The sequence below is a fragment of the Vigna unguiculata genome, chromosome 3 (assembly GCF_004118075.2).
Source record: "Vigna unguiculata cultivar IT97K-499-35 chromosome 3, ASM411807v1, whole genome shotgun sequence".
Classification (NCBI taxonomy): Eukaryota; Viridiplantae; Streptophyta; class Magnoliopsida; order Fabales; family Fabaceae; genus Vigna; species Vigna unguiculata.
In genome coordinates this window covers 44,500,207-44,644,385 of record NC_040281.1, presented here as the reverse complement: position 1 = coordinate 44,644,385, position 144,179 = coordinate 44,500,207, and the positions used below count along the sequence as shown (strand labels likewise).

General features: G+C 32.3%; 4 protein-coding genes and 1 pseudogene across 5 annotated transcripts; 3 read left to right on the top strand and 2 right to left on the bottom strand.

Moving 5' to 3' along the window:
- Window positions 1-2,355: 2,355 nt before the first annotated feature.
- Window positions 2,356-6,421, bottom strand: LOC114179416. Its single transcript, XM_028065755.1, has one exon. The coding sequence runs from the start codon at window positions 5,609-5,611 to the stop codon at window positions 2,810-2,812; it is 2,802 nt and encodes a 933-aa protein (XP_027921556.1). The 5' UTR covers window positions 5,612-6,421; the 3' UTR covers window positions 2,356-2,809.
- A 42,871-nt stretch (window positions 6,422-49,292) lies between these two features.
- Window positions 49,293-117,395, top strand: LOC114179483. The gene is given in 37 exon segments (XM_028065838.1): window positions 49,293-49,766; window positions 49,870-49,966; window positions 52,593-54,793; window positions 56,108-56,222; window positions 62,679-63,545; window positions 63,731-64,004; window positions 64,081-64,517; window positions 64,679-64,805; window positions 64,886-65,010; window positions 80,069-80,724; window positions 80,826-80,943; window positions 81,032-81,160; window positions 81,379-81,470; window positions 85,764-85,915; window positions 86,282-86,337; window positions 88,760-88,973; window positions 93,228-93,644; window positions 93,720-93,997; window positions 94,106-94,191; window positions 94,280-94,366; window positions 94,485-94,746; window positions 94,822-95,229; window positions 95,309-95,405; window positions 99,826-100,145; window positions 100,692-100,808; window positions 100,938-101,105; window positions 101,256-101,378; window positions 101,464-101,553; window positions 101,644-101,750; window positions 101,822-101,970; window positions 108,998-109,080; window positions 109,175-109,270; window positions 109,383-109,505; window positions 115,826-115,909; window positions 116,380-116,523; window positions 116,951-117,149; window positions 117,152-117,395. Coding segments are annotated over 37 exon segments (9,471 nt in total). The 5' UTR covers window positions 49,293-49,485; the 3' UTR covers window positions 117,244-117,395.
- A 2,234-nt stretch (window positions 117,396-119,629) lies between these two features.
- LOC114177423 lies at window positions 119,630-120,260 on the top strand (annotated as a pseudogene).
- Window positions 120,261-133,513: 13,253 nt separating this feature from the next.
- On the top strand, window positions 133,514-137,768 carry LOC114176932 (wall-associated receptor kinase-like 14). 2 transcript variants are annotated; one of them, XM_028062137.1, is made up of 3 exons: window positions 133,514-134,837; window positions 136,093-136,167; window positions 136,268-137,768. In XM_028062137.1, exons 1-3 carry the CDS (start codon window positions 134,099-134,101, stop codon window positions 137,536-137,538), a joined length of 2,085 nt encoding a protein of 694 aa, XP_027917938.1. In that variant the 5' UTR covers window positions 133,514-134,098; the 3' UTR covers window positions 137,539-137,768. The 2 variants fall into 2 exon arrangements, with proteins under 2 accessions (XP_027917938.1, XP_027917937.1); XM_028062136.1 differs by having other exon boundaries at window positions 133,515-134,837; window positions 136,081-136,167.
- Window positions 137,769-138,953: 1,185 nt separating this feature from the next.
- Window positions 138,954-140,297, bottom strand: LOC114176933 (thioredoxin-like protein HCF164, chloroplastic). The gene is made up of 3 exons (XM_028062138.1): window positions 140,001-140,297; window positions 139,581-139,784; window positions 138,954-139,376 (listed from the first exon to the last, which is right to left on the bottom strand). The coding sequence occupies exons 1-3, from the start codon at window positions 140,151-140,153 to the stop codon at window positions 139,329-139,331; spliced, it is 405 nt and encodes a 134-aa protein (XP_027917939.1). The 5' UTR covers window positions 140,154-140,297; the 3' UTR covers window positions 138,954-139,328.
- Between the last annotated feature and the right edge of the window lie 3,882 nt (window positions 140,298-144,179).

Genomic DNA, 144,179 nt, shown 5'->3' with positions numbered 1-144,179 from the left:
CTCAATTACCTCTACTTACACTATCCACATTGACTTTAACCCATCAATGTGTAGGCATCATCCAATTAACCTACTTAATATAAGGAGTTTTCCTTAATCTAGTATATAAAAAAACTTCAAAATAGACAAGTTAGTATTATCAGTATCCATATTCTTATCCAAAGAATTACATGTCTATTGAATATGTCATTTGATCAAGTGTGTAGTACAGTAGAGATGGAAGCAGATGTTTGAATCTCTTCTGATTTATAAATTTACATATGATCCATATAGAGTAAGTAATAATCGTGAACTTAATCTCATGAAGATAATACATCTAAGACCAAAACCTGGAAGTAAGAACACTCAGAATAAATGATGTTCATTACAAAGATTACACATGAAACTAGGGGTGTCAAAACTCCCAGCCACAAACGAACTACCTACTATCAAAGGCTTAGCGGCGCAAGAAACATTGCTATTGAAACAACTCCAAGGAATTGCAAGTAGAAAAAGGCCCCACGGCCGAAACCAAGGAACTTCAAAACTCCACTAAGAAACAAAAAGACAAACACTTCGCAAGCAAGCAAAACAAACCTGAGCGCAGAGAAGAAAACCCCAAGAATATCTTCACATCACTGAAACAAGAAAAGAACCAAGAATGTGCAAACCAAAAGAAAAAACCAGAACAAAGGACACGAAATAGGAGAAAGCAATGCAGACACCCTAATATGCTCTTAGCACAACTCCAACCGTTGAGCTAGAAGAACCAAACCAAACAAAACTAAGTGTATTTACTAAAATGAATTATAGTAACTTGCACTTCATAATTTCTTCAATTTATTACAATAATTGTTCCTTTTAAATGTTGATTAACATCTGTAGTAGAGTTTTATGAAATTTTTTTCTTTAATTCTATTGCTCAATGATAGATAAATCCAAATAAATTTTTATTTAAATGAATGTTTTGTAGAAAATAATTTTGTTACATGTTATTTGAAATTTGCACTCACTTATATATATATATATATATATATATATATATATATATATATATATTTATTGTAAATTTATCTTATATTTAGTTGATGGTGGAATCTCTAATACATATCTCACGACGAAACATATACATCTAGCGTGATATTAAATATTAATAACAGTTTAATAGTGATTACACGAAAAATTCAATAAACAACAAATGTCGATAGGAAAGGTGACTCTAATACCACCTTAAGAAATGAGATTAGATATTAACAGTAGTCTGATAGCGATAACACAATAAGCTCAATAAATAACAAATGTGACTAGGATAGACTTAGATGACTCAAATATACCATCTTAGGAAGTAAACTTTTTTAAGTATAACTTAACCGACAAAACGATCTCTTAAATGAGATTTGTACCAATTTATATATTCTAAATTTATCTTATCTCTAATTAATGAGAAATCTCAACCTCAACGTACAAGAAAGAAGAAGAGAAAAACTTGTGAAGACATTATTTTCTATACTAGATCTTTTATATCGTTAAGTTTATATACTTTTGTATAAATATCATAGTAATTTGTTTGTTTCTTTTCTTCTATAATGAACATTATAAAAGGGATACATTTTAAGATTTTTAGAAGGGAGTTGATGGTTCTATGAAGAGAAATGATGAAAGTTGTAGTTATAATGAAAGCTTATTTCGATGGATTTTTATTTTATTTTCTAGCTGATTTCTCGTACAGGTAACTTTTTTGGCTATGGCCGCTAACCAAATATGCATTTCTTGAGGCTTAGATTTGCCATTGATTTTATTATATTGTGTGGAGTGTGAGTGAAAGGTTATAACTCACAAGTTCAATACATACATTAATTAGGTGGGAAACTACATCATTAAAAGATAAAAATTAATAAGTAGATAAATAACAAATAATGTGATGTTATGGGTAACCTGGTTGTTTATATATAATAGAATTTTCATTGATAATATGCATTTAATACTATATTTAATTTACTATTTTTATTTGTTTCAACATGCATTTAATGTGTCTTAACCATGTCCTAGGCAATGGTTAACAGGACCCAATCTATATATAAAGGTCAAAAACTATTTTGGAAAAGGCAGAGCATATTGTGCACTTTGTCGTTTCTTGTTCTCCCTTTTTTCCTTAAAACTAGGACCAATCGTTATCGACGGTCTTCATCACCAGCTGTCAATTACATGGAAAAAAATATATATCGAAAAGTCCAATGTTTAGGATTGAGGTGTCTGTAAAAATCCTGTGGTAATAAAAACAAGAGGGAAAAAAATAGCCACAGAAAAGCACATTTCGATTCCGTTCTCACCTCAAGTCAAATACTCCAAGTTTCACCAACATTTTGGAAATTGATGTCGACAAAGAAAACACCAATTGGATGGTATGGTAAAGTATATAGCATGAACATGAACACTACATTTTTACAGAAGTTGGAAATCCTTTCGTATGCAACAGAAGCTAAGTATATATCAGTAGAAGTTCTACCCATACAATCTTGCTTCAAAGTACACCATGGCTTTCCCATATGGAACAAATCTCTAAAGCCAACTCTACAAGCAGCTCGACAAACAAAATAGGAAAACTAAAAATGTAAGCAACAAGAAACATGAATTAATAAATCCACCTCGCTTGCCCTATCTTGCTTTGATGCAGAAAATAGATTTGCGTCTATGTAGGATCTTACAAATCATCATCAATCAATCCATTCCTCCCACAGCTTTGCCTGCTGCCCCTTTTGGCAATTTCACACAAATAATCTTTCATGTTCAGTCTCCAAAATTGATTAAAGTTGCGATCAACTTTGCCATCTCATGTCTCAGAACCTTCTTGAACAGTAGGAAGACCGCCTTCTCTGATAAATGTTGGGTTGAGAAACTTAGCCACAAAAGCCCACAACTTATATACATCCTCAAAATTCGTCAGAAAGCCCAGTGAAGCCGTCACAACTTCAAGCCTAACAAAGCTACCTTTTCCATCACGCCGACCATTCTCCATTGGTCTACAAAGAGTTGTGTCTTCTAGATTAGGAGCTCCACGATTATGTCTTGAGCTATCAAGAATCTGTATATGACTCAGAAAACCAAGACCAAGAGAGATTCCTTCTTTTTCAGCAAGCTTTTGAACAATCTCTGGATTGATCAGCCCCCTACTTCTGTCCCTCACATTGAAAGCCACGGCTGCACCTCTTTCATATTTTATTTTCGGACCATATATGTGGACAAGATTTGCTTTTTCACCGCCATCAGAAGCAGGCAACTTCAGTTGCAGTAACGAGGTAACAAGCCAATTTATCAAAAACCGAAGTCTAAGTGTAGTTTTATTGAGACCAAGCATGTTGACGTGGTCAATATGACGACATGCTATCTCTGGTTCCCTCCGGCCCCAGTCTTGTCCATCACCATAGTCTCCATCACTGGTCGCCTCTTCATCATCAAAGCTGGTTGCAGATACGTCTCCCGGTTCTAAGGTCTGGCTAAGGTACTCTTTACGATTATCTTCCATGCTAAATGACACTCTTCTTCCCCTGCTGGTCGCTTCATTCTCTTCCAAACCAAAAAACCTACCACCGCCATAACGATTCCCTTCTCTCCTACCCAACAGTCTGAATTCACCTTCTGTTTCCCTTCTTATGGCACTCTCTTTGACATCAGCACATATTTCAGAGGTAGACCCATTCTCCAAGCTTTGATGCCGAGCAAGAGAAGTTGAATTATTGAGCCAAGATCCATTATTGACCGCTCCACTGGTTCCTGGTTCTTCCAGGATCTCGTCGACATGCAGATGATCAGACCCATTACCATTTCTTGAATAATGATCAACTTCCTCCACCTGCTCTTCTTCAGGCACCTCTTTGACCCGGTCAAGTTCCTGTGACATCAGGACAGCCGCATCAAATGACAGCACACGGTGGTCCTCATGAGCACCTAGGTTTACCTCTCTGTCATCGTACATCGGGCTGCCATACATCCTGGATGTTGGTTTTGGTGAAGGTTGCTTCTGGTTCCTCCTCCCATTGAACCAGAAAGGTGGTAGTGGGGAAGCTATCTTGTGCTTATTCGACTGACCTGCACCATCAGACCCCAATGGACTCTGACCCAAATCAATCCAAAATGAATTGTCCGATGACTCGTCCTCACTGAAAACAGGACTCTTTATCACCTCTCCAACAGATATGCTCTCCGTCTCCTCAAATATGGTGCTGGTTCCATCTCTTTCAGAGCTGTCTTGATCCATTTCAGTCTCGAACACATCTCTGACCTGAGCAGATGTGAATGCACCAGAAAAGGCAGGCAACTGTGTTCCCTGACGAGTTTCAGTAGTCTTCTCCCCCAACCCACTGATTTCATCGTCTTCAATTCCAACAAATTTATCCAAACCATCCACAGAATCACTCAAATACATTGGAAACTCCGGGGTAATCTTCACCATTCCAGACCCAGTACAACCAGACTGATTTTGAAGGCTTTGCATCACCGATTTCTTGATCAGAAGACAGCCAAAGCCTGTGGGATCATATCCAAAAACCCTGTAAAATGAAGTGATTATAAAATCTGGCCGAAAGAGGGACAAGCCAAGCGAATCCATGTCCTTGGGGCCCAATGAACCGGCATCCAGTAAGACATGCCAGTTGTTCTGTTGGGCCAAGGCCATCCACTGGTACGAATACTTAGCCCCCGTCACTCTAGACTGAACTGGGAACACAAAAAGACCAGTAGCCGAATCCTTCTTCCTCTTCTTCTTGTTGGAAATCTGTTTTCTCAAATCAGTAGAACAGAGTTTGAGGGTTGGCCATTTAAACCAAGCACTGTACACTTTAGCACCTTTCTCCCGAGCACTCTGAGCCATCCAAGCAACGGACTGGCTCTCATGGTCGAACATGGTCAACAACTTTTTGTTTGTATGAAAAGGGTATGATTCAGCAAGCAGCTTAAAAGCTGATCCTCTGCTCACAGTAAAAACAAGGCCATACTCATTCTCGGGGATATTCAAATAGTCCATGATCCTAGTCTTTATATCATGCTCAACGGTTCCTCTCTCGGCACCACCATAAAGTGCATGGTTACTCAAATTTGCAGTAATCTCAGACAAGCTAAACGTAGAAGACTCCCAGTAATGAATTGTCTGAACAAAAGAGAAGAGTCCAAAACCACAGTAATCAAGGCATACCTTGGGAGACAAATGTGAGTACTCATCAGACCTCAACTGATCAACCTTCTCGGAGGACTGGTACTTGGGGTACATGGTAAGGAACTTGGAAAATGCTTCTTGTAGGCTCGGAATTTCCTCCTCCGACTCGAAGATGCGCTCCGCCGCAAGTGCGGTGGCTCGAAGGAACTCGCGCTGGGCGTGCAGCCTGGCAAGCGATCGGGATCTCCCAAGGCCATCATCTTGGTTGGCAGCAGAGTCCGGCTGGTCTATGTCTTGAGATTTGGAGAGTGAGCCATCTTCAGAAGCTTCCTCAAGGGCCTCCCTTAGCTTGTTTTCTTGCAGCTTCCGAAGCATTGATGGGTTTCTCTTTATGTCCACATTGGATTCATCTTTCCTCCTGCTCTTCTTGTCCATGATCAGTGCCGCACAGTGAGAAATGGGCTTCCATAGTGACAGATGCATGCTGCCTTTCTCCTCTCCTCACACAAACCAATCTCAGATTCTTTCCCACACTTCAAACACCACACAACAACAGGCTTTACTTTAGCCCATCACATCAATCTACAACAAATTCACCTTCAACATCTTCCCCCAACAAAACATAAGGAATCTGGAATCTTTAAAGACTACACCTCCCCAACAATCTAATCTGTGAAACATGAGATTTTTGTTTGAAAGATAAACAAATAACTCAGCTCACCATTTCACGAGAAAACCGACAATGAAAAAGAAAACTTCTATTTTGTCCACAACCTAGAATAGAATTCAACACCCAGTTTCTCAGAGAAGGAGAGAGAAGGGCAACGAGCGAAAAGAAACCGAAAGAGAGAGAAAGTCAAAAGCTGAAACCCTAGAACCCAGATCCCAAAATTTTCCAAGCAAGTCGCAGCAACAAGAAAATTCAAAACAGAATTTTGGAGTAATAGGTTTCAAGAAGAATCAAACGACAACTAATAGAATCCGTGAAGCTGAATCAGTAGCGAGACACACTCTGCAAAACACCTGAGTTGCCAACAAAGGTGAAGAAAGATCCTCCTCCTCTCTCTATTCAATTCTTGGCAGCATAATTAAAGCACAGCTCCACAGCGAATTCTCTTTTTACTAGGAGAGAAGGATAACCAAAACAAACAAGTTTGGTTAGATATCTGTCATGAACGATTTTCTTCTTAAATTGAAAACCAAAAAAAAATAAAAAAGAAAAGGTAAAGAAAAGAAAAAGAAGGGAAATTTCAATTCAGTGTAACCCCGATGTCCTCTTTCTCTCTCTGACCCAAACACCTCTTTCAACTCTTGGAAAACAACCCTTGCGTAGCATCCACTATAGGTCAAATTATCAGAATTTGCCAATTGGTGGAATTTTGGAGATGCTATTATCTAAGTGTCTTTTGTTTATTAGACAATTGTTTAATTAAAAAACTAAAAAAAATATGCGTAAACAACAAATATAGACGGATTTCTTTTAAGAGAAAATAAAAACTTATAAGTCCTGAATATATATAAATTATAAAACACTTGTTACTATTTTATTTTTCATTTTCGAGATATGATATGACCTATATCAAGCATCCTTCTGACTGTTTTTTTTTTACGATTATTTAATAATTTACTTAAAAAAATTACTATAAATTTTGACTATCATAAAAGAATTAAAAATATCAACTAAGAACTCCGTCACCTGATTTTTGTTGAATTATTAACCATGATGTAATATTAAATAAAATTATGTATTTGATAGTAATGTAATTACTCTATCAAGTTAAAATTCAATATATCTGAATTAATATTAATATATATATATATATATATATATATATATATATATATTAACAACCGACCTATACATAGTATAAAATATTTCAAAATTATTACATAAAAGTACACAAAAATGTATATTTTCAAATATTTATAAAAATGTCAAAAATAAAATCTTCACTGTCTTTCAAATGGTGCTTTTATACCTATCTCTTATACCTATCCTTGTATTTACTCATCTACCTGGGACAATGATAGCAAATCATCATATCGAAAACAAACATAAAGTAAGCTACTAAAAAAAACAATAACATAAGAAAATAATATAAAAGAAATAACCTTACTGAAAATTCATAAATAATCAATTTTTCGATCATACACATCGTACTAAAATTACATAAATCTATATGTTAAAAGATATTCAACAAATAAAATATTAACTTACATCATTCAAAATATCCACATTAAGTATATATAACTACATTTAATTTAATTCAAGACTTAGATGTAGAAGTAAATCCAATAATATATTATTAAGGTAAGTTTATTACAATTCATGTCACATATTTACCATGTTGTGGTGTATAAAAACTCTTCTTTAGCTTTTCATCACCCTATTACAATATAAATGTTAATATTTAATACACAAATTAAACATCAATTCATATATATCACCCTATGTGACAACAAATTCATATAGCTTCAATCAATCACAACAAACATCATGAATCAGTATAATTCATTCAACTAAAATCACCTATCAATCAAATACTTTTTTTTTTTCATTTTGCTTTTATAAAAGCTATAAGTTAAAAAGACCAAAAGAAAAAATAAATTACTTTTCCTTTTAGCTTGAGTGAAAATGTTTTTAGTTAAGCAAAAAATATGCTTGTTTGATTGAAAATTATTGGTTGAGAATAAGGTTATTTTTAGCTCGTTTTTCTTTTGAGCAAAATCTGGACCCAAAAACAAAGTTTGAATCCCTATTTTATTTTTGCTTAAACAAAAATATCATAGAAATCAACCCCACCAATATAATTGATCAAATTCAAAGATATTTTCAAAATTATTTTAAATCATACGTGAACAATTCAACTTAGTAATTTAAATTATAATTTGATCGAAAGTCAATTTTCCTCATTTCAAATCATCCTTGGTCTCTTAACTTAAAGTATACATATTTAACCTCATATCAATTTTATAAATTATATCATAAGAAAATCTTCAAAACTCAATTTGAGGAACTCCATAACTAACTTCCACAAACATTTCAATAGAGTATCCAAATCTTAAAATTGTTAATACAAGCCCATGTTTTAAACTTATTTACTAGACTCATGTTTTAGGCTTATTTACTTGTGTCCTCATAGAATTAGCTCTGTGTGTATATATAACAAATATCTTTTACATTTTATACACACTTAATAATATATAATTCCCTCTTTCATATATTTCTTTGTTTTCTACATGGTATCAAGAGTCTCAAACGATCCATGATTGAGAATAAATTTTTGCAATGATTTTTATTTTCCAAGTCCTAAGCCTATTTCTCAAATCTTGAGGTGTTTCACTAGGTATTTGCAGTCCTCTAATATTGGATTTGTATATTGTTTTGTTTATAACATCCATCGCGTGGTTCACATTTTTGTTTTGTATTCGATTTATTATAGCAACTCGTAAACTCTTTATTTTATTAGTGTGCAATTAGATGGTAAAACAAAACAATAGTGCTATCAACTTTGAAAAAAAAAACTCAAACAGAACAACAATGTTAAAGTATTTTCTATAACCAGAAACCTTCAATTGATTTTTCAAACAGTAAAGAAAATGAAAAACTATGTGTCACAAACCTGTGTCAAAAAAAAATCAATTTCGTCTAACAATAAAAGAAACAAGAGTTGTACTTAGTGAATATGCCTACAAATTTTCTCTCACGTTTTTCTCTTTCAAAGACTGCTAAAATAACACTTTATTGGGTAAAATAATCCTCTTCCACTTAAATCAAGTGAAACAAAATAAACTTTTGGACACATAATTGAAAACTGAATCCAACAAAATTAGTGTAGTAGAATCCATTTCCACATTTATAGTAGCAATATATCTACATTTATAATAGTAACATGTTTTGATAAATTATTTTGATGAGTTAGGGGGGAGGATATGCTAGTTAAGAGAACAAAATAAACAGTTGGTCTTTTTTGTATTATCTTTGTCTTATTGGGACACACTCTCTCTCAGGAAAATATAGGAACTCATCTAAGTCGACCATTAAGACTAATCTCCAACTTTGATATACAAAACTTTACCACTATAAAGGATTGAGACCATTTTTAACACAAAACTTTAAGACACTGGATTTGTGAAATTTCATCCTTATATGGTGCTTAACTTTTTGATTTGTACTCATATCAAACTTTTACTCATATTTAAATTTCTATAAATTTATCATCTCTTTCAATAAATTTATCGTCTCTTTCGTTTGTGATTGACAAGACGAACAACTTTTATAACTCAAAAAGAATGATGAGAAAGTCATTCTATTTTATATATCAAAACACTTCAACAAATTAAGAAGAAAACAAAAAAAATATATCTATATATATATATATATATATATATAAATTATTCCTATAATGTATTTAATAAAAGTTCCTTATAAATTTCTTAAATAGTTTTTATGTTCATCATATCTTTAACAAATATTTTGAGATATCAAAATTTATATAATGATATATAATTTTTAAAAAAATATCAAATATATTAAATATATTAAAATTTAAAGAAAATATTTTAAATTAGACATTAAGTTTTATATTATAAAGAAAAAATTGGTAGGTCAAAATCTCCCTTAACCCAACCAAAGATATGCATATATCCGATTGGTTAGTTGATTCAAGGTTAAATCCCAGATATCCCCAATTTTGTAACAAAATTTCAAATAGGTTCCCTCATCTTTATTTGACTCAATTGGGTTCCTATTTTGGAAAATTCTTTGTAATTAGACAATTTTCGTTAGTAATACTCTAAAGGTGTTAACTATGTGTCACGTGTCAGCACATGTTTTTTTTTAATTTTTAATTTTTTTTAATAATTTAAAAAAAAATTGTCATGTGTCAATTTGACATTGTGTCACGTGGTAGAGACAATGTGATATGGCAATGACAGTGCCACATGTCACTATTGTATGTCAAAAGCCTCAATGTAGTGCTTCTATTTGTTCTTTTGTCTCAATTTGGTTCCAATTTTTTTAAAACTGAATCAATTTCATCCCTATATCAAATTTAATTTTTAAAAAAATTTACAATGGTATTTTTATAATAGTTGATATTTGCAACAAAATTAAGTTTATTTAAATGTATATTTTCCATTGCACTTTATTTAAATATTGTTTCAAATATTTATATATCAATAATTTATAGACAAATGTTATAATTGGTTTAAAAATAACAACTTTATAAATTGAATTGTAAAATTTTAAATAAATTTATTTATTTTAAATTTTTATAAAATTGAATTGTTTTAAAATTTTATATTTGAATTTATAAAGTTTTTATTTTTAAAGCAACTCTAACATTTATATATAAATTATAGATATATAAATATTTAAAACAAAATTTAAATAAATATATTTATTTTAAATTGTTATAAAATTGTTTTAAATTTTATATTTGAATTTATAAAGTTTTTATTTTTAAAGCAACTCTAACATTTATCTACAAAATAATAAATATATAAATATTTAAAACAAAATTTAATGCAAAATATATATTTAAATAAACTTAATTTTGTTAAAAATATCAATTATAATAAAAATATCATTGTAAAATTTATATAAAAATAAAATTTGATATAGGAATAAAATTGATTCAGTTTTAAAAAAATTTGGACCAAACTGAGATAAAATAACAAATAGAGGAACTGAACTTTTCACATCCAATAGTGACACATGACACTGTCCACTGCCACATCACATTGTCTTTGACACTTGACATAATACAATGCCAGATCGATATGTGACATTTTTTTAAATTATTAAAAAAAAATAAAAAAACCACGTGCTCACACGTGGCACATATTTAACATCGTTAGAGTACTACTAAAGGAAATGACCTAGTTACAATGAATTTTCCAAAATAGGGACCCAAATGAATCAAATAAAAATGAAGGGACATATTTGAGATTTCGTTACAAAATGGGGAGCGGTAGAATAATTTAACCTTAATTCAATTACAAGTTTTTTATAGAACTAGCTGAAAATAGAGATGGCAAATAAACCCGTGCCCGTGGGTATCACCCGAACCCGTCCCCGTTTTGACGGGGAATCCCCGCTTTGACTGGGTATGGGTATGGGTATGGGTAATACCCGAAATTTTCAACTGGGATGGGGATGGGGATGGGAATATATATATACCCGCCCAAATACCCGTCCCCGCTTAAATTACTAAACTATTTATAATTTATTAAATAATCTAAAAAATATATATAAATAAATAATATATTTACACATAAAATATAATATAATATAATATAATATAATATAGTATATATACATATAAATAAAATATACTTTTATATATATATATATATATATATATATATATATATATATATTTACACATATACATGTAATATAATATAATATAATATAATATAATATAATATAATATAATATAATATACATATAATATATATACATAATAATATAATATAATATATATAATATATACGTATAAAACAAATTAATCATTTAACTAGTGAGATCTTTTATAAACAAATTTATAACATTACAAATTTATAAAAATTTAAAAGAAATATATATATATATATATATATATATATATATATATATATATATATATAAAAGCATAAAATATCTACGCATATACATATAATATATATACATAATAATATAATATATATTATTATATTTATATTATTATATAATATAATATAATATATACTTAAAATAAATATATATCTATAAAAAAAAAAATATATATATATATATATAAACATAAGATATCCACACATATAATATATATATACATAGTAATAATAATATAATATATAATATAATATAATATATATAAATAATTATATATATATATATATATATATATATATATATATATATAAACATAAGATATCCACACATATAATATATATATACATAGTAATATAATATATAATATATAATATAATATAATATATATATATATATATATATATATATATATATATATATATATATATATATATATATAACATATTTCTCATTCTCTTTGTTTTTTGTTATACACTTTGTTTACTCTCTCAATTATCTGGTTTGTTTTTCAAGATTTAATTTTGAAGGTAATTTTTCTTCTTCTTATTACATAATTTTTACTCTCTGTACATGGTTATGTTCAAATAGGTGTTCCTCAATTTCATTCTATGAAATAATTTTTAGGTTACACATTTGATTATCTTTATTTATTTATTTATTTTCATGAAAATGTTTGACTCTTATTTTGTAGCTCTTCTTTTTGTTACTTTGGTTATACACTTTTTTACTCTCTTTTAATTGTTTGGCTTGTTCTTTAAGGTTTAAGCAGATCTTCAAGGTACTTTTCCTTTTATCATAATCTTAATTATACATTTTTTTTCCGTTATGTTATGTTCAAATGGATATTCTCAAATTTGGGTCACACATTTAATTATCTTTACTCCTTTATGATAATGAATCTGATGAAGAAGGTACATTATATTCTAGTAATTAAAATTTTCAATTTCAATTATTATATCATATCTAATTTTTCATTTTTTTTCTATGTGTAGGTGGATCGAATGCAAATGAAACCACTGATCATTTGTAAAATTAATAAATATTTTGGTTATTATAAAATTTTAGTAATGTGTAATTTTTTAGCTTTTATATAATTATTTGAATTTTATTTAGTTGTTATTTGATACTTTAATTTGAGATTTATACTATTATAATATTTTTCTTAATATTTGACATCATGAAAATCAAAAAGAGTATGTTATTTTAATATTGAATATTTTGATAGTATCATGATTCCGTTGGTGTGATTTTTAAATTTTTTTTATAAAAAATATTTAATTGATATATGGAACAATAAAAAAATGGGTATGGGTATGGGTATAAGAAAATACCCGTTACCCGGTGGGGATGGAGATGAGTCAAAAGTTGTATACCCGTTGGGTTTGGGGATGGGGATGGGGATGAATTTTTATTATGGGGATGGGGATGGGATCATGATACCCGTACCCGCCCCGCCCCGTTGCCATCCCTAGCTGAAAAGTTTAGTTAATAAATGTAGAATATCATAGCAAACTATAATATAAAACTTTGAAATAAAAAATTTAATATATATATATATATATAATATAATGTTGTAAAAACATATTGAACATTAGTCTTAAATAATGATTTGTTCATAGTTTTTGTTTGATTTTTTCAATTTGGTCTTTTTTTTTCAATTTGGTCATAATATTCGTTAATTTTATTCAATTTGGTCATTTTCGCTAACACTGTTAAAATAGTGAACTGATTCTGAACAATAATTGTCACGTGTCATTTTGTGATTTTTTTTTTAAATGTCCACGTGTTAAGCTCGTATCATGTCACGTGTCATGTTGTAATATTTTTTTTTTACTTTTTTTTAAAATTAATTATTTTTTATTTAAAAAAAATTCACGTGTCAAGCCAATATCATACCACGTGTCAGATCAATTTTTTATATTCAATTTGGTCCTAATATTCTTTATTTTTTTTTCAATTTGGTTCTAATCTTTTTTTTTTAATTTAACATTTTTGTTCCTCTCCAAATTGAGACAAAATTTAATTTATATGTAAATGTTATATGGATATTCTTATTAAAATTCATATTTTTATTAAATATTTTTTTAATTTTGAGTTAAAGGTAGTTTAAAATTGTCTCTTACAAATTTAAAAGTAAAGAATAATACTATTAATTCAAGTATTTTTAACCTCTTAAATTTTAAATTAATGGTGTCAGTCCCTATTTTGAAATTTTTCGTTTTAATTTTAAATTAATTCTAACTCTAAATTAAATTAAAAAAAAATTAGGACCAAACTGAAAAAGAAAAATAATGAATATTAGGACCAAATGAAATATAAAAAATTGACTCTGACACGTGACATGATATTAGTTTGAATAGTGGTTTTTTTAAATAAAAAAATTAAATTTTAAAATAAATTAAAAAAAAATCACAAAATGACGCATGGCATGATACGAGTTTGATACGTTGACTTTTTTTAAAATAATTTTTTTAAGTTAAAAAAATCACAAAATGATACGTGATAGTTATTATTCACAGTCCGTTAACTATTTTAACTATGTTAGTGAAAAATACCAAATTGAATAAAATTGATGAATATTATAACTAAGTTGGAAAAAAAAAGAACCAAATTAAAAAAAAAAAGCAAAGGAAAAGTAAGAACAAATTATTATTTAAGTCTTGATAACACGTGAATTAAAAAAAAGTTATGAAGATGAACACGTGCTAAATAACGAAGATGAAAATGTAGAGATTAAAGAGTAAATAAATAGCAATATAAAACAAAAGAAATGACAAAAACGAAATATAAAGACGATAAATCAGCAATAGAATGATATATTCCACAATGATATCTATTCTTTACGGCATAATAGTTAAATAATTGAATTCTTCAATCTTATTCTATTTGTTGTATTCATTCATTTTCTTTTTTAACATGTTATTCCAGTTGTGTTCGTTGTTCGCTTATCTTTAGATGTAAAGATACTAAGTGAATATTCATAATACATAAAAAGAAATTATAAAAAGATGAGCAAAGTATAGAAAGAGAAAAATAATTTATCGTTCTATTCTAGTTAGAAATGAGTATAAACGTATAATTTATCGTATCTAAATAAACTTACGCAGATGTTAAACTATGTACCCACGTATACAAATAATTTATCGTTCTATTCTAGTGAGGTATTTCCAATCATTTAGTAATAACTCTTTCAATGAACTATGCTTTTTTAACTTCTATTTCAATTTTTCTATGGATTTAATGGCGATATTTATATTTTAATTGACATATCTATACTTACTTTTTGTTTATATTTTCTAAATTCCATCTATTCTTTTATTAGAGACCTTTCGGCCATGTCTAAACGATGCCATATTTGGAATTATGTTGGTACTTATTTTTATTTAAAGGTTCAAAGAAATCACCTTTCATAATTTTAAATAAGCTATTTTAGTTTTACAAAAGAAAAATATTATGATTAAAAAGAAAAAAATTAATAAAATAAACAAGTTAACTTTTTGTTAATATAAAAGAAGATGAATACAATCACTTTTAATTGACTTTCAAATCTTTATAATTGTTTTATTTATATTGAGTTTTTATTTAATTTTTTATTTGTTAAGTAATTGAATAATGTGATTGGTATTTAAAACAGTAAAAACTATTTATTGTTTATATTATTTATTTTATTAATTTATGATATTTCATATTTTTTAACATTAAGACAAATAAATAAAATGTCAATTAAAAAATATAAAAATTATCACAAATATATAAATTTACAATACATTCAAAACTTAATTAAATTTATTTATTTTTCAAATTGATATAATTCATTACACACCTTGTGTATTCATACTCGTATGCTAGCCTTGTTATTCTTCTTAATAATAATTTCATACTTTTTTACTAATTCCAATCTACTTTTTGTTACACCTTGAAAATAAAAAATTAAAAAACTAGCTAAATTCTTGAATTGAAGACTTCTTAATTCTAATTTATATGCATGATGTATAATAAATACATTTTTAAATGTAAGTTGTATCAGGTATAAGACTTCTTTGTTTTAAATTCGCAAAATAAACAAATATTTTTTTAATGTGAGACACAATTTTATGACCGCTGGCTATTTCATTAATAATTTCAATGACAAGCACCGATTTAACATTTTAATATAATGTACCCTAATCCTGCACTTTCTAGAGGAAACTACATCTATTACCAGTTTCTGGGAGAAGGGAAGTTGACTATTGCAAAAACCAAATTTGATAGCATATTAAAATAGATATTTGATTTTTTTATTTAAGACATAATGTTTTTTATGGTGTGACTTTGTCTACGTTGGGATTGTGGACCCACACACTGAGCAGTGGCCAAAAGTCAAATAAAATCAGTTCGCTTGTAAAAGTTGTTATCTGTCCAACGGAGCATACCATAAAGTCCACACGAAAACCCCAATCCTTCTTTGCCTTTCATTTTCTAAATCTCAAATCAAATCATACACCAGTCTTTTAATTTTAGAACATGTTTTCACAAAATAAAAATATGCTTTGGTATAATGAAAATTCATACGGTAAATATTTTAATTTATAAATTATATTTTCAACTTGCATATTCTAATCTTATAATACATTCATAATTATTCCCGGTACTCACATACCTCATTTCAATATATTTAAACTATGAATGTCAACAAGATGGATATAATATGAACAATAATTTTTTTTATTCTATCCGTTGAATAAATATTTGTTTCGAATTCGTCTCATACGGGTATATATTATGTGAGTACCCGCATATTCTTTTTAATATCCACGAATATTTATAAAAAAAGAAATTTAATAACATATTTTAATCAAAAATCCAAATAAAATATAATACGTAGATTTCAAACAAAATCCAAATAACTCATTTATATAGAATTGAATGACAGTTTACAAAGGAAGAAATTGAGACTTTTTAAAACCAATTGATAAAAAATAACTGATTCAAAATCTGTGTTAATATTTCAATCATATTTTTTTTAATTTTTTTTAATTTAAATTAGTATAACGGTTACTATGATACTTATATCCGTTCCATTAGCATGCAAGTATAACAAAATATTCGGACCTATCATCCACATAAATCTATATACAATATTCATTTTCTTATCCATTGCAAGTTTTCTTCGCGGATATCTTTAAATATGAATTTTTTTGACATCCCTAATTTAAAACACCATAATTTTAAAAAAAATCAATTATCATTTTAATGTTAGGCTTAAATATACATTTGGTCCCTATTTTTGTTGATTTTATTCAATTTGGTCCCTATTTTCGTTTTATGTTCAATTAGGTCCTCATTTTCGTCAAATTGTGGTCAATTTGGTCCTTTTCACTAACGGTGTTTAAATAGTTAACGTTTTTGAACAGTACATGCCACGTGTCAGCTCCTGGTTTTTTTGATTTTTTTTTAATTTTTTTTTTAATTTTTTTTTAATTTTTTTAATTTTTTTAAAATTTTTTAAATTTTTTTTAAATTTTTTTAAATTTTTTTAATTTCAAAAAAAGTGTCCACGTGTCAAGTCACAATTGTGCCACGTGTCAATGCTAGTGCCACGTGTCAATTTCTGATAGTATTATTTTTTTTGTTCAATTTAGTCCCTATATTTGTTATTTTTGTTCAATTCAGTCCCTATATTCGTTATTTTTGTTTAATTTAGTCCCAAATTTTGTGAAAATAGAACCATTTAATTTTTAAAATTGACATTATTATTACTTATTTTTTAAATTTAATTATAAATTATAATATTTAATTATTAATTGAATATAATTCTTAGATTCAATTGTTAAATAGAATATAATTATTTAAATATTATTAAAATATAATTATTTAAATATTATTACAATATAATTATTAAAATTTTAAAAATATATATTAACATTTGTAAAATTTACATTTAAATTTAAAGTATTTAATATTTTTATTGCATTTTAGATATTAAAATCTAAAATATTTTATATGTAAATGTTAATTTTACAAATATTAGTTTATTTTTCTAAAATATTTTGAATATTTAAAATATTTTTATATATCAATTTTAAAAATATTTTAGAATATAAATATTAGAAAAAAATTAATAATTATATTTTCATAATATTTTAAATAATTATGTTCTATTTAGAAATTAAATATAAGAATTTATTCAATTTATAATTAAATTTAATAATTTATAATTGAATTTAAAAAATAATAAATTTAAAGATCAATTTTAGAAAAGATATTAATATAATTTGTATAAAAGATATTAAATTTAGTGTCAGACTAAATTGAACAAAAATAACGAATATAGGGACTAAATTGAACAAAAATAACGAATATAGGGACTAAATTGAACAAAAAAAATAATACTACCACAAACTGACACGTGGCACAATTATGACTTGACACGTGGACCATTTTTTTGAAATTAAAAAAAATTAAAAAAAAATTAAAAAAAATTTAAAAAAAATTTAAAAAAAATAAAAAAAAAATCAAAAAAACCAGGAGCTGACACGTGGCATGTACTGTTCAAAAACGTTAACTATTTAAACACCGTTAGTGAAAAGGACCAAATTGACCACAATTTGACGAAAATGAGGACCTAATTGAACATAAAACGAAAATAGGGACCAAATTGAATAAAATCAACAAAAATAGGGACCAAATGTATATTTAAGCCTTAATGTTATATGTACACTCAGATAAAAAGATTATAAAAATGATTCTTTGATATCTAATAAAAAAAGCAGTAATGTTTATTTTTTCAGTAAACCCTTCTAATTTGAAAAAGTTTGACAAATGTGAATCATGTTAGGTGAATTTTTCGATGTGGACAAAACTTTCTCACACTGCAATGTATTATTTGATATCAATGGCTTCTCCGATCATTTTTTAAACTTTTTTCCTTTTGGTAAATTACTGCTTTGAAAAATTAAATTAAAGGAGTATGAAGAAAACCCATTTTTGTGTGCGTGGTTTGGCTTTATCAAAGGTGTTGCTTTTAAGTTTTAAATTCAATTTTGTATTGGACTTCGAAAGAATCTATTCCTCCAGCCCCTTAAGTTTAAAAGAGAGAAAAATAAAAAAACGAATCTTTGACACAGGTGGTTAATTAGAAAAATAGACTCCACAATCCTAAAAGTAAATGATATAAAAGTATATAATGAGCTTTTAGATAGAGAACACAATCGAGTAATGAATAGTGACCGATCAATGTAATTCAATAATAATAATAATAATAATAATAATTATTATTATTATTATAAAAACATCCTTCCTCTCTAATATTTTTTAAAAATGATTTGTGTCATTTATTTAAATTATTTTATTCAAAAATATACTTAGAAAAATAATGTTTTTTTATTGTAGAATGTGTTTGGAAGTAGAAAAGGAAAAGAAAAAAAAAGAATGATTTGAATTAAGAAAATAAAAATAGAAAGTAAAAAAAAATGTAAATTTTAAAAGTAATTTGATTGATGCGAAAAATGTACTTATAAAAATATTATATTATTCGCATCTTTGTATAGCTATTAATAATAGTTTAATTAAATCATTAATGTTATTACGAGTCGAATATTTACATTTAAAAGGTTAGTTTTGATACAATCCAAATACTTGTTTTTGAAATAATTATGAATGATATGATATTGTCATGTATATATGTGTGATGTACAAAAAAATATGCTTTTAACACCGGTACAGTAAGGGCTTTTGACCCCGATTGTTTTTGATATTCTGTTCTGGTTCAAGAACCGAGACATATTAGAATGAGGTCAAAGGGGGATGACTTTTGGTCACGGGTGTGAACCGAAGTCATAGAGCTACTCTTCTGCCTCAGTTCTAATGTGAACCGAAGTCATTCAGTACAAAATCTGGAGCTCTTGCAGCAGCGGTGGTCGCCGGGAGACACGATAGTTTTTCATCGCAGTGGCTGGTCAATCGTCGGGAGACACACATATCATCACTATGCACACATGTTGCAACAACCAAAGGTTCCAATGCAGCAATAATCACAACAAAATTCGTCAAATTTGTTGCTACCTCATTCACAACAGTCACAGCCATTTGGTTCAATGGTGGGTTACGATGGTAAAGACACTTCTTCGCTTGCGGTGTCTCTTCATGACAGGGTAATGGTGTGTTTTGAACCCTAAATCTTGAATCCCAAAGCAACACAAACGAATCAAAAACGTAAAAAAAAATGCGAAGGAAAATCCATTTTTCGAACTCACCTTTAGCGAGAGACGACGATTTAATCGACGACAATGGATGGCGTGATGGAGGCAACGACGCGCAACGAACGGCGACTGCAGCTGGTCGGCAACGAAGCTGGACAGTGGTGGTGGCAAAGAGAGCGAAGAGGGGTTTTGTGCGCAAAGAGTTTTGAGAAGATGATGAATAGTGAAAGGATTTCACGATTTAGGAATTTAACAGGATTTATCGCCTTAGTTCAATTAATAACCGAGGCCTAAAGTCCCTTTACTGCTTCGGTCCCTAAACACCCGAGGCCAAAAATATTGATGTTGGTGACAATTTTGAAATTTTGCTTACTGGGCTGCCTTATAGGCTTCGGTTCTTTTGTAACTGAGGCCTAAAGTCTCTTTACTGCACTGGTTTTTAGAGACCCGAGGCAATATAGTTGGACAAAATTGCAAAAATGTCACCGCCTCTTTATAGGCTTCAGTTCCACTATAACCAAGACCTATAAGGTGAAGTGAAATGTCAAATCTACATTAGTGTAATAAATTAAATTCTAAATGAAATAAAATTATAATTGAAAGATATTCTAAAATGTTAATTAATACCAACATTTAAATGAATTAAAACTTAAAATAATTGACTTGTTGGTGTGAGTATCACATTTTAGTATATAATTCCATACAAAACTAAAAGAAGATAGCAAACAAACAAAAGTTAGATTATAATAATTGAAACAAAAAATAAAATAATAGAAATAGGATGTCAACTTATATAGAATAATAATTTAAACTATTGGACCTTTTAATTTTTTTATCTCTAATATATATAACATAAAAAAAATAAACCTTCACATTATATCATGGTAATTGATTACATACAACAACATTAACATTGTATCAACGGATAAGCATTACGTGCTTTTAGCATCCTACAACACATTCATGAACAAAAAACTATTTGTGTTCTTATACATAAAACATCATAATCAATTATTAACATGACTATAATCGACAATTGACTTAAAAAATAGCACATAATCGACTATGACTATGTTATTATGTCTTTTTTAAGCATAATCAGTTATGTTCATCATCATAATCAAGTATGACTTCAATTTAGTTATGAACAAATAACACATTTCTACCATCCACAGAAAAAAAGAACAAAAACTAATACCGCTGTATTGCATTAAACCTTAGGGAAGAAAAATTAAAAAAAGAATAAAAATATAAAACTACATATTCGACTTGACTTTCATCTCATGTTATTTCACATGTGCAGTAGACAAACATGAGCGTTTCTTTACACTCGTACATTATGCTTACATAAAGAAACAAAGGCTTAAGAAAAAAAAATGTATTTATGCACAATAAAAAGGAATAAAAAAAGCTATTTGGTTGAACGTGCCATAGATTTAGTAAAAACAAACCTCATTATATTCTTGTATTTTGTTAACATGTATTTTAGTTCGAGAGGAACAATTTTTTTGACAAGTTTTTTACGATTTAAAAAATGATCAAACTTCCGTGTATCCGCGTTTAGCGCTTGAGGATTTAGTTTATTAGAGCCAAATCAACATCATATATTTCTTTATTAAAGTTTTTTTTTTTTTTTGAGAGAAGAGACAAACGAGAGATCAGAAGCACAATCTAAAAAAAGAATATTATAAAGTTGAGTGAGTATTGCTCTATTTTAATTTCCACAAAACAATTACTCAGAAACAAATTCAGTTTATTGTTTTAATAACTGACATATGGGTCAACCCTTGCATGCGTGTCTGTGCCTAGTTCCTACTTTATAATCAATCCGTGATAAGCCATTGTTTATGACGTTTACGTGATGTTAACTACTTATTATTATAATTACTGCTGCTACATTATTATTACTATTATTAATTGATCAAGGAATAACTTGATTTTTTTTTTCCATCATCCGTGTTTTCGTCATATTCATCGAGCTTCATCAAGGTAGCAAACTTTCCTCGATGCATATTGAATTTTGAACTTTTTAATTACTTTATTGGTTCAATACTTCTTAAAAAAAAACAGATTTTAAGTTTAATTCAATCCTATAAAATCAAAATATAAAATGAGATTTATCACCTACTTAGATATCATGAAATTAATTACCTTATTTGTAATTGACATTAAACTTCCAACAATAATAGTTAAAGTGGAGAAGAATTTTCCTGTATGAATTGATTCTTTAAGTTGCGTTAGTCTAAAATTTGAATTCTCCTATTGAAATATATGAAATAAAACTTACTCTGGATTCATAATGAATCACTGCTATAGTATTCACACGTAAAAATAAAGTTTATAGGGGGGACATTCATTCTATAAACTTGCATATGAAGGAAAATAGCGTGTCTGTCTTCGAGATAAAGAGTTATGTACGTAGTAGTTATGTGTTCGTAATTTAATACTTGGTTTTAAGAGGTGTAGAAAAAGCTTGAGTAGAAAAAAATTATGATTTTACTTTTGGGGACGATGCGTGAAAATTGTCATAATAAATTCATCATGTGGAAAGCTACTAAAGAGAAATGCACATGAAAAATCAATCATACATCATATCTGAATAATGTATTTGCTCCTTAAAATATGCATGGTAACGTGTGGTGCAAGAGTTGTAGTCACGTTAAGGACAAAAAAAAAGATGGTTTATATGGATAGGGTGTTGGAAAAAAATAACTAAAATTAATGAAGAATAAAATTATATATAGAACAGAAACCATTTTGAAGATGTCGAACAACATCACAAGAAGATGAAAGGAGATTTGAATAAATTGGGAAAACATAAGCGAGGGAGGCGCTCTATCAATCACATGAATAATGCAAAATGAAAAATAAACAAATAAATACATGATGGTCCTTATATATGCGTAATGAATTTTTGTGAGGTACTAAAAATAAAACTATATGTGTTGTTTTATTTGCTTTTTCTAAATAGTAAGAATCAATTTTTTAGATTAATTTATTTTATGTTTCATCAAATATTTAATCTTAGGTTTAGGATTTACTTTGATTTCTATATTATTTTTAATTTAATTGGGTCATAATATTTGTTAATATAATCAATTTTGTCCAATTAAATTTGTAACATCCCATTTTAGTAGTATAAAACTAATAAAATAACACATTTCATAATAATATTCAAAGACAGATTAACAGAATAAAAAATATATTAATACAATTTTTCAAGAGTTCAAACTATACATATATATTATTTATACAAAACACCAAACATCAAACCTACAAAAATATCCCTATATCGAACATACTAACCATTCATACATCCGCTGCAATTCAACCACTCTAACTATGGACTTCTCAACCTTCGGAGGTGTCTTTAAACCTGCATCTTCGTGATTATCGCAAAAAAAGAAAACAACACAAGACCACAAAGTACAAATGTAAGCTGGTATAAAAATGAGTTATCATAAGACCTTTAAAACATATCAATTATAAGCCATACATAGACAACTACAATAATTCACATAATTGCACACAGACAATTGACACTAAACTCAAATATTTAGATATATGCATTTAGAATCGAAATTACTGGAGATTTGTAGTTGTGGTGACCTCTATTGTTCTGCAGATCCATTTTAATGGGTTTCATCCTATCACACACAAGTTAATCTATAATCATCTAGGGTCATTATCTTGCCTTAGACTAGGACTTCCTGCTACTCTCACCACATGAACCATTATTATACTCTATTTGAGTGTGAACTATCATTAGAGTTTCAAGATGTCACCTTACTTGAATCCATAGTCCAATACATATATTAACAATAATACCAGTAGCTGAACTTCTACGTGACATAGGGGAGTCATGACTCTCCCAAACTTTTTTCATTTAATTATATATATATATATATATATATATATATATATATATATATATATATATATATATATATTTTGTTTGTTTGTGGCACGGATGACATTCTGTAATTTGTTTTGAATGGTTCTTCACTCTATATTGTGTTTCAGACAAAAAAAAATGATTGATTGTTACAAGTCCAAAGTTGAAGATTTTGTTATTTTTGTTGTTGGCTTTCAATTGTTATTAGCTTGTTGCAGAATAAGTTTTTTTTTTAATGGTAAATAAATACCTAATAATGCAGTGTATATAGTATTATGTTTTTATTTATAGAATAAAGCTCATATTTACTTTACTAACATGCCTTATTAGTTACATGAGAGACTCTAATTGTTTTTTAATATTTATATAAATAAATATATACTTCAAAATGTTTTTAAAAAATGTATTATATTTTATATATTTGATGCTTCTAAAAGTTTTCATACATATATATCATAATATAAAAAGGGAATTCATCTTTTTGTGTATATTTTTTTTAAAAAAATTAATTTTTTAAATATATATTTTTTAAATTAAAACAATTATTTTATTAATTAATATTACCTTCTAAATGGTGATTTATCTATAACTATATATAAAGGGGATTCCCTCTTTTGTGTCCACATTTCATAATTCCAATTTTACCCTTTACAATTTAATTATTTATTAAAATTTTAAAAATTAACGGTTAATTTTACAAGTTTTTATAAAAATATTTATTTATCTCCTTTTTCTTTTTTCTCATACTATTCATCAACAATTATTTTTTCATATTTTTTCCATACATTTCACTTTAATTTTTATAAATATACTTTTATTTTGTTCATTAACTTAATAACATTACAATATCATCAATTATAAATATAATTCGAAAAATGCGTACACGCAGGCGCGATAGCGCCTGTGTTTACACTAGTTTAAGTTTAACCATTTTCTTCAATTTGACAAACTATTTAAACTTTACCACTTTTTAAATTAAAAAAATATCTACGAAATAAATAAAAATTAATTGTAATAAAATTATAAAAGTTATTTATATTTAATTTGATTGTAATAATAATAATAATAATAATAATAATAATATTTCATTAGTAACCAATTTTAGTGATCAAAAATTGTTAGTCACTGTAATGACTAATTTAGATACCAATTTACAAAGTAAAAAATTATTGGTTGCTAAAATAGTTACTAATGTGAATAAAAAAATATAATTGGTAACTAAATTAGTTTTTAAAATTAGTTATCATGATTTTGGCTACCAAAGAAAATTAGTCACTAAAAATTAGCTACATAGGTTTTGGCTACTAAAATGACTTAGTTACTAAATTGACCTCTAATTAATTAATGACCAATTATAATTTTTTATTTATAATAGTGATTATTTTAGTAACCAATAATTTTGGATTTTGTAAATTAATATTTAAATTTGTCACTATAGTAACTAATAACTTTTGGTCACTAAAATGGGTTACTAATGAACCATTTTCTTGATATGGATACAGGTACGGGGCAAATATTTATCCAGCGAGTAGGGTACGGGGGAGCTACTACCCATACCCTACCCGCCCCGTTGACATCCCTAGGTACATACCTAGGGATGGCAAAAATACTCGTGCCCGCAGATATCTACAGATAAAATCTGCGGCGAATAGTTAGTACCCGCAGGTAGCGGGTATTTTAATACCCGCTTATAAACGGGTCGGGTACGGGTATCATACTATCCGTACCCGCGGGTACCTGTTATCCGCAACAAAATAAAAATAAAAATTAATTTATATTTTATTAAGTTAAATTTAATTAAAATTAATATTAACAGTATATTTTATTATGTCAAATTTAATTATAATTATAATTTAATTTAATTTATATTTTATTTTTATAATTTTATATTAAAAAATTTATAAAATATATATTTTTTAAAATATTTGCGGATATCGGGTATCCACGGGTATTTGCGAGTATTTTTTAAATGGATACCCGACATGTAAACGGGCGCGTAGCGGGCAGATTTTTTTTTAGTGGGTCGGGTTGCGGGTAGGCACTATCCATACCCGACCCCTTGCCATCCCTATACATACCCGTTGGATGAATAAAAAAAAGATTGATTAGTAAATTGTAAAAAAATGTACGAAAAGTAATACGCAACTCCAAACTTATTTATTTATTATGCCCCAAATATTTACCTATTTGGTTTGTCTTATTTATTTCTTCAAACCAGTCACCTAGTGCAAGAAATAACGATTGATTTTAGTGAATTGTAATCAAATTTGTGGTACATAAGAAATACATCCCTTTAAAAAGTAACAAGCAGCTTCCACATATTTATTCATTGTGCCCTACTTATTTGCATATCTAGGTTGACCTATATTTGATTACAGGTCACTAAAATCAACCCATAGAGTGCATTATGGAGGTGCCCCACTTATTTTCCTATCTTGTGGTGCCTTTTTTCTTCTTTAAGTCAGTCACCTAGTGCAAGCAATAAGGGTTGATTTTTCTAACTTATAATCAAATTTGTGGTACATAAGAGGTACATACCAGTTGGATGATAAAAAAAATTGATTAGTGAATTTGAAAAAATTGTACGAAAAGTAATACGCAACTCCACACTTATTTATTTATTATGCCCCAAATATTTGTCTATCTGGTTTCCTATTTATTTCTTCAAGTCAGTCACTTAGTGCAAAAAATAAGGGTTGATTTTAGTGAATTGTAATGAAATTTTTGGTACATAAGAAATACATCCCTTTAGATGAAAAAAAAGATTGATTAGTAAATTTAAAAAAATTGTACGAAAAGTAACAAGCAGCTTGCACACATATATTCATTGTGCCCGACTTATTTGCATATCTAGGTTGGCCTATATTTGATTAAAAGTCCCTAAAATCAACCCATAAAGTGTATTATAGAGGTGCCACAGTTATTTTCCTATCTGGTGGTGCCTATTTTTTTTTAAGTCGGTCACCTAGTGCATGCAATAAGATCTGATTTTTGTAACTTATAATCAAATTCGTAGTACATAAGAGGTATATACCAGTTGGAGATAAAAAAAGATTCATTAGTATAAAATACATCAAAATAATGAAAATCAATTATCATAAACTCCAAAACAAAGATCCCACCAGTCAAAACGAAGAATCACACGTCTAGGATCAACTATCAAAATTTTAGCTCAATCCAACGGTGAATGAAGTGAGAATCTTCATTCTACAAAGAGGATGTAGTGTAGAAAAAATGGGTGGCTCCCGTCGCCAGAAAGTGGCGGCTTGCACCACACGTGCAGTGGCTTCTATTTTGGGTTTCCAAAACTGGTGCCCAACGCCTAATCAATGCAGTCAAACGCCATGACAAATCACATAAACTCCTCCTTAAGCTTGATTTGTGAAATTTGACATTCCTTGAGTCAATCCTTAGTTAAAAACATCTCTATGATGATAGATTTCATGATTTTAGGCTCAACAAATGTCGAATTACTCAAATTGAAGCCTTACATAGAGAATTTTTTTAGCTTAGTCAAAGTCACATACACAATCTACAAATAATTGTCAATCTAACCGAACAGAATACATCTAGTCATACTCACACCACATCAAATCCATAAATATAAGCAAAGTACTAAAAATCACATCCCATAAAACACAAAATTTAAGCTAGATTCCCTTATCTATTAAAACTGCTCAACAAGCTTTAATACACCCAAAACACCTTTAACTTCATAGGATTCTCTATCTATACCTAGGAACAACACTAGAATAGTAAGGACATATCGTTATGATCACTGACCAATAAAGACTCAAATTGATGATTTAAAGTACATGCAAGCATGAAAAACCCACATATAAGACGAAACAAATTGGGCAGCAGAGAAAGACAAAAAACTTGACTTACACGATTGAAGAAACTAATCAGTCTAAAACAAAGAGCTCGCCACGAGAATCACTCCTACATTCTCAGTCTCAGATCTTCAATGAGATAAGCAGAGAACGATAACTTCTAGAGAGAAATTAGAGAACTCTATAAAAGTGGTTTATAGAGAGATGATATGTTTTGAAATAATAAAATTCGTTTATAGCAACATTATTTATACTAAAATATTTTAATATTAAAATAATATAGTCTCATTATTTTTAAACCATTATCACTTCTAAAATATCATTTTCTATAACTTTACAAAATTCACATTAATATCTTTGAAAGTATTATATGTTAAAATTTGATTAATCTTTTATTTTGGAACCTCTATTTTGCTTTTCTCTTCACATTCCTTCACTTCTCTCAGCCTCCCACCACCTCCATCCACATTCTCATCACCTTCCTTTATCTTTCTCCCAAATGTGGTCAAAAAATAAATTTGGGATTCTAAGGTATCACCGAGTGTAATTATGAAAACAAAATTGATATTTTAAAGTTTTTCACTTTGTTTTGTTGTTCTCTGGTGAGAATCTTGTTTTTGAAATTACATAAGTAGGGTAACTCATTCGATGCCATGGTATTTTATTTTTCTTAAAAATAATGCAAATTAAATATTCAATGAAAGATGGAGAGAGACGAAGAAAGACGGTGGAAGGTGAAAGGAAATGAAAGAAGTGGAGGGAGGAAAAACAAAAATTCCATTATAAGAGATGAATAATTTTTTTTTATATGTGACAATTTTAAATAGTATCACCATTGATTTAACGGACCACAAAACTTAATGCTAAACATTGATTTTTATTTATTTTTCATTCTTTTAAAAAATCAATTTACTATTTAAATTAATATATTATTGTTCTTATATTTTGTAATTTTATCTATTTAAAAAAATCTAATTATTGCTTGAATTGATACACAGTTGCTATTTTTTTAACATAAAAATAGTTGTTGTTTAAGTTTTTATTTTAAAAAAATCAATTATTACTTGAATTAGTATATAATTGAAACAGCATTAATTGTTTTTGTTATTTTTTATAAAAAAATAGTTGTTGTTTAAAGATTTTGTAAATTTTATATCTTAAAATAATTATATTAATATTTAAATTAATATACACCTGTTATTTTATATTTTATTTTTTATATACAAGAATGAAATCACTTTTATGTTGAAAGGGGAGTTACTTTAACTCATATGAAGATAGTTTTGATGATGTCCAAGTCCACACATCATGTGTATTATTAGTTTAGAATTAGTCCTGTTTTGTAGATTGTGCATTAGGGTATTAGAGCAAAAATATCATATGTAAAACAAGCTTGCATTGAGTTATATTAACTATCAAACTCTTGCTTATGCATTCATAAATCGATTAGCTATTTAACTAATAGATTAGTTGAGGGTACTACACTAAGGCAGTTACAACACACTCACGATAATTTATTAGGTAAATTCCTAATCCATTAATGACTGCAGAGAACTCTGTATAAAACTAGTCTTTGAAATCAGTTTTGAGTGTGTGAAAAATTACAGAATTCCTGAGAAACATTATGAGAAACTGTCCTTTGAGATTTACAGAGTTCCTAAACATTCTTGAAAGATCATTCAAGTAAAGATTCAAGGAGATTGATGGTGGATTCAACCGTGATGGGTAAAGCTTGGATCTAGTAGCAAATTGACAAATCTGCACAACAATAGGTGTATTTGTTTCTTGATTCTTTCTTATTGTATTTCTGTTCATAGTTGATTCACTGAGTAAAGTGAAGGTCTAGGTGCAATTGTGTGAATGCATTGCTCCTAGGGTGAGTTCTTGATTTGTAGACCAAACTCCTTAGTCTTTAGGGTCTTGAATTATATAGATGCTCTGTAATTCTTGGATCTCTATTGAGTTAGTGGAATCCTCCTAAGTGGGTTTACTTAGGAGAAGACTGGACGTAAATTCATCTTGAATCGAACCAGTATAAACTGTTGTGTTCTTTGTTTCTCTCTTCTCTTACAATCTTTCTTGATTGTTTTACGCAGTCCATTAACACAGAACTGTAAAATTGATTAATTGGGTCATAAGACTTAAAATACTTTCAAGATTCAAGTTAACTAAGTAAAAAACTTAATAATCAGTTCAAATCCCTTTCTTGGTTAAGATTGTTAGACAGATCTGTTTTGACATTTTAAAATTAATATATGACTATTCTTATATTTTCTTAATTTTGTATACATTTTTTTTATTTAAGGATTTATCTATATATACATATGTGATATTTTTAATATTTTTTATGTTTTTTTACTTAAAAATATCTTATATTTTATTTATAATGTATCTTGTAATAAGGTTTTACTCACCATTTAAACATCTCATTTATCATATATTTTGTAATAGGATTTGATTCACAGTTGAAAACATCGTAAACTATTTGGTATTTGAATCTGGATTAACGTGCCTGGAGATTATGACCGCAGATTTTGCTCTTGTGCAGTTTATCAACATCCAGCTATTACATTAAGAAACAGAGTATTCTAAGTTGTTTTCGATTCCTCTTTTTCTCGTTTCCATCAGAGTTCAAATCTTAATTTTTTATCATCTAAAATTAAAAACATAAAAAATATGAGAAAATAAATAAAATTCCTAAATAATTTACAAAATAATGCAAATAATATATCGTACTTTAATACTGTCAAATTAATTTCTAAATGCTTTTAAAAAGGTATTTTTCTTAATAGTAAACTGAGTTAAAATCTGAAAAAATAGCTTAAATCTTTTTAAAAGAATAGTATTTATAGATAATCCAAAAGATTGTTAACATCGATCATACCAGTAGCTTTAAATTCTCAATATTTACAATTGAGTATGGCAATTCACACCTTGCACTTCTTGCAGAGATTTCTTAGATGACATAAATTAACCATGTTCTTCAGTAAACCTGTAAGACTTACTTTTACATATCACGAAGTCTTAGCTTCGAAATATTTCCGTAATAACCCAGTATCCCTTCCAAATCAGTTCTGGAACTAGAATGAATCCTCTCATGTAAGAAAAAACCTCGATAATCATGTGTTAAAAATCTAATGCTTTCTCACTTTTATTGTAAGAACATACTATATTGATAGAACTAATAAAAAAACTATGATCTCATGCAGTGGCAACGTCACACGAGAAGATATATTCACAGGTTCAGGAGTTCCAAATGCTATCCAGTTTCCTAATTTCTTGGTGCAACGGATTAAGCTTGTGGCAATTATTAGCCACCATATCCTCACAATATAGTCCATGTTCAAATCTAATGGATTTGGAGATGAATCTGAAACTAAAAGGGTACCATTCAAAAGCCTGACTTTATATTGCTACAGATAAAGAGGGATACTTTTTTTTTTAGATTCCTCAATATTCCTAAGTTAGGAACAGAAATCGTCTCTAGTCCGAGTCTTTTCAGTTTGGATACAGCGCCTAGTAGTTTTTACGAAGAGAACTTATATTTATTCTGGAAAGTACAAGTAATTGAGATTGGGGTGGTTGAATGTGTTACCATATTTCATCAGCAAAGGAAAAATCAACTCATTTGAGCTATTAGTAGAAAAGTGTGAATATGAAATCACACATTCAATAAAAAATTTAATGTCTTTAACTTAAGTTTTTTTTCGGAATATGGTATAAAGTTCACTCTTGTATGATTCTGGGTAACAGTGGTGTTTTTTGATGGTCTGGGTCACTTGAACTTATCATGTTAAGTGAGAAAGGAGAAGAATCCTTACGAAGAGAAATTATCCCGCAGCATAAAAATGTACGGTCACCATGAGATACAGTAAATGCGAATTTATTACATAATTAGGCTTTAGATTCACTCCAAGATGTTTGGTCATTTTGGTCTATTTCATATGAAACTAATTGCTAGAGCTATCATGCTATGGAGTTATTTGTTCTACTGTATACGTAACTTTGCCTAATTTTTTGTTCATGTCCATTACTTTCAAGCCGTCTTCATCAAATTTATATAACTCTTCCTATATATAAAAAGCAGCAAGAAAAGGAATTCTTTGGCCTTGAGGAAATTACCCTAGGTCCGTGAAGCACTTCTTGAGGGATTTTCCAAATCATCCAAGAGTGACAATTCACCATCTTTTGCCACGGCTCAGTAGCAAGTGGTTAATCCGTGCATTATCAAAGAACCGGCATAATTCAGAGCAGGCAAATATAGTAAACAAAGGTCAAAACACAAAAATTAAATAGTCTCTACGACATTCTTCAACGTAGGCACTTGTGGATGACCAAATATTTTCCTTGAAGTTACCTGATGAAAGCAAAGGGACTTGTCAGCCTAAAGCATTTGATCTTGTCTCGTACCAAACACAGATAATGTTTTACTGAAAGAATATACAGGTCAAACCAAAACGCTTCTCTAATCTTAAAGCATTATCTGCAAAGAATAGGAAGTTCTTAGGATAAGTTCTAATTGAGGTAAAGATACATACAGATACAATAAGCTTGGCCTCTGCTTTTAAGCTGCTGTACACTTGATAAATAGGAATTCAATCACCTCATTGCGTGCTGCTATTTTCCTCTCACTGGTAAAACTTCCCAAATATACTTAAATACCATGTGATGTTCGAGAATTTCCAATGTTCTAGAAAGAGTTTATGAAAGCACTGAATATGGAAAAACAGAAAGACTTTCTTAAAGGGCATAGACTTCCTATTACAGAAAGAATTAGTTATGCCAACCTCACCGAATCATACCCTTCATTTGTTCAACAGATCTTTGTACTCAAAGTTGTTTCATGGTCCGATTCACCTATACAAGGCAACAAAAGGAAGGACGTAACGTCCGGAGAAGCTCCATCCTCAACTTGCTCAACAATCATTATCCATGAGCAAGTTGAAGATGGAGGTTTTCAGGAACGCAACAAGCACATTAGATCGGTATTCCAACACATTCAAGTTTCATCCCAAAATTCTCCGTGTGCCAACGGATAGACCAAGAACGAAGTTGTGTGGTCTATCCCATGGTAACAACCTGTGCCTTTCTTCCTCTACTAAACCAAACAATGTGCAGGTTATCGTCGGCACAGAAACTGATCAGCAATGATGCATCAAATTGAGAGTTTAGAAAACGAAAACAAAAGTTATATATAACGTTACGCAAAGACGAGACTGAAAAACGAAACAGAAAGCAAAAGAAAAACAGATAGAAGAAGCTTCACAGAATCAATGATGCAATTAAGACCTTTCTTTATCCTTCAAATTTTTGAGCAGCAACGTAGAGTGGATAGCAATTGAGAAGATTAAAATCGTTGGAGAGCGAATCATGGTATATATAGGGCATGGTTTTGACCTTATCGGTTTCCTGTCAGTTTCTAGGAACTTACTCGGTCCTAATGATTTATATATTTATTTAACGATCCAAGAATTACGTGGACTTTTTCAACGGGGAGAGAAATTACTGCAGAAATGTCAATGTGAATACAGACATTTATATCATCATTTACTATGTAATCATTTCTAAATTGAGAAACAAAGTTGTCCAAGTCTGACTTTGAACCTATTAAATGACAAGCTACGAATGTGAACGGTTTAAGCTTTATTATTAAACAGGTCTTGAGCGATTTATTCCTTCCCTAAAGGGCGGGTGCCGTGCTTGTGAGGCGCACACGTTGTTGGATGTAGCAGTACTGGTGTAATAATCTACTTTCTGGTAGTTTGACAGGGGTATTTCACGTATTATAATTTTTTCTACTGATTTTTGAAAAAAACATATTTTGACAAATTTTTATTACATCATAGTCATTTTTTAAATAATTTTTAATTATAGAAAAAAAAAGAGAAGAGTAGTCTGTTAGCAGCGAGTGAAACAAAATGTCCAAAAAATCTGTTTTTTTTTTAAACAATGATTCTGATACCATGTTTGATTAAGAAGTGAATTTTAAGTCTAACTCAACACCACAAAACCGGACTTGTAAGATAAGATTTGCACCACACTTATATACTATAAAATTGTCTCTAACCAATGTGGGACTTCCAACAATTTTATTAAGGTTCGACCATTGTGTAGTCTTAAATTTTTACACAAAAATTATTAAATATTAACTAAATTTAGAGATAAAAGATAATAGTCTTTATAACGACCAAGTTAGTTACTATTTAATAAACTAAAAATTATTTATATCAGAAATAGTATATACTATTAATAAATATTTATAATTATTTGTGAATTATAATTTAAATTAGTCTCTAATATAAAAATTTTAGTTACTTACAAATATTGACCCAAAATTAGTCTCTAATATCTATCAATAATTTTTAGTTTATAAAATAATGTTTGTTCTAGTACATCTAATGGTTTTACATTGTTTAAGAGTCAAGCACAATGACAGTTTGTATAGACCTTCGTCCTTCTCCTTCAATGTGTCTTTTATTGACTAATCATCTTTTTTAAGTTTTGTGGTTATTTAATTATCTTCTTGTTGTGTTAAGTTCCTCTGTAGGATTAACATGTGATTATCTTGTTTCTTTTAGAGTGATAGGAGTTGATGTCGAGCGATGGTTAAGGGAATTCATTCTTTGTGCATGGTCAGATTAAAGGGTAAAATTTTAAAAAATTATACGAAAAGTAATATGCAGCTCCACACTTATTTATTTATTATGCCCCAAATATTTGCCTATCTGATTTTTCCTATTTATTTCTTCAAGTCAGCCACCTACTACAAAAAATAAGGGTTGATTTTAGTGAGTTGTAATCAAATTTGTGTTACATAAGAAATATATCTCTTTAAATGATAAAAAAAAGATTAATTAGTAAATTTTAAAAAATTGTACGAAAAATAATAAGTAGCTCTCACATATTTGTTTATTCTGCTCCACTTATTTGTATATCTAGTTTGGTCTATATTTGATTACAAGTCACTACTAAAATCAACCCATAGAGTGCATTATGGAGGTGCCAGGCTTTTTTTCCTATTTGGTGGTGCCTATTTTTTTCTTCAAAATAGTCACCTAGTGCAAGCAGTAAGGGACTTATAATCAAATTCGTGGTACAAAAGAGGTACATACTAGTTGGATGATAATAAAAAAAAAGATTGATTAATAAATTTTAAAAAATTGTACGAAAAGTAATACACAACTTCACACTTATTTATTTATTATGCCCAAAATATTAAATATTTGTCTATCTGGTTTGTCCTATTTATTTCTTCAACCTAGTCAGCCACCTAGTGCAAGAAATAAGGGTTAATTTTAATGACTTGTAATTAATTTGTAGTACATAAGAAATATTAGATGATAAAAAAAGATTGATTAGTAAATTTTAAAAATTTTTATGAAAAGTAACAAGCATATCCCACATATTTGTTCATTGTGCCCCACTTGTTTTTCTATCTGGTGGTGCCTATTTTTTTCTTCAAGCCAGCCACCTAGTGCAAGCAATAAGGATTGATTTTTCTAACTTATAATCAAAGTCGTGTAGTACATAAGAGCTACATATCAGTTGGATGATAAAAAAAGATTGATTAGTAAATTTTAAATAATTGTATCAAAAGTAATACGCAACTCCACACTTGTTTATTTATTATTCCCCAAATATTTTCTATCTGGTTTGTCCTATTTATTTCTTCAAGCCAACAACCTAATGCAAGAAATAATGGTTGATTTTAGTGAGTTGTAATTAAATTTGTGTTACATAAGAAATACATCCGTTTAGATGATAAAAAAAAAAGATTGATTAGTAAATTTTAAAAAATTATATGAAAATTAACAAGCATATCCCACATATTTGTTCATTGTGCTCCACTTATTTGCATATCTAGTTTGACCTATATTTGATTACACGTCACTAAAATCAACCCATAGAGTGCAATAGAGTGCATTATGGAGGTGCCACACTTATTTTCCTATTTGGTGGTGCCTATTTTATTCTTCAAGTCAGCCACCTAGTGCAAGCAATAAGGGTTCTAACTTATAATCAAATTCGTGGTACATAAGAGGTACATACCAGTTGGATGATAAAAAACATTGATTAGTAAATTTTAAAAAATTGTACGAAAAGTAACACACAGCTCCACATTTATTTATTTATTGTGCCCCAAATATTAAATTAAATATTTGAGTATCAGGTTTTTCCTATTTATTTCTTCAAGTTAGCCACCTAGTGCAAGAAATAGGGGTTGATTTTAGTGACTTGTAATCAAATTTGGGGTACATAAGAAATACATCCCTTTAGATGATAAAGAAAAGATTGATTAGAAAATTTTAAAAAATTGTACAAAAAGTAACAAGCAGCTCCCACATATTTGTTCATTGTGCCCCACTTATTTGCATATCTAGTTTGGCCTATTTTTAATTACAAGTCACTAAAATGAACCCATAGAGTGCATTATGGAGGTGCCACACTTATTTTCCTATTTGGTGGTGCCTATTTTTTTCTTCAAACCAACTGCCGAGTGCAAGCAATAAGGGTTGATTTTTCTAACTTATAATCAAATTCGTGGTACCTAAGATATTATTTGGATGATAACAAAAGATTGATTAGAAAATTTTAAAAAAATTAGACGAAAAATAATAGGCAGCTCCACACTTATTTATTTATTATGCCCTAAATATTTGGCAATCCGGTTTGTCCTATTTATTTCTTCAAGCCAAACACCTAGTGCAAGAAATAAGGGTTGATTTTAGCGACTTGTAATCAAATTTGGGGTATATAAGAAATACATCTCTTTAGATGATAAAAAAAAAGATTGATTAGAAAATTTTAAAAAATTGTACGAAAAGTAACAAACAGCTCCCACATATTTGTTCATTGTGCACCACTTATTTGCATATCTAGTTTGGCCTATATTTGATTACAAGTCACTAAAATCAACGCATAGAGTGCATTATGGAGGTACGACACTTACTTTCCTATTTGGATGTCCTATTTTTTTCTTCAAGCCAACTACCGAGTGCAAGCAATAATGGTTGATTTTTCTAACTTATAATCAAATTCGTGGTACATAAGATGTAAATATCATTTGAATTAATTAGTAAATTTTAAAAAATTGTATGAAAAGTAATATGCGGCTCCACACTTATTTATTTATTATGCCTTAAATATTAACTTTTTGCCTCTGGTTTGTCCTATTTATTTTTTTCAAGTCAGCCACCTAATGTAAAAAATAAGGGTTGATTTTAGTGACTTCTAATTATATTTGCGGTACATAAGAAATACATCTCTTTGGATGATAAAACAAAAAGATTGATTAGAAAATTTTCAAAAATTGTACGAAAAGTAACAGGCAGCTCCCACATATTTGTTCATTGTGCCCCACCTATTTGCATATCTACTTTGGGCTATATTTTATTACAAGTCACTAAAATCAACCAACAGAGTGAATTATGGATGTGCCCCACTTATTTTCCTATCTAGTGGTCCCTAGTTTTTTTCTTCAAACCAGCCACCTAGTGCATGAAATAAGGGTTGGTTTTTGTAACTTATAATCAAGTTCGTGGAACATAAGAGGTACTTGTTAGTTGGGCGATAAAAAATGGATTGATTAATTAATTAAATTTTACAACATTGTACGAAAAGTAATACGTAGCTCTACACTTATTTATTCATTATGCTCTAAATATTTGCCTATCTAGTTTGTCCTATTTATTTCTTCAAGCTAGTCACCAAGTACAAGAAATAAAGGTTGATTTTAGTGAGTTGGAATCAAATTTGTGTTACATGAGAAATACATCCTTTTAGATGATAAAAAAAGATTGATTAGTACATTTTAAAAAATTGTATGAAAAGTAACAAGCAGCTCCCACATATTTGTTCATTGTGTCCCACTTATTTGCATATCTACTTTGGCCTATATTTGATTACAAGTCACTAAAATCAACCAATAGAGTGCATTATGGAGGTCCCGCACTTATTTTCCTATCCGGTGGTGCCTATTTTTTTGTTCAAGCCAATTGCCGAGTGCAAACAATAAGGGCTAATTTTTCTAACTTATAATCAAATTCATGGTACATAAGAGGTAGATATCATTTGGATGATAAAAAAATATTGATTAGTAAATTTTAAAAATTTTTACGAAAAGTAATACGCGGTTCCACCCTTATTTATTTATTATGCCCTAAATATTAAATATTTGTCTATCTGGTTTGTCCTATTTATTTCTTCAAGTCAACCACCTAGTGCAAGAAATAAGGGTTGATTTTGGTGACTTGTAATTAAATTTGTGTAGATAAGAAATACATCTCTTTATATGATAAAAGAAAAAGATTGATTAGTAAATTTTAAAAAATTGTACGAGAAATAATAAGCACCTCCCACATATTTTTTTTATTGTGCTCCACTTATTTGCATATCTAGTTTGGCCTATATTTGCATACAAGTCAATAAAATCAACCCATAGAGTGCATTATGGAAGTGTCACACTTATTTTCCTATTTGGTGGTGCATATTTTTTTTTCTTCAAGCTAGCCACTTGGTGCAAACAATAAGAGTTGATTTTTCTAACTTATAATCAAATTCGTGGTACACACCAGTTGGATGATAAAAAAGATTGATTAGTAAATTTTAAAAAATTGTACGAAAAGTAACACAGCTCCACACTTATTTATTTATTATGCTCCAAATATTAAATATTTGCCTATCTGGTTTTTCCTATTTATTTCTTCAAGCCAACCGCCTAGGGTACACTAGATTGCTCTAGATGGTTGGCTTGAAGTAAAAAATAGGCCAAACCAGATAGGAAAATAAGTGGAACAAATAAGAAATAAGTGAGAAGTTGCGTATCACTCTTCTTACAAAATTTTAAAATTTACTAATCAATCTTTTATTTATCATCCAAATCGATATACTTCTTATATACCCTAAATTTGATTCTAAGTTACAAAAATCAACCCTTATAAACAAATAAGAAATAAATGGGAAGCTGCAATTAATAAGGGTTGATTTTTGTAACTTATAATCAAATTTAGATGATAAAAAAGGATTGATTAGTAAATTTTAAAATTTGGTACGAAGAGTAATACGCAGCTTCCCACTTATTTCTTATTTGTTCCACTTATTTTCCTATCTGGTTTGGCATATTTTTTCCTCAAGCCAACCACCTAGAGTTGATTTTTGTAACCTATCATAATATTTTTGGGTATATAAGAAGTATATCCATTTGGATGATAAGAAAATGATTGATTAGTAAATTTTAATATTTTGTGCGAAAAGTAATACAGAGCTTCCCACTGATTTCTTATTTGTTTATTTTATTTGTCTATCTGGTTTGGCTTATTTTTTTCTTCAAGGCAGCCACCTAGTGCAATTAATAAGGGTTGTTTTTTGTAACTGATAATCAAATCTAGGGTATATAAGAAATATATCGATTTGGATGATAAATAAAAGATTGATTAGTAAATTTTAAAATTTTGTAAGAAGAGTGATACACAACTTCTTATTTGTTCCATTTATTTTCCTATCTGGTTTGGCCTATTTTTTTCTTAAAGTCAGTCACCCAAAGCAATCAATAACTGTTGTTGCTTTTTGTAACCTATCATAATATTTTGGGTATATAAGAAGTACACCCATTTGGATGATAAGAAGTGTTTTGATTAGTAAATTTTAATATTTTGTACGAAAAGTAATATGTAGCTTCTCACTTATTTCTTATTTTTTTACTATGCCCCACTTATTTTTCTATCTAGTTTGACCTATTTTTTTCTTCAAAGCAGCCACCTAGTGCAATTAGTAATGGTTGATTTTTGTAACTTATAATCAAATTTAGGGTATATAAAAAGTATATCGATTTGGATGATAAATAAAAGACTGATTAGTAAATTTTAAAATTTTGTACGAAGAAGGATACGTCGCTTCCCATTGATTTTTATTTGTTTCACTTATTTTCCTATCTGGTTTGGCCTATTTTTTTCTTCAAGCCAACCACCTAGAGTAATCAATAAGGTTTGCTTTTTGTAACCTATCATAAAATTTTGGATATATAAGAAATATACCCATTTGAATGATAAGAAAATGATTGATTTGTAAATTTTAATATTTTGTACGATTAGTAATACGCAACTTCCCACTTATTTCTTATTTGTTTATTATGTCCCACTTATTTGTCTATCTGGTTTGACATATTTTTTTCTTCAAGGCAGCCACCTAGTGCAATTAAAAAGGTTTGATTTTTGTAACTTATAATCAAATTTAGAGTATATAACAAGTATATCGATTTGTACGATAAATAAAAAATTGATTAGTAAATTTTAAATTTTTTTACGAAGAGTGATAGGTAGCTTCCCACTTATTTTGTATTTGTTCCACTAATTTTCCTATCTAGTTTGGCCTATTTTTGTCTTCAAGCCAGCCACCTAGAGCAATCACTAAGGGTTGTTTTTTGTAACCAATCATAATATTTTGGGTATATAAGAAGTATACCATTTGGATGATAAGAAAAATAATGATTAGTAAATTTTAATATTTTGTACGAAAAGTAATACGCAGCTTCCCACTTATTTCTTAATTGTTTATTATGCCAAACTTATTTTTCTATCCTTTTTGACTTATTTTTATCTTCAAGGCAGCCACCTAGTGCAATTAATAAAGGTTAATTTTTCTAACTTATAATCAAATTTGGGGTATATAAGAAATATATCGCTTTGGATGATAAATAAAAGATTGATTATTAAATTTTAAAATTTGTTACGAAGAGTGATACATAGCTTCCCATATATTTCTTATTTGTTCCACTTATTATGCTATCTCGTTTGGTTTGGCCAATTTTTATCTTCAAGTCAATCACTTAGAGCAATCAATAAAATTTTAGATATATAAGAAGTATATCCATTTGGATGATAAAAAAAATATTGATTAGTAAATTTTAATATTAGGTACGAAAAGTAATACGCAGCTTCCCACTTATTTCTTATTTATTTATTATGCCCCACTTATTTGTCTATCGGGGTTTGGCTTAATTTTTTCTTCAAGGCAGCCACCTAGTGCAATTAATAAGGGTTAATTTTTGTAACTTATAATCAAATTTAAGGTATATAAAGGAAGAGTAATACACAGCTTCCCACTTACTTCTTATTTATTCAACTTATTTTCCTATCTGGTTTGGCCTAGTTTTTCCTTCAAGCCAGTCACTTAGAGCAATGTTGCTTTTTGTAACCTATCATAATAATTTAGGTATATAAGAAGTATATCCATTTGGATGATAAGAAAAATGAAAAATGTTGATTAGTAGATTTTGATATCTTGTGCGAAAAGTAATACGTAGCTTCCCACTTATGTCTTATTTGTTTATTTTGCCCCACTTATTTTTCTATCTAGTTTGGCCTATTTTTTTCTTCAAAACAACCACGTAATGCAATTAATAAGGGTTGATTTTTGTAACTTATAAACAAATTCTAGGGTATTTAAGAAGTATATCGATTTGTATGATAAATAAAAGATTGATTAGTAGATTTTAAAATTTTGTATGAAGAGTGATTCGCAGCTTCTCACTTATTTCTTATTTGTTCCACTTATTTTCCTATCTGGTTTGACCTATTTTTATCTTCAAACCAGCCACCTAGAACAATAAATAAGGGTTGATTTTTGTAACCTATCATCATACTTTTGGGTATATAAGAAGTGTATCAATTTGGATGATAAGAAAATGATTGATTAGTAAATTTTAATATTTTGTACGAAAAGTAATACTCAGCTTTCCACCTATTTCTTATTTGTTTATTATGTTCCACTTATTTGCCTATCTAAGGTTTGATTTTTGTAACTTATAATAAAATTTAGGATATAAAAGAAGTATATCGATTTGTATGATAAATAAAATATTGATTAGTAAATTTTAAAATTTTTTACGAAGAGTGATACACAGCTTCCCACTAATTTCTTATTTGTTCCCCTTATTATGCTATCTCGATTGGTTTGGCTATTTTTTTTCTTCAAGCCAGCCACCCAGAGCAATCAATAAGGTTTCTTTTTGTAACCTATCATAATATTTTGGGTATATAGGAAGTATACCCATTTGGATGATAAAAAAAATATTGATTAGTAAATTTTAATATTTTGTACGAAAAGTAACACGCAACTTTCCACTTATTTCTTATTTTTTTTATTATGCCCCACATATATTTCTATGTGGTTTGGTCTATTTTTTTCTTCAAGGCAGCCACCTAGTGCAATTAATAAGCGTTGATTTTTGTAACTTATAATCAAATCTAAGGTATATAAACGAAGAGTGATACACACCTTCCCATTTACTTCTTATTTATTGCACTTATTTTCCTAACTGGTGTGGCCTATTTTCCTCTTCAAGCCAGTCACATAGAACAATCAATAAGGGTTGCTTTTAGTAACCTATCATAATATTTTGGGTATATAAGAAGTATACCCATTTGGATGATAAGAAAAATATTGATTAGTAAATTTTAATATTTTGTACAAAAAGTATTACGTAGCTCCCCACTTATTTCTTATTTGTTTATTATGTCCCACTTATTTTTCTATCTGGTTTGGTCTATTTTTTTTCTTCAAAGCAGCCACCTAGTGCAATTAATAAGGGTTGATTTTTGTAACTTATAATTAAATTAGGCTATATATAAAGTATATAAATTTGGATGATAAATAAAAGATTGATTAGTAAATTTTAAAATTTTGTACGAAGAGTGACACACAGCTTCCTATTTATTTTTATTTGTTCCACTTATTTTCCTATCTAGTTTGGCCTACTTTTGTCTTCAAGCCTAGAGCAATAAATAAGGGTTGAATTTTGTAACCTTTGATAAAATTTTGGGTATATAAGAAGAATACCCATTTGGATGATAAGAAAAGGATTGATTAGTAAATTTTAATATTTTGTACGAAAAGTAATACGCAACTTCCCACTTATTTCTTATTTGTTTATTATACCTCACTTATTTGTCTATTTGGTTTGGCATATTTTTTCCAAGGCAGCCACTAGTGCAATTAAAAATGTTTGAATTTTGTAACTTATAATCAAATTTAGGATATATAAGAAGTATATCGATTTGTATCATAAATAAAAAATTGATTAGTAAATTTTAAAATTTTGTACGATGAGTGATAGGCAGCTTCCCATTTATTCCTTATTTGTTCCACTTATTTTATTATCTAGTTTGACCTATTTTTTACTTCAAGCTAGCCACCTAGAGCAATCAATAAATGTTGCTTTTTGTAACCTATCATAATATTTTGGGTATATAAGAAGTATACCCATTTGGATGATAAGAAAAATATTGATTAGTAAATTTTAATATTTTGTACAAAAAATAATACACATCTTGCCACTTATTTCTTATTTTTTTATTATACTGCCCTTATTTTTCTATCTGTTTTGGCCTATTTTTTTCTTCAAGACAACCACCTAGTGCAATTAATAAGAGTTGATTTTTTTAACTTATAATCAAATTTAGGGTATATAAGAATTATATCGATTTGGATGATAAATAAAAGATTGATTAGTAAATTTTTAAAAATTTTACGAAAAGTAATACGCGGTTCCACACTTATTTATTTATTATGCCCCTAATATTAAATATTTGTCTATTTGGTTTGTCCTATCTATTTTTTCAAGTCAACCACCTAGTATAAGAAGTAAGGGTTGATTTTAGTGACTTGTAATTAAATTTGTTATACATAAGAAATACATCTCTTTAGATGATAAAACAAAAAGATTGATTAGTAAATTTTAAAAAATTGTACGAAAAATAATAAGGAGCTCCCACATATTTGTTCATTGTGCTCCACTTATTTGCATATATAGTTTGACCTATATTTGATTAAAGTCACTAAAATCAACCCATAGAGTGCATTATGGATGTGCCCCACTTATTTTTCTATTTGGTGGTGCCTATTCTTTTCTTCAAACTACCCACCTAGTGCATGCGATAATGGTTGGTGTTTGTAACTTATAATTAAATTCGTGGTACATAAGAGGTACATGCTAGTTGGACGATAAAAAAAAGATTGATTAATAAATTAAATTTAAAAAATTGTACGAAAAGTAATAGGCAGCTCCACACTTATTTATTTATTATGCCCCAAATATCTGTCTATCTAGTTTGTCCTATTTATTTCTTCAAGTCAACCACCTTGTAAGTGTTGATTTAAGTGAGTTGTAATCAAATTTGTGTTACATAAGAAATACATCCCTTTAGATGATTAAAAAAAGATTGATTAGTACATTTTAAAAAATTGTAATGAAAGCAACAAGCAGCTCCCACATATTTGTTCATTGTGCCCCACTTATTTGCATATCTAGTTTGGCCTATATTTGGATGCAAGTCACTGATATCAACCCATAAAGTGTATTATGGAAGTGTCCCACTTATTTTCCTATCTGTTGGTGCCTATTTTTTTTTTTCCAAAATAGTTACCTAGTGTTATCAAGGGTTAATTTTTCAAACTTATAATCAAATTCGTGGTACATAAAAGGTACATACCAGTTGGATGATAACAAAAAATATTGATAAGTAAATTTTAAAAAATTGTACTTAAAGTAATACGCAGCTCCACACATATTTACTTCTTACGCCACAAATATTAAATATTGTCCTATTTGGTTTGTCCTATTTATTTCTTCAAGTTAGCGAGCCACCTAGTGCAAGAAATAAGGATTAATTTTAGTGACTTGTAATTAAATTTGTGGTACATAAGAAATACATCCTTTAGATGATAAAAAAAAGACTTATTAGTAAATTTTAAAAAATTATATGAAAAGTAACAAGCATATCCCACCTATTTGTTCATTGTGCACCACTTGTTTTCCTATTTGGTGGTGCCTATTTTTTCCTCAAGTCAGCCACCTAGTGCAAGCAATAAGGGTTGATTTTTCTAACTTATTATCAAATGAAATTCATGTGGTACATTGGATGATAAAAAAAGTTTGATTAACAAATTTTAAAAAATTGTACGAAAAGTAATACGCAACTCCACACTTATTTATTTATTATTCCCCAAATATTTGCCTATCAATTTTGTCCTATTTATTTCTTCAAGCCAACAACCTAGTGCAAGAAGTAAAGGTTGATTTTAGTGCTCGTAATCAAATTTGTGGTATATAAGAAATACATCCCTTTAGATGATAAAAAAAAGACTGATTAGTAAATTTTAAAAATTTGTACGAAAAGTAACAAGCAGTTCCCACATATTTGTTCATTGTGCCCCACTTATTTGCATATCTACTTTGACCTGTATTTGATTACAAGTCACTAAAATCAAACCATAGAGTGCATTATGGATGTGCCCCTATTATTTTCCTATCTGGTGGTGCTTATTTTTTTCTTCAAACCAGTCATCTAGTGCATGCAATAAGGGTTGATTTTTGTAATTTATAATCAAATTTGTGGTACATAAGAGGTACACGCCAATTGGACAATAAAAAAAAGATTGATTAGTAAATTAAATTTTAAAAAATTGTACAAAAAGTAATATGCAACTCCAGACTTATTTATTTATTATGCCCTAAATATTTGTCTATCTGGTTTGTCCTATTTATTTCTTAAAGCCAGCCCACCTAGTGCAAGAAATAAGGGTTGATTTTTGTGAGTTGTAATCAAATTTGTGTTACATAAGAAATACACCCCTTATAAAAAAAGATTGTTTAGTGCCTTTTAAAAAATTGTATGAAAAGTAACAAGCAGCTCTCACATATTTGTTCATTGTGCCCCACTTATTTGCATATCTAGTTTGGTTTATTTTTTATTACAAGTCACTAAAACCAACCATAGAGTGCATTATGGAGGTGCCACACTTATTTTCCTATCTGGTGGTGTCTATTTTGTTCTTCAAACCAGCCACGTGGTGCATGAAATAAGGGTTGATTTTTGTAACTTATAATCAAATTTGTGGTACATAAGATGTACATACGAGTTGGACGATAAAAAAAAGATTGATTAGTAAAAAATACATCAAAATAATCAGTGACAGATCTTGACCACAAAATTTGGAGGGGCCAAAGCAATATATTTATTTGATTATTATATTGAATCATTAGATAATGCTTTAAAAAATAATTCTTCTAATTGGACAACTTGATCATTAGGTTAGATCATTAGTACAATACTTCAAAATATGTAAAGAAGTAAAATCTATCTAGTTTTCATCTTTATCAACAACTTCTCTTCTATCATCTTTAAAGAATGAATCTATTATTCTTCATCAATATACTTTTAAAAAAGTTAATATTAAAAAATAATTTATCATAATCTAATGAAAAATTGAGAAAACGAATTATTAAAATAAAAATATATTATAATCAAGTCACAAAATCGATTTGAAAAAACACATAATACATTATTTATTTCTTCTATATTAATAAAAAATGAATATACAAAGGTTCATGTAATAAAAAATAATGTTAATAACTATTAAACTAATAGTTTATTATCAAGTGAGACAAGAGAGTTACATTTTTTTCTTCAAGGAAGAAAGAAAACAAATGAAAATGAGAGCAAAAGTAATGAGTTTGTGTTTAACTTCTTTTTTTCTTCAAAAACAAAAAGAAAACATATGAGACTGAAAGATGAGTATAAATTTGTGAAAACCTAAAAAGACAATAAAAATAAAATAATAAATATCTTAATAAATATTTGTTTTAATTACTTTTTAAAAATTCAAAATTTTAAAAATATATAAAATTAAAAAAAATCAATATATATATATATATATATATATAATTTAAAAAAAATCAAAATTTTTTGGGGCGGGGGGCAGGGCCCTTCCCCGCTCCTTGTATAGTCCGCCCCTGAAAATAAGTGATCAACCCGTGGTGGGTCGAGCCGGGTTGGCGGGGTTACCTGCTTTAACAACTCTAACTTAATTGATGTGATAGATTAAAAAATATGTTTTAATTGATAAAAAAATTTAAGATTACTAAATTACCCTTACAAATAAAAATGAAATCAAATAATTATTAGATGAATTAAAAATATTAAAATTTAACAATATTTATTTTAATATATGTATATATAAATAAATAAATAAATATATATATATATATATATATATATTATTTTTAATTATTTATATCAAAAATATTAATAATAATAATTATATATAATATTCATTTTTAACAATATTTTAGTTATTATTAATTATTACACATTATTATATATATTATTATTGTTTTTATTAATTATTAGGTTAAAATAGAAATAATATTAGATGATTATTTTGTATATATCATTAATTATTATATATGAATATATTAATCATTACATTTTTTAACAATATTTTAATTATTATTAATTATTATACATATTTATACATATTATTAATAATATTTTATATATATAATATATTATAATTTGTTACATATATTAAAACATCAATGAAAAAAATAAAAATAAACAATTATTGAATAAAATAAAAATATTAAATTTTAACAAAAGTTTTATTACTTTCAATAATTATTATACCTATTTTTATTATTTATAAATATTATATATAGCAATAAAAATAATTATATATATATATATACACGAGTAAATATATTATTAATCATAATATATATTTTTAATAATTAATAGATTACTAACTATTGTTAAATATATTATTAATTTATTATATATATAAAAAATATAAGAAGGGTATAAAAGTAAAACATTTATAAATCATTTCAAATTTTTGCAAAATAGAGTGAAAGTGGATGAGATCTCAGAAGTAATTTACAAATGCGTCGTAGCTTTTCCTTTGAAATCATGTAATGCGAACATGACATTTTTTTTATATCCATCTTTACAAATCATTTAATCCTTACAATTTGTTCAAGCGAACATACCCTTAGTCCAAACAATCTCATTTCTACCTACAAATCAATTCAAATCAATGCAAATTCATTCTCCTAAATCCATACCCCAATCCAAACACAACATAAGGACTTAAGGAATGTCTAGTTTCACAAGAGTGCTTCTCACTTTAAATAAATGGTTGACATTATTAATTATATATGATAAATGATGTTGTTGTTTAAGGTTCTAAGTGGAGACCCTTTACCATGATAAATTAAGAGTTAAATATGTTTTTGGTTCTTTAACTTTCATTATAAATTTGAATTAGTTTATTTTTAAAATTTTGATCCAATTTAATCTTTCAACTTTAAAAATGCTGAGTATATTACTTAATATATATTTTTATTTAAATTTGTTTTTAGAAAATATTTTAGTTTTAGAAATTAATAATTATCTTAGATTAGGAGTGAAATATTGTAAATATTTTATACCTAATATTTTGTTACATTTTACTCTCTATATAATAAAATACAAAGTTATGTTCCACCGTATAAAATTAAAACGAAAAAAGTAATAACACCATTAATTTAAAATATTAAGGTTTAAAAATATTTAATTTTAAACCAACTCTAATTCTAAATTAAAAATACTTAATAAAAACATGCATTTTAATAAGAATATCCATATATCATTTATATACAAATTATATTTTGTCTCAATTTGGAGAGGAACACAAATGTTAAATTTTTAAAAAAATTAGGACCAAATTGAAAACAAATAATGAATATTAGGACCAAATTGAATATAAAAAACTAACTCTGACACGTGACATGATATTGGTCTGACACGTGGAATTTTTTTAAATTAAAAAAAATTAAAAATTTTAAAAAATCACAAAATGACACGTGACATTATATGAGCTTGACACATATATATATATTTTTTTCAAAAATTTAAAAAAAAATCAAAAAAATCACAAAATGACACGTGATAATTACTGTTCACAATCCGTTAACTATTTTAACGATGTTAGCGAAAAGGACCAAATTGAATAAAATTGACGAATATTAGAACCAAATTGAAAAAAAAAAACAAAAGTAGAACCACATTAAAAAAATCGAACGAAAACTAAGATCAAACCATTATTTAAACCTTTAGAATATAACATGTATTTTAAATATTTTTTATTAACAAAAAAATATTGTTAAAAGAAAATCATTCTGTAGTCATATGTAAATGTTATGGGCAAAAACGTCAAAGTTCATGTGATGACATATTTTTCCTTCTTCCTATTTCCAAAATGAGAGGATGAGAATCTTGAGGTTTTTTATAAATTCATATTTCCAAATTAGCTCAGATTACTTGAAGCAAACACTAATATCATTCTCAAATCTATCATTGTATAAAAAGATATGAAAATAAATTAGGTAGTTTTGCATTTTCGAAAGAGATAAATATGTTTTTGGTTTCTTAAATTTAAAAAAAAATTAACTATTAATAACATTTCAATTATTTACACCATTTGACACATTCTCGCTTCAATATTAATTCAATGTTAACTTAAAAATGCATTCGAAATGTCAAATAAATTTAACAAAATTTAATTAAAGGACTAAATCCATTCATTTTAGGAGTTAAAGGATTAAATTAAATAAAAAATTAAAATAAAAAATAATTCAATTTTTCATTAAAAAATAATTCAATTTTTCATTAAAAAATAAAAAATAAAAAACATATTTAACTCTTCCAAAAATCCAAACTACCATGTGTGTCGGGTCGGTTTCTGATTGCTTTTAGATTTTGGGAAAATTCAATTCAATCAGTTAGATAGAATGAAACAAATATTTGTGGATAAAGCAGGACGAAGACACCTGGATATCGTGTGTAACACGAAACTCAAGTGAGCACGAGGGTTGCCAAAAGACACATCAACCATTTCCCTTTCCCGCCGAGTCACGCACTACATCACTCCCAAACTGAAATTCTGTTAATCCTTCCTTCAAATTCATCTCCTCCATCTCAACACAGCACAACCAAACCAAATAATCAATCTATGATATCACTGTCACACTGTCCATGCCCTTGAAAAGCTTTATCCGGCGGAGACTATTGTCTCTGCTCCAGCCATGGCTCCGAGAAGAGCCTCACCTCGATCTCCAATTAGGGTTCCTCCACTCTCTCGCCGTTCTCACCAACCTCAGCTTCGACGTTTCCTCTCTAAACCGCCTCTTCGACGCTCCCGCGTTCGTGTTCTTTAAGGACCTCACCGTCGATCGCATCACCTTTAGATTCTCCACCTGGTTCCCTCCGGCCTTCACGATCGAACTTCACGGCGTGCGCATCGTGCAATCGTTCGAGTAATCAAACAGTCGCAAAACAGAAAAAACACTATCAGCTCTAGTTATTTATTTATTCTTGTTCTTTGTTCCTTAACCGCTGATGTAACCGTTTTGTTTGAAGGAAGCCGGAAGCTGAGGATTGCGTGGCGCGGTTGCGAAATTCGAAGTATGATCATTCGGATTATCTGAGAAAAAAACTCTCGGCTCTTGATCCTGAGGTAACGAGTGCACTTCTCCTAGTCTGAATTTACTATTCACACTTTGGTTGACGACGAGTGTTGGTCCTGGCAAGGTTCTTTATTTGTCTAGTAACGAATTTGATCACAATTAAATGAGATCAAATCTTAAAAATAACTTATTTAGTTCTTATCAGTTGCTTTATCTGGTAGAATGATACATTGTCATGTTTGATTCTATTATTAAGATATTTGGCAAATTCACTGCTTTTATGAGTCTTATTTTGTGATTGATTTTGAAGCTTCAGGATGCTCCGGTGACTGTAGGGATAATAAAATGCGTGGCTCTTTTTCTACTCTGACAATATACTGTGGAGAACAAATTTTCAAAATAATAACATTGAACTTGAGCATGTTGAATTTCTTCAACAAGTCAGTTGCATAGTTTCCCTGGTGCATAGGAGTCCCAAGTTTAATAGCCTTGAATTCAATCCCTAGAAAGACAAAGACCCCATATCACTCATTTTGAGTTCACTCTTCAGGATGGCTTTGTGCTTCATCACTCTACCATTTGGGTTTTACTTTCACTTTGTAAACCCACTTTAAGGCAATGATCTTTTTCTCATATGGCAGACTCCCTAATTACTATTTGGTTCTTCTCAATTAAGTCCCTCTTTCATGACGTTGACTCACTTAGGTTCTTGAGTTTCTCTTTCAAACTTAATTGGTTCAGCTTCAGCTATCTATATTGTGCATTAGTTCACCTTGAGTATTCTGCACTATCTAACACAGTACTACTGTAGTCATTCAGGTTAGGTTAGTAATCAACTGCCTTAAAAGAGTAGCACATTATGCATGAATAAACAAGAAAGTTTTATAGATAATCTATGAAGATCCTACAAATATTTTGTCCTATTGATTAGGAGGTTTACTTTTATATAATGTATGTCTGTGTGACATGCATTATTGTCAATAAATGATTGTTGGTTCTATTTTAATTTGCAAATAGGAACCCTGGGGAAAAAGGTCATCCTAACAAGTTGGGCTTTTTTTTGGGATAGGTATTCAAACAAATGACCCATTTTAACTCAAACCTTAGCTGCTTAAATTGATTGACACGGTGCACGATCCTCTGATCTCACGAGTAACTGTATGATCCCACTACGACCTGTGCTTTTCTTGATCCTTTGTGCATGTCATCTCGCTCCATCATTCACACAAATCTGACCTTGTTCTTGTTTGATTCATCAAGGCTAATGAGTTTTGTTTGCCTCATTGTTGGATTTTCCTTTTCCTCCCTTTTCACTCTTACATTCATTTGCAAAGTCCTCCCTCTTCTTGCAGTTATAACATTGAATCTTCGTCTTATAATTTTTTTTTCTTTTCTAAAACTCATGCTTGGGGGTCACTATGCTCCTTGACATCTTAGCTATCCTGACAACACGATCAAACTGCAGAGTTAAGGTTCCAACCTGCTGATCTGAGAGTTCCTCCATTCACCATAAATTTGATTTTTGTTGAAATAATCTGCAATTCCTTCTTTATCATTCATAAAAGAGTAGCTTATATTGCCTTCTTTAAGTTTGGAACTTGACTTTCTATATGTTGTCAACACCACCATACTACTTAACCAACATATCCCAAACTTATTTTTCTGTAGCGGCCTTGGATATTCCTCCAGAGATAGTTGCATCTACTCATTGATGAACAAGAACCGTTCCTCACTATCAAGCCTTTTGAGTTCTTAGTGATTTTCCATTTGTTCTTCAATGACATTTTCTCCTAGTTCTTGAAATCCCACCTTGACCACATCTCTTGCATCTCGAAAACCAAATATGGCCGTCATCTTCAATCATCAAACTTTTTCCCATCAAACACTGGTAAAGAGCAAGAAACAACATCATATAACTAACAATTTCTCCTTATTTCAAGATTCTTCAGGTTCTACAGTCCAAGAACACACTAAAACATGCCTTCACCACAGTAGGATTAAAGCACATACACTTGTAGTGTACCTCACTTGTTAACAGATCATACAGGCTTTGGATACCCACTTATTAGAGAAGAAACCACATGTGCATGGGGAAAGAAGAATAGGATTACAGAAAAATAATACTTTGTATTAATCATTCAAAATTGTATACACACAATTTCACACATTTGCTCGTACACACTCTATTCTTAGGTTCCTTTTATATCTATCATATTGAAAAACACTGTAATACCCTTTTGAAGAACTGTTTTTTACACGATCAATCAAAGAGGATCAATCAAAGAGGTCCCATCGCAACTTATTTTCATACGTGTGAACCTTGTATTTTGTAGGAAGGTATTGTACAAGATATAAGTAAAATAATGGAAAAATGCAGAAATTACTTTGGTTTTGTTGAGTATAGCTGTCTCTATCACATGTTTGAACTTTTAACCATTTATACCTCTTTATAATGAGAGAATGCTACTAGAACAGGGAAATTGCTTAGGGATGAGCTGGTAGATTTGTTTAAAACGAGGAAAGGTACTTTGTGATTGATATATGTTCTGAGTCTTAAGAGAGACACATGCCTAAGCTGCTGCTGATTTTTGTTTATTGCTTTCCCAGGCAGATTTATTCTGTTCAATATAATGACATTATGGTGATAACTGTTATTGGTTACCTTTTGTATTGTAGGGCTGTTCATTGCATCACATTTTGGAGAGAATCTTATTTGCTGTATCTGAGAAAAAAAATTTAACAATATCTTTTTGGAATATTATTTTGAAAAACTGTCATCTAGTGGCACATCGCATTCACGTGGAGGTTCAATTGCCAATCTTAAATGATGAGTTTATGTGTTTTGGGGAAATACGTGAGTTTAGTGCAAGACCTAAATGTGTGGATAAAAAATGCCTACTTAGAGGTTTTCTCCGTACAATTTTTATTCCAGTGAAAGAGAACACTGTTATATTAAAAGGTGATGGATTCAGGGTCAGATTAATTGGAAAAAATTCCACAGACCATGCTTTGGTTTCTTCTGATGTACAAATTTATATTACATTCAGAGATCTTAAGTTGGTAAATTGCACTCTCTGTATTCCAGAACTGGCTTTTTCATTATCTCCAGATGGCATTTCTGCATGTATACTTTTTCACAAATTGCTATCTAATAAGTACAATCAATCTAGAAGTGCTGGAGAATTGTGGAGAATAGCTGCCAGCAGAATTGGCCATGTGATTGTAACTCCTAGGTTGTCATTATATAGATTAGTTGGAGTTATATGTCAATGGATACATTACGTCAATGCTTATGAGAATATCTTGCTGTTATTTGGATATTCTTCTAGCTGCACATGGAAAAACTTCATTTCTAAAATGTCTCGTAATAAACCGATTTTAAGTTCTGCTAGATGTCATTGGGAGTTGATCTCTGACATTGAGAAAAAGTTGCCTGTTGAAGGCATATCACTGGCAAGGAGAATAGCCCGTCACAGAGCAGCATTGAAGTTTTCAATTAGTTGTCATGAGGAATTCGCTACTACAAATAAATTTTTTCGTCCTTTTCTTTTTATTCTGGGATTTATGTGGAAAGTGATCTCCGTGACTGTCCATTGTCTAGCAAATATATTTTCTGGGAAAAGAATAGTGCAGGATTCAGATATTGATAGATGTTGTTTAGATTCATTGGAAAGTCTTATTGAAAACCCCTGTCAAATTTCTTGTCTTACTCTCAACTTTGGGAAAATCATAATGACAGTTTCCACAATCAACAGTATTCATCCATCTGTATATGAAAAGCTGCAGTCATCTGCTGGGATTGTCTGCTCAAATGTCCTTTCGATTTGGTTTCGTTTTGATGCTTTGTTATTTGTATCTATAAAGGATCTTTTTGAACAGAAAGTCTTTGTATCATGTGGGCAAATGAAGGTTGAATCTACACCTTTGACAATGGCAGGAGATGCATGTGCAGTGAATCAACTTAGTTCAGCTAAAGGTAATGAAATGGAAGGTGTGAATCGTATGGAATCTATTATGTGGGTTGCACCTGCTGAAGTATTTCTTTCAGAAATTGATGCTGGCCAAGCTGAAGATGCTTGTGATGCTTATATTGAAAGCTTCATGGAAAAGTTGGGCATGAGTTGGAAAAGAATTTGCAGAAAATTGAATGATAATGAGATTGAGTATTCTGAAAACCCATGCCTTCTCTCTAAGGTTGAGATATCTTCCACGTGCCCTAACCATAAGAATCCAAATTTTGGATTTTGTGAGTGTGGTTTAGTGCTAGGGAAATTAAATTTAGTTTTGAGTCATTCTTCAGTATCATTGCTCTCTCTAGTTCTTGGTAAGATCCAACATGCTATTTACTGGGAGGACAGCAGGGAAGTGTCCATTGCTTCAGATTTTAGGGACAAAGCTGAAATTGCTTGGGTTGAAAAATATGACTATTCCAAAGAATTGATTATGATCTTGCTTCAAAAGCTTCCAGAGAAACTCATTCATTTTGGAGTATTTTTTGAGGGTCTTTCAGTTAAGTTTTCACACAGAAGGGATGCCAATCAAGAAATTGATGACATTATCAGTCAGGACAATTTTGATCTTACTTTTGATTTCCGTGAGATTAAAGTGGTTGTCAGTTCATCTTCTTCATTTGATATGACGCCAATGACAGGTCAATTGGGGCATGGCAATGCTAAAGCAGAGTGTGTTAAATTGGAGCCGCGGGTGATTGAAATTCCAAAACCAAGTAATGATAAATATTCATCCTCAGGAAAAGTTTCCATACATTCTTTCCTTCATCTAAATGGCACAAATATTTGTTTGGAGAAACAAGAAGAAAACCATCCGATTCAACTTTGTCTATTGAAGCCAATCACTATCCATATATTGTCCTTTAGGTAGGAGCTTTGGATACGGGCTGGTACTTTGTTTTCATTATCAATTTCCTCTATTTTATGTGAGGATTTCTTATGTGTTCCTATATCTTGAATTATTTCTTTACTCCTTGGTTTTGCACCTCTTGACATTTTAATTTATGGTTTGAATTAAATTTTAGAAAGTGTCTAACCCTAATTTATCTTGTTCTTGTGCTGTGATAAGTTGATATATGTAATGGCTAGTATATTGGTCATGACGGTGACTTAATTTGTTCAGGTCTGCTTTTGCACCCATAGATGGAAGCTCTATCTGATATCAACCTATCTTGAGTTTATCCTTTTCGTGTTAGGGTACATTTTTCACAAATTAAACTCATGCTAAGGGAAATAGTCAGTTTTTTCTCAAATTTTAGGTAGCTTTGCAGTTGTGGAATAAGTTTGGTGATGGATTACCAACTGAAATTGATGTTAAGTTTAATAACACAAGATTTTACAGAAATTACATTGGAAATGTTTTAGAAACTCTTTTAGAGAAGGAAACTTACCCAAATTGCCAAATATAGACGTAATAACGGCCTCTAAATCCCTACTTATTCAGCAGAAATCTATAACTTCCGCACATCACTCACCTGCATAGTTAGACACAACTGCTGCATAATTGTCTTGAGGATTTAAGTACATAACTACTGCATGACCATGCTGCCTTATTAAATACATTTCCGTCCTTAGTGAGCTTGCATACAATTCTTTCAAAAACTGAACTGTATAATCCTATGGTAAGAATATTTGTGAGTTGATTTTGTGACCTTTCAGATTTGCTTTTCTAACCATTGTTTTTCGGTGGAGCTCGATTTTTTTTTTAATTAGCGGAAAAGTAAATTATTTTCTTGTAGCAAGCTAAAGTTCAATAAGTTTCATCTTGAGGGTGAGTGATTGAAATGTAAGGAATATCCGAAGATATTATCTTATAATATTATAGAGTATGTTGGATGATGTCTTAAGGAATATCTGAAGATTTACCTTGTGATATTTTAGAGTATCTTAAATGATATCTTATGATTTATTATTGTTTTTATATTTTGATTTACTTCCTTATTTAATTAGGGTCTTTATAAATAGGAATGTCTTTTTAGAATCAAATTTATGAGAACATGAGTTATAGGCATATCATATCATATCATGTATATAGGTATAAAATGTCCTATAGTTATTTTGTATTTTTTTGTAATTAACTTACATAAACGGACTCTGTTTTGTAGTTCACACACACAGTTTTTATTATATTTTACATTTGTTTTTCTTATGGTAACATTTACTATTGATTTGATATTGCAGGGATTGCATTTATTCCTTGAGCACAACAATGTCTGCCTTATCAACTGCGTCTGACATAACAGCTGAAGGATTCACTCTGTTAACATTTTTGGACGAGGTCTATATGATCTATAAGGTTAATATCTTTTCTCTATATTTAAGTCTAAAGATATTTATTTTGTCGTATAGGTACATGAATAAATTTGTTGCCAGAGTGTTAAATATTTCTTATGTATTGCTTAGTATTTATCAAGTGATAAGTGAGCATTGTTCTTTATTAAAGTAGTTACTGCTGGTGTTAATATTTTATTTCGATTTCTCTTAAGATAGCCAACATACTTAACTTAGGATAATGGGGATGTTGATCTGTATAGGGTAAATGTAAAGTACCTGTAACACATTTATTTATTTATTTTTGATTTAGATGTGGGAAAGAGATTTGTTATGTCTGTAATGATATTCATTGAAAGTTATTGTTTATTTCATTGTTTTTGTTTGTGTATTGTAAGACTGTAAGACTTTGTTAGGACACAACCTCCTATTATGAAAGTCCATAAAAGAAGAAACAAGGGAAAAGGAAAATGCAGCTATTTGTTTCAAACAGCTGTGAAATCTGTTAGTTAAGTTGTTGTGTTGGGAAACTTGTATAAATATAGGTGTGTTTAAAGGTTTAGGGGGTAGGGAGAAAATTAGTTGATTAGTGTGATGTTCCTGGATTCTAGGGATGACAACGCGATCAGGACACATTTCATTATCCTATACTCATCTCCAAAGGTAAAAATCCATTCTTATCTTCATACACAACGGGTTTAAGATCTTTTTTCCATCCCCATCTCCATTGGATAACGGGTATACACTCATACCTGTGTTCGTATCCGTTTTCTTATTGTTTCAATATAAATTTAATTGTTTTTTATAAGAAAATAAAAAGGACATAAAAGAAAACATAATATTATCAAATATTCAATATAAAAAAGATATATTCTCATATCTTTATTGTCAAATATTTAGAAAGAAATTATAATAGAATAAATTTCAGGTCATAATACCAAATAACAATTGGGTAAAAGTGAAAGAATTATATAAAATATTTCACAATTAACATAAATAAATTTTCACAGCCAAAACATCTATAAAGTTTGCAAATATTAATGTAACAAAATTTAGAAAGTTCAATGTATTTTTAAAAAATAATAAAAAAATATTGAACTTTAAATATATTTCAAATGTCTTTTTACTAATCACTTTTATTATACACCAATAAATATTATATTGAACGAGATCACTGAGAGGAAAAATATTAAACTATTAATAATTCAAATTTAAACATAAACCTTTTCTTTTTTAAACTTCAATCTACGTTGGATGATGTAAACAAGATTTATAACAATAACATTAAATTAATATGTTATAGTAAATGAAAATATTTATGCAATTGCGGTTGAAAAATTACACTTATGAAAAAGAATTAGAAAATAAAAATAATTATAATATTTCACATAATAAAAAATTAACAAGTAAAAATATTAAAAAAAGTAAAAAAGATACAACAGTTTGATACACTATTAAATAAAATTGCACAAAGGAAAATTGTATAATTAAGGATATGATAAAATAGGGAATACCTTGAAGATATGAGAAAACTTTACAAATATCAGAATAATAATCGAACTGTTGAGAGATTATGAAAGTTGTTTTAGCAAAACAAATGTTTTTCAAATAAAACTAAAACTAAGGATCAAAGCAAATAAAAGAAGATAAATTTTTTTATTACTTAGTAAATGAATGACTTACACAATTGAACACTTGAGAGTCAAACTTTTTTATGTGAAAAAAGATAAAACGTAAAGAAAAATATTAAGGAGTAAAAATAATCAAATGTGAAACCTAAAATCTATTTTATTCATTGAAATTGATAGTATACCATTTGAACATAACCACACAAACAAAATGTAATCAAGGTTGTGATAAGAGGGAAAATACCTTGGAGATATGCATAGATTTTGTAAATATAGAACAAGCCAAACAATTCGAAGATAGGAGGAAGGGTACTTAATAAACTATGGGATAGGATATTCATTGGCACGACATGGGTATGAAAACGGGGACGTGTTACATTCCCATCCCTATTACCATCCCCATTCCCAATTGAAAAAATTGAGAATAAGCCATACTCGTACTCGATCAATGCGAGGATTTCCTATCAAAATGGAGACAGGTTTGGGAAGTAACCATGGAGGCAAGTTTATTTGCCATCTTTACTGGACCCTTGAAGTTCTAGGAGTGTGTCTGTAAAGGAATTTTTGAAACTTCTTTATGCAATTGTCAATTCTTTTGTTTGAGTTTCCTTTCCTTTTTTTGAGTTTATGATAAATTGGTACTAGAGCTCGATTCGGGCTCTATGGGTTAATACACATGGTGACTACTATAATGATGGAATCAAGAGTGGAAGCTTTGGAGAAAACCTTAACCATAGGGATTCAACTATCGGAAGGTTTTGAAGAAAGATTGGTTGCAAGATTATCCCTAAGGGATGCAGATTTGGAAGATAGATTCTTACAACAAGATTCTCGCATAGCTTGGTTAAGGAGGCTTGTGGAAAGACTGGTGCATGAGGGAGGAGGGAAGAATCCAAGTGCGAAAAATACTGTGAATCAGAGGGTCTCAACTGTGATTGCACCAAGAGGAGTCAGTAGGTGAAGAGTTTGGCGGAATTAAGAGATGTTATAAGTGGACAACATTAGATATTCTAAGTTTTGAGGGAGAAGATACTGTGGGCTGGATAGGTAAAGTGGAAAGATATTTTCGACTGAAACGTGTGCAAGAAGAGGAGAAAATGGAAGCTGTTATGGTGGCAATGGAAGGAATTGCTTATCTTGATTTTAGTGGTGGGAAACGTGCAATCCAAACAAATATAGGGTTTTTTTCATGAACGCACTTATCCAGAGGTTTCAACCAGTTTTGATGGGAGACCCTTTTGAACCGTTGTTGGCTCTAAAGCAGGATAACTCCGTCAGTGAATTCATCACTCAATTTGAAAGATTTACTGGAGTTATTAAGGGATTGAATGAACAGTATTTAATGAAGATATTTTCCAATGGGCTATGGGAAGAGATTAGAGCAGAATTGAAATTGTATAAAACAACAAATCTTTCGGAAATAATGAGTGAAGCCCATGCTATTGAAGGGAAAATATAGTGGTAGCAAAGGTAGTAGGGGATTATAGACACAGGAGGGGATAGGGGTTTCCCTATTAGAGGAAGAAAGGAATTGATAACAACACCTCCAAGATTAATGATAGCAGCTAATGCACCACAACCCAGATCATCGGCAGAAACAAATCTTTTTCTCAATCTGTTACCAGCAAGAGCAATAATGAGGAAAAGGCTAACAATGATGGCCACGGTCAGAGCTCCAAGAAAAGATAAAAAACGGAGAATGTTTTCACTATGATGAAAAGTATAATTTGAACCATGTTTGCAAGAACAAGCAATTCAACGTCATGATGTTAATTGAAGGGCAAGATGAAGGAGAGAACGAAAATGGAGGAAGTTTATATTATGGCTGAACTTTTCCCAGTCCCATCTTGAGGACAAGGTGAATCTTTATGGGCCGGGTATTGTTAGGACACAACCTCCTATTTTGAAGGTCCATAAAAGAAAAAGGGAAAAGGAAAATGCAGCTATTTGTTTTGATTCAAACAGCTGTGAATTCTATTACCTAAGTTGTTATGTTGGGAAACTTGTACAAGTATAGGTGTGTTTTCAGGTTTGGGGGTAGGGAGAAAATTAGTTGATAGGTTCCTAGACCCTCAAAGTGCCAGGGGTGTGTCTGTAAAGGAATTTCTGAAACTTCTTTACATGATTCTCAATTCCTTTGTTTGAGTTTCCTTTCCTTTTTTGAGTTTCTGATCCAGTTTCTATAAGACTTTCACCTAACTGCCAGTCTCATTTTGCTCCCCGGCATTCTACACCTGTTCTACTGATGGTACGCAAACAATTAAGAGAGTCTGTTAACATCCTGGCTAATTGAATGTAGCAAAAAGTTAGTGGTTTTGGAAATATGTTTAGATTAGCGTGATGGTTTGTAGCTTCATTAGTTGCTATATAGTTTCAAGATACATTTATGGTTTCTATCTGTCATTGTTTATTTCAGTACATGTTCATCGTAACTTTTTGTATAAATATGATATCAGTTCAGTGCTTTGATACTGAAAAGTTCTCCAAAATGATTATTTTTCTTTTGCTGGTCTCAATTTTAATATGGTATCAGGAGCCTAGTTGTTTTCTTTTTCTTTGCTGTGCGCTTTCCTTTCTGTTTATCATGCACATGTTCTTTAATGAAGGTTTGGTGTGAATTAGATGAATGTGTGGAAGTGATACCTTTTTTTAATAATGAGAGTGCTGAGGCATCACTATGTTGTTTGCCATCCCAAATGTGTTGGTACCACTAAGAACATCAATTATATGCAACACCTCAAAATATCATAAACGAAAGAAGCAATTACACAATAGTGGGGGGGACCAAACCTGGCCCACTAATCCTTAACCCTATGGAAGGTAAATCAATCTATTCCTGAAAAGGAAAAATAAAGCTAGGAGCATTGTGCCACCAAGTGTAATCTTGTGATCAAGTACCAAACATTGAGTACCCTCTCTAAAAGTGTGCAAAATATGAGTGCACACAGTATTACTCTTACAAAACAGTTCAAATTCAACCATCTATTACAAAGATCCCAAGGAATGATTAAAGTGTAGGATCGAGCTTGAATAACAAGTTCGAAGTCACACTCAATCCAAAGATTAGTCCATCCTTTGGAGATTGCAACTTCCATAGCTAGAATCACACCCATCACCTCAACATACAAAATATTATGAACACAGATATGAAGAGACACAACCTACAACGGAAGCATGAGGATCTTTAAAATTATGTTCACAACCAGATCATATACCAGGACAACCTTTAGAAGGAGGAGGAAGCCAAAAAAAGGAACATAGGACATAACCTTCCTATGATGTATGTCTACTCCAAAACTTTTAAGAATAATGAGTTCTTGCCTTTGGACATTTTACAATGAGTATAACAATTCCCAGCCAGTTTGACCTCAACCCAAATCATGTTTTCAATTCTCTCCTTGGACAAATAATGATTATAAAAACAAATCTCGTTCCTAGTTGTCCTTATAACTTTCATGACACCAAATAAAGAAGTATGTATAACAGTCTCAGCTTAAATGCTCCAGGATATTTGCAAGAAACAAAGAATGGAAACAACAAAATCAACAAAAATGTGGCATTGAAAATATTTTCTAAGCCAGGCCAGAGACGTTTTGTAAAGTTTCATTCATAAACAGATGTTGTGTAGGTCGAGGAAAAAGAAAGTTATATGCAGTGTTAAGACTGAGTGACTTGACAGAACCATTCCATCTAAGCCCATCCTCAATAACAAACTGAGATCAGACTAAACCAGAAGTTACAGCAGTGAGAACAAGATGTTTAGAACTATTAACATAGTGTACAGACCTTGATCCATTTGATATAAAGTATGCTACCTAAGCCTTCAATTTGATGTGTAAGTGATCTGTTTGGAAGTGACACATGCTATGAACTTATGGTAAGTTGCTTACAATGATGGCTAGGCATAAGGGTACCTACTTTGGAGGCTGGGTACTCAATTGCTCAGCAGTGAGGGGCTGAGAATAGTTGAAAATAGGCTCCTAGATTGGGAATAACAATGTGAACTTGAATGAATATTAAAATCATGCAAGACATTATATCTATAGGCCAAGCAACATGCTCACTTTCCTTAAGCAAGACAAAATATTTTAATTGCTAACTAAGTATCAACTGTTCGTTATATAGAATTGTATATGTTCTAAATGTATTGTGTGTCTAATGCTTACCACACAATATGTATTTATACTATTGAATATAATCAATTACAATAAAGATACCTAATAATTAGGAATCAATCATCCTAATTTCTGAGATTATGTAATGGTTGATTTCCTAGAAATCTGGAACTGCTGATTATATTCTAACACTTCCCCCTCAAGCTGGATCATATGTCATATGTACCAAGCTTGTTACAAATGTACTGAATCCGAGGGCCTCTAAAGGATTTGGTGAATACGTCAACCAACTGATTACTAGAGTTGACAAAATCAGTAGTGATTTCTCCATAGAACACCTTTTTTCTAAAAAAGTGACAATCAATTTCAATGTGTTTTGTTCTTTCATGGAAGACAGGGTTTGATTATGAAGTGCAACTTGATTGTCACAAATAAGTTTTGTTTCATGGATGTCCCCTATTTTTAATTGTAGTAGTAGTTGCCTAAGTCACATAAACTCACAATGGTTGATTTCCGGGAAATGTGTAACGGCCGATTATATTCTAACACTTTTCAATAATTATGGTACAATTAGTGCAGGACTGACAAAACTGGGTGTTTTTCCTTCAAAAATACATGGCTATTTTGCTTTCCTTTTACTTTCTGTTCAACAGTATAGTTAATAATTGCAATCCTATGCTAATTTATGCATGTACATTTAGCAAATCATGACTCAAGGATATTTTTCTCTGTTGACAGGCAGTGTCAGGTTTGTCTGCTGTGGTGTGTTATCTGTTTACTAGTAGCTCCGGTGATATGGGTTTCGTGCATCCTGAAATTGTGAAACAAGAATCTTTGTTTGCAGCACGTGATAGAAGTGAGACAACAACGACAAGGGCTTTATTGACAAATAATGTCTGCCCTTTTTTTATTGATGTGACTTGCAGATTCAAGTCTATTGAGATTGTTCTTCATAATTCTAGGACAAGTGATGGTTTAGAGAGTTTTGCCACTATTTTTCATTCCTTAACTGGCAACAAAATGGCTGTGCATAAGTTGCCTGACCGTGGAATTTGGATGACGGTTCAGAACACAACTGTTGTAATATCTTGCCAAGAAGGGAAAATGGATCTCCTGACTGATTTATCCGGAGTCCTTTCGTATGTTTTTGAATATCAGAGTTCAATTGGAACCAACATAGATCATATTGTACCTGAAAGTTTACTACTGCAGTCTATTAATTGCTTACATGAAGTATCTCTTTCTGGTTTCTCATTTACTTTAAGCTTGGATCTTGTTCAAAATGCTCTGTCTTCAGGTAATGCAGGAAAAACATTTGGTAGTTCTAATGGAAATTCTTCTTACTTCGTACGTGAAACTAATTTGACAGCCTTTGAAAGGTCAAGTAATCTATCTCCCCAATCAATTCTCAAAATTAGGTCTCCATCAAATGCCAGTGTGCCAGCTTCAACAAATCACTGGTTACTAATAGATGTTGCAGTAACTAGTATCTTCATAGGGAAATGCTCACTGAAGAGTGAACTGATTCAAGCACATAAACTAAACAAGCTTTTGTCTTTGCTTTCCATTGGTGGAGAATTTCATATGATATCCTGGGAGATTCAGGTAATTATTTAAGGATCTAGAAAGGGAAATGTAATCTCGCAGGCATGTTCCTGCATCTTTTATTTGTGCTTTCTGTTATAAACTGAATCTCAGGAACTTTATCTTTTTTACAGATGAAGCTATTTTCTTTGTCAGGATTTAAGGTATACAACTTGTCATACTAAAATTTTAATGTTATTGAGCAGGGTGGATTCTTTTTTCTTGAAACAACATCTTTGCCAATGGCTATTGATAGCTATTCTTCATATATTTGTTGTATTGGCAATCTCACTTCTGATGCAAAGCTACCTAAAAAAGGCACCAAGTGGGAACAAAATGTCAGAGAGAACTATACTTCAGATGATGTTATTGATCGTGGAGCTAATAGCACTTCTCAACAAGCTGCAAGTAGATTGCCAGAAGCATGTGACTTTTCTTTGTCTCAGTTTGCTTTTGTTTTAGCACATGAAAATGAATCTGGTACGTAACCTCTTCTCTAGTTTTGTTGTGTAACTGTATTTTTCTTTCCCAAATATAATACAATTCATTGCTGCAGGTTGTATTCAAGAAATTGTAGTAGAGGTTGACATCCATATGAATTTTGAATTGGAAATTTCTGAGATGAAATTAACAATTGACCTTTCTCGTTTATCAATTCTGTCTCAAACTATTCAGAGGAGAGTGGAAGATGAAGCAGCAATTCCACATTTTTCTTCTGTCACGTCAAAAGATTTGTCACCTCAGCATGCTTCAGGAAATCCTCTTTCAGGATTTCAGAATTTTGCTCAATTGAACTCAATTAGTGATGCAAGTAGTTCAAAAAACACTCTTCCTATTCAGGTTATTAGTCATCAGAACCAGATTTTGAAAAACTTAAGAGCTTTCCTGACGCTGGAGAAGCCAGATAATGGTGTTATGCTTTTGTCTCGGTGTTGGTTTGGCACTGGTTCCCTTTTTGGTTTTGATATTACACTTTCTATATCTGAAATTCAGGTGAACTTTCATAGTATTCTTTATTTATTAAATATTCAGTCAATATTTGTCCCTGCTGCTTTGTTTTTCAATCAAATTTGGCTGCCTTTTTTCATTGCTACATGTACTGAGACTAATGTTACATTTGTTCTAACTTATGTTTTGTTATGACAATATGCCAGACAATTATGTCAATATCCTCCTCACTCTCTGAGGTAGCCAGTCAGAATACAATAAAAAAATTGGAGAAAAATGATTGGTCTTCTAGCCATGAAGTTGACAATTGTTTGGAAGCAATGATTCCTGATGGTACTCCGGCTCCTGCTATATGTTATCTGTTTTTAGTATTTTGTGAAATTTCAATTGTAATTAGCAATGATTGTGTGTAGGGGCAATTGTTGCTATCCAGGATGTCAACCAACACATGTATTTTACAGTTGAGGGTGAGGAAAAAACTTTCAGAGTAGGTGGTGTCATTCATTATTCTCTGGTAGGAGAAAGGGCTCTTTTCAGGGTAAGAATTATGTTTACAATATCTTTCTATTTTTTTTTTAATTCATTTTTCAATCTTCTGTTCTATCCTTAGTTGCTATAAATTTTTCAGATCTTCCTCTTTCAATTATAATTTCTTGATTTCTTGTCAAACACTTAATTATGTTTTTAAAATATGAAGTAATTTTAGGGTCTTAAATGCATTGGAGTTTATAGTTTGGATTTAACTACAGTAAAGTTAGAAAAAAAGAGTGTTTCCACCTTTAATTTCTACTAAGTAAACTTAAACTTACACTTAAAATAAAGCGATGCTACACCCTTAATTTCTCACTGTAGAAGAGTCAAAGTCTTATATTTTATAGGAGTTTGATTTAGAATATCTTCTTGAGTCACTTATGAAATCAGTAGCACCTTTAGTTGTTGTACTTAGTGTGATTTTTGTGAGCAAATATTGGACGTGAATACGATTTTATGTTTGTCTCTGAAAAATGAGAAATAAGAAGTTTTCTGAATAAGCAACATGTTTTTAGTTTATATAAATAAAATTTACATGGAAATAATTAAATTAAACAATATTCCTAAGACATATTAAACACTGGTTGGGACTTGGGTATTATGGGTGCCTAATTCCTACATTTAAGTTGTATGAGATGCTAGGGGGGGTGTTTATCTGATTGTTTCTTCGCTTTTAACAACTAGCTTGCAAAGGTGAGTTTCCCTTGTGCTTTAGTGCTTAGCAATTGGTGTTTTTTATTAGTTGTCGATGTTTCATAAATGGTTAGCTAGGTGTATGGGAATTCTTAGAGATATTGTAAAATTCTATTGAGTTGCCCGCAAATGAACATCTCTTGGGCTGTGCATAAATTTTATTAGTTGAGCTTATTAGAATTATTACCTATTGTATCATTAACCCTATGTGTAGGGTGTTGAGTGTGGGAAACTACCTACTGCCGTATCTACTGTTGCATGTAATCATGCCTAGTATCTTAGAGTAGTCTTTTCATATGTACTTGCTTCATTATAAATAGAAGAGGAGGAGAGTGGTACTGTTGTCCACTACTCATATATTTTAAAGTCTCAGTCTCAAGTTGGTATCAGAGCGGGTCGATCCCGCTCTGGTTTCTGTCTCATCTGGTCCGTCACCGCTGTCCGCGGTTGATCGCCGTTAGTCACCGCCGCTGTTCGCGGCTGTCCAAGTTCGGTTAACCTCGTTTCTGAACTACCCAACACTGTCAAACAACATTTCGACTCTGTCCGCCACTGTCTGCATCCTCTGCCGCCGTCCGCCGCCGTCCGCCACCGTCCGCCGCCGTCCGCCGCCGTCCACCAACGCAGTTCCGTCCGGAAACCACCGGATCTGAACCGCCTCTCCGCGCGACAGCCAACCCCGCCGGTGTCGCAGGCAGCGCCGTCGCCACGCGCCTCCACGTGCGTCTTCTCTGTTCGCTGCAATCAGGCGCGTGCCGCCCACGCGCCGCCTTCCCGTCGCCAGTTCGTCGTCGCGCCATCTCCGTCGCCGTCGCCGGAGCCTCCTCTACCCGTTTTGACCCTCAAATCTCTGTTCCGGTGAAGTCCAGTGGCACCTCTTGTGGAAATCGTCACTTTCGAATTCGAAAATCGTCACTGTTTCACTGTTTTCCGGTATCCTCTCTGTTTTCATTTATTCTCTTGATCATATCATGGCCACTGGAGGAACTGGGAGTGCTATTTCATTCTCCGGAAGCCCCTGCATTACGTCCGAGAAACTAAATGGCCAAAATTACTTATCTTGGTCCGCTGCCGTCGAGATGTGGTTTCTCGGTCAAGGACACCATGAACACCTTGAGAAAGATGGCAGCCACGTACCTTCTGAAAAAGCTGAACAGTGGAAACAAGCGGATTTCCAACTATGTGCTCTATTGTGGCAGTCGGTGGAACCACGACTTTTGATGTCCCTACGGGCCTTCAAAACTTGCCACTCGTTTTGGAAGCGAACTCAGAATATCTATGCAAATGATATTCAACGCCTCTATGATTCGGCGAACAAGTTGGCATCTATGAAAATAACTAACCATGATATGATGTCATTCATGAATGACGCTCAAGCTGCTGTGGAAGAACTTCGAATGTTCTTGGAAGTCGACTCTCTAGATGAAATGAAGAAAAAGCTTGACAAGTACTATATGGTAATGATCCTCCGATCTATACACCCAGACTTTAATCATATCCGAGATCAGCTTTTGACCTCTCATGAGGTTCCTTCCATGGAAACTTTGATCTCCCGCATGATACGTGTTCCAACTCTTCAAACTCCAGAAACTCTTGCTGTAATGGAACCATCTGTCATGGTTGCCACCCGAGGAAGAGGAGGTCGTGGAACTAGAGGAGGTGGACGTGGAGGTCGTGGACGTCCTCAGTGTACGTATTGTAAAAGGATGGGTCATACCCAAGAAAACTGCTACACTTTACATGGATTTCCTGCCAAAACAGCCAATGTCTCCCAGGCAGAGACTACTGACTCCAAGTTCACTGAGGACGAGTATCAAGAGTACCTACGCCTCAAATCCAACAGCTTGGCACAGTCATCTCAAGCTCCAAGTACATCAACTGTTTGCATCTCTCAATCCATGGAAGGTCACAATTCATGGGTAATTGACTCTGGTGCTTTTGATCACATTTCTGGTAATACCTCCTTGTTCTCAACCATTTCATTCCAAGAAAAATCTCATTTTATAACCCTCGCAAATGGTTCTAAAACATCCTCAAAGGGAGTCGGTCAAGCCATCTTATCTCCGTCCTTAAATCTAAAATCTGTCCTTTTTGTCCCTAATTGTCCTTTCAATTTAATTTCCTTAAGTCAGTTAACCAAAACATTGAATTGCTCTGTAACCTTCGATAACAAATCTTTTGTTATACAGGAACGTGGCTCGGGGAGACAGATTGGAGAAGGATATGAAGCGGGCGGATTATACCATTTTGGATCTCGTCCACGTGTGTCATGTGTTGCAGCCCCCAATCCTAAAATGTTACATGATCGGCTTGGTCACCCTCACCTGTCCAAGTTAAAGAAAATGTTTCCTGAACTTAGTCGTCTCCAGACTTTAGAATGTGAGTCATGTCAACTAGGAAAACATGTTAGATCTACCTCTCCTAAAAGATCTCAATCAAAGTGTACTTCTAGTTTTTCTGTCATCCATTCCGATATCTGGGGACCTAATCGTGTCTCATCGTTTGGCTTTAGGTATTTTGTTACTTTCATTGATGAATATTCGAGATGTACTTGGGTTTATCTTATGAAAGATCGTTCTGAATTATTATCCCTCTTCACATCTTTTTTGAATTAAATCAAGAATCAATTTGGTCAAGTAATTAAAATCTTAAGAAGTGACAATGCCAAAGAGTATTTTTCGTCTGCTCTTTCTAATGTTTTGAGTTCCCATGGTATCCTGCACCAGTCTACTTGTCCTCATACGCCACAACAAAATGGTATAGCAGAAAGAAAAAATAGACACTTAGTTGAAACTGCTCGTACCCTTTTGCTTAGTGCCAACGTTCCTGTCCATCACTGGGGAGATGCCATCTTAACTGCAGGTTTTCTTATTAATCGGATGCCATCTTCCTCTCTCAATCATAAGGTCCCTTTCTCCATTCTGTTTCCAGACAATCCTCTCTTTCACACTTCTCCTAGAGTTTTTGGTTGTGTATGTTTTGTTCATGACATGTCTCCCGGGTTAGACAAGCTTTCTGCTCGCTCTCTCAAATGTGTTTTCTTGGGCTATTCACGACTTCAAAAAGGGTATCGATGTTACTCTCTTGAAACCAAGAAATATTACATGTCTGCCAATGTTACTTTTTTTGAACAGACCCCTTACTTCTCTCCATCTGTTCAAGATGTCCATGCCATACAGCAGGTCCTTCCTATTCCCGTGGTTGAGTACAATATTTCCAATGTCCATGTCCCTCCAAGTCTCGACCAAAGTCCTCCTGAGCCATCATCTCCACCTATTGATTCTCTCCAACACAGGACGCCGACGAATAGTCCAGTTGTTCCAGAACATGGTGAATCCCCTACTTCAGATTCTTCTCCCTCGTCTCTTGATCCCACGACTCCTGGTGAAGGTGATTCAGGTTGGCCCATTGCTCTCAGAAAAGGTACTCGTTCCTCTCAAAATCCACATCCCATTTATAATTTTCTTAGCTATCACCGATTATCGCCTTCCTATTGTTCACTTTTATCCTCAGTGTCTTCTGTTGTTATTCCCAAAAATGTGAATGAAGCACTTGATCATCCTGGATGGGGACAAACCATGATTGCAGAGATGCAGGCTCTTGAAAGCAATCATACTTGGGAGCTCGTGCCCCTCCCTTCGGGTAAGAAGGCTGTTGGTTGTCGCTGGGTGTATGCAATTAAAGTTGGCCCCGATGGTCAGGTTGATCGACTCAAAGCCCGATTGGTTGCAAAAGGGTACACTCAGGTTTATGGCCTTGACTATTGTGACACCTTCTCTCCCGTGGCCAAGATGACTACTATTCGCCTCTTCTTTGCAATGGCAGCAATTCGTCACTGGCCGCTTCATCAGTTGGATATCAAATATGCCTTCCTTCATGGTGATCTTGAGGAGGAAGTTTACATGGAGCAACCTCCTGGGTTTGTTGCTCAGGGGGAGTCTGGTATGGTATGCAAATTGCATCGATCTTTATATGGCCTCAAACAATCACCACGAGCTTGGTTTGGAAAATTCAGCTCCATTGTTCAGAAATTTGGGTTAAGACGCAGTGAGGCAGATCACTCAGTCTTTTACAAACATACCTCTCCTGGGAAATGTGTCTACCTAATAGTATATGTTGATGATATTGTTATTACAGGAAATGATACTACTGGAATATCTCAACTGAAGGAGCACTTGTGTAAACATTTTCAAACCAAGGATCTCGGAAGCCTCAAATACTTCTTGGGCATTGAAGTAGCTCAGTCAAAAGATGGAGTTGTAATCTCTCAAAGGAAATATGCTCTTGATATATTACAAGAAACAGGTATGATTGACTGCAGACCAGTAGAGAGTCCTATGGACCCAAATCAGAAGTTAACAACAGAAGAAGGCGAATTATTCTCCGATCCAGAGAGATATAGGAGGCTCGTTGGAAAGTTAATTTATCTCACTATTATGAGGCCTGATCTATCTTTCGCAGTTGGAATTGTTAGCCAATTTATGCAGACTCCATGTCTTGGACATTGGAATGCCATCATCCGTATTTTAAGGTACCTCAAGAAGGCTCCAGGACAAGGTTTGCTATATGAAGATAAAGGAAATGTTCAAATCTCTGGGTACTGTGATGCTGATTGGGCAGGCTCTCCTATTGACAGACGCTCTACTACGGGATATTGTGTCCTCCTTGGAGGAAATGTTATCTCTTGGAAAAGTAAGAAGCAAAATGTAGTGGCTCGATCCACCGCTGAAGCTGAATATCGGGCAATGGCGTCTCTCACGTGTGAACTCATATGGGTAAAGCAATTTCTTCGAGAGCTTAACTTCTGTGAAATTCAGACCATGAAGATGTACTGTGACAACCAGGCTGCTCTCCACATTGCATCAAATCCAGTATTTCATGAGAGAACTAAACACATAGAAATTGACTGCCACTTTGTTCGAGAAAAATTGATGACCAAGGAAATTTGTACTGAGTTCGTTGGGTCAAATGACCAACTTGCAGATGTGTTGACCAAGTCATTAAGGGGACCTCGGATTGAGTTCATTTGTTCCAAGCTTGGTTCATACAATTTGTATGCTCTAGCTTGAGGGGGAGTGTTAGAATTATTACCTATTGAATCATTAACCCTATGTGTAGGGTGTTGAGTGTGGGAAACTACCTACTGCCGTATCTATTGTTGCATGTAATCATGCCTAGTATCTTAGAGTAGTCTTTTCATATGTACTTGCTTCATTATAAATAGAAGAGGAGGAGAGTGGTACTGTTGTCCACTACTCATATTTTAAAGTCTCAGTCTCAAGTGAGCTTATAAGGAGATGTCAACAATCGTATTTTATTATTCCATATTTAGCAAATTATAATTACGGTGTATAATGTGAATACCCCTAAATAACAGGGATCTGATTATATCTCTGAATAATAGGGATCTGATTATGTCCCTGAACAATAGGGGTCTGATCACAAGTGTTGTTACTACATTTCTAAAATTATCTTTGCAATCTTGTACAAATATACGATGTACTCTTAGCAATAAAATCATTCTATTCTACCCTAATATTTGAGAGAGATATTGTACAACAAATACTTTTGTGTGTGACAGGTAAATTAGTTTTCCAACCAAACACCAATATATCTCCTTATCCACCACTAATTATTGAACTTGTGATTTGGATGGATATATAGGAGTACCATTGGAAAGCCACCTTAATTGCGGTCACACATGTGCTTGCCTTAGTTGAGGGCTCTTCGGCAAGGTTGTCAAACTCGAGAGTTTACGTAAACTCGTGAGAGCCTAGTAAACTCGAATCGTAAACTCGTAAGAGTTTACCTCACAAGGAAAAAAAATTAATTTATATAAATAATAACCTAATTCAAACAAGTCCATAAAATTATATAGCTTAAAAGTATTTGAAATAAATAAGTTCATACAAATACTGTAAAACATAAATTCAAATATCAAATGTCTATGTGTAATCTTCTAATGATATCATCATCTCCATCATCTAACTCCTCCCCTGATGACACATGTGCATCCTCACTGGCATGAAAAGTTATGTTATCAAGATCAAGAGCATCTAGAGCTGGATCTGTTGTTGGTCCATCTAAGGGAACATTTTGAATATCAATTTCACCTTCAGCTTGCTCAACCTCAACAACATCATCTGCCTCTTCAGTTATCCATTCATCATCTGATTCAATGTCATCAAATGGTACAACAACAGTTTTTCGAATTTGTTTACTTTTCAACTTCAAGTTATACATCACATCAACGAAATCATTCATCTTTTTCTGATGCAAACGGTTCCTTCTCTTTGTATGAACCTAAAATGAAATATTAAATTTTAGTACATATAAACCTAATAAAAAAATTATAAATTATAAATAATTTAAATTACCATCTTGAATGAGCTCCAATTACGCTCACAACCCGAAGAACTACAAGTCAAGCTCAGAATTCGAAAAGCAAATCTCTTCAACTCCGGAGATGCATCCACAAACATCTCCCACCATTCACCAGGATTTAATGCTTTCCTGCATTCCTTTGCATCTTCCATTCCAAAAAGACCTCTAGCAAAATGAAATTCAACAATTTGCAAATTAATTTTTCTTCTTTCTGCAATATCTGGCACCAATCTTCTCATGCACTCATACAATCCTTCTTTAACCTCTCCACCATCATCACATCTAAAGTTAGGTTCATAGTTGAGAAAATAGGCAGCTGCATGCAAAGGCTTATGAAGTTGACTATCCCATTGAGCATCAATTATTCTCCAAATCTCTTCATAACTACATTCAATACCAAACAAATTTCAGACATAAGGAATTAAACCTTTAATGAGTTAAAGTTTGGATGTTTACCTCTTCTTAATATTGTTAAAATTGGACCTAATCTTTTCTTTTGCACAATCCATCTCTTCATAAATGAAACCCATTGCGGGTTTTACATCTGAGTCCACCAATCTTAAGACCACCATAAGAGGGGCAGTAGCCTTCAAGCATATGGAGACATTCTTCCAAAATCGGTTGTCTAATACCACGCGTTCTATTCTTTTCCCCTCTTGTGAAGTTCCAAATTTGCTTGTCTTCCACTCATCGAAGTTAAACATGGTCAATAATGATGCTTTCAATTCATGAAGACAACCAAGAGTCAAATATGCCGTGGCAAATCTAGTCACACCCGGTCTTATCAAGTCTCTACCTTTAGTGAACTTTTTCAACAACGAAATCAACATTGTTCTTCCATAAATGTAAGTGGTAATCTTTCTTCCCTTCTTGATTGTCAATTCATGGACCTTCAAATTCTTTTCAAAATCTTCAAAGATCAAATCAATACAGTGTGCAGCACATAGAGTCCAATACAATCGTTCTCTTTTTTGCATCAACAAATCACCAGCTGCCTTGAAATTTGCAGCATTATCAGTGACAACTTGAACTACGTTTTCTTCTCCAACATACTCGACAACATGCATCAAATTCAGTGGATACTAATCCAAGTGCTTCCTCATCTATTAAGAGTAGAAGTAAAAATGCTCTGGGGAACCAGTCTGATATTGGATGGAAACACAAGTTTGATATTAATGGCAATGGTAGAAAAATTAAATGTAATTATTGTTCAAAGATTGTGGGTGGAGGGATATTTAGATTGAAACATCATCTTGCTAGAACTAGGGAGGATTTTGAACCTTGTGCCTCTATTTCAGAAGAAATAAAAAAATTTGATGATAAAGATCGTTGCAGAAGCTAAGCATGCAACATTAAAGAGAAGAAAGTTGAATATCATTGATGAAGAAGATGAAGAAAGTGAAAGTATTGAAGGAGGATATCAGTTGTTTGGCTTTAAAGGAAAATAAACAGTTGCCAATGCTTGTAAAGGGGGAGTCCAAGCAACTATAAATCAAATGATGAAAAAAGGATTCAAAGAAGAGGTTGATGCTTAAGTGGCTGAAGTCTTTTACACTAGTGCCATTCCTTTCAACGTGATTAGAAATCCAGCATTTGCAAAGAAGTGTGAAATGATTGGTAAATATGGAGTTGGCTACAAACCACCTTCGTATCATGATATTAGAGAGAAACTCTTGAAACAAGTTGTGAGCAAAACAAATTTAATGCTTGAAGAATACAAGGAGGAGTGGAAGAGAACTGGTTCTACCATTATGTCTAATGGATGGACAGACAAAAAAAGACATTCTATTTGCAACTTCTTGGTCAATAGTTCTAAAGGGACGGTTTTTCTTTATTCACTTGACACCTCAGACATTTCCAAAACAACTGATAAAGTTTTTAAGATGTTAGATGATGTTGTTGAGTATGTTGGAGAAGAAAACGTAGTTCAAGTTGTCACTGATAATGCTGCAAATTTCAACGCAGCTGGTGATTTGTTGATGCAAAAAATAGAGCGATTGTATTGGACTCCATGTGCTGTACACTGTAATGATTTGATCTTTGAAGATTTTGAAAAGAATTTGAAGGTCCATGAATTGACAATCAAGAAGGGAAGACAAGCCAATTTGAAAGACAAGCCAATTTGAAACTTCACAAGAGGGGAAAATAATAGAACGCGTGGTATTAGACAGCCGATTTTGGAAGAATGTCTCCACATGCTTGAAGGCTACTGCCCCTTTTATGGTGGTCTTAAGATTGGTGGACTCAGATGTAAAACCCGCAATGGGTTTCATTTATGAAGAGATGGATTGTGCTAAAGAAAAGATTAGGTCCAATTTTAACAATATTAAGAAGAGGTAAACTTCCAAACTTTAACTCATTAAAAGTTTAATTCCTTATGTCTGAAATTTGTTTGGTATTGAATGTAGTTATGAAGAGATTTGGAGAATAATTGATGCTCGATGGGATAGTCAACTTCATAGGCCTTTGCATGCGGCTGCCTATTTTCTCAACCCCCACTTCCACTATGAACCTAACTTTAGATGTGATGATGGTGGAGAGGTTAAAGAAGGATTGTATGAGTGTATGAGAAGATTGGTGCCAGATATTGCAGAAAGAAGAAAAATTAATTTGCAAATTGTTGAATTTCATTTTGCTAGAGGTCTTTTTGGAATGGAAGATGCAAAGGAATGCAAGAAAGCATTAAATCCTAGTGATTGGTGGGAGATGTTTGGGAATACAACTGTGGTGTTGAAGAGATTTGCTATTCGAATTCTAAGCTTGACTTGTAGTTCTTTGGGTTGTGAGCGTAATTGGAGCTCATTCAAGATGGTAATTTAAATTATTTATAGTTTATAATTTTCTTTATTAGGTTTATATTTACTAAAATTTAATATTTCATTTTAGGTTCCTACAAAGAGAAGGAACCGTTTACATCAGAAAAAGATGAATGATTTAGTTTATGTGATGTATAACTTGAAGTTGAAAAGTAGACAAATTCGAAAAATTGTTGCTCTACCATTTGATGACACTGAATCAGATGATGAATGGATAACTGAAGAGGCAGATGATGTTGTTGAGATTGAGCAAGGTGAAATTGATGTTCAAAATGTTCCCTTAGATGGACCAACAACAGATCTAGCTCTTGATCTTGATAACATAACTTTTGATGCCAGTGAGGATGCACATGTGTCATCAGGGGAGGAGTTGGATGATGGAGATGATGATATCATTAGAGGATTACATATAGACATTTGATATTTGAATTTATGTTTTACAGTATTTGTATGAACTTATTTATTTCAAATACTTTTAAGCTATATAATTTTATGGACTTGTTTGAATTAGGTTATTATTTATATAAATTATTATTTTTTCCTTGTGAAGTAAACTCTTACGAGTTTACTGGACGCTCATGAGTTTACGTAAAATCTCGAGTTTGACAATCTTGGTTGAGTTAGGCTTAAAATCCACTTATAACACACCTGTCATAAAGATTTAAAATATAGCAAGGATAAAATAAAAAACTTTCTAAAGTACATAATGAGCACTGGAATTTTGTTAATGATTTTCTAGTTTACTTATGTAGTCTCCTATTTTGTTTGGGTCCTTGAATTCTAACGCATACAATCCACTCTGCACTTTAGCAATTAAAATGGTCTTCCTTGTGATAGGGTCCCGAAAGACATAGTAAGCGGAGAAAAACACTGTTAAAAGTTCAAGTCTTTTGTAAGGATTTGTTTAGAGATAAGACTATTGGTCAGTGTTGGGACATATAAAACACCCTTTAATTTAATAAATGATTCTAACATTATATTCCTGATTCACAGTATGTATGCTATCACCATTTACAACTGTAATGAGTTGTTTTCTATTCATTTTAACGTATGAATAGGAAAAATAGGAAACCAATCATTTGATGAATGGTTCTTGTATCAAGAATCTAAACACCCTAAGACACATGCCCAAGAATGAATTCTTATCTTTCATGGACTTAATTGTTCAATTATTTTTCTCAGACAATCAGGCTCTTATAGGATCTCGTTTGAAGATTTGGTGGAGGTAGAATAGTGGGTTGATTTGTTTTTTCATGCTCTAAGGTAGTATTGCTTGCCCATTTTTTGTTAGGTTCCTCTGTTTCCTTCTATTGTTAGTTGGATATTAAATGCAATATTAAAAGTTGTTGGTAGAATATTAAATATATTACAAGTAGTTAGAAGATTCTAGAGATCTCTTGTAATTATTACTTTAGGGTTTGAGTTTTCTATATATAGAAGTTGATGTACTGTTTCAAATGAATAACAAAATAAGAATATTTTTTCTTTCAAATTATTCCTTTCAAGTTGGTATCAGAGCTCCTGATCTAGGGATTCCTACTTCTGCATTTCTTCTTTTCCGTCTTAGTTACAGCTCTCTTTAGCTGTCTGAAGTGCAGCCATTTCTTTTAATTATTGGGTTACCAGAAGTGCTCCCAAGTTGTGGTTTTGTCACTTTTGCTGCCCCATCTGCTGTCATCGTCATTGCTGCATCTCTGCTGCATTGTCGCTGCTGTATCGTCGCTGCTGGCACATTGATGTACTGTTTCAAATGAATTAACAAAATAAGAATCTTCTTTCTTTCAAATTATTCCTTTCAAGTCCTTCTATTCACTCCAATACATTTTCTCTCCCAGGGAGTTTGAAGCACATTTCCTTAGAATGCCTAGATCTTTTACACTATGAGCAATATTATCCATGATTACCTTTGGAGTAGGTGTTCCTTTAGTGTTTTCATATTGTCATAATAGAACTTGTGTTGGAGGTTCATCAATTATAGATGACGACCCTCCGAGTCTCTTCTCCCCTGAGAACAAATAATGCTTTCGATAGAGGAGCCAATTTTTCTCTCCCTATGTTTTTATGCCATGATTGGGTCATCATATTCAAGGTCCAGACTCTGTAAAAATTTAAAGATCCTTCCCTTTTCAACAACTTTAGCATGTGTGGAGACGTCTATTTTGTAGATCTTCAAATTTTGGTACCAATCTAGTTCATTCCCTTTCAAAATTCTGATATAGAGAGAGACTGTGTTTGGTATTACAAACCGTGTTTTCAAAGTCATATCAGACAGCAAAATCCTTTTTGGAAGAAAAGGTCTTACTCAAGTTATCCTAAATTTATTTCCAGAAGGTGGCCCCAACAGTGGCAACGGACAAGGTCAGGAGCTTTGATTGATGCTAACTTGAATCATGAGAGGGAATAAAGAAAATCTGCTGGAATAAATGTATATATTCTAGTAATATTTTTCCTAAGTACTTTGGAGATATTAGGATACTTTTATCCTAATAATCCCATGTTTACTACAGTTACATTTTGGAAAGAGACACCATTTCATTCTTTCTCACTTCTGGAAATCCATTCCTTCTCATCTACAATTCTACATACACAGCATTTTCACTCGTGTCGATGTTGACTATTAAATGAACAGTATATGATCTCCTTTACTTTTTTTTAAGATTGTAATAAACTTAACCTTCCAAACCATGCTTAGGGTGATTGTTCCAACCTGCATAATGCCTTTTTTCAAATGGAAAATAGAATTGATCATATTTTTACCTTATTTTGGTGGGACATTTATTAACTTCGTCACGCTTTCCTTGTGATAAAACACTCCTCAAATCAAATTGTTCTAATTCCAAGCAATAAACTGTAAGGATTACAAAACGAACTAGGCTTGGTTGGCTGGCATGCTGTGAATTTGACAGGACAAGGTGGCATATTCAGCTTGCCCTCTCCAACCCATTTACATATTTTAAATTTTTATATCATATATAGAATATTAAATTTGACTTATAAAAGTAAAGTGAAAAAAGACTAATTTATAGGATTACAATTTTATGTGCTGCTTGAAGGATGCAAACAAGCAATGACATTTTAATTTAAATCATGAGAACTTTTAAATTAAGTTTCAATTATTGATTTTAATCGAGTTATTTGTCTAGTAAAAGCAACCACCCTTTCAATTCATTCAATTAGAGATAGTAATTAACTAGTTAAAGATTTAAAAATATTCACAATGTTAAAATGATTGGTGAGAAACAAGTCAAAAGGGGCATTGCCCCGGTACCATGTTGACAAGAGAGAAAACGAGAAGAAATATAATGAAATCCATGGGTGGTACGCACACATGAAAATTGTTACATATGATGGAAAAGAAATGATAAGGAACAAAATCAATATGTTATAATGGCAAATATTTTTTTAGATATTTCCCAATCAAATTGAGTCAATACTCAAATAAGTCCCTGAAAGATTAGTGCGTCGGATGATAGATCCCTAATTAAAATTATCATGTAAATGAATTATTGGAAAATTTGATTGCATTACACTAGAACATTAATGTGGTTCAACTTCCAATAGTGTTATATGAAATCATCTATTTTCATCGAGAGGATGCTGTTGCAAAACTCTGAATAATGAATGGTTCCACCTTGCTTGTGAACTACAATGTAGTTTGTTATAAGAAATGAGTTTAAGTTTAACTCATCCTTGCAAAGGATGACTTGTAAGGTGAGGTTTGTTTTACTTATATACCATAAATTGGTCTTACTGTAGTTGATGTGTGGGATCTTCAACACACCCTCCCTCATGTATAGGGATGGCAACGGGTTGCTTACAGAAGTAACCTAAAAAAATCCATCCCATTACCCGCCTCATTACCCATCGGGTATCCGTGAAAAAACACCCGCGGGTATCCATTGATTCTCCGAATGTTTATATATTTTAATTTTAAATAAAATTACTTAAAACCAAATCTTTAAAATATAAAACTAAATTAAAAATTTATTTTAAAGTACTATTCAAATCAAATTACGCACTAAAATATTAATGCAATACAAATTTGAATGAGTTGCACCAAAATATAAATTTTAAAAAATTAATCTTTACAAAAAGTAACTTCAATTTTATAGGCCTAAATAAAAAAATATATATATATCAAGTTAAATTTTAAACAATTCTTCAATAATAATTATTTCCTCCACTAGTAACTTTATTTTGATTATTTGATTTAAAAAAAAAATAAAAAAATAAACTTACTAATAATTTTATCCAAGAAAAAAAAATTATAAGCGGGTAGCGAGTATCCACGAGTCGAATACCATAATATCTGTACCCATCCCATTGTCAAACATGTAATTAAATACACATACCCATTACTCGCGAGTATCCATTACAAATATTGTTGGAAGTCCTACATCGACTAGAGATAACACAATTTCATAGTATACAAGTGGGTGCAAACTTGATCTTACAAGCCGGTTTTGTAAGGTTGAGTTAGGGTTAAAGTTTACTTCTTAACATGGTAAGAAAGTCATGGGTTAGAGTCTATCCTAACAAAATTTGTTGTTGGGTCTATTGTTCTACATGCTATCGGGCCTTATCGAACCATCGATTAAAGTCTAATCCCACTCACGAGATGTATGCCTCGGTGTGAGGACGGTATGTTGGAAGTCTCATATCGATTAGAGATAAGACAATTTCATAATGTATAAGTGGCTGCAAACCTTACCTTACAAGTTGGTTTTGTAGGGTTGAGTTAGCTTAAAGTCCACTTCTTAATAGATATCCATTTAGTATTCCTGATGGATTTTATCAGCTGGGACGGATTTTTTTGCCAATTCTACACGCTCAAGCATCGGCATCTTGTGTGCGGGACTAGATATTTGTGGGTGGTTCGATATCAGGTAGCACGATTGGCCTAACAAAGCTTGCTACGATAGACTCTAATACCATATTAGAAAGTCAGTTAAACCTAACTCATTCTTCCAAAACGGCTTATGTGGAGAGGTTTGTCCTACGTATACTATAAATTGTCTTTATTTCGTTGATGTGGGTTCTCCAACAATTTAATTTTTTTTTTGCTTTGTCTTTTAGCTAAAGTTCATGTATTTTTTATTGGATATACGGGCTGTTTTTTCTCTAGTATCATGATGTGTACATAACAAATGTGTCAACTAAGCTTTTTCACAGGTCAAGCATTGTCGTCAAAGGGGGTGGAATTCTACAGTTTTGTGGTTTTCCTTTATATCATTGTTTGCTAAGAATGATATGGGTGTTCCGTTGAGATTAAGTTTTCGACCAGGATCATGTTTTGTTGACATCTGTTGTACTAATGATGGAGGATGTGCACTATGGAGAGCCAATCCTGCTCAGGGCGAAAATGATGTAGGATTCATTGACTCAGAGGTTAACAATCAATCCTTCAAGAGGAATTTCTACCTTGTGAACAAAAAGAACGACTCTGCTATTGCTTTTGTAGATGATGCTTTAGAGTTTGTCAGGAAGCCTGGAAATCCAATCAAGTTCAAAATTTTTAATGATATTACTGCAGCTCGCAGTGCTTCGGAGATGGCTAGCTATCCTAGAATGGCTACCGAAACTACACTATACACAGATGAAGAAAGTACTTCCTGGCAGGGTGGAAAACTTCCTTGTATTGATATTAAAGTTGAAAAAGTTTCTTTGAATATCGTTCATGAACTTTCAGATACGGAGTATCTCTTCCCTCTCATTTGCTTGCTCCTGAACAGTACACAACTCAATATACAAACATTAGCAAAGAAATCCAGGGTCATTAGCACATCAAGTGCAGAAGCACATTATTTTGATGTTGAAAGAAACTTATGGTTAGTTTAAATTCTCATTTCAAATGTTCACTCCTCCTGTACACTTACACATCTAAATTGAACTACATTCCTGATATTACTTAATTTTTTTATAAATTTAGGGGAGAACTTCTCCATCCTTGCGAAATTTGCCTTTTTTACCGATCTAACATGGAAGCTCAGCTTTCAGAAAATAGATCTCTTGCTGTGCCTGTTAATTACTTCTGCAGAATGAAAGAGGTTGTTAGAATTGTTTCTGTCTTTTGGTTCTTTATTTTTATTTCGACATTATATCTTTATTTCTAAAATTTATTGATCATCTGGACAGCTGGACGTTTTCTTGAATGAGAATTCATTGGACGTGCTTCTCTTTTTGATTGGGAAATTGAATCTATCTGGTCCTTACTCACTCCGAAACTCCATCATTCAAACTAACTGCTGCAAGGTTCTAGCTATGGTGCATCAACTTGTTTTTACCATTATAAAGAAACAAGTGAACCTAATAAATGATCTTTCATTTTCTATTTTTTCTTAAGCTCGTAATTCTTGGTGTGAGCTTCTCTTTTTCTATATCTCGTTTACCTTATGTCAAATAAAATAATGTTTTATGCTCTACCAAATTAGTGGTGCAATTGTTATAATTATGATCTACTAATAATAATTGCTAGATGGCAGGTGGAAAATCAAACAGGCTTAAATCTACATGTTCACTTTGACCAGCAAAGTATAATAATACCCAGAAAGCAATCTGCGTCCATTCTATTAAGGTATGCAGTTATCTGTTTCCTTGTATATTGTCATAATCCTTTGATTTATGCTGTAGATAATATTTCCTTGTACAATTTTAAGTACATATCCAGTAGTTTTAATTACATTCCATAATTAGGAGGATTAATAGGCTGACAATATATTTTATATTTATTGTACAACATTGTCCTCCTTCAAGATAATTCATGAATCTTCTTGTATGAAACTGCCCTGGCAAAATGGGGTGGCATAATGAAAAATTTAGCGTCTCATAAATGTAGGTTGAGTATCTCTTCTCCCTAAAAATGTACCAAAACAATATTGGGAGGAAACTATCCTTACTGCTATCTATTTGGTTAATCGTCTACCCTTCAAAACACTAAATATCAGTTTCATCCATCTAGTCTCCGAATTTTTCTTGGACTTTAGGATAACAAATCATCTTATATATCGAGTCTTTGACAAAGTATCCTTTGTACATGTTCATTTTATTCACAAGGGGAAACGCGATCCTTAGGCTATTGAGTGGCATATTTATTGGTTGCTTTTTACCCAAGAGGGATACAAATGTTACCACTCTCCAACAAAACAATTCCTTGTGTCTTGTGATGTGACCTTTGATGAAAATATATATTTTCAACCTTATCTTTTGGGGAAGACCATGCATTGAAGATAAGGATAATTTATTCTTAACAAAAAAAATCTTTTTCTCCCAAAATAAATCTAATATTTCACTATCTATTGAGTCTAGTCATGTTCCTTCTCCTATTCATTCTCCTTTTCTATCAAGCCTAAAGATAATTAGAGAACAAACTCAGAGTGTTGCCAATCCACTCCAAGCATACTCACAAAGCAAAAGGTTTGTAAATCAATCACCATAAGTCTATGAATTTGAACCTATACCTGAAATACTTGACATTAATGAAGAACAAAATATGTCAACCGTCGAAGTTCAAGAGCTTCCAATTGAAGTAAGGAAAGGTGTTAAAGCATGTTCTAAAAAGCCAAGTTATCCATTGTCACACTTTGTGTCTTATGACGAACTATCTAGTAATCACAAAGCTTTCTTGGTCATCTATTTACTGTCACTATTACAAAAATTGTGGACAAGACATTGAATAGTAAGGAATGGAAGAATCCTTTGAAGATTGAAATTGTTATTCTAGAAAAGGATAAAAGTAGGTACTTGGTGGATCTACCTAAATGAAACAATCATGTTGGATGTAGGTGGGTATTGACTATTGAAAACAAGGTAGATGAGACAATAGAAAGGTATAAGGCAAGTTTAGTAACTAAGGGATATTCTCAAACATATGGGATTGACTATCATGAAACTTTTTCACCTATTGCAAAAATGAACGTGGTTAGCATTTTATTGTCTCTAGTAGCTAACCATGGATGAAGTTTGTAGCAATTTGATGTCACAAATGCCTTTTTGCATGGCGTTCTTGAGGAACAAATTTACATGGAGGTCACAGGTCAGTTTAAAACCAATTGAAAGGTGTGTAGACTACGAAGGCACTCTATGGATTGAAACAATCTCCTAGAGCATGGTTTGATAGGTTTACTATTGTAATGAAGACGATTGGGTACAAGCAAAGTCAAGGTAACCATACACTATATATTAAGCATTTAGCTTTAGGGTAAGTTATTGCACTAATATCCTATGTAAATGATTTAATTGTAACATAAAAAAATGTTTGATAACAAAATTTGAAATTAAGGAGTTAGGCATATTGAAATATTTATTAGGCGTGTAAGTGGCTCATTCCCATCATGGTATAGTTGTGGATAGACAATCTTATCAAAGATTGGATGGGAAATTCATCTACTTTTCTCACGCTTGGCCTGACATTGCCTATGTTGTAAGGGTTGTAAGTTAGTTCACGAATAATCCGAAGGAGACTCATTTGAGAGTTATTTATCGCCTTCTACCGTATTTGAAAGGAACTTCTGGAAATGGAATTCCATTTCAATGGGGAATGAGATGATCCTAGAAGCCCAAACAAATGTTGACCTTGTAGGTTCCATGGATAACAAAAGATTGACCTCCTAATATTGCACTTTTCTTAGAGGAAATTTAGTCACTTGGAGGAGCAAGAACCAATAGATTGTGGCAAGATGAATTGTAGAGGCAGAGTTTACAGCAATGGCCTTAGGGATTTGTGAAATACTATGGTTAAAGATAATTTTAAAAGACTTGAAGATTGATTGAAAAAAGCCTATGAGATTAAATTGTGATAACAAGTCAGCAATAAATAGTGCAATCCTACAAGATAGAACTAAGCATGTTGAAGTAGGCACACAATTCATAAAGGAGAAATTGGATAATTGGATAATGGGACAATATGTATACCATTTTTATCCTCTAGAAATGAACTTGCAGATGTATTGACAAAAAGGCTAGTGGTGCTAGATTTCGGTCTATTGTTGGCAAGTTGGTAATGGATGACATCCACTCACGTACTTGAGGGGCAATGGTAGAATCCCTTGATTTATGTTGCAGATAATATTTCCTTCTACAATTTTAAACATAAAAAAGAGATCTAATTATATTCTATAATTAGGAGGATTAATAGGCTAAATTCATATTTGATATTTATTGTACAGGAATCTTTATCCTAAATTATAGGGATAGGTTACATCCATCAAAAATTAGGATTTTTTGTTATTAAGTCTATAGAATTGTATATATTTTGAATGTATTGCGTGTCTAATGCAGACCACACAATATGTATTTATACTATTGAATAAAATCAATTACAATAAAGACATCTAATAATTAGGAATCAATCATACTAATTTCCGAGATTATGTAATGGTTCATTTCCTAGAAATTTGTAATAGTTGATTATATTTTAACACTGCACCTCAAGCTGGAGCATATATGTCTTATGCACCAAGCTTGATACAAATGTATTCAGTCTGAGGGCCTCTAAGGGACTTGGTGAATACGTTAGCCAGCTGATTGCTAGAGTTGACATCAATGGTGATTTCTCTATAGAGCACCTTTTCTCTAACAAAGTGACAATTAATTTCAATGTGTTTAGTTCTTTCATGGAAGACCGGGTTTGATGCAATGTGAAGTGCAGCTTGCATGTGAAAAGAACCTGAAATTGGCTAAAAAGGGGGCATCTGTGTGTGAGGAAAGAGACAGGGGTGCCGACAAGTGGGTCATGCCGGAATAGTGAGAAAAAAGCAAGCGGATAAAGCGTGTGTGACAGACGTGTTGGGAAGGGACATCACGTGCTATGGCAGATCGAAACGACGAAGGAAATGTGGTGGTTGCCGGAAGAAGACGGTCCTGATCGCAGTGGGCACCGGAGGAAAAAGAAGCTGAGAGACAGAGCAAAGGGGCACATAGTCCCCGCAGGCACTGTTCACCTGAAAAAAATTAAAGATCAAAACTTTAAACTGCTGCTATCATATAGAATTGTATATATTCTAAATGTATTATGTGTCTAATGCGGACCACACAATATGTATCTAATGCGGACCACACAATATGTATTTATACTATTGAATAGAATCAATACAAATAAAGACACCTAATAATTAGGAATCAATTATATTAATTTCCGAGATTATGTAACGGTTGATTTTCTAGAAATCTATAACAACTGATTATATTCTAACAAAGTCTTTGTATTCTATTTAATCCTCCTGATTCTAGAATAATATCAATACTTATTCTTATGCTACACTCATTCTCACGTATGTTTAATTATTTTTTCATGCATAACATGTTCTTAATTGATTTTCTTGAGTGAGTATTAGCTCTATCATTTGACTGGAAATTTGGTCATTCGATCCAAGATCTTGAGTTTTGCTTTGGTGTGGTTGCTTTTAATAATTTGTGTTCATATTTTTGTTTCTTTGATTTTATGATAATGTTTTGGAAGGATCTCATATTTCTTTTCTCATTTGTACTCCTCTTGCTATTCCCACATTTGTTTAATTGCTTTTTTTTATGCATAACATGTTCTTGATTGATTTTTGTGAGTGAGTATTAGCTCTATCATTTGACTGGAAATTTGGCCAGTCGATCCAAGATCTTGAGTTTTTCTTCAGTGAGGTTGCTCTTGATAAAATTGTGTTCATATATTGTGTTTCTTTGATTTTATGATAAAGTTTTGGAAGGATCTCATATTTCTTTTCTCATTTGTACACCTCTTTCTATTTTAAGTGTATGATTCGGCTCCATTTAATTTAGTTTGCCTACTAATTTTCGTTATTCAAGAGAATGTTCTTAATGTTGATTGTTGGCTACTGCTATTTTTTATGATTGTGAATTTGTTATTTTAACGTAACAGGGGGATCTTTAATTTGAAAAATCAAGATTCAGAAGCAGCTTCTATTTCTATCCAACTAACTGATCTTGGTCCATTTGCAACTTCTTCTAATAATGTCTTACTTTCACGAACACAGACTCTTGCTTGGAGAACTCGGATAATGTCTACAGAAGGTTTTTCTTTACTACTTTCTTTACCATGCTATATTGTTAAACTGACATTACAGATAACAGTTAAATTAAATACAGACATCTTTTCATTACCATGACAATGTTGTTTCTAGCCATCTTAGTAGTTGAACTACATTTCTAAAGCAGTATGACATGCAAAATAAATGCGATTATCTGCTCATGATGGACAATAATAAATTATATTAATTCATCAATAATAATATGCAGTTTCTTAAGCATGGTTGGAGGTAGTTAGTAGTTAAGGATGTTTTATGTTCCACATATCTGTGGTTTATTTGTTGCTGTGCATATTTGAGACTGCAAAATCAGCATAGACTGTCCTTAATGTTTTCATTATTCAATGAACAGGTTCAACGACTTTCCCTGGGCCAATATTTGTGGTTAACATTACTAGAAATTCAGAGGTATCTGCAACGTGACCATTCTGCAGGCATATAATTTTTTCCACTTATAAGTTGAATTGATATAACTTTTAGAGGAAATACATAGAATTAAATAGTTAAATATCATGAAAAATAATGGATCATTGTAACCAGAATTAGTTACTGTTAGAAGTGTGCCTAACTCAACCCCACAAAACCGACTTGTAAGGTGAGGATTGCACCTTATCTCTAGTCGATGTGGGACTTCCAACACACCCCCTCACGCCTGATAGAGCAAGGGATGTGGGCCTGGACATTAGTAATATAGGCCCAAGGTTTGGAGGGTGTATGAGAGAAGAACAAAGGGTGTGAAGAGGAGTGTTGAGGTGGGAAAAGATGTAACAAAATCGGTTAAGGAGGGAGATGAGGGAATATAGAGGGAGAAAGGAGGGGGAGAGATTGGGAAGGGATGTGGTATTCCTTGTAAGGAGCTTGCTCTGTGGTAGAAGGTTTTGTTAACCTTACTGTTTTATGATACGTATTCTGAATAATACTATTAGAAATCTTTCATCTCAATTGTTTTGTCCTTTTTCGATTGTTGGTCTCTAACAATGCCGAGGTATATTCATCTCGTGCGTGGGACTAGAAGTTAGTGGGTAGTCCGTTAGCGACCCGATATTAGGTGGAACAGAATGTCCAAAAAAGCTCACTAGGATACGTGGCTCTGATACCATGTTAGAAGTGGGCCTTAAGCCTAACTGAACTCCACAAAACCGGCTTGTAAGGTGAGGTTTGCACCTCACACCAAGGTATATACATCTTGTGCGTGGGACTAGAAATTAATGGGTCGTCCGTTAACAGCCCGATAGGAGTGATACAAAATGTCCAAGAAATCTTGCTAGGATAGGCTTTTTTTTAAACAATGACCATGTTAGAAGTGGATTTTAAGTCTAACTCAATCCCACAAAACCAGCTTAAAAGGTGAGGATTGTACCTTATCTCTAGTCGATGTGGGACTTCCAACAGTTGCAAATTGATTATATAATATTCTATAATTTACTTTTATTTTATTTATAAATTTATTAATTCAGTAAAACTTTTAACAATATATATTATTAGGGCGGATGATGGGTTGTATTAGATGAAACAAACAGAGAAAATAGAGAGAATAAACTAAACATATTTTATTAACATCACTCACCGAATCATATGTTCACTGACTTATTTATACATGTTAGTTACTGACTGCACATGAAAACAAAAAAGTACAATAGAATAGAACCTACAGCTTTACAATACAAAATAACCCATACAAACCAACTATATTATAGTATACTAACAGCCCCCCTCAATCCTAAGGAGAAGATTTTTCAAAATTAAAATTCTTCACATTGAGTTTGGCACGAAGAAGAGCAAAATGTGTTGAAGGGAGAGCCTTATTTAAGATATCAGCCCAATTGTCAAGAGTTGGAATGTGAGAAATACACAGTTGTTAGGCCATAAGTTTTTCGTGCATGTAGAAAACATCAATCTCCGTATGTGTGGTGTGATTATGAAAAACATGATTGTATGCAATTGAAACAAACACTGATTGTCACATAAAAGAGTATGAGTGGTGTAGGAAATGTGAAGTTCTGTGATCAACATAGAATTCCAAGACAACTCAGCAGACTTATGAGCGAGATTCCTATACTCAGCTTCAATGCTGGAACATGCAACCACTTGTTGTTTTCTAGACCCCCATGAAATTAGGTTAGTACCAAGGAAAATAGTTGCACTGGAAGTAGATTGTCTACCATCAATGTCAGAAGCCCAATTAGCATCACAAAAAGCCGTGAGAGATACAGACCTGTGCAGAAATGCGAGTTGAAAATGAAGTCCATGAAACAAAGTTCCTTTTAGATACCTTAAAATGTGTTTAATTACAATCCAATTTGAGTCTAGAGGATTGGCCATAAACAGACAAACTTCATTAACAACAAAACTTATTTTTTAATTGTTAAGTGTCCCATCTAGGCTTTAGCTAACAGGTTTGTTTACGAAAGGTTTTCCCGCTGAGTGATTTCATGAACTCTCAAGCAAGCTGAGAATGATAGAGATATGTATTCACCAACTTGAAGGGAGTGTTGTAAGTAGGATATTAAATTTATTATTGAAAGTTGGTAGAATTTAAATGTATTACTTGAAGCTAATAGAAGTTGTTAGAAGATTTTAAAGATCTCTTTGTAATTATTATTTTAGGTTAGAGTTCTGTATAAATAGAGACTGGTGTACTTTTTCAAATGAATCAATTGAATAAAAATCTTTTCTCTTTCATATTAATTTTTTCTAGTTATATAAATAAAAAAGAAACATAATTGAGTGTCTGTGTGTGTGCATATGTTTATGTCATTTATATAATCTACATCATAGATAGACCCCCTCATCTGCATCTATATGATATAATGATTTTATCTTTTATCAGGTCGGCCTGTTGGTTGTGGTTTCACCTTTGATCAGAATACATAATGGAACTGGATTTTCAATGGAACTTCAATTCCAGCGGCTTGAGCCAAAGGAAGATGAGTTTGCATCTCTGTTGTTAAGACCAGGGGATTCTATTGATGATTCTATGGCTATGTTTGATGCCATAAAATTCTCTGGGGGTGTAAAGAGGGCTTTAATTTCTCTGAGTGTTGGTATAGACTTTCACTATATGTACTTTTATTGACTCTATTCCTTTTCATTTCACACAACTTTTCATCTATTCGCAATTCTCAACTATTCATACCTGAGAGTTATAATAATATTTTTCAAATACTATTATATCCATTCACTATTGTTGAGAATAAAGAAAATAGGGATTGAGATTAATCTCTCTTGTGTATAAATCACACATAGGGTAATTTATTTATAATAGAGAGAGGTACAATTAAAAAGAGTAACTGAAAATAAATAAACTAAATAGAAAATATTGTTTTATATTGTGATTAACAATATCTAACAATATCTTAATAATATCAAACAATATCTAAAAAGTATCTAACACTCCCCCTAGAGCTGGGGCATACAAATCGTATGTGTCAAGCTTGTTACAAAATATCTGCTAACTGATCACTTGAGTTAACAAAATCAGTCTTGATGTCTCCAGACATGATCTTTTCCTGAATGAAATGACAATCAATCTCAATATGTTTGGTCCTCTCATGAAAGACATGATTAGAGTTAATATGAAGAGCAGCCTGATTGTCACACACAAGTGTCATTTGGGTAACATCTCCAAATTGTAACTCTTTAAGCAATTGTTTGAGCCAAACAAGTTCACAGGCACCTGAGGCCATAGCTCTATATTCTGCTTCTGCACTGGATCTTGCTACAACACTGTTTCTTACTTTTTCACGAGATCAAGTTACCACCAATGGAGACACAATACCCAGATGTAGATCTTCTATCAAAAGGAGATCTTGCCCAATCAGTATCTGAATAGCAAACAACTCTTGTATGGTTATTAGAACCATATAACAATCCTTTTCCAGGGGATTTTTTAATATACTTCAAGATGCGAGTGACGAGTAACGGTAAGATAATTCCAATAATATATTCCAATGATGCATTCCAATGATCTTCACATGGAGAATTAAGATATTGGCTTACCACACTGACTGCAAAGGAAATGTCAGGACGAGTAACGGTAAGATAATTCAATTTCTCAACATACTTTGAACTCATCAACCCAGTTCCCTCCAAAATATCCACGGCATACTTTCTTTAATATATAACAATACCATCATTGGACTGTGCCACCTCAATACCAAAGAAATATCTAAGTTTGCCAAGATCTTTGGTTTGAAAATAGTGACAGTGATGTTGTTTCAACTGAGAGATGCCATGGTTGTTACTCCCTGTAAGAACGATGTCATCAACATATATTATCAAGTAAACACATCCAGCAGTCAAGTGTTGATAAAAGACAGAATGATCTGCTTCACACCGAGTCATACTAAATTGCTGAACAACATTGCTAAACTTTTCAAACCAAGTCCTAGGAGATTGTTTTAGGCCATATAGGGATTTGCGAAGATGATATACCATCCCAGAAGACTCCCCCTAAGCAACAAATCCAGGAGGTTGCTCCATATAGATTTCTTCTTGCAATTCACCATTGAGGAAAGTATTTTTAACATCTAGTTGATAAAGAGGCCATTGTTGAAGAGCAGCCATGGCGATAAATAAATGAACAGAAGCCATCTTTGCCACAGGGGAAAAGGTATCTCCATAATCCAACCCAAAAATTTGAGTATAACCTTTGGCCACAAGACGAGCTTTGAGGCGATCAATAGTACCATCAGGTCCAACTTTGATAGCAAACACTCACCTGCAACCAACAACAGATTTCCTAGACGGCAACGGGACCAGTTCCCAAGTTCCACTGTTATGAAGATCACTTAAATCATCTGTCATGGCCTGACGCCAACCAGGATGGGCTAAAGCGTCACAAACAGTTTTTGGAATGGTCACAGAAGAAAGAGAGGAAAGACATGTATAAAAAGGTAATGACAATCGATGATAACTCAAGGCAATATAATGGGGAGAGGGATTACAGGTAGAACGCATACCTTTTTGGAGGGCAATGGGAAGCTCAGACTCAAGTGTCAGAGCCGGAGGAGACAGAGTAGTTGGCACTTGAGTGGAGTCACATGGTGGTGGTTGTGATCGAGTACGGTGACTATAAACCTGAAGAAGGGGTGGAGGAGCAGTTGACTGTGGAGCAGGAATCGAGGGTGAAGAAGACACAGTAAGAGGGTCACAGACAATAGGAACATTAAATGTATTAGAAGAGTTGTCAGGATTGGATGGAGTCAAAGGTGAAGATTGACTCTTAAAATAAAGGGAGAACTCATTAAAGGTGACATCTGCAGACACAAAATAACGGTTAAGAAAAGGAGAAAAACATTTGTATCCCCTTTGTGATCTTGTAAACCCTAAGAAAACACACTTATGTGATCTAGAAGAAAGCTTGTCAAGACCAGGATTAAAGTTATGAACAAAACATGTAGACCCGAAAACTCTTAGAGGCAAGGGATGAAGAAGTTTATGAGGGAATAAAATGGAATAAGGTATATTATTCTTTAAAACCGAAGAAAGTGTACGATTAATGAGATAACAGGTAGTAAGAATGGATCACCCCAGAAATATTCAGGAACCTCTCCATGAATTAAAAGAGTGCGAGTGGTTTCAATAAGATGTCTATGTTTACGTTCAGCTACACCATTTTGTTGACGGGTATAAGCATAAGAAGTTTGATGGAGAATGCAGTGAGAAGCCATAAATTGTTTGAAAGAATGAGAAAGATATTCACGGCCATTATCACTACGCAAAATTCTAATAGAAACACCGAACTGAGTTTTAATTTCATTAAAAAAAGATTGAAAGATATGAAATAATTCCGAACGATGTTTCATTAAAAATAACCAAGTGCATCTGGAATAATCATCAATGAAAGTAACAAAGTATTGAAAACCTAAAGTAGATTTAACGCGGCTAGGATCGCAAATGTCAGAGTGAACCAGGCAAAAGGGGACGAAGCATCACGTGTGACACTACGAGGAAAGGAAGTACGACTATGCTTGCCTAATTGACATGACTCACAATCCAAACGAGACAACTTGGACAAGGCAGGGACAAGCTGTTGTAACTTGGTAAGGCTTGGATGACCTAATTGAGCATGAATAAGAGAGGGAGACTCCATAACTGCACCAACGTGTGTAGAGGGACGGAGATGATAAAGACCATAAGACTCATATAATGTGCCAATCACCTGTTTCGAACTCCGGTCCTGTAAACACCTATAATTGTTGGTAAAAGAAACAACACAATCAAGAGAACGAGTTAGGCAACTGATGGACAACAAGTTAAAAGGAGACCCAGGGACATAAAGAACATTATCAATGGTTAAAGAAGGGAAAAGTTTAACAGTGCCAGTGCCAACACCATGAGATGAGACTCTAGAACCATCAGCTAGTGTAACAGAAGGTAAAGAATTAGTAGAGGATAAAGAAGAGAACAAAGATTTGTTACCAATAATATGATCAGTGGCTCCTGAATCAAAGATCCAAGGACCAGGAGCGGCAATGAGAAAAACCTTAAGCTCTAGATACCATGTTGAGAATAAAGAAAATAGGGATCGAGATTAATAGAGAGAGGAACAATTAAAAAGAGTAACTGAATATAAATAGAGTAAATAGAAGATATTGTTTGATATTGTGATTAACAATATCTTAATAATATCAAACAATATCTAACAATTATAATGCATTATTTGACTACATAAGAGTAGAACATGAATATGAAAGTGTATGTTGCTGCTCTTGGTATTGGTAGCCCTTCTATGCTGGTTAATAATATTACATTCCCTCTCATCCTCATTTTTGTTATTCAGATATACATCAACACCAGAAAAAGGAAGAATTTTTAGACGAAGGGAGTTCACAAGGGTCCTCTAGTCATTGGATTTAGTATCAATTTGAAATTATAAATTTTAGTATTAGGGTAGGAGTAAAACGGAAAGACGTAAAGCACTGATTCTGTTATTGGTATGAGTGTATGATACATGTAGACTAAATTTAGCCTAATTAAGGAATTGCAACATAATATGAATTGTACAAATCAAGTGTAATCAAAATTTTCCTAACTATGGATATTAATCTCTTCTAATTATTGTAATTACACTACACGACTGGCTCTTTTGCAGTTGCTTCGCTAGATGCATTAACAAATGGGTTTAGTTCAGTAGCATATTTTGTCTTTGGTCAATATTTTATTATTATCTTTTTATTTTGTTCTGGATAAATGTGTTTTCCTCTGACAGATCTGTGATTGTTTGTTTTCCCAAGAATTAGTAGTACCATTTAAACTTTATCCTGAGATGATGGAGTTTGGTGATTATTTTTCAGGTAACTTCTTATTTTCATTTAGACCCAAAATAGCAGAGGAACTGATTAATTCTGAAAGTTCTCTTTCTTTGGAATGGTCGGATTATATTAAAGGTGGAAAAGCTGTTCGTCTATCAGGAATATTTAATAAATTGAACTACAGAATTCGCAAGGCATTATTTGAAAAATCAGTCAAGTGTTCCTTTAGCACATCATGTTGCACCCTTAAGTCTGGGGGGAAGAGTATTGCGAATATGCATTTTCTCATTCAAACAATTGCTACGGAAATCCCTATTGTACCCGAAAAGTCTGCTGTTGTGTTGAAAAATGATAATCCAACAGTTTCATTGCTAGAAAAGAAAGAAATCTGTCTTCTTCCTACTGTACGGATGACTAATTTATTGCATTCTGAGATAGATGTCATTCTTAGTGAAACAGGTAAAGAAAATGAAAGCATTCACAAATGTATTACTTTTAATTCTGTATTAATGTTTAATGTTAATTATGGTGAAGATCAGTCAAATCTGGTTGGATATGACAAAATTGGGAAGCAGGCAGTTATATCATGTGGTTCAACAGTTGACTTTTATGCCAATCCAGAAGTTATATACTTCACTGTGTCTCTACCTTCTTCCAATTCAAGTTCCAAGCCAGTAAATAGTGGAGACTGTATGAAGAAGTTTCTGAAGCAGAACAATGATGTCCATCATCTGGATATAAATTTGGACTTTGATGGAGGAAAACTTTTTGCAACCTTGAGATTGTACCGTGGAAACAGGGGCATACTGGAGGTTGTTCTGCTAGCCTTTGCTTTCATTCTGTGAATTTATATCCAGTGAAGTGTATATATATAGATTCAGTTAATCTAATTTCTTACGACTCCATCAAGCTGCTTGCAGGTTGTCATTTTTACGTCCTATTCCATTAAGAATGATACAGACTTTCAAATTTTTGTTCTTGAAACTAAAAGGTCTTCTTTATCCAGGTGATTCCCACCCTTTTTGACAAATTAACAGAAAAATTAGAATCATCTATATAAATTCTTGACATATGGTTTTGCTCTCCACGTACAGAATTGAATTAGAGAACTTAAATATGAGTGTTCCTTCAGAGCTAGGTTTATGCTTGCCACCAAAGTCGACTAGTTCATGGTTCTTGAAGTAAGATGAGTTATTATCCTTTGCTTAATGATTTAATATGTAAACAATGCTACCTAGATTTTCCTGTTTTATGACGTTCTTTATTTTTCCAGTGTCTTATTATTCTCTCTGTTTCCAGATCTGAAAGAGTGCTTCTGAAATTGCTGGAGGACCATACATCTGAGGCACTGCTTGACTTTGGTTCTTTATCAGGCCTTGCAGAGATAAGCTTTGAAAAAGAAGAGGGATCTGGAATTAAATCTGTAACAAAGCTTGGAATTTCTATTGGTCCTTCTTTAGGAGAAATTGTTGTGCCATCACAAATGGTGACTTTGGTTCCACGATATGTAATTTGCAATGAATCTGAAGAATGTTTCACTGTTCGCCAATGCTATTTGCAGGTATGCATTATGTATGTATAATGTACCTGTTCATTTATCTCTTTCTCTTCAGTAAGTGATTTAGCTGTCTTCAAGGATGAGGTGGCAGGTGCTATCTCCATTAGCAGCAAACAGCGAATGCCGCTACAGCTGAAGGAAGGATTTAAGAAGATGAGAGAGTTCAGTGTATTTGAGCATTTTATCAGAAAGCACAGAAGTTCCAGTGACAATACCTTGTTTTATGTTCAGATTCAATTAAATGAGGCTGGATTAGGATGGTCTGGGCCAGTTTGCATAGCCTCTCTAGGACATTTTTTCCTGAAATTCAGAAAACAAACTAATGAAGTTACAATATCAGACAACAGAATGACACAATTCGCAGCAGTGCATGTGGTGGAAGAAGGTTCTACACTTGTTTCAAGGTTCTACAAGCCCCCAAATATGAGCCTGCCTTATCGAATTGAGAATTGTTTGCAAAGTCTATCAATAACTTACTATCAAAAGGTGCATAAGATTGATCTGTTTTATATTTTCCCTTCATCATTTGCCTTTTTTCTGATCTCATCATTTGAGAAATTTCCAGGGTTTGTTGGAGCCAGAAGTTCTTGGACCTGCATGCAGTGCTGATTATGTATGGGATGATTTAACCCTTCCTCGAAGATTGGTTATCTGCATCAATGGTTGTCATTTCAACCTTGTTATAGGCTATTTAAGCTAACAATTCTCCGTATAACTAATTTTGGAGTGGTCCTTATGATTGGCAAAGTTAAAACTTAGTAATGCTTTGTAAAAAAAAAAACCAAAAAAAAAAAATTAAAAATCCAACTAATGAATTTAAACCACATAAATGATTAAATCTGCCTGAGATTAGTATATCATAGAATTTGGGTTTGGACCTAAACCAATTCCATAAACCAAAAGTTGGGACTAAATTACCACCCTTGTGATTGCAGTTAAGGCAACCTCCAACCGCAAGTGATGTGGGCTTGAGTTGACCGCTACTAAGACAACTTTCTAGCATAGTACCTTGGCCACTAAAGTGTTTGTTGTTTGTAAATTGGAATATTTGATACTTTTAGCCATGATTACCTCGTAAAATTTGGAATTTGGGTCTAACTCAAACCAACAAAAATGGTTTGTAAAACTATGTAAGATTTGTAAGTTCTATTTATGTCATATCTATAGTCAATTTAGGACTAAATCACCACCATTAAGGTTGTAGTTAAAGCAGCCTCTAAAAGAGACTACAATTAGGCAACTTTTTAACACTCTCCCTAGATCGACAAAACTATTTCTCAAGGTTTTTAGTTGAAGGTGATGTTGTGGTTTCTTATATGTGTTTGCTTATGACTTAGTTCCAACATTTGGTATCAGAGCGGTTGGTTTTGGTGACCAACTCAAATGAGTACCGATGTGGATTGGGTGAAGAATGATTCCGCTTGAGGGAGAGTGTACCAATGTAGAAGATATTCACACTAAGGGGAGCCATTGTTGGAGTCAAGTGTGAGTTTGAGTTCTACATAGGGTAAGAATAGGCAAGAAGAGAAACATATGAAGAGAAAACCACACAATATGTATTTATCCTATTGAAGATAATCAATTACAATAAAGACACCTAATAATTAGGAATCAATCATACTAATTTCCTAGATTATGTAACGGTTAGCACTCCCTCTCAAGCCGGAGCATATATGTCATATGCACCGAGCTTGTCCGAGGGCCTCTCAGGGACTTGGTGAATAAGTCAGCCAGCTGATTGCTAGAGTTGACAAAATCAATAGTAATTTTTGCAAAGAACATCTTTTCTCTAACAAAGTGACAATTAACTTCAATGTGTTTGGTTCTTTCATGGAAGCCCGAGTTTGATGCAATACGAAGTGCAATTTGATTGTCACAAATAATCTTTGTCTCATGGATGTCCCCTATTTTTAGTTGTAGTAGTAGTTGCCTAAGACACGTAAGCTCACAAGTGGTTGTTGCTATAGCATGATATTCTGCTTCTGCACTAGATCTAACAACTATATTTTGCTTCTTGCTTCTCCATGAGTAAGGTTTCCTTCGATAAGAACACAATACCCATAAGTGGATCTTCTATCTGATGGTGATACTGCCTAATCCACATCAGAGTAGCAAGTGATCTTAGTACTTTTGTCTTCATATAATAATCCTTGTCTTGGAGCCTTCTTTATGCATCGAAGAATACGTGTCACAACATCCCAATGGCTATCACAAGGAGCATTTAGAAATTGGCATACCACACTAACCGCGAAAGTGATGTCGAGTCTAGTGATGGTGAGATAGTTAAGTCGTCCTACCAGGTGACGGTCTCTTTATGGGTCTTTCAAATGGTTCCCCCTCACCTGGAAGAAGCTTGATATTGAAATCCATAGAAGTATCACAAGGACGACTTTCAACCGTAGCAGTTTCAGTAAGAATGTTTAGGGCATACTTTCATTGATTATTGACAATTCCAAAAGTAGATTGAGCAACTTCAATGCCTAAAAAATATCTGAGAGGGTCCAAATCTTTAGTATGAAATTGTTGTGAAAGGTACTCTTTGAGTTGTCGAATTCCTGACTCATCATCACCCGTGACGACAATGTCATCAACAAAAACAACAAGGTAAATGCATTTGCTAGAAGAGTATTGGAAGTAGAAGACAGAGTGATTAGCCTCACAACCTCACTTGTAGTCTTAGGAATAGACACAGAATCCAAAGAAGTAACAAAGGAGAAATAGGATTGAGACAATCGATCACAATTAATGGTAAAAGCATAGATAGGGTTGGGATTACGAGAGAAACAAGTACCTTTTCGTATCGCAATAGGAAGTTTAGGTGTAGGAGGCATGGGCGATTGGAGCAGGAGATGATGCTTGAGGATTAGTAGAGTGAGTCACAATTGAAGTTTGAACTTGTTGAAGCAAAAGACGTTGAGGTGGAGCAATTACCTGAGTCGAAACAGGCAAAACTTCTGGATGTTGAGAAGCAATTACCTGAGTCGGATCAGGCGAGACTTCTAAAGATTCTACTGTAAGATTGACATCCAATATAGTGGAAGTGTAGAACGGGGTAGTCTTGAAAAAGGTGTCATCAACAGAAACTATATATCGTTGAAGTTTAGGAGAAAAACAACGATAACCCTTTTGAAGGTGTGAGTAATCAAGAAAAATACTTTTTAGAGATTTGACAAAAAATTTATCTTTTCCTAGAGTAAGGTCATGGACGAAGCATGCAACCAAAGACACGAAGAGGAATGAAGTAAAGATTTTGTGTTGGATATAAGAGAGTGTAAGGAACCTGATTATTAAGGACGGAGGAAGGCATGCGATTTATCAAATAACATGAGGTTGGAATGGCATCTCCTAAGAATCGAAGAGGAATATCGTGGTAATACTGAAGCAGAATGTCGTACAAAAGCACAACAATAACACAAGACAAGTAATATTCCTCAGCTCAATTTTCCAAAACCATTAGATGAGGTTTCAATTTCAGTGCTCTGATACTATATAGCATTGTATATGTTCTGAATGTATTGCGTGTCTAATACAGACCACACAATATGTATTTATACTATTGAAGAAAATCAATTACAACAAAGACATCTAATAATTAGGAACAATCATACTAATTTATGAGATTATGTAAAGGTTGATTTCCAGAAGTCTGTAGCAGCTGATTATATTCTAACAATTTGATTAGATGTTGTTGAAAGAGAGAAAAATAAATGCATGAGATGTTGAAATTGCATCTAAACTGCACACCAAATTCCATTTTATTTGAGGTTGATCGTAAAAAATATACAAGTGGTTATAGGTAATTTTCTCCATATATACATGATATAATTTGCAATTATATTTTTTTATGTTTGGTCTAAAGAGGAGGTGGTTCACTGGGGATACAATACCAATGAGACCTGAACCCAATCATATAAGGCATTGACACCACTCTCAATCCTAAACCTCAAGGCAATGGGTTTATGGGTCTTCATCCTTATATAACTTTCTCATTTCTAGCCAATGTGGGACTTAGATTCACTTGGATTCCTAACAATCTCCCCCTCAAGGGTGAGTTCCTTCAACCACATTGGCACATTCCCCCTCCAACAGAAGCTTTCCCAACCACAAGTACCCCATTTTCTGTATTGCCGTTCTTCTTAATGGGACACCCTTGCCAGGAAGACTTTTGATACAAGGACCATACTGTACTCGTTTGAGCTGGTTTTAACCATCAGCTCTGATATCATTTGTTAGGTCTAAAGAAGAGGAGGTTCACTAGGGGATACAATACTAACGAGACTTGATCCCAACCACATAAGGCATTGACACCACTTCCAATCCAAAATCTTAAGGTAATGGGTTTATGGGTCTCATCCTTATACAGCGTTTTACTTTCTCATTTCTAATCAATGTGGGACTTAGACTCACTTGGATTCCTAACACTTTGGCCTAGTGGTAAGCATTCAATCCTAACATTTTAGACTTATCTCTCCTTGGACAGCTTTTTTGCATTTAGGAATTTTGAAGACATCTTTTACAATTGTAAATTGAAATTTGGCAACTTTTCCACGAAACACTTAAATAAGGGGTGGTGGTTACATGATCTATCCTATTTCCACATAGCAATAGGAAGGTAAAGATAAACTAATCCAGTGGGTTTTGGAATGTCAAATAGGTTCGGATTCACTTTCATTTACTTGTAGAATTTCAAGATAAATTATGTTGTAGGTCTTTTAAGACAAAATGTTAGAGAATCACAAATCTTCAGTGAACATATCAACCCATTAGTAATTAAAGTGTCAAGAAAGCTTTCTCAGAGTGAAATTCTATCTGTGTTTTTCATGGACGGATTAGATGCAATGTGTTGAGTGTACCGCATCACTTACCTCACTTCTTGCAGTGCAGTTTGTATGTTTGTTGGGCCATACAATATTTAATAATATGATTGCATTGTTTTTTTATTAAGTTTTAAGATACTATCTTTAACAATATGATTGTACTGTTTTGTTGTATTATTAAGCCCTCTCTTGTTTCGGTCTGAAGTAGTAGTTGTACCGGAGGGATTAAGTAATAATATAATAGCATTGTTGATTTTTGTTGTAGATAGCCTTCAATTACGAGAGATTAAGTTGGATAAGGTGCGAGCATGGAAACCATTTTTTAAACTTGGGCAGCAAAGGGTATTAGCTCCCCGTTTGCTTTTAGACAGAAGATCAAGAGATCAGATGATGAGTTTCAGTCATCATAATGGCCTGGAAATGGAAAAAGTAGGGTATGAAATATATGCAGAGGGTCCAACAAGAGTTTTGCGAATTTGTGAGATCCATAATAGTTTCAAGATGGATACAGTTCTTGATTGGTGTGCAAAAGTTCAATTGAGAGTTTCTCAGTTTGCAATTCACCTACTTGAGCATGTAAAACAGGTATCCTTGCTTCTATTAGGTGTTTTAATCTATCAACATCTACTATCTGTTGAATGTAGTTGAAGTTGTACTTTCCATGTTTAATATTTATGTGTACTGTGTGAACGTAAAATATAATTTAGTTTTGGAGCATAAGGTATATTAGTCTATTGAATGCTATCATATTGTACTCAACGGTTCAAAATATGCAGCTTGTACGATCTTGAGTCCATCCATCCAAAGAGAGAAATACAAATGGAAAGTAGTATCTTAGATACATCTATAATTACTGATTTTATATGGATAACATTGTAGTGGGTCAATGACAAACATTGACAAAAGTAGTGATTGTGAAGTTTTAGTTCGTGAAATATTTCCTTGAAAAAGGGATTTGATTTTTCCTAGTTTACAATATGTTGCCATATTCAATTCACAGTGAAAGCACAACAGGCACGACTCTGCCTCTTTCCCCTCTATGTTTTAAACTTCACCCTTTTGTTCTGAAACATTTGTACTCTTGCTAATTTCTACTGATTTTTCTGAGCTTTTATTTTTTTATTTCTTAAGGAGGAAGACAACAATGAGCGCAAAGATTTTACTCCAATTGTAATTGCAAAGCTTGGGAATCTACACGTGATTACTGTTTCTAATAATAATCAAACATATAACCAATTCAGTTTACAGGTAATGTCAATAAAATACTTTCCCCAAGTTCTTAGCTAACTTGATTCACCTTTTTTGTTCATACCAAGTCTCAAGACATTGTTTCGGTCAAAGAAATTATTGATGCTATCCTATTCATTATTAATCCAGTACATGAATTTGGAGCTTAAGTGGAATGGATCTCCTTTTGCATCAATGCTTCGCAGACATCAACTAGATTACAGTGACTCAAATGATAGTGTACTTAAGATTGTTTTTGTTGTACTTACGTCATGTTCCAACGTTAAGCAATTTAGATACTCATCAATTTTTCTTCAGGTAAAGTAGAATGCTAGTTTTTTCTCCAACCCTCCCCCCTTTTTTTGTAGAATTGTGTTTACTTTTAAGCTTTTTAAATTAATAGAAGCCAAGAATTTTCATTTTAAAGAATTAATTCACTAATTCTATGTGTGCATTGGTATTGTGTAGCCGATTGATTTGAATCTTGATGAGGAGACATTGATGAAAGTTGCGTCATTTTGGAGAACTTCTCTTAGTGACTCTGAGAGTCGACGATTTTACTTTGACCATTTTGAAATCCATCCAATAAAGGTTTACTTCATTGAATTTTATCTTTCATTTAATTTGAATTTTTTGGCTTAATTTATATTTTTGAATATATTTTTGTATTTTGTAGATCATTGCAAGCTTTATCCCTGGGGAATCACGTTCAAGTTACAACTCAACGCAGGAGGCTTTGAGATCCTTAATTCATAGTGTGATAAAGGTTGTCTAACATTTCTTAATTAGCCTATTTTCTTAAAAATGATGTATACTGGTGTAGTTAGTCATGATAGATCCTTATTATTCTTAACAGGTACCTCCCATAAAAAACATGGTAGTAGAATTGAATGGGGTCCTAATTACCCATGCTCTGATAACAATACGTGAATTATTTATTAAATGTGCACAACATTATTCATGGTAAGCCTGTGACATACTTTCTTTTCAATTTTGTATCAAATTCATGACTCAAAATGAAAGAGTTTCTCCAGGTATGCAATGAGGGCCATATATATTGCTAAAGGAAGCACTTTACTTCCCCCAGATTTTGTTTCTATTTTTGATGACTTGGCTTCATCATCCCTTGATGTATTCTTTGATCCATCTCGTGGATTGGCAAATCTTCCAGGACTCACCTTAGGTATATTATATGCTCTATTAGCTTCTTGTATGCTCCACTTTTAAGAACCTAGAACTAGATTGAGTTTTCAGTAAAGGATATTATAGAGAAATGAAAAAATAAGTTTGCAACTTTTTATTAAATTTAAATAGACACCAAGGGTATTCTATGTGCTATATTCTTATTAAGCTTGTTGCTTCCTCTTCTTCCCTTACTCTCAAAGCATACTATGATGTTGGTTGAGTTGATGATTGTAGATCTACATATGGGGAAGTTATATACCTGGGTCACAATTTCGTCTCTTGGTGGTCTAAGAATCAACAACTGGTTAATAAGTAAAGTGTAAATGCTGAATATTGTAGCTCAGCTCAGGCACCTGCAGAAATCTTTGGACTGAGACTCTCGTTTTCGGTTCCCATCTTCTAGTGTGACAACTAGATTATTGTCTCCATTTCCCTCAATCACATTCATCACCTCTCTTCATCCCTATGATAAACACATGAAAATTGACCTCTATTTTTTCAAGAAAAGTGATGAAGACTCAGCTTACTGTTTTTGGCACCTTCCTACTCAAGAACAATGAACTGTTCTGTTAACTAAACCTATCTCTTGAACACAATTTTAGTTTCTTAGACACTGTTAGATATTGTTTAGATATTGTTTGATATTATTAAGATATTGTTAGATATTGTTAATCACAATATCAAACAATATCTTCTATTTACTCTATTTATTTTCAGTTACTCTTTTTAATTGTACTTCTCTCTATTATAAATAGATTACCTTATGTGTGGTTTATACACGAGGGAGATTAATCTCAATCCCTATTTTCTTTATTCTCATCATGGTATCTAAAGCTTAAGGTTTTTTATTCGCTGTCGTTGTCTCGGCCTCTGCCGCCACCACCGCTGCTGCCACGGAGTCGTCGTTGCCGGCGCCACCGCCGCCCACCGGAGCCGTCGTCGGAGCCACCGTCGGAGCCGCCACCACCGCTGCCACCGATCCATCGTTGCTGGAGTGTTAGTTCCGACCGGTGACCATACGGTTCTGATCGTCCCTCATGCGCCATTCGAAGCCGCACCTCTTCCAGTTCCTCCATGGCGTTTTCCGCTGCTTTTCCAGTCCTGAAATCTCTTCTGTTTCATCTGCTATATTTGTTATGTTCAACAAATTTCTCAAATGGTATAAGGATCAACAGTTTTCTAGTTCCACTGCATCTGTTGCTCACATAGGTACATCTTTTGTTTGTCTGACTCGATCTTCTTCTCCTGGTCCTTGGGTTTTTGATTCAAGAGCCACTGATCATATTACTGGTAACAAATCATTGTTTTCTTCTTTATCCTCTACTAATCTTTTACCTTCTGTTACACTGGCTGATGGTTCTAGAGTCTCATCTCATGGTGTTGGCACTTTTAAACTTTTCCCTTCTTTAACCATTGGTAATGTTCTTTATGTCCCTGGGTCTCTTTTTAACCTGTTGTCCATCAGTCGCCTAACTCGTTCTCTTGATTGTATTGTTTCTTTTACCAACAATTCTGTCTGTTTATAGGACCGGAGTTCGAAACAGGTGATTGGCACAGGATATGAGTCTCGTGGTCTTTATCATCTTCGTCCCTCTACACATGTTGGTGCAGTTATGGAGTCTCCCTCTCTTATTCATGCTCAGTTAGGTCATCCAAGCCTTGCCAAGTTACAACAGCTTGTCCCTGCCTTCTCCAAGTTGTCTCGTTTGGATTGTGAGTCGTGTCAATTAGGCAAGCATAGTAGTACTTCTATTTCTTTTTGTGTCACACGTGATGCTTCGTCCCCGTTTGGCTTGGTTCACTCTGACATCTGGGGTCCTAGCCGCGTTAAGTCTACTTTAGGTTTTCAATACTTTTTTACTTTCATTGATGATTATTCCAAATGCACTTGGTTATTTTAAATGGAACATCGTTTGGAATCATATCTTTCAATCTTTTTTTAATGAAATTAAAACTCAGTTCGGTGTTTCTATTAGAGTTTTGCGTAGTGATAATGGCTGTGAATATCTTTCTCATTCTTTCAAACAATTTATGGCTTCTCATGGCATTCTGCATCAAACTTCTTATGCTTATACCCCTCAACAAAATGGTCTAGCTGAACGTAAAAATAGACATCTTATGGAAACCACTCACACTCTTTTAATTCATGGAGAGGTTCCTGAACATTTCTGAGGTGATACCATTCTTATTGCTTGTTATCTCATTAATCGTATGCCTTCTTCGGTTTTAAAGAATAACATACCTCATTCCATTTTATTCCCTCATGAACCTCTTCATCCCTTACCTCTAAGAGTTTTCGGGTCTACATGTTTTGTTCATAACTTTAGTCCTGGTCTTGACAAGCTTTCTTCTAGATCACATAAGTGTGTTTTCTTAGGGTTTACAAGATCACAAAGAGGATACAAATGTTTTTCTCCTTTTCTTAACCGTTATTTGGTGTCTGCAGATATCACCTTTAATGAGTTCTCCATTTATTTTAAGAGTCAATCTTCACCTCTGACTCCATCCAATCCTGACAACTCTTCTAATACCTTTAATGTTCCTATTGTTTGTGACCCTCTTACTGTGTCTTCTTCACCCTTAGTTCCTGCTCCACAGTCAACTGCTCCTCCACCCCATCTTCAAGTTTATAGTCACCGTAATCGATCACAACCACCACCATGTGACTCCACTCAAGTGCCAACTACTCTGTCTCCTTCGGCTTTGACACCTGAGTCTGACCTTTCCATTGTCCTCCGAAAAGGTATGCGTTCTACCCGTAATCCCTCTCCCCTTTATATTGCTTTGAGTTATCATTGATTGTCATTACCTTTTTATACATGTCTTTCCTCTCTTTCTTCTGTGACCATTCCAAAAACTGTTTGTGACGCTTTAGCCCATCTTGGTTGGCGTCAGGCCATGACAGATAAATTAAGTGCTCTTCATAATAGTGGAACTTGGGAACTGGTCCCGTTGCCGTCTAGGAAATCTGTTGTTGGTTGCAGGTGGGTGTTTGCTATCAAAGTTGGACCTGATGGTATTATTGATCGCCTCAAAGCTTGTCTTGTAGCCAAAGGTTATACTCAAATTTTTGGTTTGGATTATGGAGATACCTTTTCCCCCGTGGCAAAGATGGCTTCTGTTCATTTATTTATCGCCATGGCTGCTCTTCAACAATGGCCTCTTTATCAACTAGATGTTAAAAATGTTTTCCCCAATGGTGATTTGCAAGAAGAAATCTATATGGAGCAACCTCCTGGATTTGTTGCTTAGGGGGGGAGTCTTCTGGAATGGTATGTCGTCTTCGCAAATCCCTATATGGCCTAAAACAATCTCCTAGGGATTGGTTTGGAATGTTTAGCAATGTTGTTCAGCAATTTGGTATGACTCAGTGTGAAGCAGATCATTATGTATTTTATCAACACTCAAGTGCTGGATGTGTTTACTTGATAGTATATGTTGATGACATCGTTCTTACAGGGAGTAACAACCATGACATCTCTCAGTTGAAACAACATCTCTCACTATTTTCAAACCAAAGATCTTGGCAAACTCAGATATTTCTTGGGTATTGAGGTTGCACAGTCCAATGATGGTATTGTTATATCTTTGAGAAAGTATGCCATGGATATTTTGGAGGGAACTGGGTTGATGAGTTCAAAGTATGTTGATACACTCATGGATCCCAATACTAAACTTCTATCAAATCAGGGGGAGCCTATATCTGATCCTGAGCAGTATAGAAGATTGGTTGGGAAATTAAATTATCTTACCGTTACTCGTCCTGACATTTCCTTTGCAGTCAGTGTGGTAAGCCAATATCTTAATTCTCCATGTGAAGATCATTGGAATGCAGTCACTCGCATCTTGAAGTATATTAAAAAATCTCCTGGAAAAGGATTGTTATATGGTTCTAATAACCATACAAGAGTTGTTTGCTATTCAGATGCTGATTGGGCAGGATCTCCTTCTGATAGAAGATCTACATCTGGGTATTGTGTCTCCATTGGTGGTAACTTGATCTCGTGGAAAAGTAAGAAACAGAGTGTTGTAGCAAGATTCAGTGCAGAAGCAGAATATAGAGCTATGGCCTCAGCTGCCTGTGAACTTGTTTGGCTCAAACAATTGCTTAAAGAGTTACAATTTGGAGATGTTACCCAAATGACACGTGTGTGACAATCAGGCTGCTCTTCATATTAACTCTAATCCTGTCTTTCATGAAAGGACCAAACACATTGAGATTTATTGTCATTTCATTCAGGAAAAGATCATGTATGGAGACATCACGATTGAGTTTGTTAACTCAAGTGATCAGTTAGCAGATATTTTTACTAAGTCTTTACAGGGGCCTAGAATTGATTATATTTGTAACAAGCTTGGCACATACAATTTGTATGCTTCAGCTTGAGGGGGAGTGTTAGATATTGTTTAGATATTGTTTGATATTATTAAGATATTGTTAGATATTGTTAGATATTGTTAATCACAATATAAAACAATATCTTCTATTTACTCTATTTATTTTCAGTTACTCTTAATGTTATCAAATTTCGGCCATGGCGGCGCTATGGTGGAAATCGGTTGCGGTTTTCCGACCTACCGCCACAACATGACGGAGGCGAAGCGGGTTTTCTGTGACGGCTCGTGGCGGCCGCTTTTCGCATGGCGGCTGGCGGTGGCGAAACGGTAATAGCGAAAAAAGAGAACTAAAGAAAGAGATAAGCAGTAGCAAAGTGGAAGAGATACTGCAGCTACCGTGTCTGAGAAGAGATGAGTAGTGTGGGAGATGAGATAGGCAATGGCTGACACAAATAAACCCTAATTTCATCCTTCTATGCGTTTTACTCTACATCAGTTTTACGGAGGTTTAATTTGGGTCAGGCCCACTAACATTATTTGACCTAACCTAAGCCCAGAACCCCTCCTCTCTTATTCTTTTATATTTTACTGTGGCCCTTCTCTTATTCTTTTACCAGTTACTGCAGTAAAATATTACTAATGCAGGTAAATATCCATTAAAACATCTCTTCTCTTATTCTTTCAACTTTGGCCTTAGTTACTGCAACTAAGAGCCACAACTGCCACCACCAGTTGTTGTTGCCCACCATTGTCAGCCACTGCCGCCTGTCGCCTACCGTCACAATCAGCCACCGCCGCCTGCCTCCGGCTGCCACAGTCAGCCACTGCCGCCTGTCGTCACTGTCAACTCCTTTTTTTTCAAATTTTTTTCTACTTCTCTTCTTTCTCTATAATTATTTTTTCAAAAATTATACTTTCCGCTATAACCCGATATGATTTCCGTTATAACTTTATAACGGATTTTTGGCTTGCCGATATTTTCCGTTATCCGATATTGATAACATTGGTTACTCTTTTTAATTGTACCTCTCTCTATTATAAATAGATTATCCTATGTGTGGTTTATACACGAGAGAGATTAATCTCAATCTCTATTTTCTTTATTCTCATCAGACACAAACTCCATGGGGCTGGGTTTTATCAATGCACCTTCTGTAAGTGTTTAGGGAATGGGAGTGAATACTGCATACCACATGTTAATTGTATTTTATATTTGGGCTTGAGTCCATCTCAATGTAATGCTATGCTAGACTATATTATATTATATTATATTATATATATATATATATATATATATATATATATATATATATGTGTGTGTATGTGTGTGTCTTTCTGTGTTGTATAATACGCACAAGGAATTCCATTGCACATGACTCTCTACATGGTATCTAGGGCCTAATCCAAATTCGTGTCTAGCCGATGGACCCACAGTCCATTAGTGCTGAAATTTTTCTAGAAGTTGTCTTATTCTAATTTTCTGCCCTCTTCCCTCATTCTCTATCTCATTAATCAAACCGCTGTCCTCACAAATCATTGACCCTCTGTCCAATTCTCCTACCCCCAATGTCTCTTCTTCTTCATGTCTAATAGATCAGTCCTATCCTTCACCCTCTAATGTCAATACTCCACCAGAACAACCCACATCTCCTGTCCCTAAAACACTCATCCCATTCTTCTCCTCATCCACGTGGAACCAAACACTGCCGAACCAGCCTTAGAAGACACCAACTAGCTTGATGCCATGAAAGCTGAATTTACTACCCTTCAAGTTAATAACACTTGGACTCTTGTTATTCTTTCTTCTAACAGGACACCCATTGGTTGCAAATGGGTTTAATGTAAAACAAACTTTGATGGTTCTTTGAATAAATACAAGACATGACTCATTGTAAAGGGTTTTAATTAACTTTATGGCTTGTTTTTGCTGAGACATTCTCTCCTATAATAAAACCTGCCACTATTCGGATTATATTCACACTGCTCTTACTAGTGGTTTGTCTTTTCAGCAATTAATGTTAATAAGTCTTTCTTGGGAAGTTCTTAGAACAAGTGTACATGATAGAGCCCCTTGATTTTGAAGTTTGTAATAAATCCCTTATTTTGTCCACTGCAAGTTGCGAACTTCAACATCAATCCACTGCAGTCGAGAAAATTTCTGATCCGGAGTAGACACAAGCTCCGAAACAGAAAATCATGAACACATATGATATTGCATGTAATTTTGACTATCATGAGTGTAGTTTTTACGAGTGCCCTTGAGAAATTATGTGAGAGCTGTCCTTAGCTTAGGTGGTTAGTTCAGATGTAACCTCTTGCAGTGGTATATTATTTACATCTATACTCTTGCTAGTTAATCCCAGTTAATGCGATTGATTTCTTTTTTGTACGAAATTACTTTTCTAAATCTTTTCTCTGAACCATTAACATTCATGGTCAAGGAATAGTTGCAAAAGGGCTTACTGGATGACTCAAGGAATAGAGGGGTTACCTTTACCTTCCGCCAAGATAAAAAATGGCCTATTCTAAACTCATGCTTATTCTCAAAACTCATTTATTTCTCAATTAAATTTTCTATAATTCATGCAGACTCATGTTGTGTCTACTGTTTTGAATTACATTAGAACAAGAATTCTCACTTTTCTCCTTATAATTTGTATTTTCTTTTTGGTTTTTCTGTTCACCAGGTACTTTTAAAATTATAAGTAAGTGTATCAAAGGTAAAGGTTTTTCAGGGACAAAACGGTACTTCGGTGATTTAGGGAAAACTGTGAGTTCTTAAATCTTTGTGTCAATTTTTTCATTAAATTACAAATGTGATTATGGAGTATCAGCATATTAATCAATTCACAACTACTCAGCAGTTGAGATCAGCAGGCTCCAATATTGCTTTTGCAGCTGTAGCTGAAATATCAGACTCTGTTCTGAAAGGTGCAGAGGCAAATGGTTTCAATGGATTGGTAAAGAACTACCACCTGCTTGTTAATTTGGTTACTATCATTTTAGCTGGGACTTGTTCTCTATTGAATTGCGATGAGTTTAATACTTCATTTTTGTCATTTAATTTTCAAGATGAGTGGCTTCCACCAAGGAATTCTAAAATTGGCTATGGAACCATCAGTTCTCGGAACTGCATTGATGGAAGGTGGTCCCGATAGAAAAATACTGCTTGATCGAAGTCCAGGAGTTGACGAGGTGTTATATATTTTGAATATTATTCTCTTGTGTTGAATGTTCATTTCAAGGAATGTATGTCTTTCTTAATTCCTTTGTTTTAAAACATAATTGTTTCGAACTTTAGACAGAATGTATGCATATTGTTGGAAAGTCACCTGAGTTGTGCTGACTCTGAACTTACTTTAATCACAACCTGAGTTGATTTAATTATAGTCTCAACGTTGGTGATTTAATCCTGACTTGACTGAAGTTATGACTTACTTATAAAGCATGACAATGCTCAACTTACAAACCAGTCTGAGTTAGATCTTTAAGTTCTTAAGTGTTATTAAAGCCCATCTTAAATCAATTGTTGAGCCACCTGCACTGCATTTTCCTTGCTCCAATCCGGTCACCCTAGGCATAAGGAGGAGAGTTGGAAAGTCACTTTTATTGCCGTCACCCCTGGTTTGCCTTAATCCCAATCTCTAGGGTGGTGGTTTTGTCCCAGTTAGAGATATTATTGGATTGATTAAGCCCTAAGTTCAAATTCTGAGACATATATCAAACATCTGACGGGTAAAAATAGAAATTTGTTTGGAATTTTTTTATAATAGGTACCAACTATAGGAGTGTTTAGCTTCATTTGAAGTTTGTCTTGTATTTTTTATTATAGGTTTGGTCTAGTCCCTTCATGATTCATTATTATTTCTTTTTTTCTTTTTTTTCATGTAATGACAAATGATAGATGTATTTTGGATTGTGAGCATAGTTGAGATGTCAAAATGCACAGTGATGCATAGCATGAGTTTTTTATTAAATATAAAAATAATTTAATGAGAAAAGGACTGAATATCATTTTGAATAAAAGAAACTGCACACAGCATTGGATTATTAGACTAACCAAATAATTACTTCCCTAAAATATATTTCTATGGTCATTGATATTCTGTTCTAATTGGAGAAGTAGTTACAATAATTTCAAAGTCGACCGTTGTGGGACTGTAATAATACAGTATGTAAAATAAGATGAAATAGGGTTTTGGGATTAATCTCCCTTGTGTAAACCCTACACAAAGGACAGTTTATTTATATTGATAATAGGTCAAATCCCAGAAATACATAATGGGCTGAGCCCAACTATTAAACACAATATTATATCATCTAACACTCCCCCTCAAGCTGGTGCATACAAATCGTATGTACCAAGCTTGTTACAAAGATAATCAATTCTAGGTCCTCGAAGAGACTTAGTGAAAATATCTGCTAATTGATCACTTGAGTTGACAAACTCGGTCTTGATGTCCCCAGATAGGATTTTTTCTCGAATGAAGTGACAGTTAATTTCAATGTGTTTGGTCCTCTCATGAAAGACAGGATTAGAGCTAATATGAAGAGTAGTCTGATTGTCACATATGAGTGTCATTTGAGTGACATCTCCAAATTGCAATTCTTGAAGCAATTGCTTAAGCCAAACAAGTTCACATGTGGCTAAAGCCATATTTATATATTCCGCTTCTGCACTAGATCTTGCCACAACACTTTGTTTCTTGCTCTTCCAAGAGATCAAATTACCACCAATTGAGACACAATATCCGGAAGTAGATCTTCTGTCGGAAGGAGATGCTGCCCAGTCAGCATCTGAATAACATACAACTTTTGTATCAGAGTTGGAATCATATAGTAAACCTTTTCCAGGAGAGCTTTTGATATACTTTAATATGCGAATGACTGCATTCCAATGTTCTTCACATGGGGAATTAAGGAATTGACTCACCACTCTAACAGCAAAGGAAATATCAGGACGAGTAACAGTAAGATAATTCAACTTTCCAATTAACCGTCTGTACTGTTCAGGATCTGAGAAAGGCTCCCCCTGTTTAGGTAGAAGTTTAATATTAGGATCCATGGGTGTTTCTACCGCTTTAGAATTCATTAATCTAGTTTCCTCCAGAATATCCAATGCATATTTCCTCTGAGATATGACAATACCACTATTGGATTGTGCTACTTCAATACCCAAGAAATACCTGAGTTTTCCAAGATCTTTGGTCTGAAAATGACGACAAAGATGTTTCTTTAAGAGGGAGATGTCAAGGTTGTCGCTTTCTGTGAGAACAATGTCATCAACATACACTATTAAGTAGATACATCCAGCACTGGAGTGACGATAAAAAACTGAATGATCCACTTCACTGCGAGACATGCCAAATTGTTGAACAACACTACTGAATTTTCCAAACCATGCTCGAGGAGACTGCTTTAGGCCATATAAAAATTTGTGAAGACGACAAACCAATCCAGAAGACTCCCCCTGAGCAACAAAACCCGGAGGTTGCTCCATAAAAATTTGTGAAGACGACAAACCAATCCAGAAGACGAATGCATTTTTGACATCAAGTTGGTGAAGAGGCCATTGATGAAGAGCAGCCATGGCAATGAATAATCGAACAGATGCCATCTTGGCCACTGGAGAAAAAGTATCACCATAATCCAAACCAAAGATATGTGTGTAACCTTTGGCAACAAGGCGAGCTTTGAGACGGTCAACAGTACCATCAGGGCCAACTTTGATAGCATAGACCCACCTGCAACCAACAACAGATTTCCCGGATGGTAATTGGACAAGATCCCATGTTCCACTATGCCTGAGAGCACTCAATTCATCAAGCATGGCCTGACGCGAACCAGGGTGGGCTAATGCATCACCTAAAGATTTTGGAATTGACAAAGAGAAAATAGACGAAAGGCATGTATAAAAAGATGGAGAGATTCTATGATAACTCAAAGCAGCATAATGAGGGGAATGATTAGGGTAGAACGCATACCTTTACGAAGGGCAATGGGAAGATCAGACTCGGTTGTTGGAACCGGAGGAGACAAATAACTCGGCACTTGATGTGAGTCATGTGTTGGTGGTTGGCAACGATGTCTTCTGCTATAAACCTGAAGAGGTGGTCTATCCGCAATAGGTACACTCGGAGGTGGCTGAGGAGAATCCGAGGTGGCACTGGAAGTGGGCACACTAGGAGGATCACACACAACAGGGATATCTATAGTAGTAGATGGTGGCTCACAACGAGAAGAGGGGTGTGTGAAGTAAAAAGAAGACTCGTCAAAGGTGACATTAGCGGAGATAAAATGACGGTTGAGGGAAGGAGAGAAACACTTATACCCTTTTTGTGAGCGGGGGAATCCTAAGAAGACACATTTGTAGGCTCTCGGAGACAACTTATCCAAGCCAGGACTAAAATCATGAACAAAACATGTGGACCCAAAGACTTTAAGAGGTAAAGGGTGAAGAGGGTCGTGAGGAAATAAAATACAATGAGGAACTTGGTTATGCAAGATTGAAGAAGGCATGCGATGAATAAGATAACAAGCAGTAAGAACCGCATCACCCCAAAAATGTGAAGGAACTGCACCATGAATTAAAAGAGTGCGAGTTGTTTCAATAAGGTGCCTATTCTTGCGCTTAGCCACTCCATTTTGTTGGGGTGTATAAGCGCATGATGTTTGATGAAGAATGCCCTGAGAAGCCATAAAATGTTTGAAGGATTGAGAGAGATATTCACGACCATTATCACTCCGCAAATTTCGAATAGAAACCCCAAACTATGTTTTAATTTTATGAAAGAATGATTGAAAAATAGAGAACAACTCAGAACGATTTTTCATTAAATATAACCAAGTACATCTTGAATAATCATCAATAAAAGTAACAAAATACTGAAAACCTAAAGTAGACTTAACACGACTAGGTCCCCAAATGTCCGAATGAACTAATGCAAAAGGGGACAAAGCCCGTTGTGAGACACTACAAGGAAACGAACTACGACTATGCTTTCCTAATTGACAAGACTCACACGACAAACTAGATAACTTGGACAAGCTGGGGACAAGTTGTTGCAGTTTGGCAAGGCTGGGATGACCAAATTGTGCATGAAGAAGGGATGGTGATTCCATAGCTGCGCCAACATGTGAAGGAGGACGAAGATGATACAGACCATGAGACTCACATCCGGTGCCAATCATGTGTCTCGAACTCCGGTCCTGTAAACAAACAGAATCTTTGGTAAAGGAAATAATACAATCAAGAGAACGAGTTAGCCGACTGACAGATAATAAATTGAATGGAGACCCAGGAACATAAAGAACATGATCAATGGATATGGATGGAAAAATATTAACAGTACCAACACCATGAGATGAGACTCTAGACCCATCAGCCATTGTAACTGAGGGTAAATGATCCGGACAAGACAAAGAAGAAAACAAAGATTTGTTACCAGTAATATAGTCTGTGGTGCCTGAGTCAAGAACCCAAGGACCAAGAGAATCAGAGTGAGTCAGGCCAACGAATGATGTACCTGTGCGTGCAACAGAGGCAAATGTAGTGGAACTAGAACTCTGACGTTCCTCATACCATTTGAGAAAGTCGTTGAAAATGGCAGGGTGCCCTGCGGTATCAGATGAAGCAGGATCCACAGTCGCTGATCGGGGAGGAGGATCAGAGTGAACTATTGCAGCAGGCCGAGGAGGACGTCCATGTAGAGCATAACATTTGTCAATCTTGTGGCCTAATTTGCCACAATGGTCACACTTGGGTCGTCCCTTTCCCGGCTTGCGAGAACGATTGCGATCATCCCGCTGAGAGACCAAGACTGAGGAATCATCAGCACAAGTAGATGTATCAATGATTTGTTTTCTTGGCACACCTAAAAGGGCAGAACTAGTAGCAGTAAAGTTGGGCACAACAGGAGACCCCAAAATCTGGTCGCAAACATGGGAATATTCATCAGAAAGACCATGTAATGCCAACAACATAAAGAACTTTGACCGTTGCTCAAGTTCTTCAGCTGGAGTGGAGGCCGGAGGCAATAACTCATTAAACTCATGCAAAAGGGCATGAATTTTGCCCAAATATTCAGCCATGGGTCCAGGACTCTACGGAGCAACAACTTTGAAAAGATCCTGACAAACACCATAAAGACGCTGAGTGTCATTGGTGTATAACAACTTGGCCTGTGCCCAAACGTCTGAACAGGTTTCATATGAACGAAACATTTATTTCAGGGAAGAGTTAATGGTGGACTTAATGACGATGCATAATTAGGCATCAATTTTCGTCCAGCGGGAAACTTCATTTGCAGCAACTGTAGTTACACTCTGGGTGAGATGATCTTCATATCCTTGACTCTTGAGCCAAAGTTTGATATCGGATGCCCATGTCGCGTAATTTGTGCCATCCAACTTGTCAATGGATAAATGCACATTGACGTAGTTGGTATAAACATAGGGTTCAGACAGCGGAGTGCTTGAAGATGACACACCCGAATTGGCAGCGGAAGAAGCCATAGAGGGAGAAACCCTAAAAATTCAAGGTGCTCCGATTGAAACAACAACCACAGATTCAGAAAGAGCTCAAGAAGGTGATTCAGGCGAAGTTGATCGGCGCAGAAAACGACCGGCGACACGCCGTCACGCACGGCGGAGAGGTGGCAGCTGCCGGAGCTTGCGGCGGCGCGTGGAGGCGCGTGAGAACTCTGATGGCGACGATCTCTGCGGCGTTGGAGTCGCCTGGCCGAGACGAACAAAATCGTCTGGCCGTCGGTCGAAACTGCAGCTCCGGCGACGGCGGAGGCGGCGGCGGAGGCGACGGTGACGACGGCAGAAGCGGCGGCAATGAGCGGCGGCGGGACGGTGGCTGTAGTAAACTAACCTAAGCTCTAGATACCATGTAAAATAAGATGAAATAGGGTTTTGGGATTAATCTCCCTTGTGTAAACCCTACACAAAAGACAGTTTATTTATATTGATAATGGGCCAAATCCCAGAAATACATAATGGGCTGAGTCCAACTATTAAACACAATATTATATCATCTAACACAGTACATAGCTGAGTTTTACAAAATTAGAAACCTATGCGAAAAAAGTTAGTTATGGAGGACATTAACCCTGTTGTTGAATATAAAAAAATGTTCAATAGATATTATTATATATGTTAGAATAAATTATCCTTTGAGGAACTTTGTGTAATTCTTAGCGATGTTATCTGTAGGAAGTTATTTTGTTCGTTAGTATTAAGAGTCTAGAATTAGTATAAATAAGGTCAGTGCTTTATATTTTACTTCTCATTGTAACACATCGCATCATTTCATGTCATCCTAACTATGTTGTCACCACAAGATCAATCTTTATAACATATATCTGTTGAATCCTTCGTTCTTAATAGCATATATTTATCAAATTCTCCCGTCTTTAACAAAAGAAATATTTATATTTCAGCTCTTCCATCTTTATTTTGAAAATCTTGATCTGGCTATCAGTCGCTAATAGATATGTGGTCTGGTGCAGTTATACATTGAAGGATATATCCAAGCCATGCTGGATGCAGTTTATAGACAAGAATACCTGAGAGTCAGAGTTATTGACAATCAGGTAATAAATTGCACGTACTAAGATTATCTTTCGAGCTTTGACTATATATCTAGAAAATTTGCATTGCACACCTTAGCTCGTACTTTGGAATGAAATTTTAAGTAAGAACTTCTCTTTGAAATTGTTGTTCACAACTACTATGCATGCATGTTATGCAATGAAGTGATTGATTTGATTTTAATACTTAGCAGATGTAAACTTGAAAATCATTAAACAAATATCTTAAATACGCATGGATGACATCTTATTAAGTGGTGTTGATTCTGATCTGCACAGTGATTGAGCTGCCTTTGTCCGTTGTCTTGTCGCTATAGAGTTTTGTTTTGATTCGTCTCTGTAATTTTTTGTTGGTAGTGGTGTATGACCTTTATCTGTATAATTATTTGCATTCATAATGAATTTTTCTCTATACATAAAATATTAACCTTTGCCTTTTATTGTGGTTATGATGGATTCATATACCTGTTTAGGTTATCCTGAAAAACCTACCTCCAAATCATTCCCTTATCAATGAGATAACAAATCGTGTTGAGGAGTTCCTTGTGAGCAAGGCATTACTTAAAGGAGATCCGTCAACCGTATCCCGCCCTTTAAGCCGTCTTCGTGGAGAAAGTGTATGTTCTATTCTAGGGAGCATTTCTTATTTATCCTACTATTTCGTCTTTTTCTTCTCTATGGTATTTCCATCTTCCTAGTCATTATGTTTCGTCACAGCAGTAACTTTAAATGATTATAATGATGACCCACCAATGTTTTCTACTTTCATTTAAAGTATCCCCGTCTTTTCTACACGGGAATTATGGGTTTACATATAGCTTCCCAAACTAATACTTCTATGCATGCCTTGAATGCACTAGTTTAGTTTGGAATCTCCTCAATTGTCATATATGATGTTACCATTGTAAGTTTATTTAACGTCAAGTGCTTCACTTGTTTCTGAAAGGGAAACCGGCATACTTAGTATACAATCACTAATGGCAGAATTGGCATATAGTTTTCTAGTTACATGTAAAGTTGTTGATTCGGAATTATTTGTGTCAGGAATGGAGAATAGGACCGACAGTCTTGACATTGTGCGAACATCTTTTCGTAAGCTTTGCAATACGCATACTGCGAAAGCGAACTAACAAGTTTATATTCAGCATCAACTGGAGGAAGAAGTCCGAGGTTAGCAGTCACGCAGATGTGCCAGCGAATTCTAGTCAAAAGGGACAGAAAATGAGTTTCATTCGAAAATGGGGCATCGGCAAATTTGTCTTGTCTGGCTTATTGGCATATATCGATGGACGTCTATGTCGTGGCATTCCCAATCCTGTAGCACGGAGAGTAGTTAGTGGTTTTCTATTGAGTTTTATTGATCAAAATGATGATGAGTAAATTCTACTATTGTCAATAAGGAGATGAACTCATTTCAGATATGCTTGCTTTGATCAGTTTATTTTTTAAAAAACAATTTATTTTACAAAGGACTTTTTTTTTCTGAAAATGGAATACCTAAAATCTTAAAATTTCAAAAATGTTCTCTTAAGAGTATGTTAGAGGTTGCTTTGTTTGTTTGAAGTAACTATCTATTGAAGTAGTTTGACATTATACTGCTTAAAAATATTTTAGCTGCTTTTCTAAACAACTTTAAGTAATTCATTTTTAAAAATAAAAATATTATTTTATTCACTTGAATGACAAATTTTACTATGTATAATAATAAAATCTAAATTAAAAAATGTAAAATGGTGAGTTGTTTGAAATTATTTATAGTGATGTAGTATAATAAAGATTGCAAATTACATTTTTTTTTCGATGTATGAAGTAGTTCATATTAATTGCTTTTATTAGAGATGTCTAAACCACGTCCTTGTTTTGAAATTTGGATTGGAACTTGAAAAACAGTTAAATTGAGTTAAATTTTGAAGTGAATGTGCATCTAACCTTGTTATATTATTAAATCGACTTCAAGTTTGAATTAATTGTTAAAGTTTAGCGTTGAGGCAATATGTTTAGACTAATCCTTTCTAGCATACGCACTCTTCAAGAGCGACTCCTAGTATTAATGATACTTAGTTGTAACAAAATGATTCTGATAGGATTGCGAACAATATTATTTACAATATATATCCATATTCTAATATTTGTATTATGGCATGTCTTCTAGTTCAATGAACCTGTAACTTAATGTTTTGACTGAGTCAATACAAGTTTGATTTTTTAAAGGTTATCTCTAGTAATATCTTATTTTTAATCCAATTTTTATTATCATTTTTTTAGCAAGGTTAGACTAGTTGTGGTTGTGTATACAACTAATGGTGAACACTTAACTGTGTTAATCACCATCACCTATGATAAGTATATCTTTCACCATTGTTACTATTGATTTAATAGGATCCATTTTCTATTACTAGTTTGAGTGGCTGTCATTGAGACGAATATTCTGATGCTATTGATGGGAGACACCGACAAATGAAACATGAGTACAATCTATAAGATTGACGCTACTGTCAATTCAAAATATTAAGACATTATCTTTATGGTTTTTTTAAAATTCACTTTGTATTTTCAGCTATTCTTGATAACATGATCTATCAATCCAAAATTTCCAAGATTTTATGTCAGCCCAATCACTTGTGTTGTTTTTGTATATTTGATTAATTCTTTCCATAAAGTTTTAACCATCGTCAATTCTTTCTATAAAGTTTTAGCCATTGTAAGAGATTAAGTGATAGAAATCTGATTCAAGATTAATATTGGACTTAGACATTGCTCCATCTATGAAGCTATTTTTTTTCTTCCCTCTGAAGTGATTAAAACCCCTCTGCTCTGCTCTAAGGACTATAGTTGTCCCTGCTTAATGGTTGTGAAACTATGAAGGCAACAAGATTATGAAGAACAGCGGAAGAGCTTGAGAGAAAACTTAATTTTTTTCTTTTTATATCAAGATTGAGATTAGTCGTAGTTACAAAAGAAGGAAAGAAGAAAAGGGAAAACAGAGGAATTAGAAGGACGTCATGTTATTAGTGTTAATGGGTGACCTCTTTTCCTTTTCTTTAAAGTTGTCATCCTAGATCCGAAGATTTATTTGCATTACTTGGCTTTTGATCTTTTTGCATGGTTTTACTCTCAAGGATGGCACCGGAATTTCATTCACCTGAAAACATTGATGTTTACACATAAGAAGCAGTTCAAGTTTTCAAATTCTTAAAGACCAAACAGTATTTGAAATGTACTATGAAGTTCTTCACTAGAAAGTGTTTCTTAGTTAATTGCTTGCTCTGGTGTTCATGTGCAAATTAAGAAAAGCTGAAAGAGGTGGGAACAGAATAGTCCTTTGTTTACTCCAAAACAGCTTACCTGTTGTTTTTCTAAGCTATTATTTGGACTTATCCAAGGTACTTCTATCGTTGTATTGCATGCTATCTCATAACTTTTTTTTTTTCTCCTTTTTACTAGTATTAGTGTGTTAACCCTCAATTCCTTCTGAAAAACTGCTAAAATTTGTAATATAAAAAATATATTCATTTAATGCCGCCTCAGACTGTTTTAATAATTATTAAACTTTGGCATTTGATAAATAAATGCACAATTCTTTTTCTGCTCCAAACCCAACGCATGTTGTCGGTTCTGCAGAATGATGAAACACGACATCTCTTCACAATAAGCAGCCACGTAAGGAAACTAAAATGTGGAACCATGTATATTTGACACCACTCTTGAGCTCTATAACTCCTCCTGTTTTGGCAAAACCACTGGCTGAAAGAAAGTGAGAGTGAAACCACTTCCCATTGTCACTATATATATATGAACCTCACTTATCATGAATCCATTCCTCTAGGTTGTGATGTGACTCTCAAGATAGAGAGAGAAATGGATTTCACGATTTCCAGATCTCAATCAGGTTTCACAGAAAAAGAAAAGGAGAATCTTGATAAGTTAGGGGAGAAGGAGTGTGTAACAGAGGGTGTGATATCAAGACAGCTTCAAAAGTCCGTTCTCAGAGCATGGACAAAGAAGCTGTGCTTCTACGCTTACGGCAACGCAGGTCTTACAACAGAGCCAAAAGCGCTTTGGAGACTCTGATGGGAACCTCAGAAGCCAACGCCGCCACTGTGCATGAACAAAAGTGGCTTCATCTGGCTGACTCTTTCTCCTCTCCATAACTGGAAACACCATCACTACTATTGTGCTGTAGTTCATATGTTGGTTATCTGTCACCTTGTCAATACCACCTATTATTATTTTGTATGCAGCTTCTCATGAACCTCTTAAGAGAGTAGAAGCAACAATGTTCCCTAAAGAATAGTCTCTCTGATACAAATTCTTCCTAATGATAACACCTCTTCAAGCTCAATTCAATAGTTTATCTCTGGGTACAGAATTGTTCTTTAATAATAATAATAATACTTTATAATTTAGTTACTTTCTGATAATGAACGAAAATCGTTTGTTTATACTTATCTCAATCTAAAGAGATGAGATATATTTTTCAGTTAACAAACTATTTTGGAATTAAAAAATATTTCGAGAAAAGTATCATTAAATTACAATCTTATTTGGAGTAAAACATTATTACAGTCTCTGCACCTTGGTAGGTTTAATTTCTGACCGACCTTCTGAACAGAATAGTACTCTCTTTTGTTTACTTGTTCTTAAAATACTATTAAAATAACAATCCTTGTAAATAAAATGTATCTTTTGTTTACTTGTTCTTAAAATACTATTAAAATAACAATCCTTGTAAATAAAATGTATTGGGATTTAAATTCTGAATTATAATTTTTAATATTCATATATTCTAAAATTATATTTCGCTATTGATGTGAGAAAATTAATCCTGTGAGTTTCATTTAGAAATTCTGAAAGTGTAGAAAGTAAAAGCTGGATTAAGGATGTGTTTGGATACGCTTTGGGAGAGAATTGAATAAATATGCACTAAATCTGTTATGAAGCTAAAATGATTGGTTAGAGAAGCCGCAATTTTATTTTTGTTTTTGTTATATGAACCTTTTCTGAAAGCATGAAGGAAAAGGCCATCCAAAATATGGATACAGGTGTGAAGAGTAAAGAGAGGGAAAATATTAATGAACTTAGATTATTTGTCTAAACATTGATTACATTGTTGGGCTATCATAGATTTGCTTGGGCTTTTGCTTTCTGCAATCCAATAATTTCTTCATTCACTCACAGCATTTTTAAAATAACCCTTTTATCTTGAAAGTGGTTTTCATATTAAATATTCTCGGTAAATTTCTTTTAAAAGTAACCCTTTTACCCTTCTTGAAAGTGGTTTTCATATTACATATTCTCTGTAAATTTTTTGAAACAAATTTTTTGAAATTTTCAAAATAAGATTTCTGGAATAGAATTTCTAGGAATAGGATTTACAAAACACATTTAAGAACAAACTTTTCAAAATAAAATTTTTAAAGGAAACTTTATTTTCCAAAACTTATATAATATATTGTGGAGTTAGTTTTTTAAAATAATAAATTTTCAAGGAATATATTTTAAAAAGAATTTTCACTGTTTTTCACTTCTTTTTTTCCCTAGGTTGATAATAAAAGGGCAGGCAGCATGGCGGCAACAGTGATTTTTAATCTTTTTAGTAATTGTATGGGTCCAGGAAGCAATATATGTTTGCTTTTTGTCTAACTTCTGGACTATGCTATGGATAAATAGTTATTAGGAGTGTTTCTTTTAACACCCTTCAAAACTCATTTTACACTCTTTTCTTTTTTTTAATATTTTCAAAAGTCTTAAATTAACTTTACGCATGCACCTTATTATTTAATCTGTTCTTGTTTGTCATATTATTGAATCTATACTTTTATTTTAAATATTATATTCAGAATACCTTAGGTATAGATGTTGCTATTCAATATCATGTTCAATGATTTATTCCATAGTGCATTAAAAATAATTGAAAAAAAGTTGTGATTCAGACGTTGGTAAGAATTTTTAAATTTCAGCCGTAATTATATTTAAATTGTCATTTCATTTGAGACATTTTTTTAGATTGTTTAAAAGACAAATAATAACTGTAGGGAGAGTCCATAAAACAAATTCTGACCCTTACCCACAAACATACAAAATTAGTCAATCAGACTAAAATAATTATGACATAAATTGAATCAAATTATACTTGGAAGACTAGTTTTGTATGCTATCTAAATTAAATTAATTCAGGTAAGACCAACTCATAAATTTATGAGTTTGACTAAAGTTGACCCGTAGATTTATGGTCTAACACGTCTTATAAAATAATAATTATATTTAAAAAATAAAAATTAATATTATTTTTTAACTTTTAACGAAAAGAATATATAAACAAGTTGTTTTTTTAAGAAAATTTCACAAAGTAAATGATTTATAAAATAAGATTATCTTCAATCATCGTATGATAAACACATTGCTTATATTTGTATAATGATTTTGCTTGAAAATAGTATGACATTATGGAAGAACTCGTATTTGAAGGTGTTAGAAAATATGATCGTGTTTAAATGGATGTAATATTCAAACTTGTGCACACTTCACTTTTGTTTCCAAAATACAAATTTTGTCTAAAACTTTCTTTTTTTTGTTTTTACTATGATATTATTCAAAATGTAATATTTATCTTCCATTAAGGACAATTCATAACAAAAGTAAATCCTAAATATACTTCATATTTATCTATTAAAAAATTCAAATAATAAAATCCAAAAAGAAAATAATGTAAGAAACCTCTAACACATTTGACTACCACTACGAGCTTCACCAACACTCTTCCCAATAGCCACCAGCACTATTGGAAAATAAAGAAAAAACCTTTCACATATAAAAGAGATATTTAGGATAGTAAAAGTGTTAGTCATATTGAAATGGTATCAAAGTAACCATGTCAAGTGATGATCCAAGGCTGTTATAAGTAATGCCCTAATGATGATAATATTAAATATTTAGATTAAAGTTTTGAAGGACAAAGAAGATAAAATGATTCATATTAACTTACTTGCTCATGAGTTAATGGGTGACAAAGACATGAGAAATATGTATGATAACCATGTTTTTGAACCATAATGGAGTTAAAATTTATAAATTAAGACATTATAACTGACATGTTAAGAAGTTGAAGAGATTAAAGGTTGGAAACGAGTTTTCTTTCAATTATTCGCTGAATACGAGTTAACTCGATATAACACCTCTTATCATTTGTCACACGTTAGTAATTAAAAGTAATAATGTAGTACATTAAAAAATAAAAATAAAAACTAAAATAAAACCTTAATTTTAACCTGAAACAACCAAGAAAATAAGAGGGGATTGTATTTTTATTCAATATACATATAACTAGTGGAGCATTTTTTTTATTCCCAGATCTCACATCGATAGATTTCAAATATATAATTGGGTATATATTTCATTTTGTAAGTTAATTTTATAAAAATAACTTAAATTTAAGTTAAATATGAAGTTTCAGGATAGTATTTAAGTTGTCTACATTATATAACATTATTTTTTTTAATATTAGTTAAGAAATCATTATAAAACATATTTAATACGTTAAATAAAATTAACAAAATTTGGTTATAAAAATTAAATCGATGCATTTCTAAAATTAAAAAAATAAATTAGATCAAAATTTCAAGACTACTTTCAATTTTTATTAAAATTTAAAAATAAAAATATATTTAACCTATTCAATTATAATATCAAAATTACATGAAATTTATATTAAAAAGTTTATTATTCTGTGAAATTTATCATTAACAAAAATGAAATCTCTTTTGATATTTTGTACAATGGTGGACCACAAGTCCTTAAGGCCATTTGAAAATATCTTTAGCTTATGGGACACTGTCCCGAAAGAAGAGAATTCCTAAAAGGCATTTCTATGTGGTTCCTATTTCTTTGCGCCTCATTAAATGTATGACGATGTTATTCGGTATGTGACAATTATAGTGGTTTCAACCAAACCATTTTGAGGGCAATTTGTACAGTTTCTATGTGTTTGCATGCAAATAGATATAAATAAATCCACACACACGTCATGAAGAAGATCCATAGAGAAAAGACAAGAAACAAGCTAAGAGTAATTGACCCGTCACAATTAGAAGGTGATGTATGTGGCTAACCATATTTTACTTCATGCAAATTGACATCATGATACCATGAACTTGCAATGTATATATATATACATGCCGTGATCGTGGAATGGATTATTCTGAATTGTAACAATGCCAAGAAGAAAATGACAAAGAGAAATTGAGGAAAAAAAGAACACAAAAGTCAAGGTAAGTCAACAGGATGCATTGGTTTGGAGTGTAAGACCGAGTAAAAGGTTGATTTTGGTGGATAAAACAAATAATGATAAACAAGAAAATCACCAGCTGTGGACTCATATTTATATAATTTTAGAAATGATAACGTGGATAAGTCCGTTATGTGATTTGATCAACCTGCTTCATTACTAATTTGATCAACTTGAAATGCCGTTACTAATTTTTCTGATTTGTTTATTATAATATTTGACTCTCAAATAAGTGAACCGATTTTTAGATTCTTATAAAAGATAAATTGTTTTATAACTTTTCTCTTAATTATAACATGTATAAAATTTTAATAACTTTATTTTTATTTAATTAGATTAGTAAAAATAATAAATTCTATAAATTTATTTATTAAAATAAGTAATATCGATAATTTTATAATTTCTAATTTATAACTACAAGTTATTAGAAATTTCATACCATGTGTATGTAATTAAATCAATATCAGAAACTAAATTTAACTAAATTTCAAGTATATAAAGTTGTGAAATAGAATTAAGAACAAATGAAAGACCCTCGAAAATTAAACTTAGTTAATGATAAATGTACATAATACTTGTACAAATAAACACATCATAGGTTATGGACATATTTTAAGACATATTCATATAATACGAGCTATGCATACTGGTTCGTCCTGGTCTGCATGTACTATGGAGTATGCATGATGGATATAAGCATACCAATGAAGCAAAATATTCATTTTGTCCTACACTTTTTCTTACGAAACGACCCACATAACTTGTCACACATTATTATATCTATCTTTCAATAAACTTTGTTTATAAGTTTTTATTCAAAAAATGAAGAAAAATAATTTATTTATCTTTTCATGGGTTAGAACTTAATTATACATAAGTTAAAAAGATTGTCTAGAAATTAGTTTATATATAAATTAATTTTAATTTATAAACACTATTTTTTTTTCTCAAAAGAGTTATAACAAATTCATCAAAACACCTACAAACATCTTAATTCTTTGTTCTCCACCATAAGTCAATGTTTCATCAATATTTTGTTCTTTTTCGGAAAAATAACTAGTGTTACTTTTCTTGACTTAATCCATCTAAACATTTTCTTTTCCGGATTGTAACAAGATTTAGTTTCTAGAAACTATTATTCAAGAAATAAATTATTTTTTTATAAAATTTATCCAATACCATATTATGTTATTGATGTTATTCGCGTATTAAATTTGAAATTTAACTTGATAATCTACCTAATAAATAACCTTATTAAATATATACATGTTCGTTTTGTATGTAGATACAGTATTCTATTTAAGTTTTTTCACTGATTTTTATGAAATTAATAAAACGAAATAAGTTTCTTCAAAGGCTAAGCTTATATTATGTAACATAAAGATAAAAAATTACAAAAGTGATATAAAAGTTTATATAAGTTAGTCTATTAGTAATTTGTATTCATAGAAAATTTTATTTAGTTTTCTCTAAAAAAACTATGCATGGAAAAATTGATCCAAATATATCTATATTAAAATCATACAGTGAAAATAGAGTGAAGTCGATAAAAACCTAAGAATCCATTTAAATCGTAAAAATGTTCAAGTATTAATAATAATAAGGTATAAACAAATGTTAAGTCACCTTAAAGAAAAAAAATTAAACAAGGCTAGAGTCGTAAATTCCGGTTATATCATTATTAGTATTGGTGACATTTTTGTGGAGAGCTTTTAGAAAGGTTTTCCCTCTCCAATTGTGGCAAAAACAATGCTTTGAGAACACAACCGAATTTGGTTAGTGCCATATTATATCGATGATGTGTTAGGTTAGCCAATAAACATTGTTTGTTTTCTGTAATCATCAAAATAAACGATATGCACTAAATTAATTTGACTTAGGATTATAACATTTTAGGGTTCATTGGATTGGACATGGCAATGATAAAATAATGTGTCATTATTTATAGGATGACTATACCCACCTTTCATAATTTAAAGAATTATTTATTTACATGGAGTCCGCACACCACATTCCCCACTCCATTCGTCTTGTGTTTTGGTTATACCATTTTATAATTTATTGGTTGACCATCGCCATCACCAATATGTTTCTACTTTTTTGTTTTTTTTCAAATAAAAAATCATTATCATGTAATTTGGTGTATGGTAGGGGACGTTTTCCACACACATGACCTGTTCCCCATAATTTTAAAACATTTTAGTCGTAACACCCGTATATTTATGTTAAGCAAAACTTCACATATATTACTATTATACAACTTCAATTTAATACAAGAGTTATACACCATAAAAGGCTTATACAACATATCAATTCTATAAAATATAGATGCATTTAATCAAAACATATCAATATATATATATATAAATAATCTAATGAAAGACTTATATGAAAATTTAATATTTTGTTTATAACAATCACCAAAATTTTTATCAACATCTGTTATCTCCTAAATATAATCATAACATAAAATAAAATAATTTTGTGTAAGGTGAGCTATTTCCAGTCGGTGAGTTGTTTCGAGTAATAAGTTTCTTAAAATTATCAATTTATGATTCGTTTGATCAATTGTTTTACACTCGTCTGGTCAACGAGTCGTCTCCTATATTCTTATCTTAAACTAATAATGACTAAATCTATTTCCATCTTTATATGAATGTATTCTATTTATTCTTTTATTGATATATGACTTTAATATTTGAATCTTCTTAACTAATGTCTTTCGATTCATTATAAATTTTGTTATCATAAAAAACTTGTTTTATCACACTAGTTTCTAATGGATTTGAGGTGTCTAATTCTAACACTTAATATTCTAAATTAGGTTGCTTAAAATATTGTATTATTAGTGATGTAAGATAATCTGTTATATCGTAGATTCTATTAGTCGATACTCACAGATGTCACTAAAGTCTAGATACCATCCTTAGACACATGACTCGATCAACTTAATTTAACAAAATCACACCATAGATTAATTTAATAAAATATATCATTTTAAGTTTATGCGTAAACAAAATAACACTATTAACCAATGATATTATATATACTTGTATATGTACTGCTATTGCAACCAAAACGTAACGACGAACTAAAAATAAAATTTGAAAAAAACAACAGAGTTTGGAGTCGTTATCATAATTTATTATGACAAACTACAGGAAAACTAAAAAGATAAGAGAAGATATGCAAAAACAAAGTCATGACGAACCAAAAATAAAAATTAAAAAAAAAAAAACAGAGTTTGGAGTCGTTACATAAGTTTATTCTGTCAAACTACAGAAAAACTAAAAAGATAAGATAAGATATGCAAAAACAGATTTTGGGTCCGAGAGACGGTTACGCGTGAAAAAAAAAAGTATAAGAAACAAAAATAATTTTTTGATTTGTTGGGTCCGATAAGGATTAATCCTCGCTCCTAAGTATCTCCATTTATATTGGAAAATCAAGGTTACGGATTACATAATTCTGTATGAAAAACCTATTTGAGAAAAGATTTGATTTTTATTTGGTAAACTCGACAAGGATTGACCTCCCTCCTACGTATTTCCATTCATAACGAGAGATCAAGGATAATGTAATTCTTAAAGAACCTTTTAAAAATTGTTGATTTGATTTTTTAAATTTTATAATTTTGAAAAAAAAAATTATGTGTTTAGGTATTTTTAATTATGTGAAAATGAGTATCACGTATTGCAAGTGGCTGCATAGAAACTGAAATTAATCAAATAAAACTATTTTTTATTTTCAGTTCTTTATATATATTTTAGAAAATAGATTTGAAAATCGGTGTTACGCGTCGCGAGCGGCCGGAAAGACACTAAACGAGATGAGAAAAACTATTTTTTGTGATTTTTAGGATGATATTTATGAATAATAGTAAATAATATTCCAAAAGCAAAAGACCGAAGTTAGATGTAAAACTAAAACGCGTACAATATTAAAAGAAAATATAATAAAATTTGGAAATGCATGAATCAAAAGAAAAAATAACGACACTATTCTAAATTTTTTCATTCCTCGTCTCCTCCATTAATCTACTATTTTGTTAACTACCTTTGCTTCCTAATTATTAGAATGATATCACTATTTTCTCTATGAGAAATAAAGGGTAAGCAAAGGGTGAGGACGAAAATATGGTGGGTTGTTGGACTCATGAGAAATAGTGTGATAAGTAAAAACAAATTGGACTGTTCCTTCTTCTTTTTTATTCTATTTATCTTTCTGTCATCTTTTTTTTTCTTTTTTTTGTTAAAATTAAAGTTTAAAAAATCTTCGAAGAAAATATTATTTCACCTTTTTTTTTATTTATCATCAACTAAAAAAAATATTAATTTTTTAAATTTTTTTTGTAAAGAAATTTATTCACCCGGACAAAATTGAGTGTTCATAGTTACTCTTGTTTACTTAGATTTTACTATATAATATAAAAGTTTGAATTTTTCATATTGTTGTAGTCAAAGATAAGTAAAATAGAAACACTAATTTCGGTCGGTTTTAAAAGAAAACAAATTTAAAGAAAAAATTGACAATTCAAAAGTAGATGGTCTATATCTGAGAGAAAAGAATTAGGTGATCATTAACAAGTAGAGGGTCCCAATCTGATACACAATTTTATTTTCTTTTTTTACTTTTTGAAAAAAAAAAACAAATTAGACCAGTCCCAAGGAGATGGTCTATATCCAAAAGATTTGAAGACCATTACCATGTAGAGGGTCCTGATCCATTTTTTGTTGTTGCAATTTTGACATTTTGAAAATAATTAGACTAATCCCGAGTAGAGAGTCTATATCTAAAGGATTCAATGACCATTATCACGTAGAGAGTCTCAATCCAAAAACCTTTTTTTTTGTTTCACTTTTTTTTGAAAACATATATTATACCAATCATGAGGAGAGAGTCTATATCCAAAAGATTCGACGACAATTACCATGTAGAGGGTTTTGAATTCATAGAATCATTCTACTTTGAGTTTTGTACTTCTTGAAATAACTTCTTTGGTATAATCGGTGTACAAATGAACCATTTCGTTTATTATTTCTTTTGAAACACTATTTGAATGACATTCATGAAATTGTCAAGGACTTGAAAAGGCTTGGATGAGGTGATGAAGATTAACTAGGGAGTTGCTCAAATTTGAATTAGTCTCATTATTGATGGTATGAAGAAAGACTTCAAAATGTTGCCTCTAGTGTGAGAGTCTAGGATGATCTTAGAATGCAAAAGTGTGTTTTGATTTTTCCCAATTGAGGAGGTGGAAAAATGACGAAGTCTTCACAAGTTGCCCTTAATATGATCATAGTCTTCAATGTGAATAAATGCCCCAATTTGGGATGAATGACGAGAATATATGAATTACAAACAAGGTAATTGCTCCAGTTTGGGATTGATAAAAATGAACTATTTTAAGGTTTGTCAAGGTTTAGGCTCAAAGTAGGGGATAATGTAGGAGTAAAGATGGAGTTTCATGAAGAATGAATTGAAATGGACAACACAAATTTAGCCTAATTTCTTGATTTCCTAAGAAGGATATGGTTTTTCAAAATGTTTATCTTTCCTAATAATAATAATAATAATAATAATAATAAAATAATGTACACAAGAAACAAATTTTTTTTTTAATTTTTTGGGCCCAACAATAATTAATCTTTGCTCTTAAGTATCTGTGTTTACAAAGGAGATTCAAGGTTACGTAGTTCTTTATGAAAAATCTATTTGAAAAAATATTTTATTTTTATTTAGTGAACCCGACAATGATTAAACTCGGTCATGTGTAAGGAGAGAACCTTTTAGAATTTCTTAATTTAATTTTGTATTATTTTATAATTTTGAAATTTTTTGGTTTTTTTAATTATTTGGAAATGAGGGTCAAGCGAGGTGTCGCACAGACACTGAACTTAAGCAATACCAATGTAAATGATTGGTCATGATAGCAACATATTACGTAATTCAAATCACATCAAATCAGAACATAATCTCAATCATCATAAGTAATATTGATTTTGATTCTAATAATTAGAAGAGAAATATTGCTACAAATTATTATAATTATATCACTTCTCCTCTATCAGGTAAAGGGGATAGGGGAGAAAGGTAAAAAGTGAGGACAAAGATATGTTGGATTCTTGGGTTTATGGGAATGAGTGTGATAATTAAAAATAAATTAGATTTTTCTTTTTTTTTCTTTTTTTGGTAAGATTAAAGTTTGAAAATTTTAAAAAAAAAATTATTTCACCTTTGTTTATTTATCATTAACTAATTTTTTTTAAAAATGAATTTATTCATCCGAACAAAATTGGATATTCACATATACATATTTATATATACATACAATATATATATATATATATATATATATATATATAATATAATATATATATATATATTATAATTTGATAATATATATTAAAATAATACGTAAGTGATCATTATTAAATAATTATTAAACATGATAATTATGATAAAATTGTAGAACATAGAAAGAAATTAGTATAAATTTAGAAAATATAAGGTAGTTTATTGGAATGGTTAAATATTTATACTTGTACACAATATCACATTAATAAGACCGACGCAAGTTTAAATAAAATAACGGTGCTTTTGAAGAAAGATAGTAAATTATCCGGGAGACAAAATTAATTATTGTCACTGACCATTTCAAGATAATTAATTATGTTTTAATGATATTAATTATTTTATTTTTCTTAACTCGAAGATAATTAGAAAAATAAATTTTTTGAAAGACAATATAAATAGACTTAAATATTTATTGATCCCAATTTTTTTATAAACTTTACTAATTTTAGTTCTATTTTTTAAAATATTAAAATGGTTCTATTTTTGGAAATTATGGTCAATTTGGTCATTTTTTCTATATTCCGTTTAAATTGTTAACAAGATGTGAACTCCAACTATCATGTGTCACTTCGTTTTTCTTTTAATTTTTTAAATTTTAAATTTTTTTTCTAAATGTCTTCTTTTAATTTTTTTTAGTTTTAAAAAAGTTGTCCACATGTCAAGTTAACATTATGACATGTGGCAGTGTCACTGTCACGTGTTAAGTCAGTATTATTGTCACATATCAAATCAATATCATTGTTATGTGTACGTGTCTCCTAACTTATATTCGATTTAGTATCAATTTTTGTTAATTTTATTCAATTTAGTCCTAATTTTCGTTATTTTTATTTAATTCAATCCCAATTTTGTCCCTCACCAAATTGTCTAAATTTACTTTTTATATAAATGTTATACTAATTTTTTTAAATTCACAATTATATTAAATATTTATTTCACTATTTTTATACCAAACATAACTATACTTTTGGAAGTGAATAATTAGATTTATATTTAATTTTTGCTATATGTAAAAAATATGGTTAAAGTTAATTTAAAATTATAAGAAAAATTCTTCATTATTTTAAAAATTAGAAGGAAAATTCTTCATTATTTTTAAGTGATAAGGAAAATTATTAATTATTCTGAAAATTATAAAGAAACTTCTTCATTATTTTTGAAATTAAAAGGAAAATTCTTCATTTTTTTTAAATTAGAAAGAAACTTCTTGATTATTTTTAAAATTAGTAGGAAAATTATTTATTATTTTTAAACCAAATATAAACCTATTTTTTACATGTAGCAAACATCAAACATAAATCTAATAATTTTTTTTCAATAATATAATTATGGTTGGTTTAAACATAATGAAAGAAATATTTAATGTTAATTTAAATTTTAATAAAAAGTTCATTATTACATTTATATAAAGATTAAATTTGATCAATTTGGAGATGAAAAAGATTGGGACCGAATTGAACAAAAATAACGTAAATTTGGGTTAAATTGAACAAAATTGTGATTAAATTGAATATAAATCACGAAATACTAACACGTGACAATGATACTGACTTGACACGTGGTTGTGATTTGGCTTGACACATGATACCGTCACATGTCACATGTCACAATGTGTTGACTTGAAACGTGAATAACTTTTAAAAGAAAACAAAAATCAATAAGTAACACGTGGTAGTTACTGTTTATTTTTCGTTCACAATTTGAACGAAATGACGTATAGAAAAAGAATCAAATTGACTGTAATTTAAAAAAATAGGACCTTTCTAAATATTAAAAAAAAAATCAATTTAACAATTTAAACGATGTTTAGAAAAAGAATCAAATTGGCCATAATTTACAAATAAAACCTTTTTAAATATTAAAAAAAAAAATAAAGATCAAAGTAAATAAACCTTACGAAAATTAGAATAAATGAATATTTAAGTCATATAAATAATATATTTATATAAATATTTAAAAAATATTTGTCTTGTTATTACCTTCTACTTCAAACTCAAGACAAAATGAAAAGATAAAATATGAAATTAGTTTTGGCAAGATAACACACTGGTCAATCCTTTATTCGTTTGACATATATAACTAAACGTAGATATCTTATATAAAAGAGGTTGATTTATTAGTTATTGTTATTCATATATTCATTTTAAATTATTTCTTTAAATTTCCATAATATGAATTTATATTATTGCTATTTTTCTAAATATTTTTTATTCCTTTCAAATATTAATGAACAACAATATATAGGAACATAAATATTTTATCACTTGGAATTAAATATTGAAATTCTTCGATTTTCTGATGCTATATAATGTTAATTTGATGTATGATGATGGACTATCTTATGGTGAAAAATCCATTGTTTGGAAATTGATAACTTGTGTGTGTGAACAATTGGTTCTTTCATATTTCCATACTTTTATTACAAAAATTAATACCAGATATATATGATATTGACTTATTAATATATTCACGATTGATTTTTTTTATGTATATGTAATTATTATTATTAATATTATCTGACGTTCCATACACTCAATTGTGATTGGGGTAAAATAATTATTCTCAATTTACATAATGATCTTATATCGCTAAGAATATTTTGATGGCTGAATAAAAACTATTCTACATTAATATAGTATATATGAGCTTTTTTATTAAGGTAATTTTGTTCTCTAAGCTATTTTCGTATTAAAAATAAAAAGATAAAAAGAAATCCTAATATTTTTGTTTTCAATTTACTCTCACTTATCCAAATAAAAAACAAAATCCAAAAAGTATCCTGATTATTTTGTATTTCTAGCTTTGCTCTTTTTATCCACTTTATTTCCTGCACACGTGCCAAAGAAGCATGTGTGTGCATAGGCAAATTGTGAGAAAGAGCAGGGGCTTTTCTGTGGAGAAGAAAATAAACAAAGGGTAGATTCGTGATTCAGAAAAAGACCCAAAAATGAAGACATGTCTTTTACGTTGAGGTCCCAGCACAAGTGGTCTCAGACGCCACACAACAATTAGAAGCGTGTGTGGTGAACCAGAAGAAGCTTCTCTGAAAACTCACTCAATCAAAGCGCTCTCTTTGCCTGTGTTATGCAGTGCGATGCTCTTCTTTCATTCATTGGTCTTTTTATGCTTCACAGACCACAACTTAACTCTTCTACTACTTGTTACATCACACACACCATTAACTTTCAACCTCGATCTTCGAGTAGTTTGGTGAAGAACTCCTGCCTCTGCCACACCAATTAATTTCCCAACGTTGCCCAGCCCGGAAGCTAAAGGTATGCATAATGCATGTATATCATATCAACATCACTCCTTCATTTTTCTCTCTGTTTTCCATTCCCAACTTAATTCAAACCTTTATTTCCTGTGAGCATTTATTGAGATAGATGGCCACCCAACCGCATCTTCACGGGATTTAATTTCCGTTTCTCCAAAGTCAACTACGTATTTATACGCTTTTCCAACTTCCTCAAAAGCCTAACTCTTTATTACAGCACAAAGCTGATGATTACACCCTTCCCTCAAATCCAAGTTTCATTTCGCATCCAGAGATGTTCCACCACAACATAAACTTCGCACTGCTTCTCTCCATCTTCGTTTTCTGTTCAACGATCGCCGCAACTGCCACCAACTGCAGACCCAGTTGCGGACAACATTCCCTGCAATACCCTTTTGGCTTCTGTTCTGACAGCAAAGTCAAACTAAACTGCAGCAACGACGGTACGAAAGTCAAAATCGGCGAGTTCGAGGTTCAGAATATAACCTCTGATGGCATATTCGTGAGTCTTCCGGTGAAGTGCAACCGCAGCATGGGAATCGTAGACCCTCTTTTCGGTGTTAACTTTTCTCCTACGTTCAACAATAGCTTTCTGTTGCAGGGTTGCAAGTCCAAATTCAATAGCTGCGATATTACCCCGTCGAGTTTCGTTGGCGACCACAACCCGGTGGAGGGGTGTGACCGGAAAAACGAAAGTGAAGATTTTATTTGCTTCAAGCAGTTGCCGCGTAATAGTTCGCGGCGTGAAGATGTGCTCCAGCAGAGTGATTTGATGGGAATTGGGTGTAACTTCTTGTTTTCTGCTATTGCTTATGATAAGAGTAAAGGAAAAGAGCTTTTGCTCCAATTACAGATGCTTGAGTTGGGGTGGTGGCTTAAAGGGCCGTGTAACTGCTCCAACAATGCTTCCTGCACGGTGGTCAAGCTTGGCACAAAAGATCAAGGCTACCGGTGCCGGTGCCATGAAGGTTTCGTGGGCGATGGTTTCAAAGACGGCGATGGTTGCAGGAGTAGTGAGTCTTTTCTCATTCTTATTCGATCACACTTTACTTTGTTGATTTGCATACATACCTGTTAAAGTCTATTTTAATTACACTTTCATTCTGGTTAATACATTAATAGTAGTAGCAAGGTAAACGCTAAACCGTGTCTAAAGTGTTGTTTAAGAAAAACGTTTAAATTAAGAGAGGAGGTACATGTATTGTTTGCTTTTCTTGAAGTAGTTATTGTAATGATGATGATAATGGATGGTGATTATGATTGTCGAATGATGACCAAATGGTGTTTGACATCTGGTTGCGGCTTTATGCTTTGGGCAGCCAGGTTGGTTTAGTTTATAATACCAGTGCAGGATTGTGCATCGGGAATTTCGGGATGAGGTTTTTTAAGTGGAGAATCTCTTAAAGATCAGTGTGTGCTTTATCAAGGTTCACAATGGAAATATTTGATATGTTAGGGGCATGGGTGGTATGTAGACTTAAGCATAAAGTTCAATATTTTGATTATTGTGGACCCATTTAGACCATGATGATATTGATTCTCTTTCCGGGTGTGGGTGTTGGTTTTTGAGTTAATGGGTGATTAGTGACCCAGAATTTCGCAGAGAATATGGAAGAATGGAACTGTTCAATGCTAGGCTTGATATGTTGTTGTTATGTAGGGTAATTTGCGTAGGAAATAATTCTTCAAAAGTCAACATGTTCTGATGGTACCTTTGGATTATTTATGGATCAATAGCGGGTAAAGCACATGTCTGGTAGGATGGATTTGAATTTTTTTGATTCAATATTATAAGTGGTCAGAGGGGAGAGAGTGGTGCCAAATACATTTATCAAGTGGGGAAGTAGGAAATGAACCTAAATATTGCTGGTAACTTAGTTCAGGACATCACCGACCGACGCTTGTTGCTTATTATTTTTTCGTTTGCTGACCCTGAAAATTGAGTGTGATACGAGTCATTGGAAAACTAAAATTAAGTAAACATCTACTTTGACGCAATCCATAGGGAATATTATTGAAGGCACGACAGATCCGGTTAAAATTGGTCAGTAGTAGATACGGATATGAACTCACCGACTTTGTTGTAGATATGAATAATGCCAAGATATTTAGTTGTTGGTGTCTGAAATAGAATTATGGTGTAAAAAAACCAGTTGCATCATGCCACAATTCTGGTATTAACTATTTCATTTCCTTGGAGACTTAAGCTTCTGTGTATTTAATATTGTCATTTTTCTAATCCCTTTTTCGTTTTAGCCTTTTCATCAGTTCGTCAATGCAAAGGTTCAACACTATGGCCTGGCGGATGTAGAAAAGCAATCAAAATCGTTGTCCTTGTTGGAGGTAGAACCTTACCAACTATACTATTATTGATTTTGCATAATCGATTCGGTTAAAAATCTGTAGTAGAATCTGAACAAAAATGCTGCATTGTTGTGTACAGTGGTCATAATTGCGGCTATCCTGGTGGTTGCTCTGTCTCTTCTATGTTACTTTACTAGGCGTCGTTCCTCTTGGCTGAGAAAACAAGTTACAGTAAAGCGCTTATTACGAGAAGCTGCAGGCGACTCTACTGTTCCTCTATATCCCTACAAAGAAATAGAAAGAGCCACAAGTTTTTTCGATGAAAAACATAGGCTGGGAACTGGGGCATTTGGCACAGTTTATGCAGGACACCTTCACAACGATGAGTGCGTTGCTATAAAAAAGATTAAGTATAGAGACACCAATAGTGTTGACCAAGTCATAAACGAGATCAAGCTCCTTTCTTCAGTGAGTCACCCAAACTTAGTGCGCCTCCTAGGTTGTTGCATAGAAGGGGGAGAACAGATACTTGTGTATGAGTATATGCCCAATGGAACACTATCTGAACATTTGCAAAGGGAAAGGGGTGGAATACTTCCATGGACAATAAGACTCACCATTGCTACAGAAACTGCCAATGCCATAGCATATCTACATTCTGCGATTAACCCTCCAATATATCACAGAGACATAAAATCCAGCAACATACTCTTGGACTACAATTTTCAATCAAAAGTGGCAGATTTTGGGCTTTCTAGGCTTGGCATGTCAGAAACATCACATATCTCAACCGCCCCACAAGGGACCCCGGGCTATGTTGATCCCCAATATCACCAGAACTTTCACCTTTCTGATAAAAGTGATGTCTACAGTTTTGGAGTGGTTTTGGTAGAGATAATAAGTGCCATGAAAGTGGTTGATTTTTCGCGACCAAAAAGTGAAACCAATTTGGCTGCACTTGCAGTTGAAAGGATCAGGAGGGGTTGTCTCGATGATATCATTGATCCATTCCTTGAGCCACATAGGGATGCTTGGACACTCTATTCTGTTCACAAGGTGGCTGAGCTTGCATTTAGATGCCTTGCTTTTCATAGTGACATGAGGCCTACAATGATTGAAGTGGCTGAGGAGCTTGAAGTTATCAGACGCAGTGAGTGGGAAACTTTGGAGGAAACCATATGCACAGCTTCATCGGTTGGGTCCGTGTGTTCATCGCCTCGAATAGGAAGAGAGAATTCATTGGTTGGTGCTAGTTTTGAGAGAGTTGGAGGACAAGGGAGTGAGACATTGATTGTTCCACCCAAGACTGAAATGTTTTTGCAATCAATGACGGAAGTGAAGGACAATTCTCCTGTATCTGTGCATGATGCTTGGCTCAGTGGAACTAGCTCACCTTCAACAAATTGCTAGTTAGGAAATATACTTATATTTGGGTGAAATATCCATTATTTGAATGGCAAAGGTCATTCAACGGTTTCTTTTTTCTTTTGCAATTGTAGGATATAGCCATTTTGGATTATGATTGCATAGAGATTCTTCTTTCTTTCTCGTACCAACAATGTCCAAGGCAATTTATTTATGTTCACTGATCTTAAGTACTCAATATACAGAATCACCTATTCACTATTCTTTGTTCGTAAGAAAGTGACCTATGAAGAGTTAGCGTGTAGAATTTGGTGCTGGAGTAACCAACAACTGAGCCTGTAACTATCTTGTTTGAATATGTTAAGTAGTGATGGAAGGTTGCTTTTGATATTTGCTAACGGTGCTTCAACAGAAGTTATCCAAGTCAATGAGCTATTAAGTGAGGTTACACCAAACATGGTTTTCATTGGTGTTTTATATCGTGGTTCCGATTCCTACTGCGCCCCTTTTGTAGAAAAGTTGAGTAAAGGGAAAGGCTCACAGTTAGCAATTGACGCTGACTAAAAAGGTATTTTAATCGTTACTGCGCCCACTGAAACTTGGTGCCTCATGAACCAGTTTAGTTCTTCGACAAAAAACTAGTTAAATACATACCAATTTAGTTCTTCGACAAAAAGAAAATTTACTGCAACGACTAATATAGGATTTTGTTTCCAAAGAAATAATATGTCCAACAACTCTTCCTCTAGTCTCTGATGATATCAGTAGGCCTATATTTGTGCTGTGGGTTTATTCATTCAAATTAAGGCTAATCATTTAGAACGTAATGGCATCCTTCAAGGTCATTTTTTTACTGTTTGATGTAATCCCTTATTGAAAGTACCCCCAATTTGGTGGCAAATATAGGATCAAAGTAACGAATTTTGCTTTGACACGAGGCGTTAGGAATGTGTAGCATTTGATTTGTAGGAATAATAAAAACGATAGTTCCATGAAGATGTTAACTAGTCCCACTGGTGTTGCTATTAGAAATAGTGTCGGTTCATGCAATCCTATATATTTCATTTTGATTTTAATTTCCCAATGATCCAGTTGTAGCACACTACTTTTACTTAACCTTTTTTAACAAAAACTGCACGATCTTTTGCCGAAAAGAGAGTTACTTTTGCTTTCAAAAGAGGTCGCTGAAACCAAAGTCCTCTTCCAGGTTATGGAAAAGTAACAGATGAAATTAGCATTACCAGACATCTTCCATTCAACCCACTTGTTATTCAAAATTCTCTATTTCAACCGATTTTCATAGCCATTTTCACAAAGCTCACACCAGGTTTCCGTAGCAATATTAATTCTGTGTTGCAACAAGAAACATTACAATTAGGCTTGAACCTGATGTCTTATAGAAGAGTGTCTAAGTAAGAGGAATATTGAACCTAATAAAGTTGTAGAAGACACGCATCATGTTGAATTCATCAAGCATATTTCATTTAGGTTTCTTAGTTTTGAGTTGAGTTGTGGTGAACACGCGCTGATTGGTCACAAGTTGCATGACCAGACCAGAGTGTTAGAGTGGGAAGCAGAATAAAAAGTGCTCATGTTCACATTCTACATAACAACAAAGCTCACCCATTTCCTGTTCTCAGATATATGTCAGTGGAATCAAGATAGTAAATTATTGTACACGAAAAGGTCACAAGAAGCACAATAATTAGAGAAATTTTGCAGAAGGCATCAAAAGCTATTGAAGCCATCACTTGTTCAGAAGCTCACTTTGTCAGCACTTGTAAATGCTGCTCAACTTTGTGCACAGTAGGAGCTAATTCCACATATACTTCAACCTAATCTGCATCAAACTCCACCACAGTGGGCTTCCCGTTGTGCTGAGCCTAGAACATCCAACACCACAGAAACAATCCCATAAGTCTGAGGACTCCTGATATTCTCATACCACTTTTTAATTTCATGCACTTACTTTTGATTTGCTATATATTTTGATAGAAATTATATATCTTGAATAATCTTATTGAATGCCTGTGACACAAAAGACTGAGAAATTGAATTTCTGAAATGGGAGCCGTTAGGTAACAAACCTCTTCGGTCGGAAATGCATGGGCGCAATGATCCTTCGAAGGAACACCAAAGAAGTGAAACCTTGTAGATAAAAGAAGTCCCAGAGCTCCTAGAAAGGAAACAATGGCGATTTTCTTCTTCAAGTCTTTGCTAGGGAATTTGCGAGGAACACCTTTTGGGGTACTCTTTCCTTTGCTATTGTCAAACTCTGCCACAGATTTTTCCTGACATCACACATTTCATTAGAGTATCTCATGTTGAAATTTTATTTTTTTTTACTTTCAAGATCTTATGGGTTTTGCTTTAACCGTGGTTAAAAGATTTACATTTTTTTTTTATAAATTTGAATATCTACTTCGATTCTTTGCAATTCAAAATGATTCTTTGCAATTCAAAATTACTCCACTTCAATCATATAATAATGAATTAAAAATAAATACCGTTGTTGAGGATTTGTCTAGGTTATTTAAGATCTTCTTGACTTGACGATTCTTCTTGTGAGGGTAGAACGGAATTGGAAGGATTGGAACATATTGATGGAAGTATGGTGGAAATGTGTGGAGAGTTGGGAGGCTTAGAGAGAAGCGAGACATTGAGAGAGATTAAAGGAAGAACTTAGAAAGGAAAGATCCTGTGGTTACGTATTTGTAGCAAGTAGCGAGTAAGTAGAAGAAGCAACTAACACGGAACTTATGGTGGTAACTTGTACGCTGAATTTGATTGCAACTGCTGTTTAGATTTGTTTCTATATTTCTGTTAGGGAATGAAAGGTGGTTTAAAAACCATGATTTGTACCCGGGGAGAAGGATCAGAGAGATGTATGCTATTTAATTGGAATTTTTATTAGAAATCCTATTTCCACTTAGAATGAGGTGAAAATAACTTAGCATGATGGATATGATTTTCAACTATCCATTCAATGTAAACTACATTTAACTTAGCTATATGTGAACTCTATTAATATCGACTTGACCTGAACATAGTCTTAATCTAAGCTCCACTTAAATAACTTATTTAATTTGGACTCAATCAAACCTAATATATTTTAACCTAAAACCAACTCGATCAATCTATGAAACTTTTGCTATTTTAATCTGATAAACTTTTTCTTATATAAATTTTTTTAATCTAATGAACTCTTCTAACCTTGACCCATATGAGTTAGTGACAAACTATATGAGTAAGAGTCTATTAATCGATATACATTTTAATACATAGTATTAAATATTAGTAAAGATATATAATTTATCTTTGTATGTTTATTTTTATTATATTAAAACCAACGGGAACAATGCTATATATATCTGTATTCTTTTTATGATAATAAAATAATTATCATTATTATTATTATTGTAATTATAAAATTATTATAAATAATTTTATGTAAATATTTTTTATTTATTTTATAGATATTTTTTAATTCAAAATTAGTTAAGTTTAAAAAAAATGTCTAACAGAAAAAATCACTTAAAATTTAAAGAAACAATCATTTGAACGGTAAAATAATTATTTTAATTTAAAAAAATTATTTAAAGGATAAAATTAAAAAATAAATATAAATACCAAAATATGAATTCCTATATACATAGATATAAATATATATAAATAATATAATTAAATTTTAAAAGAATATATAATTTTATAATAATGATTAAAGGGACGAATACATGTGATGATATTATTTAAGCAGTTATGACAAGTGAGGTTTACAGTTATATATTTTACTAAATTATTATTTTTTTTATTAAAGGAATAAAATTGCTTAATTAAAAAATTAGGTAAAATGTAATTATAAAAGATGTATTTAATTTACAGAATATCACATTGAAAGCACATACATTTATATAATACTTTATATGATTATAAAAAATAAAATTTATAATTTTATTTTAAATATAAATAATTTCATTTTAAATAGTTTATATTTATTATGTAGTTAGTTTATAATTTAAAAAATTATTAAATTTAGAAAATAGTCAAATAAAAAATTAAAAGATAATTACTTAAAAGATAAAAATAATAAAATAATCATTTTAGTTTAAAAATACTTTTTTTAAAAAATAAAATTGAAAAGCAAATATAAATACAAATATATATATATATATATATATATATATATATATATATTTACATTATAAAATTTTCCTATATTTCCCGGGCCTAGTTATCCTTAACCAATTATAAATTAAATGTCAATTAGTCAAACAAGATCTTTATTATTTAAGTTTAGTCACTGAAATGAGATCTTTATTATTTAGGTTTAGTCACCGAAGATATTTATTATTTATGTTTAATTAAAATTTAAGTATCTCATAAATTTAAATATTTTTAATTAATAATTTATTGTTTTATTAATCGGATGATGCAGAATCTTATTTTGTTTCCCTCTACATAATTCATTAATTAACTTGCAATTTGTTTCTCTCTTTAATTTCTTTCAACAGTTAGTCAGAGTCATTCCCTTCTGAAGCAGTTGAAGAAGATAAAAGATAAAAATAATAGTTGTATCCTCTTATTAATAGAAAAATAAAATTATTGATTAAAAAAATATTAAATATATTTTTGGTCTCTTGACTTTACTTAAAAATTAAAATTAGTTTCTTTTTGAAATTTTGGTCAATTTAGTCCTTAATTTTAGAAATACATGAATTTAGTCATTTTAATCAAATTTTGTTAAATTTATTTTACGTTTCAAACATGTTTTTTAACTAATATTGAAGCAGAAATATTTCAAATGGTATAAACTAAACAACTCAAATGTTATCATCTCATTTGAGATGTCAAATAAACTTAATAAAATTTGGTTAGAATGATTAAATCTACACATTTCTAAAATTAAAAGATTAAATTGGATAAAAATTTCGAAGATGGATTAATTTCAATTTTCACTAAAAATAAAGAGATCAAAAACATATTTATATCAATAAATTATTTTGAACATTCTATAAAATAAACACATTGTAATAGAAACTTAATAAAAATATTTATTTATAAAACATTTAAAATTTAATTAAGTCTATTATCTATTAAGAGGAGAGATGCCTTGTTTTCTTAAACTTCAACATTCGTGAACCACTTTTCCTATACGAAGAAACGAACAAAAGTGTTTTTGAAGGATAGTCTTACGTAAAAAAAAAAAAATACTACTAACATGTTTTTCTTTGAGGACAAAGCTATCATCGTCTAAAACATCAAAATTTTCTTGGATTGCACCACCAAATGTTGAGAGGAATGTACACATCACTATAATATTATTCTAGCTAAAATGTTTTGAACTCTTGTTCTTTGAGAAACATTCAAAGCGTATATCTTCTTGATAGTAAAATTGTTTGGGCTATTTGTTTGTATATATTACATTTTATTTATATTCATTTCTTGGCAAAGCATTACTTGGTCAAAAAATAAACCTCAGTTTCTAGCTTTGTCATCACAACATGATTCTAAGATAAATTCATAACAAAATTACTACCGATTTTCCTTACTTTAAACAAATATTTAAAAGTTTAGTGCATATTCTAAATTGACAAGAAGATTTTTCCTGCTGAATTTTTCTACAAAGTTAAGTCTACAGGAAACAAATTTTGGAAAAAAAAGTTAGCAGGTACAAGCAGTTAACCCATATTACAGAAATATAATTTACTTTAATTATTTATCAGAATAGGTAGGTGGAAGTTTTGATATCATGTTTAGCGATATATTTTCTTGTCTTTTTGAAACTGTGATTCCTACAATCCAATATAAATACAAGATATGTCTTTTGATCATCAAATTTACTTTTTTATGCAAATTAAAGTTTCAGAGGATTTTGAAATCATATAAGTACATTGGAAAGAGATCTTGTAACAAACAATGATTTGAGGTTAATCCTGTTTCCTATTTCTGCTTTTTTTAGATTTCACAAAACTCAACAAATTTTTTATAAAAATGTTTGCTAAAATGCACAATAAATGAATGAATTCTAGAATTAAACAAATTAAACAAATACTGAGATAGAGAAACATGGTAAGGGCACTTTAGCAAGCCGTGTTCCTTTGAGGGGAGACTTATTTATGAATTGATCTTCAGTTCTATAGTGATATATGGCGGTGGGTGAAAACTCCAAACTCAAAAGTGATTCTCTCTATGCAGGGCGTTACAACCTTAACAGCAAGCTGTTGCAGCTATGAGTTTGAGGTATAATCGGACAAATAAACATAACTAAGAAAACAGTAGATGTTTACTAGGTGCCAACACCAGTATTTATCTCTCTCTTCTGTTCTAGGTCGAGTAAGTGGTTCCACATTCAATTGGTGTAGCAGCAGAAAACGTAAGTGGAAAAGAACAAAGTATCATGTGTTACAGGGTGTTGTGCCAGAAGTGTGGGAAGTATTCCTGGGGTGGGTGTGGCGAACACCTGGCCAGCGTTTACAAAAACATAGAGGAGGGAAACCATTGTATGTGTCGTTCATGGCCTGGCGTTGTCATACCCCGACAACACCAACAGCAACCAACACAATCAACTACTCCACCCCAAGGTATAAGTACGTTTGATTGTTGGAGATATGCTGGTCAAATTATCAAGGCCCTGTTTGGTTACCACAAAAACGCATCACTTTGAACCAACCATCTTCAAGTAGCTT

Coding starts and splice junctions, on each gene's coding strand:
- LOC114179416 (XM_028065755.1), bottom strand. CDS start 5,611: ATGCATCTGTCACTATGGAAGCCCATTTCTCACTGTGCGGCACTGATC.
- LOC114176932 (XM_028062136.1), top strand. CDS start 134,099: ATGTTCCACCACAACATAAACTTCGCACTGCTTCTCTCCATCTTCGTT. Junction 134,838..136,080: donor CGGCGATGGTTGCAGGAGTA/GTGAGTCTTTTC, acceptor TTTTCGTTTTAG/CCTTTTCATCAGTTCGTCAA. Junction 136,168..136,267: donor AATCGTTGTCCTTGTTGGAG/GTAGAACCTTAC, acceptor TGTTGTGTACAG/TGGTCATAATTGCGGCTATC.
- LOC114176933 (XM_028062138.1), bottom strand. CDS start 140,153: ATGTCTCGCTTCTCTCTAAGCCTCCCAACTCTCCACACATTTCCACCA. Junction 139,785..140,000: donor TAGACAAATCCTCAACAACG/GTATTTATTTTT, acceptor GTGTGATGTCAG/GAAAAATCTGTGGCAGAGTT. Junction 139,377..139,580: donor ATGCATTTCCGACCGAAGAG/GTTTGTTACCTA, acceptor TGGATGTTCTAG/GCTCAGCACAACGGGAAGCC.